Source organism: Cupressus sempervirens, chromosome 8, assembly GCF_028749045.1.
Source record: "Cupressus sempervirens isolate cs-2001-9-10 chromosome 8, ASM2874904v1, whole genome shotgun sequence".
Taxonomy (NCBI): domain Eukaryota; kingdom Viridiplantae; phylum Streptophyta; class Pinopsida; order Cupressales; family Cupressaceae; genus Cupressus; species Cupressus sempervirens.
The window spans coordinates 1093412-1237590 of NC_143125.1; the positions used below are offsets into that span (position 1 = coordinate 1093412).

The following is a 144179-nucleotide window of genomic DNA, read 5'->3' on the forward strand; positions in this document are numbered from 1 at the left end:
ACCTAATTGCAGTGCAATAATACAATGTAAGGTTAGGATATAAGAGAGAGATTCTTGTGGTTAAACCATAAGATAAATCATCTTGTGAAGAAATGACAAAGACTTCCTGTGAAGGCTCTGAGGTACATCAACTCAAGATGCCACCAACACAATATTTAGAGGGAGATCCTTAGAATCCAATTGCATATATTACCACAAGTATTAGGTATCATGTGTTATGCACAACCAAGGTGAATGTTAACTAGGTCTTCCCAGTCTCAACAATCTCAACAATCATTAGATCCCTTAAGATATTGTTTCTAAGTATGTGTACACTAAAGACTCTCTATCACTACTTGAGCTACTAGTTTATGGTGAGTATTCATCATCATTATCTGACATCTATGCTCATATGCATATTATATGTTAAGTACAACCAAGGTGAATGTTAACTAGGTCTTCCCAATCTCAACAATCTCAAGAATCATCATAGCTTGTCAATATACTACCAACACCAGATTTGGAGGGCATGAAAATGTAGCCATCATTATCTTATGTTGTACAAAGGTATTAAGTCAAGATAAAAATAACATTTTTGAATCAAGATTGGTTTGATATGTTTTTTGATAATTGGAATGCTTTATATTTTTTCATCTCTCCTATAAGGTCTATAGATATTATTACTAAACTTCATTTTTTTTTCATGTATGTACTATAAAAGGACAAGGATATATAGTCGGGAGAAAGCTTCATAAACGATGACACCAATTGAGGTGAGATATCTATGATTATTGCATATACAATGTGTATGACTCCTACAATGACAAATATAAGTGCTTCCAGAGACTTGTTAGCTCTAATGATTCCAAAGGGGTCACGAGGAGTCCTAGTGTGTCGAAAGGGACATTAGGACCCCTTAAGATCCCTTTTTTTTTTTTTTTTTTTTTAGTGCATGTGCACTGAAGACCTTCTATTACTACTTGAACTACCAGTAGATTGTGAGTATTCATCATGATCATCTAACATAGGATCGAATGCATAGCTTACTTCTTTCTTTTTCTACTTTCCCCTTTTTAATAGAATTCAAACCCATATTCTCCATAGCCAATTTTTTCCTTGACCACTGTAGTATTTTTTCCTCAACTGAATATTTTGTAGTGAGTTGATATACAATCATAGTTTTCTCTTGGCCAATCCTTTAGGCATGCAATTGAACCTATAGATCCATAAAAGGATTGAAATCTAGATCTGGTAGAAGAATAATATTAGATCCACTTAGGGTACACTTGATGGGTATAATGTGTTAAAAGGGGCCATAAGGGGTCATAGAGATTTAAAATAAGCTTACATGTGTCTAAATTCAAATCCCTACACCTTTATGGTCTATGTGTGTCCCAAAACTTAAATGTGTGTTCAAGAAGAATGTGTTTTTAATGAAGTAAATATTGCATCACAGTCTTTGGTTGTTGCGGCAACATCAAAAGCCATCTTTAGCACAATATGATCACTAGATAGGTCTGTATGCTACTTCTACATTGGGATGTTTTCTTTCTTGTTTTATGAAGTTGGGATATCCTTGGAATCCATATTGCATATATTACCAAAGGTATCAGGTATCATGTATTAAGTGAAATAAAGGTGAATGTACTAGGTGTTCCTAGTCTCAACAATATCAAGAATCATCATAAGATCCCTTAAAATATTGTTTCTAAGTACATATGCGCTGAAGAGTATTTGTCACTACATGAGCTACTAATAGATGCTGAGTATTCATCATCATCATCATTTGAAATCTAGGCTCACATGCATATCATGTCTTAATTGCAACCAAGGTGAATGTTAAGTATGTATTCCTAGTCTCAACAATCTCAGAAATCATCAAAGCCTTTCAATGTATTCGACCCTTGGAGCTCGAAAACTATCACAAGTAGTAGAGAAAAATGAGATGTCTATTTCAACTACCATCTAGTTGCACAAGCTTCTAGTAGGAAAAGGTCTATTAAAAAAAGGTATGTAGATGATTATCCTTGGATATCTTGCCTATCCATCATTCAAATTATTGACAGATAGAAGACATCAAATTGTTAGAGGTCTTTTGGAGTCTATAGCTTGTGAAGCTGATAAAACCTTTTCAATTATGTACACTCTAACAATAATAACTAAAGATGATAAGATAGAGCACATTATAGTGGGTGTACATTCCCATATACCTTGGAAAAAAGACATCAAGAGGACTTTGATTCTAAAATTTGATCCACAAAACCAAAAGGAAAAGATGTGCTTGGCAGATAAATTTCCTAAGATAGTTTCAAGAAGTCAATGATCAAAACATCTAGATCTTTTTGTTGGTGTTTGTGAGATATTAAAGGTTGGGTACATCATAGGATTTGATACTGATGCAATCAATGATATGCTCTAGTATAAAAACCTCCAAATATTTAAAGAAGAAGAGAGTTTCCTTTCAGAATTTTTCTCAATTGAAGAGTCCCTTAGATAATATCAAGAAGGAAAAGGTCTAGGACATCAGCTAGGAAATCTAGGGCATCACATAGTTAGAAGAAATTATTTGGGCCAACTATGTCATTTTAGGACAATATCTAGGCAATCTATGTCAACATGGCACTTTTCACTAGATTTAATAGATTGCAAATTTTTAGGCATGCATTTGAAAACATGAAAGAAGTCTCACCCAGTTCTTTGAAGATTAAGCTGGTAAGAATGTTATTTCCTTTAGAATCATTTGATAAATAATAACCAAAAAGTAGTTTAGGCCTTCATCCTATGAGGATGATGGGATGCCTTCCTTAAAATGCTTATTGTTTCAGAAGTTCTTGTTGCAAATGAAAACTGTCAAATGGTGTCATTCAAACTTGAAAATTTACTAGGTGATGAAGTTTTAAAATTGGGGATCTAATAGTATTCTTCTACTAGATCTAGATTTCAACTCTTTTGTGGATATACATGTTCAATCATATGCCTAAATGATTGTCCAAGAGAAAACTGTGATTATATATCAATTGATTAAAAAATGTTTAGTTGAGGAGAAAACATTGCAACAATAAAAAAGAAAACTAGCTATGAAGAATCTAGTTATGAAATATGTTAAGAATGAAACTATTAACCAATTATTCAAGATTAAGAGACAAAGCCCACCTGGCTAATGGAAAAGAGTGGGAAGAATTTCTTTGACCCATGACAAAAGTTATAGATAATGACCTAAAGAGCTAGAAAGAGAAAATTAACAAAGGAAAGAACTAAGATATGCATGTGAGCCTATTTCAGATGATGATGATGATGAATACACACCATCTACTAGTAGCTCAAGTAGTGATAGAAGGTCTTCAATGCACATGCGCTGAAAAACAAAAAAAATAGATAGAGAAGTGACAAGTTATGTGGAATTATCCATAGAGAAATGTGAACTCTCTCTCTCTCTCTCTCTCTCTCTCTCTCTCTCTCTCTCGCTCTCTCTCTCTCTCTCTCTCTCACTCTCTCTCTCTCTCTCTCTCTCTCTCTCCCCCCCCTCTCTCTCTCTCTCTCTCTCTCTCTCTCTCTCTCTCTCTCTCTCCTCCCTTGTGTCTCCTTCACCCGCTCTCTCTATATATCTCACTCTCATTGCTTATGGTTCTTCATAACCTAATGGGGTTATTGAGAACTAGAATCAATGCTTCTAATTCTTAATAACATGATCACATTTTGTTAAGCATAACGCGATCACATTATTTTTAAGTTCAAAATTTAAATGTTTTTTCTTGGCTTGGTAATGAGCCAAGACCCATTTTGGAATTTGATCAAAAGTACACATAACACCATCATGTTATGTGAACTTTTGACTTATTTTTCATGGTGTCCACCTTTTTGCACACCATATTGGTGCATATGCCCATTCTGTTAGATTCCTTTTTACAATATAAAATAATAAAGGGTTAAGGAAAATTTTCACCATCTTTTACCATAAATTTCATATTCCTTTCCCCTTTCTGAAAATCAAAAGTTCTTGGAGATGCATATTTTAATAACTTCCCTTTAGTTAGTACTACAATAGGGTGTTTAATTCCCTAGTGGATGGTAGGTTTACTATTTCTTAGGTTAGGACATGCTCAACTTGGGGCTCTCTCAAATATTTATCCATATTGAGATTCTCTTGCCCCAATGCAATTGATTTACTCTCCCCACTATACACACTCCCTGTTCATTAGGTACATATTTAATTCTATTGTGGATGGTAGATTTACTGGTGCTCAAATTTGGACACACTCAATTTGGGGCTCCCTTAGATCTTTATCCATATTTGGATTATCTTTCCCCAACACGATTGATTTATTCCTCCCCCTATGCACACTCTCCACCTTCTAGGTACATGTTTAATTATGTTGTAGATGCTAGATTTATTGAAACTCAAGTTTCGACATACTCAACTTGGGCTCCCTCATATCTTTATCCATATTTATATTCTCTTGCCCCAACACAACTGATTTATCCCTCCCCTTGTGCACACTTCGTATCCATTCGGTGTGTGCTTAATTTTGTAATGGCTGGTAGATTTACTGTTGCTCGAGTTTGGACATGATCTACTTGGGGGTCCCTCAAATCTTTATCAATATTGGGATTCTATTTCACCAATGTGATCAATTTACTCCACTCCCTGTGCACACTCCCTATCCACCAAATAACTAATATAATAATATTTATAGACTTATTCACAATTTATTAGTAGTATTAATAATGATAATATTAGACTCAAATTAGCTTAAGATAAGGTGTAATATTTTATCCTAGGTGTCTCCTTGTGAGGAATCTATCTTTATTTATTTCTTCCTTATGAATAAAAGATATCTTATAGACTTTTTAATTTTGTCCTTCAAATACAAACAACAATTAAAATTAATGTTCTTGCAAAAAAAATTTGGCGAATCTTCAATAACACTGGTGAATGGAGAGACATTTTGGAGAATAAATACCTTAGAAGACCATCTCTTCATTTTGCTTTATTCAATGAGGACATCCCTAATGGGTTGACTATTTGTAATGGTATCCTGAAGGCCAGGGACTTGGCTAAGGCGAGGGTCTCTTGGAAACTAGGCAATGAAGAGGATATTTAGTTTTGGTCTGACAGGTGGTTATGTCAAGGCCCTCTTTCTAACAACCCAGTATTTGAGAGATGGGTGCAAGAATGCACAGAGCTATATGGGTTTAAAGTAAGCAATTACAGGGTTGGTCAAGAATGGAGAGACCTTTCCCTCATTTTTGAGGATTTGAAACCAATAATGACTGTGCTTAACTCTTTGATCCCTATTAATAATAAGGATGAGCTGGTCTGGAGGGATAATCCCAATGGAAGTTATTCTGTTGCTTCTAGCTACAACTCTCTTTGGGGTTTAAAGGAGAAACCCCCTTGGGCAGATGCCTGGCTCACAGGCCTCACTCCAAAGATCAACATATTTTATTGGCTGGCCCTTCAAAAAAAAATCCTAACGCAAGATAATCTCATGAAGAGAGGCCATGTTATGCCTAGCAGATGCTCGCTTTGTAAAAACCAGTCTGAGTCGAGAAATCATATCTTCATTCAATGTGACTTTGCTAGGGAGGTGTGGAGTTCTCTTAATCAGGATATGGAGATTCTCTGGTGCTGGCTAGATAACCTTATCAACTTTTTCAATCATTGGAAAAGCCTTTGTAAAATTGCTGGCCGGCAGGATAATTATGCCTGGTTTTTGCCTCACTTCTGCTGGAGCATCTGGAAGGAAAGGAAAAATAGAATTTTTAGGGACAAAGAGGAGCCATCAATAATTCTGGTAAGGAAGATTTTGAAAAACATAAAAGAAAACCTTCAAGTGATGAAGGAGGGGGAAGTTGATATAGGGGACAGGAAGACGGTTAAAGAAAAAGACAAGAATCCCAAAAGACAGGATGCCAGATGGATTCTACCCCTAGAAGGGTGGTCAAAAGCCAACTTTGATGGCACTTCTAAGGGCAACCCAGGACCATCTGGATGTAGTGGAATTATAAGAAACAATTTTGGGGAGGGGATTGTGGCCTTTGCTCTCCCGCTTGGTACCCAGACCAACCATTTGGCAGAAGCCAGAACCGCGTGCAGTGTGGTAAAGCTGGCTTTTGAAGCTGGCGTTTCCAAAATTTGGCTTAAAGGGGACTCCAAAAACATAATTAACAACATTTGTTAGAAGTTGCAATCTTTCCTTGGTGTGCTTATAAACCAAGGTTAGAACTCCTTTCTTTATTGTTGTAATATATTAGGATATAAGCCAAGGTATCCTAATATATTTCTTTTTTGTCCTTTTTCCACTACATCTTATTTTGTCATCTAGTGGAATATGTGAGGACAAATATATATTGTAATTTCTAATTTTAGATTATTCCTCCTTAAGAGGAATCTCACACTTGGCCTCACACACTTATGAATGGTGGCATTCATAGACATGGGAGTTACATTCTAACTCCTCTCTCTCATCTCTATTTAAGAGATGACCCTCCTCTCTCATTCAACAACAATGAGGTTTCTTCCTCTTCTCAATTATTGTATGAGCAATTGCTCTCTTGCTCTTTCTCTTTTCCTTCTTAGGCTTTTCATGCCTCATTCATAATGTCACAAGGGGTTTTCTTTTCTTTCCCCTTTCCAAATATCTTGTCTCATGGTGTTGGAGCTTGAAGCTTTCTCTCTCCTATTTTATGGTAATATCTTTTCATGCATTTACTCACTTAGATTCTTTCTTGGTATTGCTTATTTATAGATTTATTTTTCCATTTCTAACATGGTATCAGAGCAGTTTAATCTTTGTTTTGAGTTTTTGCATGAAGGTACGATTCGAAGGAGACTCTTGAGAGAGATTTCAATCGTCTTAAGATGGAAGAAATTGATTTTTTTTTTGGGTTTCGCTGGTTTACCGCCAAACCTGATTAACTTTTGTTTGCTCTAATTTGTGCAGGTTACTTCTTATTTTCTAATAGTTTTTCATCTAACCCCCTTTGGAAGGCTTGCCGCCAAAGGGTTTTCCTTATTAGCAACTCTATGCTCTTTTAATATCTATCTTAATTGTCCTTCCGGGCAGCCCTTCTTTGCCGTGGGTAAGATTTTGAGAATTCGTATTGTTTGAAAGAAATTACATGAGGGTTCTTAGGCAAATGTTGGTGTAATATGATCCTGGTGCTCAGTAATTTTGGACTAAAATATTGAGACACTTGGTGGATACATTATTGAAGTGGCTGAATTTCATTGTGATTTAGTACTATATTTGGAGGGTTAGCAAATGCTAGAGTCTGTAAGGTATTCGTTCAGAACGTAGCAAGTTAGCTCACAAAGGGTCCATATGTTGTTGGCGGCAGCTTACCTCTCTAGAACACTAGGAAAATCTGTTATCTCGAGCTTTTCTATTTGAGGATGTTGTTTGGCTATAGGCTTTGATGTGGGTTTTGCAGGAACAACCTTCCCCAGAGAGGATGGGGTGTTGTTCCCCGCTGCGGGCCAAAGGACCGGCCTCCCTTTTGAATCTGCTATGTTTAGGGAAGCCCTTACTTTAGCTGCTCCAGACATGGATAGATTCTCACTTTTGCTATTACAAAAAAGTCTTCCAAGTTCTTCTCACCTTCACGGATACTATCCTCCGCTAAACTCCTCACTCACAATGTATATCCCTCTTTTAGTCTGTAGCATTTTGTGCCTGATCTAGGTGTCTACAAATGACCCTTTTTAGCATTTTTCTAGTAGCTTCTTGTGCATGTGCTGATCTAGGCACCTTTCAAAAACACCCCATTCAAGGCCTTGAGCTTCAAAAATAGAGGATCGTCCACACTCTCAAACCGTCGATCAAACATCATCTTATACATAATGTTATACATCATAAGCTGCAGACGATGGCGAATCACAATTCCAGTAGTGCTAGACTCCGACCACTTCTCAATCAAATTCAAAGCTTTTTTCACAGTAAATCGGGTTCTTGCGGAGAAAAGTTTTTTTTTGAATGAAAAGCTTCAGATGATTCTGAGCCTTCCATAGCCTGAGAAATAAAATTATTCACTAATTCTTTAGGTTACACAGAAGTGGAGCTCTAGAATCTTACTATATTCATCCTGTTTAACCCTGGATTAGCATTTCTGCCATTTTTTCTGCTACTGCAGCTTGCTTCAGACGAATCCGGGCTTTCCATTACCTTCCAGACCGATGTGGCAGTACTACTTGATAATGACGCCATTTATGTCATATGCAAGCGATGTCTAAACATAGAAAGACCATTGTATCAAAACTTGAATAGACTTGTATCACAAGTTATATCTTCGATAACCACCGACAATTCTATTGTAGGCTGTTTGGCTCTGTGAGCATGGCGCCTTATCCCATGCGTTCTCTATTCTATTTTGAGTATTTAATAATGTCTTCACAGTCCTCATTATAACTCACACTTGCAACATGCTAAATATAGTGGAGTGAAGCTGCCTACCACTTCAATCTTTATTCTTTGTTCTTATTTTGCATTTGCGTATTTCATGTGGTTACCATGTGCAATCATGCAATGTAAGACCGCGCTGTTCTGTGGAATAAATATGGAAGAATCAATGGTGTTGGACTCGTGTTCAACGATAAATCTATCCATATTATTGATTATGAATCAGCCCTCTAAGGAAGTTAGTTTTCTGGTTTTGGTCCAGTATCTTGTTCTTGTTGTTCTATCCGTGTCTCGAGTTTCAGTACAAGTGTGCAAACATTATTGAGTTTGAATTGGACACTGTGAAAGTTGGTGTTTGGTTTTAGTTTAGGTTAAACATCTATTTTCTTGTTTAGGCAACTTGATGGCTTGATTGAAAGGTTTTTGGTCTTATTGCCATGATGAAAAGAACCTAAAATTACGTGGTTTTAAGTTTTAAGGACATTTATGTTTTTATCTCCATTGTGAACCAAGGTATTCAACATATAGCTAATTATTTTATATATAAAAAAACAAAGGGGGTAATCATTTTTTTTTTGCATCAGGCTATCATTTAATAATTGTAATTGTATGATTTCATACTATGATATTTTAAGTATATTTATCTTGGTATATATGTGTGCAAGATAAATATACCAGCTATTATAATTTTTATACCCATGTTTACCCTTAATGGAGTTTTATACCTGATATCTATATTTAGTTGATCTTCCTTAAATCAGTTTACTTAATTGGATTATGAGTAATCTTACACATTTGCCTTCATTTTGATATTTTGATGTGCCCATAATTGCACTTTTATGCTTTTATAGCATTGTTCTATGCCCATGTTGGCACTTTATGGTTTTATACCATTGATCTATATGATTTAAATGATATTTTGAGTTGCATAGGGAGCCAATTTTTTTTTCAAGGATAACTATGTAGGTCCCCTCAATATAATTGATACATAGTTTCCTTATCTGGCCCATGGAGTATCCCTCCATCCTATATTGGTATGCACTTATTTCTATGGAGTTTCCCTCCATTTGATCCTATCTATTCCATTTTGATAGGATAATATTTTTATGGAGTTTCCCTCCTTGTTGTCCATTTTTGATCCTCAATGAAGAGGATGCTATTATTGGAGTTTTCCCTCCAAATTCAGATGATTTGATCCAATTTGAAGGAAATATGTTGTTATATCCTCATAATCCATTCTTTTGATTATCCTAACACAAATCATGATAATTCTACTTTGATCAGCATGTCTCTCTTTTATGTTATTTTCATATATTAATGTGATAATGATCTGCATACATTATTGCTTAGATCATGAGTCATGCATGTTATGGAGGGACACCCCCATTAGCTTGCAGTGGAATGATTCATTAAGTGGACTGTCTATATGCACATGATTGATGCAATATTGATGCACGTATCATTAGTTGGCCTTGTCTGTGGTCATTTGTACATTAGTATAATATTCTTTTCATGAGAGCATTGATCCAGCTTTTTACTCAATTTGTCCTTGTTGACAATTTTTTGAGCATATAATTTATCTTGATATCAGGTTATCTCCATTATTTTGTGGTAACATGTTTTACTCATTGTTTCTCTATGAGAATTTTATTATCCTTATTCAAAAGGATTTCGAATTTGCATATATGATGGCATTCTACTTGTGGATATTTGTCTTGTTGTTCTCCTTTTTTTTCAGGTGATCGATCAAGGAACCTTCTTGGTTTTCCACATATGAAGAGGTGTCTATGCTTCCACATGATCACATTCAAAGGACTCATGTACTTCTCTTGGATCTGCAAATGTACCATATGGCTCGACGACAATCAAATTACTTCATATTGAAGATTAAGTTGCAGATTTTTGTAAATTATGGGTTTAATACCCTTTGATGTAATCACCCAAAGTAAAGATTAAAGGGGGGTGTTAGAAGTTGTAATCTTTCCTTGGTGTGCTTATAAACCAAGGTTAGAACTCCTTTCTTTATTGTTGTAATATATTAGGATATAAGCCAAGGTATCCTAATATATTTCTTTTTTGTCCTTTTTCCACTACATCTTATTTTGTCATCTAGTGGAATATGTGAGGACAAATATATATTGTAATTTCTAATTTTAGATTATTCCTCCTTAAGAGGAATCTCACACTTGGCCTCACACACTTATGAATGGTGGCATTCATAGACATGGGAGTTACATTCTAACTCCTCTCTCTCATCTCTATTTAAGAGATGACCCTCCTCTCTCATTCAACAACAATGAGGTTTCTTCCTCTTCTCAATTATTGTATGAGCAATTGCTCTCTTGCTCTTTCTCTTTTCCTTCTTAGGATTTTCATGCCTCATTCATAATGTCACAAGGAGTTTTCTTTGCTTTCCCCTTTCCAAATATCTTGTCTCATGGTGTTGGAGCTTGAAGCTTTCTCTCTCCTATTTTATGGTAATATCTTTTCATGCATTTACTCACTTAGATTCTTTCCTGGTATTGCTTATTTACAGATTTCTTTTCCCATTTCTAACAACATTAATGGAATCTCCCCCCCCCCCCCTTGTGGTTGATTGCAAATATAATTGATGAGACATGTGCCGCCCTCACAAAATTTGAGAAGGTCCATGTCACTCATGCGTTTAGAGAGGCAAACCCAGTTGCTGACTAGTTTGCTAACAAAGGGGTGGGAGAAGAAAAAGAGATGACTTGGCATACCGGAAAAGATTTTTCGATGGAGGCTAAGTCACTAATCGAGCTAGAGAAAATCCACGGAAGTATGGGTCAATCTAACTGTTATCATGTTTAATAAAGAAAGATTGGATGTTGGTACGAGCCATAATAAGTTTCTTGGTGTTCATAATCTCAAGAGATTTCTTTCATCATTTCGACACGATTGGAGGATCGTTATCATTTTCACTTGCTATTGTATCAGAGAGGCGAATGATCACAAACCCAATAATAGAAATAGAGCCAAAATCTTGGCTGGAAAAAATTTGCAGAGATTGGGGCTCATGAGAATAGTTGAAGAAAAAATGGATGTCATGACTAGATAATGGAGCAAAAAGGAGCCGGTGGGTGAATTGGAGAAGTGGAAGAATATGGGCAAAGTTTGGAAAAAATTGGAAAAGGGCAGGGTTGCAATTTTTTTTGAGAAACTCCATGGTTTTGACCCTGAGGTCACCAATAGCATGGTGAACTCATGGAACAATGGAAAGGTCAAGGTGAATGGGGTTTCTTTCCAAACCACAGAGGAGGTGGTTGCAGAGGTCATTGGTATCCCTATGGAGGGTTTCAAATTCTATAGGGACAAGGGACTTTCATCCAATGCAATCAAGGAGTTCATGAAAAATTCTGCAGAGATGAACAAGCTGGAAAAGAAAGAGTCTTTCTATGTGATGGAGACTATAAAGAAGTTCTGGAGGTATGTTTTATATACCCTTATTGATTATGTTACCTTGGATCCTAGGTTTGATCGGGTCAGAACTCACCATTTTGTGATTTTAAATCATTTTTTCCATAAGAGTAGAATTTCTATTCCATTTTACCTTCTCACTTCTATGAACAAGGCTATCTCTAGTTTCAAGAAGAAAGCCACTGTTAACCCTGCTTTGCATGAGGGTTTATTGGTCCTCATCCATGAGCATTTCAAAGCTTAGTCTATATGCAATAACCCTCCTCAATTTGAGGATGTTGACAAAGGCAGCTCTAGCTCTTCTTTAGACTCTGATGACATTGAGAGCATTAGCTCGGAGGAGGAGAATGTTACCTCAAGAAAGAAGAATAAAGGTCAAGGCAGGAAATAGTCTACAACGAAAACTCCCAGTATGAAAAGCCCTAGGGATCATGGCCAAGCTCAAGCGAAAGAGAGTTATGCTAAGGAGGAGGAGGAAATGGATACAAAATATTTTGACAATGAGTCAGAGAAGGAGTTGGAAGAGGAGAAACCTGGGAAAAAATGGAAGAGGGAGGTAGTGAGAGTTGAGGAGACTAGAAATTAGAGGATGGATGCTATTCCTCTTCCCCTCTCCCCTGTCCAATCTCAGCCTCCTTCGGAGGAAAAAGTGAATGTCATCACTGGTGAGAACAAGGGGGAAGTGCAGGTCAATAGTAGAAGAAAGGCCTAGAAAAATTTCAATGTGAGGACTGCTACTATGGGGAGTTTTAGGGAAGTTATGAACCCTCAGATCCTGGTGGACAACCTGGAGGAGCCTAGGCTCAATGAGCTCATAGACCCAACTATCCTGGCCATTTCAGACAATGCAAGGGAGACTGGAATGAACCTTTTGAATAATGCCCGTAGTAGTATGATTGACAACTTCAAATCAATCAAATGGCTCTTCCATGAGCTAGAGGAAGTTAGAGAAAAGGTATTGCAGATGGAAAGTACTAAGAAAAAGACTGGTATTGATAGCCAGGAGGACCAGGATAACAGAGAAAGCTTAAATGAAAGGAGAATTAGAAATCTTGAAAACTACAACCACAACTTGGCAAGTCAGATGATTTCCCTCTTGAGTTCAATGAATGACAACATCCAATCCCTAGCTGGTAAACTTAAGGACAGGGGCTTCCTGGTGGAGGAGGGAGGATAGAACAGGGAGAAGGCCAGGCCAGATGATGACAAGGCCACAATTAGTACGTTCACCAGTATGGATTAGGGCATGGAGAAGGTCCAGGATCAAATGGCAAAGGAGCAACAAAAGATAGTCGAGGCAACTCAAACTATGCAGGAAATGGAGAAGATTACTGAAGACTAGTTTTCTTTTCTTTTGTATTTTCGTCTTTCTAGCTTTTGGCTTTTGGACAGGCTTTCTGTAGTCTGTTTTAGTTTTTTTGTTTTCTGGCCTTTCTGTGGGCCTTTTTTTTGGGCTGGGCCTTCAAGCTTTTTTCAGCTGTTGGACCTCTGTTTTGGCTAGGCTTCTTTTGCTTATTATCAGCCTTGTTTTTTGTAAAACTTATGGGTTTTAGGATCCCTTAAAACCTATTTATCTTATCAAAAACAATTAAAATTAATGTTTAGGGAAATCAAATGATATCTCCATGTATTTATTTTATTTCTTTGTCATGGGTATTTCCTTTTCCATATGGTGGATCATATCTATTATGTGCTATTTCCATATAAAGCTTCCTCCTTATATCTCCCATGCTATCCATGTGTTGCATGGAAAATATTATTGTTGACCTCTTTGATAACCACCTCTGAATAACTTTCTTTATATAAACTATTATATATTAATGGGGTTGACCAGTTAGATGCCACCCTTTTTAAAATGTCATCTTTACTTCTCACTTCTTCCTTATGATTATTTACATCTTTACAGGTCTATAATGTTATGAATACTAATAATCAATAGTCCAAGTGTTTTTTGATGAATAGTCCTTTTCTATTAATAAATCAATATACTTGTTACAAATTCACAAAAAAGGGGTCAGGCGATACAAGATCAGCAAGCAAGAGTTCACATGGTCATAGCTGGAATAAAAAGATATTCATAAAAAAAACATTAAGCAACCCCTCAGGCCACCAAAGTAGTATCAACCAATAGGGGAGGTTCATCTTGATCATTAAAACCCCAGTCATCTTTGGGGTTAGCAACTAGACTAGGAATAGTCCAACCACCAACAACATCATCGAGAACCTTGTCTTTATCTTTATCCTTTTCCTGCAATGGAGAGATAGCCAAGTTTAGGCAGAAAGGGCATTTTCCAGAAGAAATAGGAGGAATACTAGGAGGGGGAGCCACCAAACCCAAGGACTAGCTAGAACTACATTGAGATGGAGATGTCAAGCAATGACGTTGCCAACCACCATCGTCACCACTAGGAGAGTGGTGATGGGGAACCTGAGAGTGTGGCATGTGGGAGAAACAACTAGAGGAGTTGCACCCCCGACAGTGACCCTTGGGTAGCGTATGGTCAGCCAAGGTGTCAAGATGAACTTTGGTGATTGTACAAGGCACTTTACCCCAATGATTAAGTAGCTCATGGAGGTGGGCCACCTCTAGAGCCACTTTGTTAGGTTGGACCTAAATATACATCATGACATTATTACAAATGCATGCTTTAGTGTACATAGCAACATTGATATCAAGAAAGTTGTGAGTGAAAATAATAGAATTCATATCCTTTTATAAAGTAAAAAAAAATCCGTCCTAAAGGTATGATAGATCTGGGTAAATTTCCTAGGAATCCTAGGAGAATCAAAGAAAAGGGTTATGGCCTAAAAGGCTTAAATAAATCATGTATCCAATGCCAGTAATTTTGAGCATGTCTACAAAACCAAAAAAAATGCAAAAATGATTCTAGTTGCCCACAAAAAGGACATCGAGGATCAAGAGCCCCAATATGCTTAAGCCACAGCATAAGGGGTAGCCCTTGAAAATGTAGGCACCAAGAAAAATGGGCAATCTTGGGCTTAAAGATAGCACTCCAAATAGTATCAAAATACATCATCCATAAAGAGAGGACAAAAAATGCCATCACTGGTTAAGAGTATCCACCATGGGAAGATCAGGAGAGAGCCATTAATATTCTAAGCATGGCTTATAACTAATGAAGGGTGTTACAAAATACCACTTTTGGTTCTTCCACCAAGCTCAAATAGACTAAATTCCAACCTTATGAATTAAATGAACTATAGTTGTAGAGATAAGAAGATCAAAAGTTTGTCGATCTTGACAAGTAAGACAAAATTGGACTTGAATATCCTCCCAAGATCTAAGACTCATAAAGACATTGGAAAAGAGGTCTTTAGGAGTGTTAGTACCCGATATGGTCACAATTTCAAAGCTTCAGGTTTAGAGTTGTTGAACCACTTCGAACTGAAGTTCAAAGTAGTTCGAAGCATTTCAATGGTTCAGTTGATCTGTCCTGCAGGTTCAATAGAAACAAAATTCAGAATCTTGGTTCAAAATTGTGGATTTGTTAATTCAGAAAGGTTCAGAACTCTATCTCAATTAACATTTTAGGCTCAGACTTCAAAGCAGTTCAATGGTTTAAAAATGCAATGTTCAGCCTTTTTCAATATTTTGTTGATTTCTTCAATCATGATGGAAGATCCTTTCGAGGCAAAAAATAGAATTATAATGGATTATAGGAATTGGACATTGAGAAAATAAAGTATTTATAAGGCCAAACCAATCTCAAGTGACATACAATGAGATTACATTAGAATTCATCCATCTTAAAATGGAACAAACATATACAAGCAGAAGAAATCTTGGATTCTCCAATGACAGAAAAATAGTCATATTTCGGGGGTCATATCTCAGAATTCAAAAATTGGATTGAGCTCAAATTTGGATATGTGTTTATGATCATAGTTCTCTAAATTTTAATCTAAGCATTTTTTCATATTTCATATGGATCAAAAGTGACGGGTTCTTGAGTGCACCACTGTCAGATCAGCAATAACAGTCATAAAATGCAGATGAAAGAAAATAGTCATATTGTGGGGGTCATATCTCACAATATAACTGTTGGATTGACCTGAATCTTGGTTATGTGTTGTGAATGCTAGTTTTATAAATCCTCTCCAAATAGTTTTGTACTATTCACTATGGATCAAAAGTTATGGGTTCCTGTTTGCACCTCTATTGGCTCAGCAACAGGAGTTACAGAATCCAGACAATCAAATTGGGTCTCAGTGCGTAGGGCATAACTTCCAATAAAACCTTGGATTTGGCTCAATTTTAGATATGTTGCTAAGAAGAAAGTTTTGCATGATCTGACCAAAGAGTTTTTCAAACTCATTCCTAGTTAATGAGTTACGACTGATTTAGTGGGACGCTATCAAAACTGTCAATGACAGTTACAAAATCATAATAGAACCTCATCACTAGCAAATGCCACTTGTCAGCATGAGTATACCATAGGGGCCACAAATTTGAAAAGATAAAAGACTATTTTTATAATGATATAAACACCAAAAGGAAGAGGGAAATCAAAAGTTTTTCAAGATTCAGTTACAGAATTGAAAAGTCACTGGAAGAAACCAATGGTTGCTGGAGAATGTATTTATTGTAAAACCTTTTCCATTGAGAGGGGCTTCTTTTCTGCAAGAGTAGGTATTGCTAGAGTAGAGGGAAGACAATAGTTTATTTTATGCATTTCATTTCATGCATTGATTTCTGTAATAGATTTGGCCAGAGTTGCAGGCAAATAAAAATCAGAGCATTGTATTTGTTGTGTTAAAAAAAAAGAAGAGTTTTGCTTCAAATAAGAGAATTTGAGTATTATTTTCTGAATATATTCAATCAGAGTATTGTTGTGTTCAGTTTTGGACATTATCTTGCATCTTGCATCAAATAATTAATGTGTTGTAGATCAGAGTATTTGCACATATTCCTATTGCATAAATCTGAATATTAAATCTTCATTTCTTCATTGCATTCACATAATTTTCATCCATATTGCATTACCAATATCAAGAAGTCATAGGAGTTGTGGATTCTTGGCATTGGCTAGATTTAGGAGTTAAAATATGCCTGAGTTAGTTCTGTCTAGGGCTGGCTTGGTTTTCCTCTTCCGTTCTCAGGTTAAGAACGTACCCAATTAGTTTAGGAACAAACAAATTTATTGAATATCATTGATAAGGGAGCTATACCTTTCAATTCAGAAGAAATCTATCAATTTCATGATAGTTTATCCAATTGTTGGCATCAAATTATTTCTCACAGGTTTGGGCATGTAAGAGTTACATTGAAAAGAACAATCTATTTACCAACAAGGAGTCTTAATGTTGTGCTTAAAAAAACACAGAGCAATAGCACCTTAAGTCTTGGCCAGAGGAACACCTTAAATGGAAAATAGTGGGGACCACCAAAGGTTCTGTTGATTCAGAGAAAGCCCATCATGAAACCCATCACTAGCCTAGTGAAGCCAATGCTTGATAGCTTCCCAATCCTTCTATATGATCTTGATAATAAAGGATCCTTGGATGTGAACAGGTTCCCACATGACAAGAAGGATTTGAAATCCAATCCCCTTCCATGCATTCTTATTGACAAGAAATCCAGAAGTGATGTAGTATAGCAAGACTTTCCAAGCTTCATCACCAATTATAGCATGAATAATCCACTTAGCATAGAGAGAGCCCTTGTTTCTAGGTGAAAAGAAGGCCAAGACCTTTAGACTCTTTGGGGAGATAACGAAAATCCTAGGCAACTCAATAAAAGCCATGGTAAGTAGAACCAACTGCACAAAGAAACTCACAAAGTAAGAGTTCCAACTTAAGGTAAGAGGCTTTGGAAGGAGCCCAACATGAGGAGTAATAAATATGAGTAGCCATTAGCACCTTTTAACAAATCTAAAATTTCCCCACAAGAGAAATTGGTTTAGTAAGCTAGTAGTCAAGCTTTTTTTTAAATTTTCCTAAGCACAACATTCCATAAGTCCACCAGTGAAGCTTGGAAAACAAAGGGAATGCCCAAAAAACATAAAATATCCCCATGAATTACCCATTTCCACTCAAATTAAGCAAGCCAGGGTGGGTTTAGAAGAAAATATTACCTATAATAGAGCATCTTGTGCCATTGAATAGCCAAACTAGAAGCTTGACAAAAGGTGTCCAAGCATTGCAAGGAATTAGCAATGTTCTCCTCATCTTCCAAAAGAGTGAGAAAAGAATCATCAGAAAAATGTTCATTGACAAGCTAGGAGGAATATTCAGGAAAGGAAATACCATGAATCAAACCCAAGGAAATAGAGTGGGCTAATAAGTAACCAAACCCTTAAGCAACAAGAACATAAAAAGTCAGAGCTAGAGGGCAACCCTACATGAAGGCTTCAGGTTGAGATTTGTTAATGGTAATACAAGTAGAAGTATCTCAAAAAACAAAAGAGAGTTATGGCTGAACCTCGAAACTTGAAGCATAGCCAAAATAAAAGGTCATTCAATGTTATCATAAGCTTTGAAAAGTCAATTTTTAAAAACAAAGTCTATTGATTAGATTTGCAAGATCATTCCATGCCTTACCAAATAGCAATGATGTTCTCAAGAATATATCTAGACTTAATAAAACCATTTTTCTCTGACCGTGCAATTAAAAGAAGGAGATGATGAATCTTAAGAGATATTGCCTTAGCAATGATCTTTTATAAGACATTCAACAAGGTGATAGGTTTCTAGTTTAAAATATCCTTAGGATCACTAGCTTTAGGTATGAATTTAATGATTCCTTTGTTAATAATGGCTTCTAAGCTCTTATTATGGTAAGCTTCTAGATAGACTTTGTGCAAGTCTGGATCTATAGACTTCTAGAGGTGTTTGTAAAATTCACAAGGGAACCCATCACACCCAGGGGATTTGTCATCTACAATAGAATAGATAGCCTCTTTAAGGTCCTTGATGGTGAGAAGTTGTTCACAGAAGGCCCATTGCTTGACCACTAGGTGGTTTGGAGTAATAGAAATACACTTTCTGAGAGCTTCCTCCCATGAAACCAAATTTCCCTGCAAAGAAAAAACATTTTCATAATGATGCACAAAAGCTTGCAAGATGTCAAGGAGATTAGAGAGAATAGTATTTCCCTATTTAATATTTTTAATCCCAACTTTGGTATGATGGGCTCTGAGAGCCTAAAAGAACTCTTTAGAAGCTTTATTTCCAACCTCCAACCAATGGAGGCAAGCTTTGATTTGGGCTTCCTGAGCAGCATAGTTATTTGTAATTTCTTTATCATGGTGAAGCCTGACAAGCTGGATTTGTAACTTAGTATCAAATGGGTTAAGAACTTCAAAAGCCTTCCTAAGGGCTTTGATATTGATTTCATAAGAGATTTTTTTGAAAACCGCCAACTACCTCCCATAGATGAGAAGAAATCTAGTGGTTCTAGTAATAGCATCATTCCACCATTGAATCTAGCCAAATTGAGAATGAGTATGTGGCTCTAAATTCAAGACATGTAGGATGTGAGCAATAGTGGAAGAATGTGTTAGCACTGACGTGTTGAGGAAAAACTACATTTTGACAGCTAACTAGACAACTGTTTTCCAAAAATAGAAAAATAAATGGGATAGTGTTCTGACAATGTCACATCCGACAAAGGAATGATAGGAAACTCTCAATCCTCAAAAAAGGCAAAAAATAATTGTGTATTAATCATTGTACAATCAAGATGTTTTAATATACGGTCAAAGCCAACTCAAAAATTAGACCAAGTGTGCTAGACCCCACTTTGTTGGCAGCGGTTAGTATTGGGATCAAATAGGCCCAATTTATTGTGCATGTAGTACCATGCTTCCCTTTCCCCAACTGTCTAGTGAAAAGGAAAAATGCCTTATTTGTTAGAAGTTAGCTCAACCATATTAACATCACCAAACATCACTCAAGTTGTAGGAGGCAAGTTTTCAGCCATCCAACACCATAGTTGGGATCTTTCCACAACATCATTAGAAGCATATATACATTAACTATACCAAAAGAATGATTATTTAGAGAAAGAAAAAGCCAAATAATTTTGTGTGTGGGTTCAGAACTATGCGAAATAATAATAGAATGAAGGCAAGGTGCTAGGAGAGTAACTACACCACCTCTAACAGTTTCACGCTGAGATGAAAACATAATATCATCTAACCAAATGACACAACATGTAGAAGAGAGCATGAAACTAGAGATTTTAACCTCTTACATTCAAAGAAAATTAAAATTGCCAAGTCTATGATAGGTATCCCTGACATAGTACTTCCTAGAGAGGTCTCTGAAACCTCATACATTCCACAATAAAAAAAACATGGAAAATCTTCCTTATCTTCTTCATCCTCGAGAGAGAAGTAGCTATTTTGTAAAAAAGTAGAAACTGGGGTAAAACCAGAAGGAAACTCTCCTAGAATGATAGCTTGCTGCTTCTCTATTGGTTTCTTAGCATGTCTAGGAGGACTATGAGAACACCACACATTCTATGTCATAATGAAAGATGTAGAAAGAGGAGTACAAAAAAAAATAGGAGTGGTAGCCCTTGTAGCTACCTTGATCCCCTATGAAACAACAAGATTTAAAACCTATGAGTGAACAAGATTTGACTTTAGCAAAATTATCGTCGAGCCTACAATGGTTGAGGTTTACACTCCTATTTGCATAGGAGGAATAGAAATTACAATAGCATATGTCTTATTGGTATCCAAAGAATCCTTGCCTTTTAGCCCACCAATGGTGCCTTCCACTAGTTTAGTAGGAGTATCCTTGGGCAAGGGTTTAACCCTAGGTACTGCCAAGGGGAAATCCCTGATCTTGTGTTTGACTAAGAAACACCTATAACAAGTGTTGGGAAGGTTCAAATAGAGCACCTTATAAGAGAAGGTGTGGGAACCAAATTGAATCCCTATAGAATCCTTGAGATCCTTGGAGAGATCAACCTCAATGCAAATGCATTGCTAAGGGTGAGCATTAAAAAACTTATCGTGTTCCTTAGCTACAACTTTGCCAAGAGAATTGGCAATGGACTCAATAAATGACAATCAAGGAAAGGGTAGACTAGGGTACACAACCCAAATAGGCACCCTAAGATTTTTGTTATCAGAGACTATAAAGTCTCATAACCATCATTGGAACACAAGCAAGGAGGAATGAATTGACCAAGGGCCATTGCTAAAAACTGCATCAGCCTGGAATGGGTTAGTGAAGTAGAATTAAAAAAACCTTTGGTAAGGTTTTGCACAATGTCAAGAGAAGTCCAACTCTTCTTAGCCTATTTTCAAAGCATGGCTTCAGGAGGAGTCCTACCCACAAAATACCCTATCAAAGTATGTTGTTCTAACCATTCACATGCAGAGTGAAATTCTTGCAGAGGAAGGATAATATTAGGAGTACCTTGTGAAAAACCTTTGGGACAAACTTTTGAGGATGTTTGTTGTTGGTAAACAGATTGTTCTTTTGAATAAACTCCCAAAATGCCCAAATCTAAAAGAAAAATTAGATGCGAGCAGTTGGATAATCTATCATGGGGTTGATAGATTTCCTCTAAATTTAAAGGTACAACTCCCTTATAGAATAATATGCAATGAATTTGTTTATTTCCTAAACTAACTAGGTGCGTTCTTAACCTAAGAACAGAAGAGGAGAAACTAAGTTAATCCTAGGAAGGACTAATTTAGGCAGATTTTAGATGTTAAACCTAGCCAACTTCGAGAACTCACACATCCTATGACTCCCCAAGATTGGTAATGCAACAATGTTGTTAATTATGAAAATGCAATGACATGAAATTAAACAGAAGATTAAACATCTGAATCCTTGTAATAGGAACAAATGACAATACTCTGATCTACCACCCCACCACTTGACTAAGAATGCAAGAAAGTGCTCAAAACTGGCCATAACAATACTTCGATTGAAAATAATCAAGCAAAATGATGTCCAAATACTATGATTTGTCACAAAACCTTCCTTTTTTTAATCACAAAAAACATAACTCTGATTACATTTGCTTACAATCTACAACCAAATCTATTACAAAGAACAAGATATCAATCTAAGATGCATGAATGAAAATGCAGAAACTAAATGCTCTCCCCTCTACTCTAGCTCTCCGACTATATGCAAAAAAGTAGAACCCCCACTCCATGTCAAAATTTTCCATAAATACTGTTGTCATAGCAACTGTTCAGTTTCTTTTTTGGTGACTTATTAGTAACCAAAACTATCCTTTTAGCTTCTAACTTGTGACTTTTCACATTTATGTCTTCACATCTTTCGAATTTCTCTTTCATATTTAAATCTATTTCAAATATTTCCAAAACTTTACTTTTTATTCAGTACCAATTGGAACCTTTCAAATTCTAAAAGAAATATCATTTAAATGAGATTTCTTTTTAAAACATAATGACAGTTTCCTTCTCTTTTTAAAATAGCCATATAGTTTATATCATGACCATGGGCTTGTGGATGGGCAATTTCATGTTAGGATATTTCTAGTTTATCATCCTTATGCCTTTCTCAAGGAGTTAAAATTCAAATTTTCTGATTATGACTGATTGACAATATAAATTGACTAGATCTAGCCCATCCTAGATCTATTACTGCTGCAAAATACCCTAATGAACTAGCTAAGGCTGCCAATCTTCAATTGAAATACCAATATTTTTCTAAAGATGAAAAGATCCACCATATTCGTGAGCCAAAATGACATCTCTTTTTGGATTCCATAGATCCCCATAGATCTAACTGTAACATCATTGATCTAGATTCCTATCTTCCTTTGCGTTCACCATATCATCATTATCCTATCCATTGGTGCTGATAAAATACTCTGAGGTTGTATCTAGCAAGCATTATTGTTATAAATACAACTCTTCAAAGGAGGTTGCTAACTTACAGAATATACCCAATCTTCATGTCCAACAAAAATAGATTCTAAAGAAATTTTCCATACAGATATGCCTATTTCCTTATCTTAATATTTTTATTCTAGAATGAGCCTGTAATAATAAAAATCTCCATCTAGTGCTAGAATTTGCAAATGGATCATAAGGTTTAACAATATCTCTCAGCCCACTAGCAGGATGAACAACAAGAATGGCACCATATTGCATCGCATACAATTGGTTTAGTCCATGCAAGCTTCAAATCTTGATGATGTCAGTAGAATGTTTGCTGCTGCTATAAAATGATGAGATGTGTAATCAGAGAATCTAACTTATGCACAAAATTTATTATGACACCGAGCTTCAAAGGAGTGCAACATTATTTCCAAATCTTTAAACCTAACATTACTAACTGTATGACTTGCTCCATTATTATGCATAATTATTTCAATTGATTTCTTCATATAATTCTCACTTTTAGCATCTAAAGCACTGGTTGCTTTGTCGAGTCCTAAAATTGATAGTTTTCTTAGAATAGCTCTACCAATAGATATACATTGTTTTGGTCTCCCACTAAGACGAGCATTGTTAATGAGAGTTTTGTAACCTTCTGGTAAGGAAAGTATAAACTCTTGTGCATAAGCTTTTTTGGCTACCCATCTAATCTCACTATGATTAAAAGCAATGTCCATACTAAAAAAATGTGGCTCCATGTGCATAATCCATAAGTGAAATTCTGGCGCAAATTTATATCAACCAACTTTTTTTTAAAACCACTTTGAATATCTTTCTCATTCCTACTTTTATGTGCCAAATGTTCGTACAATTCTTGCCAATGATAGTGTTCCTTGTGCTACCTCATTAGCTGATGCCATAGTAACTTCAACTAATATATTTATTTTTAATTTCTCAGCCTTCTCTTTGGTGAAAAATGACCAAATAGCTTCTTGTTGCAAAAAATGTACAAACAGCTTCTTGTTGCAGAAAATGAACATATGAGGGCATTTTTCGCCAAAGCGAACTCTTCATGCTCGAGTCGGCTGTAATACTAAAAGAAAATATTAACTTTTGTCCATATGTAAAAAGGCTTTGAAACAACTATACTTTAGGCTTTAATACTGCCTATTAATCAGGCCTATTCAGAATTCAGGTTTGTGTATTGAACTTCTATACCCGCGAGCTCATGTTTACCTTTCTCCATAGCAAAATGATTAGAACTCTCTAAGATACTATTTATCAAAACTTGCACCGAAAATTTGGATGCTTTCGGAGAAAACTTAAAGGGTAGTTAGTTTTCAAGAACATTAGCATTAACCAATCAAGAACAGTTGATGTTCATTTGACTCCTTAAGAGCAGTGTTAACATAATGTTCCTTGAATCCCATATGTGTCAAATTGGATCTGATTTGTTCTTTTATGTAAGTATCTAATTTTTCCTTAGCTTTATCATTGTAGCTTCCAAATGATTTCTTTAAACTAGGAAACTCACCAACTTTATTTGGTATCCATTCAATTGCATACGAAGAATTGTTATAACTTACATCAACTGGACCAGCTTCGATGACTTTCACATTGTCTTCAAGATCCTTACAGTGCTTCCTAACATTCATGGCACTTTTTTCGAGCATCATTGCTGCTACCTTCTCCCATCTATCTGGAGCGTCCTTATCATATTTAGCCAGAGCATTTTCAAAGCTTTATTCTGTTGTAAATCCTAATCTGACCCTGAAGTAATCAAAGTTGGAAATTTTCATTTTGGATCTCCAAACCAATTCAACCTCATAAGAACATGTTAGAAAAATTTAGGAACACATTAAGGGAATTTTTTTTGATGAGAGGCGACTTTTGAAGATTAAAAATTGGGGGACTGGAAGTATGCCTATAGCTGGCTCTGAATGGGGATTATGTGCTGGAAAGTACGTAAAGAATCCAGAATCTCAAGTTTCATAGAGCAAGCCTTATCCATTGGGCTACAGAGTCAGACCAAAAAGAGGGAAAACATAGAGTTAGCTACCAGAAGGGCAGAAGGGAGCAAAGGAAACTGAAACTACCAAAACAAGAGGTCAACAAACTACAAAAGCAAAGGAAGACCACTACACCAAGCAGGAAAGGCTACACTAAATACACGCAAAACTAGAAAGAAAAATCTAACTACTACAGGTGAGGAGACCTCACAAAAAGAATAGAGAACAAGGAAGGAATCATAAATGGCCATTGACTGGAATAGAGAAATATGATCCTTTTCAAAATAGAGGAATATGCTTCACTAGTTTGAAACAACACTAATAACCTTTGGCAACACCTTCGTTGTTGAAAATAAGTCCAAAAGAAATTTTCAATATAGTAACCCACAAGACCTTTCCAAATAACCATGCCTCATTATAAATCTCTGGTTCTTCTATACCTTTTTGCACACTTCCTTTCATATGTTCAACCATTTTCTGTGAAGGAGAAAAATATTCACCAGATTTGGAACGCACAAATGGAACATAATCACATCTACTCATATCAACCATATCATTCTTAGTAAAGATATCAATAATTAAACCAGGATTGAGAACATTGGAGCATTTAAGAAATTCTAGAAAATAAATGGCATCATACTAATCACAGGTATTCTCTTCAGCAACTTTAGGTTCTAAAGACAAATTAAAACAAGGTGATTCTTCATGATACACATGTTCCATTCAAATTGAAACATATTCTTCATTTGTCACAATTGTCAATTTTGCAAGATATTCATCTGAATTTAAAATTTCAATACCTGGATTAACTGTTGAAGAAAATTCCCATGTAGGCATCGCGGTTTGATCAACCTCCATTTCAGAACAAAAAGAACCAGGATCAAGCTCTTTATCTTCTTCACGATTTGATAATACTTCATTAACATTTGAATACTTTTCCTCACAATTTATTGCTATAATCATCTCTTCAACAACATTTTCAAGTTTAGCAGGATGATCATCAAATTATATTGCAACCTTTAAATGTGTATCCATATGATTATGAAAACCCAGTATTGCATTAGCCTGCAAAAAGAGTGGTTCTTGCATTGGATCTCTATCATCTCTAATGGATGAAGAGTCAACCTTAGTATGTTCTTCAATAACATTAGGGATTCCATCTTTTGATAGGACATCGGTCTCAAGATAATTTCCAAGAGGACAACTATTTGAAGCATGATCCCCATTTATTTCTCCTAATCTGCAACAGAAAGGTCCTCTCTTTCAACTCTTCTTACCATCTCTTCAACCATATTTTTAGATTTGTCAACATGATCTCACTTTCACTTCAATACAAAATTCATAAAGAGGATTAATCATTGCATTTTCTTCAAGACAAATAGATTCTAACATAGAATCATTACCAACCTTTGCAAATTGAAAATCATTTTTGCCAAAATCTTCAATAAAGTTAAACTTTCTATGTTTTGGAAGCGCATTAACTATCAAATGATTTTGAAAAGAAACTCCATGGGAAATTTTATCTTTATTTTCTTCAAATCTAAAACCTTTTAAATCAAGAGTAAATGAAGGCATGGAAATAACTTCTTTGTCTACTTTTCTTACCAATTCTTTATCGCTGTAACAAATGTCTTCATTTGCTGGTGCTTCCAGAAACCAAGGTATCTCTTGCTCTCCAAAAATTGAACCATTGGTTGATATGGGCTCTTCATTTACTAGTTTTTCATTAGGTACAAGGGCTGAACAACATATTTCTTTTCTTCTTTGATCTTGAATATAAAAATTCCTTTGATGTACACACTTTAATAGCTGAGGAGATTGATAATCTTCGGAAGAGTCTAATCCTTTTACTTCAGCTTCAGCTATACTTTGTTTAAACGTAGTCCAAAGGAAATGCAAATTGAAGTCACTTTCAACATCTATTTATTTGAATGTGGGTTTTCTTTTGGTTTTCTTTCTTGATTGAACTTCTTATTCACTCAGGACTGAAAAATTGTAAGAGATGTGATTTTGTGAGATCTTTGAAATTTTATCATTATCCACCTTTAGTTCCTTACTTGGCTACAATGTCTTTTCTTTATAATGCTGCAACATTTTTGCCTTCACTTCCACCTCTTTCAATAGGTCATATCTTGCACAAATACTTTTCCATAATAGAATAGTTGCATGATCTTTGTTAACACTCAGGTTCATCTTTACTCCATGACTGATGCTTTTTCTCCAAGTTTCAAACATATCATGCTACACCAGGTTAGTAGTGTGATGGAGTTCTATAAGGGAAGGGTTTGATTTCCTTCCTTTCATCATTTTAATAGGCATGGTCCTTTTTAATCAACAAAGTCACCAATCTCTACAAGTTAGAGATAATAAAATTTGAAAATGTAGACATTGGACTTCTCACCCAAAGTTATGAGAACTAGAATGGAGTCACCAATCTCTAGATAACAGAGATATCTATAATCACTGAGGAAGCAAACATCAACACCAATTTTCTCCTCTATCTTTCTTCTAGTCATCAAATTTGAATTAATTCTTTCTTCAGCTGGTTGAGACTACAGGGCTAAAAGCCTGATCCTTGTGGCATGTACCTTATTTCCACAAGATCAGTTATAAAAAGGGAAAACTAGAAAATGTAACTTTGAAAATTCTCCCCAGCGAAGTTGCCAAAAATCTATTGGTAAACAGATTGTTCTTTTGAATAAACTCCCAAAATGCCCAAATTTGAAAGAACAATTAGATGCCAACAGTTGGATAATCTATCATGGGGTTGATAGATTTCCTCTAAATTGAAAGGTATAGCTCCCTTATAGAATGATATGCAATGAATTTTTTTATTTCCTAAACTAACTGGGTCCATTCTTAACCCAAGAATGGAAGAGGAGAAACCAAGTTAATCCTAGGCAGGACTAACTCAGGTAGATTTTAGATGTTAAACCTAGCCAACTTTGAGAACTCACACATCCTATGACTCAAGATTGGTAATGCAAGAATGTTGTTAAATATGAAAATGCAACGACATGAAATTAAACTAAAGCTTAAACATCTAAATCCTTGCAACAAGAACAAATGAGAGTACTCCGATCTACCACCCATTCACCACTTGACTAAGAATGGAAGAAAGTGCTCAAAATTAGCCATAATAATACTTTGATTGAAAATAATCAGGAAAAATGATGTCCAAATACTATGATTCATAACAAAACCTTCCTTGTTTTAATCACAACAAACATAATACTCTGATTACATTTTCTTAAAATCTACAACCAAATCTATTACAAAGAAAAAGATATCAATCTAAGATGCATGAATGAAAATGCAGAAACTAAATACTCTCCCCTTTACTCCAGCTCTCCACCTGTATGCAAAAAAAGTAGAACCACCAATCCATCTCAAAATTTTCCATAAATACTGTCCTCGTAGAAACTATTCAGTTTCTTTGTTGGTGACTTATCAGTAACCAAAACTATCCTTTCAGCTTCTAACTTGTGACTTTTCACATTTATGTCTTCAAATCTCTCTTTCATATTTAAATCTATTTCAAATATTTCCAAAAATTTACTTTTTATTCAACACCAATTGGAACCTTTCAAATTCTAAAAGAAATATCATTTAAATGAGATTTCTTTTTAAAACATAATGATGGTTTCCTTCTCTTTTTAAAATAGCCATATAGTTCATATCATTACCATGGGCTTGTGGATGGGCAATTTCATGTCAGGATATTTCTAGTTTATCATCCTTATGCCTTTCTCAAGGAGTTAAAATTCAAATTGTCTGATCATGACTAACTGATAATATAAATTGACTAGATCTAGCCCATCCTAGATCTATTATTGCTACAGAATACCATGATGAACTAGCTAAGGCTACCAATCTTCAATTGAAAGACCAATATTTTTCTAAAGATGAAAAGATCCACCATATCCGTGAGCCAAAACGACATCTCTTTTTGGATTCCATAGACCCCCATAGATCTAACTGTAACATCATTGATCCAGATTCCTATCTTCCTCTACATTCACCATATCATCATTGTCCTATCCATTGGTGCTGATAAAATACTCTGAGGTTGTATCTAGCAAGCATTATTGTTATAAATACAACTCTTCAAAGGAGGTTGCCAACTTATAGAATATACCCAATCTTCGTGTCCAACAAAAATATATTCTAAAGAAATTTTCCATACAGATATGCCTATTTCCTTATCTTAATAGTTTTATTTTGGAATGAGCTTGTAATAATAAAAATCTCCATCGAATGCTAGACTTCACAAATAGATCATAAGGTCTAACAATATCTCTCAGCCCACTAGCAACATGAACAACAGGAATGTCACCATATTGCATCGCATACAATTGGTTTAGTCCACAAGCTTCAAATCTTGATGACGTCAATAGAATGTTTGTTGCTGCTATAAAATGATGAGATGTGTAATCAGAGAATCTGACTTATGTATGAAATTTATTATGACACCGAGCTTCAAAGGAGTGCAACATTATTTCCAAACCTTTACACCTAACATTACTAACTGTATGACTTGCTGCATTATCATGCATAATTCTTTTAATTGATTTCTTCATATAATTCTCACTTTCAGCATCTAAAGCATCAGTTGCTTTGTCGAGTACTAAAACTGCTAGTTTTCTTAGAATAGCTCTAGCAATAGATATACATTGTTTTAGTCTCCCACTAAGACGAGCATTGTTAATGAGAGTTTTGTAACCTTCTGGTAAGGAAAGTATAAACTCTTGTGCTTGATCTTTTTTGGCTACCCATCTAATCTCACTATGATTAAAAGCAATGTCCATACTAACAAAATGTGGCTCCATGTGCATAATCCATAAGCGAAACTCTAGTGCAAATTTATATCAACCAACTTTTTTTAAAAACCACTTTGAATATCTTTCTCATTCCTGCTTTTATGTGCCAAATTTTCATACAATTATTGCCAATGATAGTGTTCCTTGTGCTACCTCATTAGCTGATGCCATAGCAACTTCAAGATATACATTGTTTTGGTCTCCCACTAAGATGAGCATTGTTAATGAGAGTTTTGTAACCTTCTGGTAAGGAAAGTATAAACTCTTGTGCTTGAGCTTTTTTGGCTACCCATCTAATCTCATTGTGATTAAAAGAAATTTCCATACTAAAAAGATGTGGCTCCATGTGCATAATCCATAAGCGAAACTTTGGTGAAAATTTATATCAACCAACTTTTTTTTAAAACCACTTTGAATATCTTTCTCATTCCTGCTTTTATGTGCCAAATGTTCATACAATTCTTGCCGATGATAGTGTTCCTTGTGCTACCTCATTAGCTAATGCCATAGTAACTTCAACTAATATACGTATATTTTTATTTCTTGGCCTTCTCTTTGGCGAAAAATGACCAAACAACTTCTCATTGCGAAAAATGTACAAATAACTTCTTCTTGCAGAAAACAAACATGTGAGGGCATTTTCTACCAAAGCAAACTCTTCTTGCTCAGGTTCACTGTAATACTAAAAGCAGATATTAACTTTTGTCGATATGTAAAAAGGCTTCAAAATAACTATGCTTCGGGTTTTAATACTATATATTAATCAGGCCTTTGTTGAATTTGGGTTTGGGTATTGAACTTCTATACCTATGAGCTCATGTTTACCTTTCTCTACATGAAAATGATTAGAACTCTCAAAGATACCATTTATCAAAACTTGCACCAAAACTTTGGATGCTTTGGGAGAAAAATTAAAGGGTAGTTAGTTTTCAGGAACATTTAGCATTAACCAATCAAGAGTAGTTAATGTTCATTTGACTCCTTAAGAGCAACGTTAGTATAATGTTCCTTGAATCCCATATGTGTCAAATTGGATCTAATTCATTCTTTTATGTAAGTATCTAAATTTTTCCTTAGCTTTATCATTGCATCTTCCAAATGATTGCTTTAAACTAGGAAACTCACCATCTTTATTTGGTATACATTCAATTGCATATGAAGAATTGTTATAACTTACATCAACTAGACTAGCTTCGAGGACTTTCACATTGTCTTCAAGGTCCTTACAATGCTTCTTGACATTCATGGCACTTTTTTCGAGCATCATGGCTACTACCTTCTCCCATGTATCTGGAGTGTCCTTATCATATTTAGCCAGAGCATTTTCAAATCTTTATTCTATTGTAAATCCCAATCTAACCCTGAAGTAATCAAAGTTGGAAATTTTCATTTTAGATCTCCAAACCAATTCAACCTCATAAGAACATGTTAGAAAAATCCGGGAAGACATTAAGGGAATTTCTTTTCATGAGAGGCAACTTTTGAAGATTAAAAATTGGGGGACTAGAAGTATGCCTACATTTGTTGAATGGAGGTGCCATGGCTTTCTAAAGTAGTAGTGTGAATGCCAGTATCAACTGATGGGTCACAATTGGTTGGAGCCATTATAAACTAGCCCTAAAAACTTCTTGCACTAAACACAGTATGATAGATGGAGAACACAGAAGGAAAGCTCAGATAAAGAGCCATATGTAAGGAAACTCAAGTGATACATGAAACCCTAGAGAGTGAAAAAAAATTCTTCCTTGAGTTATTTCAAGTGTATGCTTGCATATATTCTAGGTGTTGCAATGCAAGTATTTAGTATTGGTCATTATTTGTTCTTATGGATTAGTGACCTATATGTGTTGAGCAAACTTTCTTTGGTAACTAACTATTGAGTGAAAAATGAATTCTATTTATGTGTGAATAGATTATTTTAGTCCTTTCTTACAATATGTCTTGATGATGATTGTGTAATCTCATTGATTTGTAGACAATCTTTTCACTCTGAACAAACATAGAGGATAAGAATCTCAGTCTCTTTATTACTTATCTTTCCTACTGATCTGTAATCTCATCTATGATTTCATTATTTAGTAAGTGAAGGCTGAGAGTGATGTGAGTAGTTGAGTTGTGAATTTTTTCTAACCTTCAAATTTCTCTTTTATTTTTGTAACCTATTGATTTGACTGGTTTATCATTCTTGAATGTTGATACTTAATGATGTATTTGTTGTGGTTTCACAATGCATGCCCCATTTCTCCTAGAAATGGGGACCCCCTAGTAATATTTTTTTATCTCCTAGACCCTTAGTATAGGGCTTGGGAGAATTTCGGGAATCTTCCTAGATTCAGGGTCCAACCCTAGTCCTCTAAATGAAAGGAATCAAATGCCAGAACTAGCATTTTTTTAAGAAGTAGGTCTTTTGTGCTAAAGGGTGCACTAATGCACTTAGCGCACATGCACACCCATTTGGGGTGTGAAGGTGCGCTAAATGTGCAAGTGCACACTTTACTCCTTTGGAGATGTAGACCTGCACACAAGTGCAGGTGCACACCTCCAAAGGGTGTGCACTATCTCAAGACTATAAAAGCCCAGGACCGCCTCTCCTCTCCCAATTGTTCTCTACGTGCTCCTTGATCTTGCACCTTCAAAGGTGTATCTCCAAACCTACAAGAATAAAACCACAAAGTGTTAGAATACCAAAGGTGTGGACATGCACACCTCCTCAAGGTGTGCACATACACACCTTTGTAGCCACAAAAACCTAAAAAAAAGAAAAGCTAACAAATAAACCTAAGTTGAAAGGTGCGCACTTCCCCAAGATGTGCACATGTGCACCTTTCAAGAACTAAACCTAAGGAATAGATAATAAGGGTGTGAACATGCACACCCCATCATGGTGTGCATGTGTGCACCCTTATACACATTTTAAGCTTAAGTGAAGACCCCCCCTTTGCACATGTTGCGTATGTGCGTAGTTGCGCACCTTACCAAGGTGTGCACATGTGTAGGTGCACAACTATGCAAAAAGATTCTTAGAATGCCTTCTAAGAACACCTAACACACCTATCAAGGTGTGCTAATTTGTATTTCAGGGCTTTAAGGGGGGAATTTTAACTAGTTTTTCACTACTTTGGTGTTATGGGTTGGGTTTTTGGCAATTAGCGTTTGTTTTAGGTTATATTTTAAGCTCTCTTGACTAATATCTTTCTATTTTGTATAGATAAAATGGTTTCTTCATCATCCTCACTTGCAGAAAAGATATCTCCAAAACCCATTGTCTTCAAGTTTCAAGGTGCACCAAAGAAATCACATTTTTAGGATAGACATTCAAAGATTAGAGATACTGAATTGAGACACATATATTGGAATGCATTCATCATAATATGAAATAAGCCTAAAGAGAGGTTTGTGATTGTGTTCACGGTTGTTAGATTAGGATTGGTGAATATCATATCACATCCCATATCTGTGTAGTGTTCTAAGCTCATCATGGCTTTGGCCGAAAAACTATGTGTCTAAAGAAAGAGTTGTTAAAAGGGCCATAGGGGAGATAGTCTTGGACCTTAGACCTAGGAATATTGAGAAAGTATTCCATCTCCCTAGAGCTGATTAGTATGTAAAGATAACTTATGATCGAGTAGAAATATGGTATAGGGAGAATGAAAAGGTCACAGAGATCATACAATCATGATTTTTTATTGATAGAACACTAGTGGGACACAGAGTCATAAAGGTAGACATGACTAGGGGGTATATAAAGGGTGACACTTGTACATTTGAGAAGAGTTATGGGTCTATTGAAAGCTGGGCATCTTCATATTTGGATGGTCCATTTCATAGAGACCATTATAATGGTCAAAATTCCAATTGATTAGACCACAATGCTGAGTGAAAAACTAGATGAATAGCTGGTAGGAGTTAAGGCCAACCCCAAGTTTTATATGACATCATATTTGGTATACTTATTGGTTGCAACAAAAATTGACTACCTTGGACTTTACAAGAAGGGGAGCATGCTAATGTCTGGCCCTATGTAGTCTTAGATCAGAGAAAGGAGTAATGTATAGTGAATGATGCTTTTATATTTGCAATCATATAATTTATACAGGGTGATTATGCTAAAAGGATGTCATTAGAGGTAGCAGAAAGGATCGAAGAGATCTATGCCTACTACATCTAGTTCAAAACATTCACTTACCTAAGGGTGGATGGTACTATGGTGAATCCAAAGAAACTCTCGAGATATCCATCGAAAGGCTCATCTTATTGGAGATTGTTAGGCAACTCACATCTACATATGATGGAGTGAGGAAGCAACATAAGAAGACATGTGTATGATCTATTACTATAGGTGCATTTGAGGTCAAGCAAAAACAAGATATTATGACCTTTGATTCAGAGTGGGATCAATATCCCTTGGCAGATTACAACCTCCCTCACCCTTATTTTGATATTATTGGTAGAGTTCAACATTTGGCAAGGGAATAGTTTGTGCATAAAGATGCTATAGAAGACCATTGGATGAATGCAATAGATGACTATGATATCTAAATAAGGGATTATTGTAGGATGACTCTATATCGAGTAGAAAAGGCCTTAAAAATGAAGATTCCACTCAAGGCTATTTAGAAAGACACTCAAGATTTCTTGGATGCATTGTACAACCACAACAAAATCTATGATAAGCCAATCATGAATGCAAAGATAGATAGAAATGAGAATGCAAATATAAATTATAGGGCAAGGCACATCATTCAGTTGACAAGGGAATGGATCAAGAAGCCTTTTAACCTTGACCCAATTCTATAAATTGTTGCCTTTCAAGCCACAACACCCCCAATTAAGGGTAAAGGTGTAAAAGTTAAAGTACCAACTTTTCCTGCTTAGTTCCCTGTTAGGCAAAAAATGGTATATCAACATGAGAGGAATGTTGAGTACTTTAGGGTAGATAAAGAGAAGAATAAGATGAAAAGAGATTCCTTAAAGCAAGCTGAGCTTGAGACTGAAGAGCCTTAAGATGAAGAGGTTGCTCAAGCCCAAGATATTGAACAAGTTCCCCCACTTGGACAAGAACAAGAATAGGAGTTGGAAGAAGAAGCATAGGAAACACCACCAACTAGTCCAGAGGAAGAAGCCTCCCCTTCAATTGTTAAGAAGTCTAGGGTTGAGCCTACAATGAAAAAGACAAGAAGAGGGAAGTTATAGAAGAAAGTTATTCCCATCCCTTAGGTGACTAAAACCATCCCCAAGGTAGACGATGAAGAAGAAGAACAAGATAATATCCCCTTGAGTTAGAGGACTTTCCTAGCTAGGACTATGGAAGAAGAGCAAAGAAGGAGCTCCACTGTGATGCCGCCATCTATTCCCAGGCAACCTATTCAGGTTACAACTTTAGAAGATGAGTAGCAACAGTGGATTAAAGAACAAGAGGGGTAAGAAACATATGTATTTGAAATTTTTAATTTTGATTTTATGCCTATGGACACTGAAATGGTGGGTGATAAGATAAAAGATACACCTATGAACCAACCTTTGGGAGAGGATTGGAACCAAATGCCACCTCTACCACAAGGTCATCTAGCTATACCACCACCACCATTTTAGGACTTATCTTTCTTGGACAAAGGCTCAGTCAGCCCACTTCCTTCTACTATACAGATGGAGGAACAAGCAATGGATGAAGAAGATCTAGAATAGTTGTAGGCTGATGAAGTATCAGAGGAGGGATAAATATTGGACCAACCTCGATCAACTTCTCAAGATACAGAGGCAAGAACTTTGGCTAGAATGGATACATGGAATCCCAATATATATCTATCTCAGAAGGAGAAGACTCTAGAAAGGAGTGATAAAGGAAAGGAGCTAGCGATGCAAATCTTCCCTTTAGCTAGATATATGTCTTCCATGGGCACTACACCTACTTGGATGAAGAGGGAGGTTATGGTCCCACAAAATAGGTAGCCAAATGTAACTGCAGACAAGGGAATGGAGGAGTTAGTCAAAGCTATCAAGAAGCCCGAGCCACCTATGGGTGATGTGTGACCATTGGCCTTCATAATGAAGAATCAAGACCAAGACTTTCTTGCACATATTTTTATCCCTCCTCCACATGTTGACACTGAGGAGTTGACCCCTAAAGACTATCAAATCAAGGAGGTTATTCTAGGGAGACCCACAATAGATACTACCAAAGTATTAATCACTACAGGTATAAAGGAAGTATTCAGGCACATAGATGAAGATGAGTTTGAGTTGATAATATTAAGGAGACAAAATGAGCTTATGAGAGGATATTTACATGGACTACTGAGCCCCATTGACTGGGATAATCTAGAGATCACTCTTGCTTTGACATTAGAGGAGAGAGATAAGGGGAGTGTACAGATAGATTCATTTTTGGGTGCATGTTCGAAATGAAGTGACAATTTTGAAGACAAAGGTATACATATTATATAGGCTAATTTGAAATTGTTACACCATATTCAGTCTAGTTGAAAAAATTGGTATCTATATTGAACTAGGATTTTGGGCTTATAGATGAGGTCCATACCTAGGGAAAATACCTTCAAGCGCTTCAATCAATAAAAAGGTCAAATATATCATACACTCATGGAGGTGTACTCAAAAAAAGAGCTTGATAAATTGGAGGATTGGATAGACAAAATATCAGCCAGTAATAAAGTAATTGAAACATTACATGAGGGGATATAGAAGCTGAAGGATCAAATGCAAGAGCAGATTTAGGAAGATGAGAAGTATTACAGTGATGTCTGCCTTGAAATTTTTGAAGATGAGTCAAAGGCCAAACTCATTTTAGTGCAATTATTTGTCCAATAGTTTCAAAAAACCTTTGAAGATGCTTTTTCAGAAGAACATATCAAACAAGCATCCATAACTGAATGGGTACTGTTGGAGCTAGACACTAAACTTGAGGATTTTGCAGCAATTTGTACAAAAGTTAGAGGTTGTAGTAAAAGATAAGTATGAAGCTTTGCATTTTCTGCATGCTAAAGTGATGGATATTATAGAGAAATTCAAGAGAAAACATCCAAACATCACTCTGGTATAAAGGGGAAGAAAACCTAGAAGCTAGAAATGTAGTTTTGACACTTGAGAACATTTTGGATTTTTTTGAACTTATGCGCAAGGTGCACTTTTCACAGAGGTGCAAAAACAATTTTGAAGTAACAATGTGCTAATAGTTAATTGTTAGTTTCTTTTTTAAAGAGAATTCCATGCACTAGAAACACATTTTGATGGCAGTTCAACTCCCAGAAACATTCAAAGAAGGCTAAGCTTCCATTTTTAGAGCTTCCAATGACTTAGATCCTCTTACAACTTCCTTCTTCTTATCTACTTCTTACATTATTTTAAGTCATATAAAGGGTCATGCACACATTAATTGATATAAACAATGGTGGAGACCTACTTAGCACCTTTTGGAGAGTTAGTTTATATATAATTATATTTATTTGATTAGTTTTAATGATATATTTGCATGAAGAGATCTCTGACTCTCAACACAAATTGAGGAAATGATTTCTTATAAATTCAAGAATGTAATATGTATTCCAGGTTGTTATTTTTTATGCAATAATATATGCTACTGGTGCTCTCATTCTGAGTGTAGTTATTCTTGCCGAAGTGTGTTATTATTATGAATGCATGTTTATGAATAATAATGGAGCAAATGGTTTTATTGTGTTGATTTGATTGTGCGATCTTTTAGTTCTCAAATTTTTTGTGTGTTGACAAATTTTGCTAACGTACCAAGTTGGAGAAGAGATTACCTATTGTTCCTATATAGCTTCTTGTCTCACATGAGTGCACTTCCTATGGCCTTGTAATTTTATGATATGTGACACATCTTTTGGTTATTACTAAGTTCCCATTGACGATTGCATTAGTGGATTTGAGAAAACACTACTCCTTTTTTCATTAGTTTCCTACATAATCTTTTCAATGATTTAACTCACATACATGTTGTTACCATGGTTTATGTCCATCAAGAATTTTCCTTTTGTGTTTTTTTAAAAATCTCTCATTACCTTATCTTTGTTATTTGCTTTTCTAATGCTTGGTTAAGTTAAGAATTCATACAGTTGCATTGTTAAATTGCATTTCATCATAAAACATAAAATACCAAAAATATATCTCTTTTGTGGTTACTTTTTAGTACATAAAATCAAATGTCTCATCTAAATTGGTTTGAACCAACAAAGGCCTCCTTGTGAACAAATACATTTATCTTCAACTAAGTGGATTTCAATAGGTTGCAAGATTGCCCAAAACCTTGGAGTTGATCCTAGATTCGCTTTTCAAGAGAGGAGTTTGAAAGGATTCCTTCTGTTAAGCATCATGCAAAATGACAACTCAACAATATTTCATCCTTACATTGAATTGGATATTATGATGAAAATTCAATGATATTATTAATGGTAAATGTATAATTGTAATTATTGACCAAAATTTTGCTCAAATCATATTTCCTTTCCACGAACTCATGTGTGATTCAAAACAATGCATGAGTTGTTGAATCTGAATTAAACCACTCAGAACTCCATACCTTGATCTTATTGCTTCTTTGTATGCCTATTCACACTTTTCCTACAGAATCGACGACTGCAACAAGTCATAATTCCAATCACCAAAATGATTTGATGAATTAGCAAGTTGGATTTTTTATGTTACAAAGTGCATGTTGATTGGATTCTTCTTCTCCAAATCAATATTCTATTTCATTCCTTTGTCTATTAATATAAACTTTGTGCTAGTTGTTTAGTATAGTCGGATCATTGATAATAATACAACAAAGCTAAATATAATATAAATTGTACTCAAATCAATCATTGGTTGTGAATGGATTATACAATAGATGCTAGGAGTTTTGGTTCACAACTATTTTTCTATGTAAGGTATAGCTCTTGACTTCCATGTTAATTTTTTATTGTCACTTTTTCTATCTTATTCATGGAATAGTGTCTTGAGTCTCTAGAATGCTGATTAGAATTATTGGAATTGTTGATTAGTTTTGAAAATTTGTGCTCAGAAAACTAGCCATTCATTGATTTGGCTCCAAATATTTTCTTTGTTTAATATTACAGTTATGCATAAATTGATTTGGCTTGTTAATTATTAATTTAATGGCTTAGTTTTCTTCAATCCTAGTGTTTCCTTTATTTTCTTTTCTTTTTGTTTGAATCTAATTATTGTGCATGTGTTTCTTAATTATCCTTCTTATATGTTCTTTCTACAATAATCTTTTTTCGATGTCCTCAGTGTCATTTGGTCATAAAGAGAGACACAACTGCCCATAATTTGTCATTGTTGAGAACCTTAATTATTTGTGGGTAAGTGCAAACACTTCTAAGGCTTTAATAAGATATTTTGTATATAATAAACCCTTGAAATTAATGGTCTTCCTTATCGCTAAAACTCCATATTAATAAATAGATATTGCATCTCATCATTCTCCTTAATATAAAGATATGACTTGGAGATAATAATGCTTAGTCCAATAGAACGTGTTGGTGTTAATTACTAATGGGGAATTAATTATTTAATGGCCCTATTTTGAATGATGGTTCTCTATTCAAGTCTGATTCCATTTAATTTCTTCGAATTCAAGATTATATGTGCCTTGATTGATGCGTAGAGAAAGTGAATCAAATATATCCTTTACTTTTTCAATTATGATTGGTGTTGTTGTAGTATATCGATGACCTTAATTTGGACATGTTCTCCCTTCCCCCTTTTTGGTTACTCCATAATTGAATTGGTATACAATAAATAAGTTACTGACAATGATTACTACCAAAAAAATTATACGCAACTTCATGTTGACTTGGTTGTCTTTATTGTAGGACGGTAAACTACCACTTGCATCAGAAAGAGGTGCAAGAGGTACGCCGATAGGTTTTATTAGAAAATAAAATTGATGTCGAATTGTGACATTTTTATCATGATTCAACTATGTAAGTTTTGAGTCAAGCTCATTGACCCATGTTTCATGAGTAGTGGCTCACAAGAAGCCATATATCATTAGAATGAATGGAACACTTAAGCAATTATTGCATGTCTAGGTGATGCTAACAAAGCCAAAACTTCCCATGATGTCACACATTCAATATTACATAAAGTCAAGTATTTAACATGTAACCATAGCATGAGAATGTCGTAGATAAAAGTCAAATAAGATTCACATGCACATTGAAACATGTTAGTTGTATGATATTGAGATTAAGGAATCATAGTATGTAACGTTGTTCAAGATCTACTCTCTTTTACATTCATTAGATGGATATAACCATCCATTTGTTCTAGAATTAAAAAAAAAAAAATCTAGTCATTCAAATAAAACTTTGAAACAAAGGTTTTTAGCAACCAATAAATTCTCCAAATATCCTAATTACATCTTCATTCGAGTAATCCAAAACCAAAATCTTAGACACAAAAGTTTTTAGAAACTAGGATATTCTCCAAGAATGAAGAAACAACAGTGAATGTGAGCAAGATCATAGAATATCTCATCTTCTCTATAATCTGGAGGACATTGGCTGGGACTAAATTTTTTGATGATTTGGTGGGCAAGGAGCTCAACCAAATGGTGCAAGAAGTCACAAAGATGATTGGGGCTTTCAACATTGGAGACTTCATTCCTTCCATTGTTTGGATTAATGACTTAAGAGTGGTGTGAAGGGAAAAATGGAGAAAGCCCACAACTTCTTTGATGCAGTTTTTGAGAAGATTATTGATCAACATCTACAAGGGAGTCAGGAAAATGTAAACCATACTAAGAACCTAGTAGATGAGATGGAACAGAATGAAAATCACCTGCGAACACATTAAAGCAACAATACATGTATGCTCACATCCCTCTCTATTTGCCTACTGATATTGACATTTTCTTGAATTATTGGTACTGGTTACTACAATCTATGAATATTATTAAGTAGTCTTGTAGATTAAATTTTTCAATCTATTTTTCAAATCACTTTGTCATCCATCATCAGAAAGAAGGAATAATTTTCTTGAATTTTCTTGAATTATTTATTTTCTTTAATTTAGTGCCAGGGTTTGAAGAAAATTTTGAATATTTGTTTTTTCACTTTTGATAGTACATGTTTCTTGGTGGTTTGGAGACAACAATCAATGCCCTATAATGGGCAATAAGTGAGATGGTGAGAAACCCACATGTTGCCAAGAAGTTACGAGGAGAAATTGAATGTATAGCTGAAAAATAGTGCATGGTGAGAGAATTTGAGCTTGTGGCCATGAAATACCTGCAATGTGTGGTGAAAGATATTATTAGATTTTACCCTCAAGGACCATTAATGATTCCACATGAAGCCAGAGAAGAGTGTATAGTTGTTGGTTACTTTATACCTCACAAGACAAGGCTAATTGTGAATGTGTGGGCAATTGGAAGAGATCCATTAGTGTGAGAAGATTCTTTAATATTCAAGCCTAGTAGATTTATAGCTAAGAATATTGATATCAAAGGGTGAGATTTTGAGGTGCTACTTTTGGTGCAGGAAGGTGAGGATGCCCTGGTGCTGGATTTGCAATGGCAAACATTGAGCTTGTTTTGGCTCATTTGGTGCATTGCTTTGACTAGAATTTGGAAGGCAATGGTGATCCCTTTGAATTGGATATGACTGAGATCTTTAGGACTAGTATTCCTCAAAAGGAAAATCTTCTTGTTGTTCCCACCTTGAAACTAAGTTTGAACATGTAGAAGTCAGGAAATTTAATAGCTACTATTTCAGTCCAATCTAATCAACAACCATACAAAATAGAGTTTAAATTTTAGGAGGGATAACATTTCAAGTGAGCTATCCCCATTTAAAAGTTCAATAATAATTGGATCTTGATGACAAGAACATATAACCATCATAATGTGCTAATGTAGACAACATAATTCAAATTGGTGTAACTCTTCTTTAATACTACTTTTAAATTTCCATATAATAGACGCCATAAAGTGGCATCTCATTTAGAATCTTGTTTTAGATATTTTCAATGTTAACTGTTGTAAGACTAGTAAGACAATTGTAATCATTTGGTACATAACATTTAATAAGTTTAAACTTACAAGACATTAAAAATAATTGAACTCTAAGATTTATTGTTGTTGTTTCTAGTTTAGAATATGTTTTTTTTTTTTCATTTTATTTCTTTTACTTTGTAACATATTAAGTGTGAGCCCAATTGTTGATACCAAAAGCAAACACAAAATTGAACCTTGTGATTTAGCCTCTCAAACTTGGGTCAAGGAGTTATGTATAATGGTTGTTACTAGTTTCCACTTGAACTACAATCTAGTAGTGGTATGAATACATGATAGCTTCAAAGATTTTTTTGACGAAGTTGTCTTAATTCTTAATGGTTTTCATAAGTTCTGCTATTACATCCACTGGCAGAGGCCCGATTCATGAAGAAGGCATGTGTAGCCCCCTTGGGAGAACTACTTTCTTATTTTAGATTGGAACTCAAGGTGTCCCATTAAGAGTATTGAGTATTTGAAACTTTAGCTTTAGCCTTTCAAACTTGGGTCAAGGAGGCGCTTGTAATGGTTGTGAATGGTATGAACACATGATGCCTTCAAAGTTGTTCTAAATGAAGTGGTCTCAATTCTTGTTAACTCTTTGGCAGCTTTAATAGTTGAATAAAATATTTAGGTAATGGTGTCCATAATGATTGATGATATTAGGAGTAAGCCAAAGTGTTGAAGCTTTGGATAATAATCAAGATGACGATTCAAAAAATAATTTAGAAAAATGTTAGTTAATGCTCAACTTACAGTATAGATTCATAGTATGCAACATTGCTCAAGATTTTCTCACTTTCACATCATCTAACATCTCTGAGAAAGCGTCAATTTTTAAGTAGGGTTTTACTAATGATTTGTTATAATTTGTGTGTTTATGGAGAAAAACAAGAAAATTCTTTTGGAGAATAATTTTTCTTCCACCTGATTTTGGGAATACAAAAATGTCTCAAATGAGGGAACAATGCCTAAAAAATCCCTAGACCATATGAAAAATCTTCCAGAATTCAACTTTCCCTAGTTTGGTTTAGCCAGTTTGGATGAGGAAGTAGAGTTTAGAAGTGAGACCAAATCCAATGGCTTGGACATCATTCTCTCTTCTAGTCATTGCTCCTCTCTATATTTCTTCATAGCTCTTAAAATCTATATATTGATTTATTCTAGTCGGTTCAACTCTTTTTGAAACCTTTCATAGCCTCATGCAAATCAAATTTCCTTGAATTTTAACCCCCTACAGAGTTGTTTGCAACACTGGATTCCCCTCCTCCTACCATGTATTTGTGCCACAACTTTGGAGTGCCCACCTGCAGATGCATTTCATCTCTTCCCAGTGTTGAAGAAAAACTTTCTTCATCTTCTTCACAAACTATCTCATACTTTCTCCACTCCACCTACACTCACCCACTCGATTGATTGAAATTGGTTGTCAATGATTGAATATGGAATTCAGGGAAAGATATAATGCATGAGTTGAGTTAAATGGTGTGTTGGACAAGTTTTCAATGGTGATGATCTTATCATACTCCCATATCTACAGATAAGATTTCTCAAATATTTTCTCTGCCTTTCATGATTGTGGGATCACAAAATCATGCATTCTATGATTGTTGAAAGATATGCTTCCAAAATCAAATATCTGTGGGCGTGATTCAAAATCTGAAAAATTCTAAGTAGTGTGTGATAAATTCCAAATGGCATGAGACCATATTGGCATGAGACCATATCTAACTGGAGTGAACTCCAATGAGAAATCCTATTAGCTAATAATAAGGATCTTATTGCTATCTTTATGTGAAAATCCTTTTTTACTCCTTTTTCTATATTCAAAAACATGGTCTCATCTTTGATTTGTGGTGATAACTTGCAATAAAAAATATCATTGTTTCTATATTAGTTATTTTTGTTCCCTCATATTTTCTAATCATTCATTGATTAAAATATATAGGAAGGGTGTGTGTGATGTCTGCAACTTTATGGAATATGTTAATGTGTCTGCTAGAAGCAATTGATTATCACTCTATAAACTATTGTTTATTGATGTTCTTCCCATCAGGATGGGAGGAACATGCTCTGATACCATCTATAATAATCTCAAATCATATCTTTAACATTTTGTAGAGAAATTGAAAAATATTTTCCAATTGTGTTTTCTCTCCATGTTTCTCCCTCCTTTTAAACAACTAATATTCCAAATCGTCGTGTCTTAAAGAAATTATTTTGATAATTATGTGATAGGTATTCTATTATATTTTATTAATATATTATTATTACTTGTATTTGATTCATTAGTAATATAATATATAATTATTATACAATATATTTTGATTAATAGATCAAGATATAAGCATAGTTATAATTATTATCTACACATATTATAATTATATTATCTTTTCTTTTGTATTCTTTTAATTATTACTTATTATTGAATGTTATTAAAGTGGGGATATCATATTAACCTATCATCATACTAATGACTTGGACCATTGGAGGGATGTTTTTTTACGATATTAGAGCAATTACATAGAGACCTTGCATGGGATTAGGTCAATGGCCAAAGAAGCAAAAACAACTGCCATATACTATTACTTTAGGCTTTGTTTTTCGGCCATAGGACTATATTGTTGAGCAATATCACTTGGATAGGGTGATACAACAATTTGAATTAGCCATAAGATGTTTCAACATATACAATTTGGTATTAGAGAGTGGCACGGGAGTTGACTACATTATTTAATCTAATGTTGCATAGGGATGGATGTTAAGATCATGTGTGTTGCACACATTACATAATATTTTATATATTGTATTATTTTATTTTATTATGTAATGTTGCACCTAGGAGCATCTAGATCAACGTGCAATATGTAGAGATTCCCATGGGATTTTCTTGACAAATTGCATAACATTTTGATAATATCTGAGGTAATTATTTAATATTAGGAAAAAGTAAATTAAATGTACAATATTAAATTTGGGTCAATGGGGGTTTGGTAGCACATGGTTTATGTAGTACCACTTGATGGTTTTGTGGGAGCTTTCTTCTATATAAGAAACAAGGGTAGTTCTTGTATGAGAAGGGAAAAAGGCAAAAAATTAAAGACAAGCAAGACAAGGTGAGATTGGTTAGCTAAGGGAGCATTTGTGAAGGTTGAAATCATGGCATGGGATGCATGGATTCATCCTTATTCACATGGATTGCTTGGTTGTGTCTATGGCTTTGAAGGGTTCCATGATTGTATTGCAATGGTATATTGTTGATTAATACATGAAGATGGATGTTTTTGGAGGTTTGGTTTTTTCTTCAATGAGGTTTTCCCAAGATATATCTTGTGTCACATTTTTTGTGGAGATATTGTCTATTCTCTTGCATGTAGATTTTAATTACTTATTTGTTTCAAATCTATTATGGGTTATGTGGAAATGGTAATATTTTTAGTTGCAAGTTTCCTTACAAGTGGTATCAGAGTTATGCTTTTGTTGTTCTAACCATAGTTTGAATCTACTAGAATGCATGAAATAATGAAAGAATTGGCAAGATATATGGGTTTTGTAGGCATTTTATTGTAGATCTAAAGGTTTTGGGTTTACAATTATGATGGGATGTTGGTTTATTTTGGACATGTGAAATTATTGGGCAAAGTGATTATTTGGATGCTTCATTTAAATGAGGGTTTTAGGAGGGGGGCCTTGCATAAATGACCTTTTGGGAAAAAACAAACCTCACCATTTGATCCAGATTGGCCTTTCCATAAATTTTGATATATAATATGCTTTAGTTTGGCCATGTCAAGAGAAAATGCAAAAGGTTTTTAGTTTCATCCCATGATGGTTATCAAATTTAATCCTGTCATAATTTTTTCATCACAAAAATAATAAAACAAATTGCAATGAGAGTGGTAAAAATGATGTCTTGGTAAAACAACCTTAACTTTCACTCAGGATATCATATTTTAGACTTCTTATAGTCATTGAAAAGCTAATTCAGAGAACTACAACTTGGTGTAGGTTTGATTCTATGATTTTGACATTTTGTACATTTTAAGAGCCCAAGATTTATATGTTATTTCTTTTGAACATAGATAATTTGGACATAACTAGGGCATACATAGTCAAACTCAACAAAAAGTTCTTAGAGAGCTCTACACATTGGTTCTGATTTGGTGTAGGTTTGACATGGTTTATTTGGTGATATATTGATTTGAATGATTTATGATATATATTGACTAGGGTAACATTGTGAGTTTATGATATTATATATTTTGAAGATTTGACTTTGATGTCATTGTATACTTAGCCTATATTTTAGATTGGTCTTGTGATAATATGATTATCAATATTTAGGTTGGATATGTATGATGAATTTTTAGGTCTACATGTAGTGTTGAAAAAAATCTATAAGTATAGGTTTCATTTATGACTTGGATATGAGTTGTCTTTGCCCATTGATCTTTCATTATTGATGCATATTCAAATTGGTGGCTTAGTTTTGGGTTGTCTATACCCTTAGTCACATGATTTACATATTTTTCTTCATATAGAAGGGATGAGATGTTGTTACCAGGTACAGTCATGGTGGATGATTGTGTTTGACTAGTTTATGTTGAAAGGTTGGAAAATTTGAGAGTTAAATGCTCGGTTCATGGATGTGATCGTGGTGTCATAGATTTTGGCATAACATGATTGGATATATAGATAATTAATTAGCTCACATTGGTTAGGATTCTTTATTTGATTATGGTGGTATATCTTCTTGATTGAGGATCATGGCTATTTGGTCTCTTTTGAGGAGCTCATGATTTACACTTTGAATTATTTGATGGTTTTATGCCTGGGTTGATTCTCATGGTTATTGTATGGTTTTCTCATCATGATATAATGGATGTCTTGGATACATGATTTAGTGGGAGCTTGTGATAGTGATGAGGTGGTAGTAGATGATCAATTCCTAGTTTGGTTTGTATCTTCTTAGTTTGGAGATCTTGGTTTCACTTGGTACTAACACTTTGGTTGTGTGTGTGTAGACCTAGAGGATATTCATGTAGGAGATGGATGTTATGATGCCATAGGTGACTCGGTACCACAATTAAGTGGGAGTTATTGGTATTGATATATTTATTGGGTGTTTATAGATGTTGGAGGATGTCTTAGATCTTGTTGTTATAGAAGTTTCTTTGAAATTTTCATGGTGCATTTTTATCTTCATGGTGTGTGGAGATGGTTCTTCATGGTGTAGTGCATGCCCCTAGTTTACATTTTGTTATCATTGCTAAACTCTTTTAGGCCAATTTTATGCTTGATGATTAGTAGCATTATTTTTTATATTATCATATATTGTTTCATATTCAGTTGATTTTATGATGAGACTACTTGGTACTCTATACTTCATGTATGCATGATGATTATTATAGTGATTTCAATTATTAATGATGATTAGTTAGATGGATTATCATATGTATTTTCTTATGGATACTTACCCCATATTGCATGTGTATGGTGTGCATGTATATATTTTTTATATATGACATTTCTTATGTGGTTAAGGAAGGGAGTCGTAGTCACTTACTAGTTGGGATCTACATGATACACCACTTCCTATCATTGCCTATTTAGCTTAGTATATATGTGTTTGTACATGTGTGAATTTTATGCAGATTACAATTATCGGGTATCAACTTTCCTAAATTGCCAGGATGAGCGTACCCTATCGCATTATCTCAATGGTAAGAGAGGGGGGATAAATTCTTAAGTCCAAATCCTAACCTTTAAACTCATTTTTCCTTGAAAATTAGGATAAGTATCTGAGTTGATTACCTTCTGAATGCGTTGTATGATGTAAGTTCACAATTATAACCCTTTACTTTGATCTTGTATGTGTTTTTCTATGATGGGTTTTCGTATTTGGTCCTATAAGTCTTTGGTGATTTTTCTATTAATTAAGTCAAATTAAATGATTCAATTAATAATTTAATTTATTGGAAAATTGTTATAGTATTTAATTATATTTAATTAATTTGGAAATTAATTAAATAAAAAGAAATTAAATTTAAAGATAAAATTATAAGTTTAATTTTAGAACATGATAATATTTATTTAATTTAATAATATATTTAAGAGTCCATTTTTAAATAAATGCTAAATATTATTATTTCTTAAGTTAATAAATATTTTATCAATTAATGTTTCAAAAATAAATTAAAGCATGGAAAAGATATTAATTTATTAAAGAATTTTAAGATTGCATAAAGTATGCATGAGAATAAAATTTAATAAATTAATTAAAAAGAGAAGTCAAGTGAATTTAATTAAAATATTTTATATTGCAATAAAGGTGCATGGAAACATTAAAAGAGAGATAATAAAGAGTTAAAGAGTGGTGAACAAGGAATCCTCTTGGTTAATGCACAATTCGTGCCCCGAATTTAGGAGAGAACTCATTATCACCAATTGAGGGTTCATTTTCGAGGGACCACAAATTTGGGAGAAGAAATTTTTGAAGAGAAAGGATTTGTACAACAGTGGTACAAAGTACCACTATGGCCACAAGCCCTGCAATAGTAGGGTGGCCATATTTTAAAAGGTCGGCATGCCTTGTATTAATAAGTTTTATTAACAAGTTATATATATATACATATATATATATATATATATGTATATATATATATGTATATATATATATGTATATATATGTATATATGTATATATATACATATATATATATATATGTATATGTATACATATGTATATGTATACATATATACATATGTATATGTATATATATATATATATATATATATGTATATGTATATATATATATATATATATGTATACATATGTATATATATATATGTATACATATACATATGTATATATGTATACATATACATATATATACATATGTATATGTATACATATGTATATATATACATATGTACATATGTATATATGTACATATGTACATATATATATATACATATATATATATATATGTACATATGTACATATATACATATGTACATATGTATATATATACATATGTACATATGTATATATATACATATGTACATATGTATATATATACATATGTACATATGTATATATATACATATGTACATATATATATATATATATATATATATATATATATATATATATATATATATATAGTGCATTTTAATTAATGGTTTTATTAATGATATTGACCTTATTAGAATTGAAATTATTTTATTTGAAGATCAATTGTTATTATTTTAATAATTTAAATAAATAATTAACCTTAGAGTATTTTAGAAGATTGACTTAAAATGAAATAGTGGTAATTCTGTATTTTATTCAAATATAAGAATGGGTTAGTTTGTAAGGGTAAATTGATAATCTCATCTACTTGAAATATACATTGAAATGAAAACTGAAACCTTACTGTTAACTCAACAATATGTTTTCAAAGTCAAACCAAACTATGAAACCTACACTATGTTATATGTATGTTGTCTATGTTTTGGGTTTGGGTTGACTAGAGTGTTGACTAGTTTTAGGACATTTTACCAGAGGCTTGGGAGTTCTGTGATTGTGGTATTATGTTGATTTGATTTTTGATATTTTAAACTCAACCATGGTAATGTGTTGATATGCTCTATGATGAGTTTGATTATATTTTTGGTTATTGCTTTCTTTGTCATTGTGGGATAGCGAAATGAATGCTATGATATATTTGACTTAACCATTTTGAGTCTTTAATCAGTATTTTTGGGATACTTTTCAGTTAGTTGTAGACAATTGATGGGTTATCATGATTTATCTTTTGATGCTTTCCAGTCACTTGTATAGGACTGACGTGACATTTTTTATATATTATCGATAAGAGGCTAAAGCCAAGAATAATTATTATGTATTATTATTAATTATTATTTTATTAAGCATGGGTAGATTTGAACCCAAGAACTCTTCGATAAGAGGCTCACAATTTACCATTGTGTTGTAGGCTCTTGCCTAGGACTGAGGTGAAATATTATGATTATTTGATTTGTGCTTTTATGAGCCTAGGGTAGGTTATCTATATGTAATGTTGGGAAGTGGCTTGTAATGGAGGCTGGGGCCCTAAGTGGCTGCCAGGGTAACCCATTGTAAGTTGCTTAATAATTGAAAACACTACACTAAATGAGAGTAAAATTAACCTAATAAGAGTCTTTGTATGTTCTTACCCATGCTTCAAGTGCTAGTACATAATAGGATGGGAGTAGAGAGAACACTTGGTTGTGACCATGTATCATTAGTATGCCTTGTTAGTATGAGATTATACTAGTGTTGCATGGAGTCACTGGGGGGTCAAGGTCAAGTTAGACTACCAGGGTAACTCTAGTGTTGATTTTTGTGATGACACTTGCCCGCTTACATAGTAGGTTTCCTACATGTTTGTGTTTGTCTCTAGGTCTGATGTCAATTTATCTTAGAACCTTTGAGTTAGATTACTTTTAGGGTTTCCTAGACTTAGATATTACTTTTGATTTTTGGATGGATATCTTGTTTGGGACTTGATAGTATCTCCTCAGTGCGGTGGGAGTGGGCCTTTTTGAGTTACCACGCATTCGATGGTAGTTCTTTTTTACTCTTACCATTGAGATCCGTTCGTTGATGTCATGGCTAGAGTTTCTTGTCTGCATTTCCTTTCATTCTATCTTTGTGTATTATGATGGATGGTTATATCTTTATGATAGATTATTTCACTTATTGTATTGTATTTTATTTCATGGATCAGAAAGGGATAATGTAATCTATTTTTATAAATGTATATTATTTTATCCTTTCATACCCTATGACATGTACAGTGGATGACTAAGCATTCCAAATTTTATTGCCAAGTGACATTCAGAACAAATGTATACTATTTAAATGGATTTGGACTTATGATTATTCTTTCATGTGGATGTGGTATTTATTAGACTTAGTATTAATTAAATTTAAATGTGACTCAACATCTTGGGATCCTTAAGGAATGTAATATGTGATGTTTGCTTAATTTGATTGTATGTTATTGCTTCCGCTACTTTATGTTTGATGTGTATGTTGTTCTTTAAAAAAAAATGTTTGGAAAACTTGGTAAAACTTTAGGTTAATTCTTTTGCATCCCTTGGTAGGGCATTGCACATGGTGTGTAGAGATGGTTGCATATTGAGGACTCATGGGGTTATTGATAATGGTGTGGTTTATGTTTTCATTTGACATGTTATCCTTGGTATTAGTATGGTTTCATTATTATGTCATGGTATACTCTTGATACACATTTAGAGTTTTGACATGTTATAGTATGTTCATATGGAGCATGGTATCTCTTTGGTTGAGATGATTTAGATGGCATTGTCATGTTTATGTTCCTGAGAACATGGTTTGAAGTTTGTCATTGATATTGGTTTAGTTTCTTGTTATTGAGTATATTAATCATTTTTTGGATACTTCGTGATATTTCTATGTTTCATTTGGAGTTGGCATGGATTTATTGGTTATAGGTGCCAATGGATGCTTATAGATAGTGGTGATGATGATTTCTCATTTCATTTGTTACCCATGAATGGTCCACATTTATTTATTGCACATAATCATGGTAATATTTAAGTGTTTGCAAAAGGATGTTCTATTATTGAAGTCCCATCATAAATCTTGACTTTTTTGGCATTCTTTGTTTTTAAGTCTCTCGATTGAATAAATCTATCAACTTGAACAATGAACACTTTGTTCAATGTTCAAGGTTTATAGGTTCATTGGTTCTCTTGGTCAAGTCGGGAAAGTCAATCATCCCATGGATATTTTTGCTCATCGTCGATGTTGAACTTGAACATTGAACACTTTGTTCCAGGTTCAAGTTTATGGTTTCACCTTTATGTCTAGTCTATCATTATGAGTGTGGTTTCCAATATATCATGACTATTGAACTTGAACATTGAATTGTTTTGTAGTTCAATTGTTCATTTTCACCCCTTTCATAAAGATTGATGCCTTTGGTACCATGTGTCCAAGCAAATAGCTTAGCGGGAATGCAACGTTTACCAAATCTTCAGGAAATATTTGTATTAGTTATGAGTTAAACGTAATGATGTTAAGGCATGTTGCAACATGTGTAGATCTTGGGTGAGATTTTAATGATTTAAATACTTGTCCTGTCATCTGTCTTGTCACCCATCCACATGCTTCATGTCCAATTTTATGTTTTAAATGGAAGCCACCTTGTTTTCATTCCCTTGCCATTTCTACTTTTGGTAAAGATTACCTTGTCTTGTCTAGATGTACATGATGATAGCTTATTCTTTCTGTCTTTGCAAGTCTGCATGCACTCAACACAGTGAGTTTCTAGCCTTTCATGTTTTGTTTCTTTCTGCATTACTTTAAGGTTGTGTATTATTTCCATTTCTATTTTGTTCTGGAATTCTAAGCTATGTGTTGCATGGCATACATATCAAATGTTAGTAATTAAATCTATAACATTCTTTTATGGCTATGAGAGGATGTTTTCATTTCCCTTAAGGTCTTTTAGGTTAAGAGAACAAGTATTATAATTCACTTACAATAAGAACTGCATTAATAAATTATGATAGAAGGGAGTTGCACCTTTAAATATAGAGAGTTTGTGGAATTCCTTTAGACTCATTTGTGGTGAAAATTATTTTTCTTGTTGATATAAATTCAAAGTAATTGGGAGGAAAAACTATTCACTAACAATTTTTGGCGACTCTACCGAGGAAAGTACATTCTTTTGATTAATAATGGTCTTGCCTCATCAAGATAATTTCCCAATTCTTCAACCTAGTCTAGGGTTTGATAATACTCAAGAAGACATCATCTTTGATTTAAATACCTTAGCTTAGAATAGCAGGAATAATGATGAGCAATACTTGCAAGTTAGTTAGGTTCTTGAAGACAAAGAATAAAGGGTTGAACTAATTAGAGTACCTATCACTCAAGAGGAAGAATTTGTAGAAAGACTAGCTCAACAAGCTCTGAATCCTAATCCTACCCAATAAATCTAGTAGTAAATCTTTCCTTTGTTAGGTTGGCTGGAGAAAAATATACCTAGGGTGATGAAAAAAAGGCTCCATAGATGAATCATTTGAATTTGTAAAGTCCCTAAATTTTACCCCTGACCATACTCTTAGGAGGAAGGGAATAACTAAGTTTAAAAGTAGCCCTACTTCTCCTACAAAGCCTAAATTAGTTGTCACTTCCTTGCAAGCTTTAGTTTTGTCTGGTACCCTCATCCTTATACACTTTAACAGTCAACTAATCAATTTTTGGATAGAAGCCATGGTTGCAAATCCCTGGGGTGCTCAAGTGGGACCTTTAGCCCTAGGACCTAATCTTGATCTATTACCTAAAGGATCTCAAGAGATTCTTCCTAAGTTCAATGGGGATGAGAAGAAATCCACTAATGAACATATAAATGTATTTAATATGACTTGTGTGGTTATTTCTTTCAACTCTAAAAATGTTGCAGTCATATTGTTTGTGCAAACCTTGACAAAAGTTGTTACTGATTTGTTCCACCATCTTCCTAATTGGGTCTATCACCGAATGGGCTTCCATGAGGAATGCTTTTGAATCTAGGTTCAAAGTTTTCAATGATGAGCATACTCTTTTGTTACAACTCTCATAGCTCAAAAAATAAGTTCAAGAGCCCATGTGTGACTCCATAGCCAAATTTAACAAGACCCTATATAAGATCCCTACCACTACAATACCCAATGATGAAAATAGAATAGGTTTCTTTGTGAATGGCATGCCTCCTACCATAAGCTTTCACATGAGAAGGAACAAAGTGGTAGATTTTTATGTAACAAAAAGGTTAGCCATGGAATTAGAAGATGATTTCCTAGCTGTAGGGAAATGGAGACGAGAGATGCAACATCCTCAAAATCAGGTATCCACTTCTAGTTCAACTGACCCTATTGTAAAGATATGTTTGAATGATGTTTTAGAGATGAAAAGGAAGATTCCTAGGATGACTTATCATGATATCCCCATAAACTTTAATCAAATAGGAATGCAAGGAAGACAATCATATATGTTGTCAGGAAATTAGAAAAAGCAATTGAAGGACCTTCCCTTAAGAAGGCAAGCATGTGTATCTTTCATTTGACTGATGAGCATGATGGATTTTCTTGCCAAAAAATGATTCTTTATAGAGAAATGGGAGTAAAAAAAGAAGTTATGGAAGAAATACCTATTAGTGAGGAATCCCTTAGAGGACCTGGTGACTCTGAAAGTTACTACTTTGAATATGAATCTGACTAAGAATGAGGTGGTGATGTATATACTAATCTAGAGGACCCTTCCCTTATAGTGCTCACTAGGAGTAATCATTATGATAAGGCTCATGTTTCTTCATCCTCTTCTATACCTACTACTATATGGCATGATCAAGCTGGAAAACACAAGGGCAAATTCAAAATCCAAAGGAATCCGGTTCAAGAAGAAAGGACACCTGAAGAAGCTGGTCCCAAGTCTAGTGTTGATATAGTGAATTTTTTTAGGTCGTCCTCAATTCAAGTTTCTCCTTTTGATTACCTAAGGTCCAATCCTAATGAATTGAATTGATTAGTTGAAAGTGTTAAAAGTCCAGTTCAATTAGACAATTCAAGAAACAATTTCAAAGAAAATATTAATCCTTTGTTAGAACTCAATAATTAACATCTAATCATATTAAGACATCTCAAGTGTATGCTAATGCTGAAAACCCAACTCATTTTATGTATCCCTATTTGTTTATGGACATAAACTGAGAAATTGCATTATTGATTATGGGGCCTCTAATAATATTATGCTTGCTATAGTAGCTAAAGACCTAGACCTTCCTTTGACTAAAACCTTTAGTAAATTCTATGCCATGTATTTCAAACAAGTTCTTCTTATAGGACAGATGAAATATGTACAAGTAGCCCCAGATGAATTCCCTAACAAATGGTTCAAATTAACCATCCTAGTTGCAGATATCCCTACCAGCTATGGGATGCTTTTAAGTAGAACTTTTTGCAAAGACTTAGGTGGGGAAGTAAGATTAGACTAGTCTTAGACTACCATTCTAATTGGGGATAAGAAGGTTGTGATTAAATCTAAAAGTAAAGCCAAATACATAGTCCTAGCCTCTGAAAATCCTAGGTCCTAGATCTAGCACATAATCTGATTTTGCTAAGTATTTTGTTTCATCTAAAGAGTCAACATGTTCTAGAGAGGTGTCCAAAGATTTTTTTTGTACTTTGGACTGTGATGGTCGTTGTGCTTCAATTTTCTCAGGTATCAGAGTGGTTCTAATCTCACTCTTAGGCGAGATTGTTCATAAAGCTCTCAAGCTTGAGTTTGAGAACACCAACAATACCATGGAATATAAAGTGGTGCAAGGGAACCTCGAAACATAAGGCCCTCACAATTTTCAATTTTTTTGTGATATGATCTAAGAGAGATTTTGTAGTTTGAATAAAGGTCTAAAGACCTAGGTGTGTGTTTTTGCAACATTGGCTAGGGGATAGGAAGTCATTAAATGGCCTTGGAATCAAAGAATTCCTTGTCCTGAAGTCATAAGCGACCTTAAATTTTAAGGGATTCCTTGTCAGTAAATTCCTAGCATAGGTCTCTAGCCTAGGGAAGGGTATCTAGCATTGAAAAGCTAAGGGATGGCCAATTTGGCAAGAAAAGATGTCAACACAAAAAATGAAAAAAAATTGCTATGTAAGAAAAAATTACAATTTTGCAAAACTATTGATTAACTTGCAAAAACCCTTACAAGCATGGTAGAGGCTCATGGAAGCCCTAAATGTGAGGGGATAAGATCTAAGAAGTCATATATAAGCTTCTAAAACCCTAAAGTTGCCAGAAGTTGTGAGTTAGTGTACAAACTGTATACTATGGCATGGTGTTTGAATATAAAGAGACAAAATATAGAGCTAAGAAATTTTTTGAGTGTTGATTTCAATGTTGTATCCATTTGGTAATGTAGGTAGGCTTGTTTAGAAAATTTTTGCCTCAGTATGGTAGGTGTGTTTGTGTTTCCTTTCATTGTTTGCAAATTATTTTCATTCCAGCCAGTTTGTTGTCCTAAATCAAGTAGTTGGCATTTGAAGAGATGTAACTCACTATCCCATTGTACAAATAGTATGACCTCTTAGGGATAGTGAGTGTACTCTATGTACTTCCTATTGGCAAAAGGAAGGGCCCTCAAAAGCCATGGAGGAATTTTTAAGCTCTTTCCCTAGGTGAGCCAGAGCATGCTATGCTAGGGAGCATTGAAGTATTAGAGCTTGGAATTTGCAGGGTTATGAAGAACATTAGCAGTGCAGATATAGAATGTGAAGGGGAGTAAGTGAAGTGTTGGAAATTTGATTGAAAAAGCTCATTGTTGTTGAAGATCAAAGAGGGATATTGTTGTAAAAGAATTTTTTCAATCATTGCTTTGTCATTGATGTCAAACCTACTATTTGTAGGGATGATATTTGCTTATAAGATCCAAGTACTATCACTTGGTTAATTGATGAAGAGGATTTGATCAACAAGATGTAACAAGAGAACCTAAGGGAAAGGTTGAGTTATGATGTTGTAATGAAGTGTAAGGATTAGTTAAGACAATGGTTAAGTAATGTATTGATGACATACTCAAAGATACAAAGGTTGGTCACACTTAGAAACATTGGAGGAAAAAAGTTGTAACTGTTAGTGTAGTTTTTTTATTTTTCCTACTTTGCTAGGTTTTTCCTACACTTTTAATAATCTCACTTAGGTTAATAAAGCATGTTTTATTAGGTGAATGGTTGTGAGGTATCACCTTCCTACATGTGAGCATCCATTAGCTATCTTGGGAAGATACTTTTCTATCTTTAGTTCGATAGATGGTTGCTCCTCATTGGTTAGTGTTGCCACCTTCTCCCTCTTCCTAGCCTATATAAGCATGCTACCTGGCTTGTAGTTGCATCCTCTTAATGCTATTTTGCTTCCAGAATTTGCATTACTCTCTTGGAGACTAACTCTATGTTGCTATTTTGATTTTGTATCATTTGCATTCATAGTTAAGATATTTATTCTTTGCACTAGTTTTCTGAGTTATTAATCTTTTTAGATTCTAACATGGTATCAAAGCTTTTCTATGTGCAAGAGTAGATTTCAATTTCCTTATTTGAGAGATTCGGGAGGGGGGGCTAATAAATTTAATTGTATTTTTTTGAAAAATGAAGTATGCTCTTCTCTTGCATCTTTGGATGATCTTGAGAATCAGAAAAGTTTTGACAAAAATGATTTTTCTCTGGGGTTTCAATCTCAAATCTGACAACCAACATGCATATTTGGAGTTTTCAATCAGTATTGCAGGTTCTAGCATGCCATTGATGGACTTAGGAAGCTAATCTAGGATTTGCATGTCATATTTTGGTTGCTGGGATCGTTTCTTAATTTTTGGAGCCATTTTTTACTGTTAAAAGTGTCTGATTTACACTACAACAACATCTTATATACATCAAAAATAAAAATGCTTCCTGGGTTTTGTTTGCAGCACCGAAAAAATATCTAGGTATCTTTTATTTTTTGCACACAAGCTATATATTTTTCATAATCGAGCACAAAAAGCTACAACCATACCCCTCTCCATTGGCAGTCGTAAATTTGAATGCAATTTTCAAATGTCTCATTCATGCTCATACGGACTCCGATTTTGATGATTCTTGTTATGACCTTGGCTATTTTTTTGTGCTCTATCCACTAGTGGAGTTTTTTTTTAAATTTTCATACATGAATTCTTCAAAAATTGTAGATTCTCGGTTGTGACTATACAAAGTTCTCATTTTGGAAACTTCAGAGGATCATAATTTTCTCACACGACCTCGTATTAGGGCGATTCTTTTTTTGAAAGTGCATGATTTTTTCAGTAAATCATATTGGTGCTATTTTTTTCCTTGATTATTGTGCCCAAGTTTTACTTTCAGCATATGCTCTTCATGAAGGTTTGTAATGCGTTGAAATAAAGACCACTAAGTATTTCTTTCTAGTGGTAGTTGTAAATGCACTAAAATAAAGTGCCAAATCATATTTCTTTGGGGGGGTTCTTTGATTGAGTAAAAAGGGGGGGGGGGGGGGGGGGGGGGGGGGTGGCGCATTGTCATAGGTGGGTTCTCTTCTTTTTAGCATGTCTTCATCATGGATCAAAAAAATATGCCCATCCTAACTCCATACAATTACTTTGAGTGGAAATAACGCATGACAATTCACTTAAGGAAAGCTGGATTAAATAGGATAACTATGGGACTTGAAGCTGAACCTAATAAAGATGAAGATAAGCCTAAGTGGTTTAACAAATGTGATGAGGCATATGGAACATTGTGTTTTTTTGTTTCTCCTTACTTGCTATTTCACATTGATTCTTTGGATATACCAAATGAAGTATGGACAAAGCTAGAAATACTATTTGGCACACAAGATTCAATGAGGGGTCATATGTTGGAAAATCAATTAATTAGTTTGAGTCCAAGCAATTTTAGCACAATCCAAGATTTCTTCATCAAATTGAAATCACTAAGGCTACAGTTAAAACAATGTGAAATTGAAAAGAAAGATGAACAACTTATTCTTTGTGTTCTCTCTAAGCTAAGTTTAGAATATCCTGTGTTTGTCTCTACCTTCTATGCTACTAAGGGTGCACTTGGTACTCAATTCACCATGCCATCTCTAGATGATTTTGCTATCAATCTCACTCAAGAATAGGACAAACTATTCCAGATGGGCACTCTTAAGTCCTCTAAGTCACATGCCTTAGCTGCCAACCAAGGCACAAAAGAACAAAAAGGACACAGTAGTAACAAAAATAGTAAGGATGAGAAACAAAATAATAGTGAGGAAAAGAAGGATTAGATACCAATTGCTTCAAAAGCAACTATTGATACCTCATCCTCTAACGACGATAAGCATAAGAAAGAAAAGGTTAAATGTGCCTATTGTAAAAGACCCGGTCATGATGAACATAAATGTTTGAAGAAACAAATTGATCACTTGACATACATTCTTGAGAAGAATAATATTAGTGTTCCTAAGTCTATCAAAAAAAGTTATAATGAAGAGTCTAACAAAGCAAAAGAAAACAAGGTTAAAGGAAAGGGCAAGGCTCTTGTTGCAGTTTCTTCCTCACGATCCACTTGGGTTCTTGATTCGGGTGCTTTCGACCACATGGCTTCATCTAAGGAAGAACTTGCATCCTTGGAGCCATGTACTATGCCTTCTATTTTGATGGGTGATGACACTCCTATTGAGCTGTGTGGGAGAGTGTTTGTTGATGTGGGGGATGGCACATTTTATGATGTTCTTTGTGTACCCTCATTATCAACTAATCTCCTATCAATATACCAAATCACTCACACAAGTTCAGGCAAGCAGGTTGAGTTCACTCTTGATTCAGTGGAGATACATGAGTTGCATAGTGATTTTGTAGTTGCAGTTGGATGAGCAGATCATCAGTCACAACTCTATCTATTTTCTCACTTTGCTCCTGATCCTCCTTCATCTATTTTGCTCACTCACTCTAATGATGTGAGTAAATTATGGCATGAGCAGTTTGGCCATCTTAACTTTAGCTATTTGCATCAACTCAACCAGCAGAGCATGGTCACAAGGTTGCCTTCGGTTCAATTCTCAAGAGGTGTTTGCCAAGGTTGCATTCTTGGTAAGCATCCTAAGGAAAACTTTGACAAAAGTAAGGCATGGAGAGCTTCACAAATATTAAAGTTAGTTCACAGTGATTTGGCTGGTCCATTTCAACATCCTTCTTTCAGTAGGGCCTGATATGTCCTCACATTCATTGATGACCTTTCTCGATATACATGGGTGTACTTTCTCAAACAGAAGTCAGAGGTATTTGATCATTTTCAAGACTTCAAAATTTTTGTAGAAAAGCAATCTGGGAAAGCCATCAAGGTTTTGCGCATAGACAATTATGGTGAGTATGTCAACCATCGGTTTGAAAGATTTTGCACTTCAGAGGGGATTGATTTACAACATTTAGTTCCATACAATCCTCAACAAACTGGTGTTTCAGAATGGAAGAATAGATTCTTGAAGATAATGGAAAACTATATGATTCACTCTAGATCTCTTACACCACAGTATTGGGCAAAAGCCATTAATTGTGCTTGTTATATTTAGAACTGTGTTCCTCACTGAGCCTTGAAGGGAGTTACTCCTTTTGAAGCTTGGAGTGGTCAAAAACCATCAATTAAGCACTTTTGATTTTTTCACTCCCTTGCATGGGCCCACATTCCTATAGAGAAATGTTAGGCCTTGGATCTGCAAAGCAAACCTTGCATATTAGTAGGTTATCCTGATGGTGTGAAGGGTTATTGATTGCTCCACCCTAATACACATGAGTTATTCATTAAGAGGAGTGTTCAGTTTGAGGAGGGATCTTTGAGCTCGCTTTCTATCACTTCTCCAACTCCTTCTACCTTGACATTAGAGTCACTTGGAATACATGACAGATCTTCTGATGAGTCAGATTCACCTAAATAGTCTTCTACCTCTACTTCTGATGCAGAAAGTGATTCAAAGAACTCACCTCCTTCCTCTCCTGGTCATCATTCAGAGGTTAATGATTCCCCTCCAGATTCTCCATCTTCCTATCCACTTTGGGCTAGACAAACCTTGCAGTCTGCAGGTGATTGGGTTGGGGATCCATCAGACACTAGGTGAACTCGTTCACAATTTTAGGATGCTCCACATGTCTTCATTGCTACTGCCTCAGACCCATAGTCCTTTCATGAGGCTTTTGGTATTCCTGGGTGGGATACAACTATGTAGGAAGAGTATAGTTCCTTGATGAGGAACCACACTTGGGATCTTGTCCCTCTTCCTAAAGGAAGAAAACTTGTTCGATGTAAGTGGATCTATTGGACAAAATTTGTAGCAGATGGGTTAGTTGATAAACACAAGGCTCGCTTGGTCATTAAAAGATTCTTCCAGGTTCCTGGGATTGACTACTCTGAGACTTTTGTGCCAGTTGCTTGAATGAATTCCATTTGAATTGTTCTTGCCATTGCTACAGCTAATCGTTGGGAAGTACATCAGATGGATGTGAAGAGTGTTTTTCTTCATGGTGACCTTCATGAGGAGATCTACATGGAGCAACCATAGGGCTTCCTTTAGGATTCTTCACTTGTTTGTTGTCTTCAAAAGTCTCTCTATGGCCTAAACAAGCTCCTCCGGCCTAGTATGCCAAGATGGACTCCTTCCTTCTATCAGTTGGATTCACTCAGTGCCACTCTGATCCTAATGTCTACATTTTACAATAGGGTGATTCACTTCTATTTTTAGTTTTGTATGTTGATGACTTTCTGATCACAAGAAGTTCTTCACCCACCATTAAGACTGTCAAAGTGGCCCTTCAAGACAATTTTTTGATGATTGACTTGGGCTTGTTGCATTACTTTCTTGGGATTGAGATCCTTCAGTCTCCTTTTGGGATCACCATCACATAGTTGAAGTATGCTCTAGATTTACTCTCAAGGTTTCATATGGCTAACTATAAGCCTGCTTTGACTCCCTTCCTTTCTAGAGTCAAACTTGAGGCTCAATGTTCTTCTCCACTTTTTGATGGTACTTTGTACAACCAACTTGTTCGGAGTCTCATTTATCTAACACATACGAGACCTAATATCTACTATGTTGTAGGCATGGTCTCTCGATTCATGTAGGAGCCCCATTAGCTGCACTGGAAAGCAACCAAGCATATCCTTCACTACATTCAGGGTTCTCATAGTTGTGGGATTCACTACACAGCAGGTATTGAGCTTGATTTGGTGGGCTACACAGATTCAGATTGGGCAGGTGATTCTAAGGATCGCAAGTCTACTTCAAGGTATAGCTTCTCACTTGGGTCAGGTCCTATTTATTTGTTGAGTAAAAAGTAGTCTGCCATTGCTCTATCTTCTACTAAGGTTGAGTATCGGGGGGTTGTAAATGCCACCACTGAGGCCATTTGGCTTCAACATCTTCTCACTAAGTTTGGTATCCAGATTAGACTGCCATCAGTCATATTTTGTGACAACCAGAGTGCCATTCAGATCTCACAAAATTTAGTTCATCATTAGCAAACCAAACACATAGAGGTCCACACGCACTACATTCAGGAGCTCATCCATGGTCATGTCATTGACCTTCGCTATTGTTCGACTTTTGAGCAAGTTGCTGATATCTTCACCAAACCCTTCACTGAGAGCAAGTTCCTTCATTTTCAAGCTTTGTTGGGGGTGCAGGATGCTTCATCTTTTTGGGGGGCCTCTTCCTCTCACTCGGAGTCCTGACTTTTTTTGGGGGGTCTCTTTTCTCTCTCTTTTCGGAAATCTTATGTACATGGGTACCTCAATAGGCTTGACTTGTCAGGACCCATTTCTACATCAACCTAAGCTTCACTTATGGGAGGGTGTTAGTGTAGTTTTTTTATTTTTCCTATTTTGCTAGGTTTTTCCTACACTTTTAATAATCTCACTTAGGTTAATAAAGCATGTTTTATTAGGTGAATGGTTGTAAGGTGTCACCTTCCTACATGTGAGCATCCATTAGCTATCTTGGGAAGATACTTTTCTATCTTTAGTTTGATAGATGGTTTCTCCTCATTGGTTAGTGTTGCCACCTCCTCCCTCTTCCTAGCCTATATAAGCATGCTACCTGGCTTGTATTTACATATCTTGTTTTTGCATCCTCTTAATGCTATTTTACTTCCAACATTTGCATTACTCTCTTGGAGACTAACTCTATGTTGCTATTTTGATTTTGTATCATTTGCATTCATAGTTTAGATATTTATTCTTTGCACTAGTTTTCTGGGTTATTAATCTTTTCAAATTCTAACAGTAACAAGGTTGATTGCAAAGCTTAAACTAAGATCTTTAATGGGTGACGAGCAAGTTAGTTGAAGCCAAGAAAATTCTTAGTAGAAGTTGAGTAATAGAAATTCCTAGTGTGTGCCAAGTGATCTTAATGTGCCAAGTGAAGATCAGGTGTCAAGCATTAGAAAATTTTTAGTTGGTGCTGAGCATCAGGAAAAACATAGTTGAAGTCAAGTATCACAGTATGTGTTGAGCACCAGTATTTCAATAATGTCGAGCTGCTACATTATTTTAAAATATGAAGATTCACCAAATCTAAGCTAACAAAGTGGTTACATTGAATTTTGTGAACAAGTTGGAAGATAAGGATGATGAGTTGGAGGCACAAAATCCTATGTAAGCCATTTTTGAGCAAATTTTAAAGGATTATTCATGAAGTTTCTAGAGGAAACAAAATATGGATTAGATGCAATGCATCCTACCTAATCCATGTGAATTGAAATTGAAAGAATCGAGCAGGAAAAGGCACTCCAAGGCTTCTATATAAGAAGTCATAGCCCAAGAAGCAAAGAGTTGCTGATACTATTGTTGTTGAAGAGCCAAATCTACAAAGTGGTTAGAAGGGTGTCAAGGAGGAGACATCTAGGAGAAGGAAGAGCACAAAGGCTCTGCTTCTACAAGTGGTCATGAAGAGATGATTGCACTGGTACATTGAGTGTGGAGACTCAAGGAGACAAAGCTTGAAAGGAGGACAAGCTATCAAGAGTTGTAGGGATTGAAGGCTAGGCAAGGGTGTGATCTGAGATTTGCAAGATAAGTTGTATGTTGAAATCAGGTCAAGATTTTCTAATACTCTCTAGCAATTGTATTAGATCTAAAAATCCTATGGACTTAGGTTGGCCTAACAACCATTTGTAAATCCTTTAATAGGGTGGCATTCCAAGTGAATGTTCTAAATTCCTTTAACTAGGTCCACTTCTAACAAGGTCGCATTTAACAGTGTGTTGTAAGCCTTTAATAGGACAAGCCTTTTACTATGGCAAAGAGCTGTGATCAAGCCATTAACATAGTGAGAAGAGCAAAGGGTGAACTTGGCAAAATTAGAACTCGACCAACAAAAACATCATTCTCTAAAGAATTTTTCAAGAAAGCATAATTGAATGTGAGGGAAATAGAGATATATATGACCCTATGCAAATTTTTTGGAGAGGGTGAAGAAGATTTTATACCCATCAGTTTCATGTGTATAGTTACTCTTACTTTTTGTTGATGTACGTCTTTCTTTTTAAGGGAGTGACATATTTTGGTAGAGGAATGGTTTTGAATGTAGATATGACTGGGGAAGTAGAAAATGCCCATTTTGTTATATTTGATAGCCACATTACCTCTGAGCTCAGATGCTTCACATTAAGCAATAATCCCATAACCCTAGGATGCTAATATAACCAAGGAAGAGTGAAAGGTGAAAGTGACTCTTACAGTACAGTATAATGATGGTGAAACCCACGGTTGAGGTTAGTTTGCAATCATTAGAATAGATTTCATCATTGGTGGACTTAGCAGTTGCATACATGGAGGAATCAAAGTAGCAGCCAAATTAGCATAAAGAGATGTAACAAAAAGGGACCCAAAAAATGAATTTTTGATCTACATATCTTTCTATTATTTACATTTTTGTCATTTTGTGATAGTTATATTGTTAGGAATAAGGTGTCTCAACCTTGGATAATTCCTATTCTTATTATTTGTTTTGTAAAATTTATTTCTTGCAAATAATGTTGATGTGTCGGCATCTTGAATTGTGTATAAGGAGATCATAGCTAAAATGGCTATGACAGATTCCTATGACACGTAAGAGCTATGTTAGTAAGATTCAATGATAGGTGAAGACATGTGGAAACTGATAAATTCAAGTACTATACACTCTATACTAATAAAAAAAATTAGGGTTCCTATTTTCTCGAAGAATGGTAAAACCCTAATACAGTTACCTTTGGGAGTAACCCTAAAGTGAAGCGCATGTTCTAAGCATTTTTAGGGTTATGAAGAGGAGGTATGCAAAAAAGTGTATTGTTGGTACTGTGAGTAGCTACTGGAGTCTTCTATTGTCACTGTTGAACTTGCATTGCAAGTGTATTGTAACCTTGTGTTGAAGATAATACATTGTGCAAGTTCTGGAGGGGTGGGGTTGTTTTACCAAAAGGTTTTTCCCCACCAAAAAATCTTTGTGTTATGTGTTTCTTTATTTGTCTATTTTCTTTATTCTTGCTTGGCCAAAATATTGTTGTTTACATGATATTGAATCTGTAAGTGAAAAGATTTTAATAGGATTTGCACCATACTTCTCTTAAGAGATTAGTGTAGGAAGTTGTTTTTGCACCTGAGTTTCCTTACATGTATGAGAATATCTCTTGTCAAGACACCTATCAATTTTCTTAGCCTGAAGCTTGTTGCATCTCACATTATATCAGTGAGATTCTAGGGCTAGAGAATGGTCTGATTTCTAATGCTTTTTAGTCATATACTTGGTTTGTTTTCGGTCCAATAATTTTGAGGAAGTCTTATGATTTATTTTCTCTGCAATTTTTTTTAGAATACATGAATATAGAATGATCTTCATTCTGAGTTAACTACATATGTATACAATTTTCAAGGAAAATGAATACAAAGTATGAGTTGTCCCCATAGCAGTTCTTTTTGAATCCTATCTCCTTTTGATTACTTAGTTATCTTGATATTGTGTGAGTAAAAGCTTGTGCAATTGAATGCAATCCATTTAGGTTGTATATCTTTTCATCATTGCTATTAGTTCAATGAATTAAGTAAAAGCTTTGATGAATTTGATAAGGTTGCTATAGTAATGGGAAGGATGTTTTCAATGATGAATTCCAGTAAGAATTGCCGATAATATTTGTTGTAAGGCAAAAAATTAGATCCATGGAATTGCAGTAAACTCTAAACCCTAATGAATTAGGCACTAGTCAAATTAATTCAGCTAGAAGAGAAATAGATCATAGATGAATATCAAATGTGAAGTTATAATCAATTTCACTTTTATTTCCTAAAGATCTTCAAAGTTGGTCAATACTTGTTTGCATGAAATATTCTAGCCTTAGTTAGCCACTATTGCAGAGAATACTTGTAGATCTATAGAAGAATTTATGACCAAATTTGTTATATGGGATGTATTATGTTTAAAATGTCACAATTAGCTATGTGTTTAATAATTGAGGATGAGATTCAGAATGAAACTAAGATAGTTCTCATACAACAACAGTTAAATTGAGTCATCCCCTAGGTATACCCACCTTGGTTTTGCAGAGCCGAAAGAGAAGGAAACCATTCTTGGTTTTGTTAATGTTGGATCCAAATGGTTTGCTTATGTAATTGTTAATGGGAAGTGGCTAGTCCTTAAATTGCATAAGTGTAAGCAATTTGGTATTGAAGCACTTTATTGCTTAGTAGTTTTAAAACACCAACAATGACATTAATGACTATGACACTACATTTAAGATGTCGAAAACCTTATTAGAAATCTATGGAGGAGATCGAAATGTCTAGAGAGAAAAGAGAGAAATTCTAAGAGGAAAGTTTGATGACATGAAGATGGAAGAAGGTGAAAATGTTGCTCAGTACACTGCAATAATGAAAGAAGTGGTGAGTGTAATAAGAAGTCTAGGTGGACAATTGGAAAAAGAAACAACTATTATCAAATACTTAAGAACTTAAATTCCTATCTATGCTATTAGAGTTTCAGTCATCCAAGAGTTGAGGTGTGTACAAGAGAACACACTAACCTTTGAAGTAATAGTGGGAAGACTTACTACATTTGAGCTATCCAATTTTGACAAATATAGACCTAAGAACCTTGAATCTGATTTTAAAGCCAAAATGAAAATAAAAGAGACTAAGGAGGAAACATCAAGCAAGAAAAGAAGAAAAGGAAAACATGCATCTAGTGATAGCAGCACAGATGAGGAAGATGTGGATCAATTAGAAGCACTACTGGCTAGGAGATTCCATAGAGGTAAAGGAAAATTCAAAGGTAAGCTCCCTATCATATGTTTCAATTGCAATGAAGTAGATCATATAGCTACACGATGTCCATAGAAGAATAACTACAAAGAAGGAAACAAGTTCAGGAAAAAAAGAGAAGATGACAACAAAGATTACAAGGAGAAAGGCAAGAGATGCTACATTGTTGAAGAAGACTCTGAAGAAAATGATGATGAAGTAGTCTATGTAGCCATGAAGGATGAATTAGACAAAGATGAAGATGAAGCAACATCATTGGTTACCTGTGTGAACAAGAATGACAAGTGGATCATAGACAATGGATGCTCACATCATATGATAGGAGATAAAAGTAAGTTCATTACCTTTACTCAATATTATGGAAATCTGATAGGAAAAGGTGAACAAACTAGGAGTAATCTATTTTACCTAGATATGGAAGATGCAACATGTCTTGTTGTTAGACTTGATGATGTGTGGTTTCGGCATAAAAGGTTGTGTCATGTTAACTTTGATAATTTGATTAGCATCGGCAATAAAAAGAAAGTCAGAGGATTGCCCAAGTTGAAGAAACCTAAAAACACAATGTGTAAACAATGTCAACTGGGGAAGATGACTAAGTCTAGTTTCAAAAGTAAAACATACACTTCCAAAGAAGTACTAGAGTTAGTCCATACAAACTTATATGGCCCAATAGAAGTGCAAAGCTACCAAGGAGACAGATACATAATTTTATTTGTAGATGACTACTCCAGGATGATGACTACTATGTTCTTAAAGAAAAAATTTGATGCATTCCAAATGTTTAAGTGGTATTTGGCTAGATTTGAGAAGGAAATGGGAAAGAACCTAAAATGCCTAAGGTCAGATAGAGGAGTTGAGTTCACATCAAGAGATTTTGAAACATTCTGCAATGACAAAGGTATCAAAAGGAAAACATCAGCACCAAGAACTCCACCACAAAATGGTATTGCTGAAAGGAGGAATAGGTCAGTGATTGACTATGCCAAAACCTTGATGATGGAGAAAAATGTTTCACTAAAGTACTGGAGAGAAGCTGTAAGTACTATAGTCTACACACTGAATAGAGTTCAAGTCAAGAAAGGTACAAATGCAACACCTTTTGAATTATGGTATGGCCATTGACCTAATGTTAAACATTTCAAAGTATTTGGTTGTAAATGCTATATTCTGAAAGATACTAGAAATGGAAAGTTTGATGCAAAAAGTGATGAAGGCATATTTCTTGGATACTTCATTAGAAGTAAGGCATATAAGTGTTTCAATGTTAACACTAAAAAAGTTGTGGAGAGTGCAAACATAAATTTTGATGAGCATGCAGAAGTTCAGGTTGATGAGTCAAAGGAAATAGAGGATTATAGATCCTTTATATACTTCCATGAAGGAATGATAGTTGAAGACAATGCTACAAATCAAGTTGGGAATCAACAACAAAATTCAATATCTGTTGAGTCTCAACCTGTGAATGCCGAGCTACATTCAAAAGCCGAGCTGCAGAATGTAGAAAATGTACATTTTGATTCTAAAAATAGTATGCAAGAAAAGAATGATGAAATTCTAGATGAAGAAGAATGAAATGACTCTAAAACTAAAGGATCAAACATGGAAAGGACTGAACCCAGATTAGCCAAGTGTGTGTCATGCCCGGAACCCGAAAAGGCAACCAAAACAAGCACAACATTTTTTAAAAAAATTTCTTTTATATTAATATGATTATTAGGGTTAACCTTTACTTACTAAACTTTACACCTAAAACATGACATCAGTCAAACTATCAAGAACACCCTCAATTGAACAACACATCTTTACATTTTAACTCACTACAATGTCAACACTAAGACATCCTTCAGATAGACATTGAGCTTTTACATTATTCACGCAATAAATTCGATCTCCATGATATCGGGTTCTCATCACACTACAACTTGGACATATAAGTGTTATAATGTTTACCATTCTACCTGGTTCTCTAACATTGGCTGACTTAATTGGAACCTAGATTTGGTGGATGTTGTTCGTTAGTAACAAAACTACACGTATACTCTAATTATTATTATTATTATAATTATTATTTTAAAATTGATTTATAATATTGAATAATACATTTACTTGAATATTAATTGGAACCAAGTCTCATGAAGATTAGTTGATACTAACATCCTATGCAAATTTTATTTTAAAATTCATTTCAACTCAACCCCAACAATCTAAAGTAACAATCTTTTTTTCTCTATCTAATAAATCTATAAGGTTCATTAAAAATTTAATTAAAAAATATTCAATATCCTCCAAATAAATCTTGCATTATCTCATCCTATAAATCTCCTTACCTTCTTTTAATATATAAAAAAACCAAAATAATAGTCATTAAACTAGAACCCCAATTATACTAATTCTTATTACATAACTAAAGCCAAAGTTAATTTCTTATTATATATGTATTTTTATTCTTTACCAAAATATAATAATAAAATATCTACTCATTTAGTTTAACTAAATTTCCTATACTAAAACTATGACACAGAACTATAATAATGTCCTAAACCACATACTTATTACAACCTAAATACTTTGTGCTAGCCTTAAACCTAGTCTCTAGGTGCAAGAGGGAAGAATCTATAGCATATGCTTTCATGCTAGGTGCCTAGGATGAAGGAGGGTCTTGTCAAGTCAAAGTTTTATTAAAGTTTGTTTTTCCTTGTTTCTTGCACTCCTCACAATTCAAACAATGTTGCGCACTATTTCCCAAACTTGCCTCTTTCCTAGGCGTGGGTAGTTGAAAATCAAGCAACTTTTATTCCACTCTCATTATACATGTGTAAGAACCTCATCCAAAATATGAGTAGTAATGAAGAGGATTGTACTTTTCCCAAGGTGGAGGTTGAATGGTGAATAGGTTATGGTTACTCAAGTGTTTTTTCTTAAAACAAGTCTCCTTCCATCCTTATTTAAGATGTAGCACCCAAAATGGGATAAGGTCTGATATGGGTCAGAGTATATCACTTTTTGTGATTAGAGGTGGACTAGGAGAGTGGGCGTCTTGTGGGACCGTGTCCCCTTTTAGATTTATATGAATTATTGCTGTTGACTTGATTCAATTCCTTATTGAAGTGAGCAACATGTTTTATTTATTTATTTTAGTTTTTATTTGTTTTAGATGTGAAGATTTATTTTAATATATATTTTATTTCTTCTACATGTGTACTATACCCTGATTTGACTAAGACTGTATGTCTTTTCCTAAAACTTGAGTAGTGGAACTAGGGTAATTTTGGAGAGTTGAGTGTTAACTCATTCTTATCCTAACTCCCAAGTCACCTAGGGTCCTAGATAGGATGCCAAGCATATCCTCCCATGAATATTTTATTGATTTGTAATCAAGAGAAAAAAGTTATTCTCTTTCCCATATATTTTCCAGAATGTTGGATGAGCTCCTATAGCAAGGTTAATATTATGCACTTATGCATTGATGCCAACTATTTTTTTTTCTATTCTAAATTCAAAGGTAACTTTATATGTTATTTCTAAGATCTTTTGAGTAATTGAACATATTATATATGGTCTAAAATAATTCTTTTAACCTTTGATCATTTACTCATTACAATATGTATGCATTTAATAAGAGAACATGCATATATCACTAATGTGCAGTAAAACTGAAATTATAATAACATTTCATAATCCAATCTCCCAGTATTACTATTCTACCATAATGATAACATTCTGTCTTTCCTATCTACATAGAAATGCAAGAATGACAATAATTGAAGAACAAGATAATTCATCCTCATACACTAATAGAGACTTCCTCTGATAATTTCTAAGATACACAAAAAGATGGTGAAATCACTATAATAGGATTACGCAAATGGAAATACCTTGCTACCATACTAAGATTTTTTCTCAATTCCTCTATTGCCAATTGGCTATTAACAACACCATACACTTGATCACAAAAAGAAACACATATCCAGTTGGAGATTGCACCTCCATTATCAAACCAATTACAACATCATTCCCTCCTCTAATGCAATGAAATCCTTTTAACCTCCAAGCATCCAAAACATCAAATAACCTGCAAATACCAAAAAATATAGAACCATGGAGGCTCACCTCCCAACCTGGGCCTCAAGGAGACCACCCCCGTGCTAGGGGAAACAAGGTTCAACCAGGTTACACTCTAACATCATCCCAATAACAAAAACCAACAAGAATATCTCAGTTTATCATCACATTTACAATTCCCAACCAAGGCTTGCACAATGATTCACACATGGAATCATAAACATTGGGTGAAGGTGGGATCACAATTAGGAGATTTTCCATATCCTATAAAATTTGTAACAACAATTCTCATGCCCTTTTGAGGCTTCATTGATCAATGATTTCCATGCCTTTCGAGCTTTCACAAAACAATAATTTCATGCCCTTTCGAGGCTATTCACAAGCATTCTTCCTTCATACTACCATCAACTAAAGCCACCTTGAAAACCATACTTCAGCAACCTTCTTACCACACCATCACTCTCTTTACTATCCATAACAAATTATGAAGGCATATGGCATACAATGGAGGCCATTCTCCAAGGTTCTCAACTATATCTCAAGCCCAACTAACCGCTTCACCCAAGGCTTGCTCTTCCTTCCCAATGGTGAGTGAAGCCTTCACACCCATGTACAATTTCAACACTCAACAATGCAAGGAAATCCAAGAAGAACCCCAAGAAATTACATGAAACAACATACACCTGCACAACACAACACAATACAAGACTCCAATGACAAGACATGATTCCCTACTACACTCATAGACCCTATGAGAAGCATTCTTACAACTTCATGAAATGAAGAAACATGGCATGAAGCACTTACTTGCTTACAAGCTATGGTAATGAAAATGAGAACCTCTTCCTACTTGGTTTGCACAGTTCTCCTTTCCAATCCTTGTTTGTCTCTAAAGTTAGAGAGTGGGTGGATAATTACCAAGGTTGGCACAAGCTCCCTATAAAGACCTTCACTTTCCTCCTCACCTACCCCTCTTACTTTCTTGTATCTTCCACCAATAAGAACTTATCCAAGTGGTGTAGTGAGGTAAGAAGTCATGTTACAATATGATTTTCGAATTGGCTTGGAAATGACTATTTTTGAGGGTCTCCTAGGTCCCCTAGACCAACTTATGTTTATATTTAAACCCCCAACCCATACTATTACCATGTTATTAACTTATTTTCCCAAAATTAACACTTGGGACTCATTTTAGGCTCTCTAAAGTTCCTATATCAACTTATAACTTGAATTTCCATCATGAAGGTGACTGTTCCTAACACTCTCCAATGTGGGTTAATTGATTCCATAATGAGGATTAGGCTCAGGTTAAGTGACTTCATGCCAAATAATCCCATTGGACATGTCATTTTCACATAAACATTACAAGTGTCAAATGACACACATACACACATACACATTAAAACACTTTACACATCATGATTACATGTCTTTAATTAATCATACTTTCCAACTATAACACCCATACACGATTACATTATGAAATAAACACAATATAATGAGGTTTTGAATCTTCCAAAGATTCACCTTGGCTTCACTGTGTTCTTATAAGATTTAACCTTGTTTCCCCCATTTATCTCCATGGTTCAACTTTCCTGCACACTCAACTTAAACATTAGTAGCCCGATAAAAGAATATACAAATACATACAGATAAATGCAGAATAAATCCAATGCCACATAATACACATTAACATATACATTTAACTTCACCTAATCATTTCAATTCAACTACTCTAAAAAGAAGCATTGCACTGTCATATCCATTTAACTTTTGTCTAAATACATATATAATTAACTTTCATTTGATTCATATTCAAAACATTGAAATATCAACATATGGGTATTAGCATAATGAATTATTGTTCTAAGTACTATCACCATGCTTATAATCATTAAATAGTGAAAACATATGAAATGGATTGCAGTACACATGTCTTAAGTGAAAATCACTAATATGCAGACTTATTAACTAATATTTCAATCAAATTAGTCATATTGACATTACTAGCAATATCTCTTTATCACACTACGAGGGGTTTGTGAGTAAATTTCTAGGGTTAATTTCCTCAATCTATTAGCATGTTTCACAAGTGTGTCATCGTTCTTTAAACACAAGTTTCACATGTAATCATATGTCTTATTGCCGCTTTAACCTACATTCATTGTTATCCCCTAGAAGAGGAAATGTTAATTCATCCTCCCTAATTTGGCCAGGGAGCTGTTCTGTAAATCTTTGATCAAGTCCTTAGATTGAACCTAGAAAGTTTCATTTTCAGGTGATTTTAGTTATTCCTTCTGAAGTTATTTAATAGTGATTGCACTTATCATTGCTTGAGTCCGCTTAGGCTCTAATAGGATCTTATAATTAATTGTTAGTAACAAAAATGTTCATCATAATCTAATTAAATTTTTTATGAAATCTAAAATAGGGTACACCACTGGTCTTACAGTATGTAAGAAGACATCTCCTTGGAGATAAAATCATGTCTGCTAAGCAAGGTTGTACCCAAAATAGTGAAAGATGCACTACAAAATGATGACTAGTATAAAGCCATGGAAGAAGAGATAGATCAGATTGAGAAAAACAAAACATCGTCTCTAGTTCCTAGACCAGTTGACAAGAATGTGATCGGTACAAAATGGGTATTTAGAAACAAACTTGATGAGAACGATGAGATAACAAGAAACAAAGCCAGACTAGTTTGCAAAGGCTGTGCACAAGAAGAAGGATTGGATTATGGAGAGACATTTGCTCCTATTGTAAGAATGGAAGGAGTAAGAACATTACTTGCATATGCTGCATATAAAAGTTTCAAAATCTACCAGATGGATGTGAAGTCTGCTTTTCTAAATGGTATACTGGAAGAGGAAGTTTACATAGAACAACTAGAGGGATTTGTTGATGAGAAGAACAAGGACATGGTCTGCAAGCTACATAAAGCACTTTATGGATTGAAGCAAGCACCTAGAGCATGGTATGAAAGGTTGCACAAATATCTTGTGAAGATAGGATTTGAAAGAATAGATGACAACATCAACTTGTACATCAAAGCTAAAGAAGGTAAAGTTATTTTGATATCAGAAAAGTTTGTTGATGATATAATATTTGGAGGAAAGATGTTTTATGCAAAGATTTTGCTGATCAAATGAAGCATGAATTTGAAATGTCAATGTTTGGAGAAATCAAATTCTTTGTTGGATTACAAGTACATTAGTTAAAGCATGGCATATTTGTAACCCAATCCAAATACATCAAGGAAGTAGTCAAAACATTTGGCCTAGAAGACTCAAAACCAGTCAGCACACCAATGGCAACAGGCCATAAACTATCCAAGAATGATGAGTCTACTAAAGTAAATCGGACATTGTATAGGTCTATGATTGGAAAGCTACAATATGGTGTACATAGTAGACCATACATTGCATTAGCTGTTGGAATAGTAGCAAGATTTTCTACAAATCCAAGAGAAAATCACTTAATGGCAATGAAGAGAATATTGAGATACCTGAAAGGAACTGATGACTTTGGTTCATACTACAAGAGGAGTGAAAATTTTGAATTGAAAGCTTACACTGATGCAGATTGGGGAGGTAACATTGATGATAGAAAAAGCACCAGTGCAGGAGCACTTTTCTTAGGAAAGAGGTTGATTACATGGACTAGCAAAAAGAAAAGTTGCACCTCATAGTCTACCACTGAAGCTAAATATGTAGCAGCTACTATAAACTGTACCAATATTGTATGGATCAAACATTTGCTACAAGGTATGAAGGAAGAGGTAATTGAGCCTATGATATTTTATTGTAATAATACAAGTGTTATTAACATATCAAAGAATCTAGTAATGCATGCTAAAACCAAGCATATTGCAATCAAGTATCACTATGTAAGAGAGTTGGTAGAAAAAAAGCAAGTAAAGATGGAATACATTAGCTCAAAGGAATAGATTGCTAATATCTTCACAAAAGCACTACCAAAAGATGTTTTTGAGTATCTTAGAGGTAAGTTAGGGGTGATACCCCCAGCTAAGGCTACTTAAAACAAAAAGCAAGTATGCCCTGCATCAAATAAGGTGAATGTTGAAGATTTTATAGATTGATGCAGAGGATGTTTACTTTGGGATCCATGCCTAAAGTAGTAGAAGTGTTGAAATTTCAAATCAATCACAAGCAAGGTGATAGAGGGAAACATTGAATAAACCTATAAAAGCTACACTTGCATATTAAAGATGCTAATATGTCTTTGGGATTGTTGTCAAAGAGGGAGAAGTAGACAACTTATCAAAAACTATTGAAGGTGTTTAAAACTGATCAAATAAAGTTAGAGGGAGATTTTAGAGGTTGATCAAAATAGAAGAAGATGAGCAATACAGAGGGAGAAAGACAAAGAACAAGGATACATCAGAAAAGAGGGAGAAGCTAAAATCAGAATAGTAGAAGGAGATGTGATGTTATAATTTACTTTTTGGCATTTGACTTACTATTCTAACCTAGTAAGCTTGTGGTTGAATAGTTTAGTCTAATGGTTGATCAGTTTGGTTTTCCATCAATGCCAAAGAGGGAGATTGTTGGAAACCTGATTGAAAAAGCTCATTGTTGTTGAAGATCAAAGAGGAAGATTATTGTAAAAGAATGTTTTCAATAAATTTTTTGTCATTGATGTCAAACCTACTATTCATAGGGATGATATTTTCTTATAAGATACAAGTACTATCACTTAGTTGATTGATGAAGAGGATTTGATCAACAAGATGTAACAAGAGCACCTAAAGGAAAGGTTGAGTTATGATGTTGTAATGAAGTGCAAGGATTAGTTAAGACAATGGTTAAGTAATGTATTGATGACATACTCAAGGATACTGAGGGTGGTCACACTTAGAAACATTGGAGGAAAAAAGTTGTAACAAGTTTGATTGCAAAGCTTAAACTAAGATCTTTAGTGGGTGCCGAGCAAGTTAGTTGAAGCCGAGAAAATTCTTAGTTGAAGTTGAGTAACAGAAATTCCTAGTGTGTGCCAAGTGATCTTCATGTGCCAAGTGAAGATTAGGTGTCGAGTATTAGAAAATTTTTAGTTGGTGCCAAGTGATCTTCAAGTGCCAAGCATCAGGAAAAATACAGTTGAAGCTGAGTAACACAGTATGTGCTGAGCACCAGTATTTCAATAGTGCCAAACTGCTGCATTATTTTAAAAGATGAAGATTCACCAAATCTGAGCCGACATAGTGGTTACATTAAATTTTGTGAACAAGTTGGAAGATAAGGATGATGAGTTGGAGGAGCAGAATCCTATGTAAGCTATTTTTGAGCAAATTCTAAATGATTATTCATAAAGTTTCTAGAGGAAACAGAATATGGGTCAAATGCAATGAATCCTACCTAATCCATGTGAATTGAAATTAAAAGAATCAAGTGAGAAAAGGAAATCCAAGGCTTCTATATAAGAAGTCATAGCCCAAGAAGCAAAGAGCTATTGATACTGTTGTTGTTGAAGAGCCAAATCTGCAAAGTGGTTAAAAGGGTGTCAAGGAGGAGACATCTAGGAGAAGGAAGAGCACAGAGGCTCTGCTTCTACAAGTGGTCATGAAGAGATGATTGCACTGGTACATTGAGTGTGGAGACTCAAGGAAAAAAATATTTAAAGGAGGACAAGCTATCAAGAGTTGCAGATATTGAAGGCCAGGCAAGGGTATGAGCTAAGAAGTGATCTGAGATATGCAAGATAAGTTTTATGTTGAAATCAAGTCAAGATTTTCTAATACTCTCTAGCAATTGTATTAGATCTAAAATCCTATGGACTTAGGTTGGCCTAACAGCCATTTGTAAATCCTTTAACAGGGTGGCATTCCAAGTGAATGTTCTAAAGTCCTTTAACCAGGCCCACTTCTAATAGGGTGGTTAAATCCTCTAACAAGGTCACATTTAATAGTGTATTTTAAGCCTTTAGTAGGGTAGGCCTTTCACAGGGAATCACTTTAGAAGAGTGAGAATTGAGTAGCATGTTACTGGTGGTTTTTCCCAAATTGGGTTTCCATGTAAATCACTGTGTCATGTGTTGATTTCTTATGTGTTATGCTTGCATGTTGATTTATAGTAACTTGTTGATTAGATAAGTTAAAGCTTGAATGGTTGAATGGGTTCACTACACTTAGTGAAAAGTTTGAATAGGACATTTGGACCCTAAATAATTGATTCACCACCCCCCCCCCCCCCCCCGCCCCCCCACTTTAGTTATTCTAAAGCATTTCTAACATGAAGTTCCTTTGGGAAGAAAGATAGGGTGCTTGCTACTAAGGCACCTAACTAATCCAAACAACATACTAGTCTTGTAAATGCCTAAAAACCCTTAGATTTTATAGAGGTCTTGTACAACAATTTTGAAGCCCAAATTGTTAGTGGAAGAAACTTGAAGAAATCCCTAATTTCTAGGAACAAGAAGTCTAATTGGGGCTCTTTCTTGTAGCCCTATTTTTAAGGGAAAGTGTGAAATTAGTAAGAAAGTTAAATGCATAGAGTTGCTTTATGCCATGAAAGAGATGTGTTGAGAGGTATTTCACCATCTCCATGACTTTGCAACTGGTGTGTAGGAATTGACCTAGGAAGACCTAGTTCAGTTAGAAACCTAGAGTGTTCTCCACCTAGCATGAGAACCTAGAAAATGGCAAGAAGTGGAATTTGATCAAGATAGAAGAGTGGGGCTTAGGCGTTGGGAATCTCTACATAAGAGGGATCCTATAGATCCATGTGGTGAACTTGAAAGTCACCTTAGGTCTTAGAGGTAGAAAAAAAGCATGAACTAGTGATTAGTTCATCCCTCTCCTATCAAGTGGTATCAGAGCCTTATAAAAGGTGTGGGAAAAGTAAGTGAAAAACAAGGTGAATGTTGTCGCCTACTGAATCTAATGGTTCTAGCTAGATGGTGAGCAATTTTGAATTGGCCAAGAAGGTAGAAGAAAAAGAGAAGAATGTAGAAGAACAAGAGGAAGATAATAAGTCTTTGAGAGAAAGATTGGCACAACTTGAGCAATTGTTAAGTGAAGTCTAAGACATAGCAGATAAATTCAAGGACAAGATGGAGTAGAAAGAAGAGTAGGAAGCCAAAGAGAAATCGGTTGAGTTGGAGGAAGAAGTCCCAACACCAGACCCTTTTATACTAGAAGAGCCTTTCTTAAAGGGACTAAAAGCAATAAATAGCAAAGCCTTGGAAGGCATCCCTTTATTTAATGGCAAGATGGATCTAGACCTCATCATGGAATGGATTGAAGGAATGGAGAACCATTTTGAGTGTGATGGTGTCTCTGATGCTCTAAAATATAAGGTTAAGAGGTACTACTCTAACCTGGTGGAAATTTGTTCAAACAAAGAGGGAAAAAGAAGGGAAAAGCCCCATTGTCACTTGGAAAGGAATGGTGGCTAAAATCATATAGGCTTATATTTTGAAAGACTATGAAATACAACTGCATAACAGAAGGTAGAATCTTAGGCAAAAATAGATGGATGTACACTCTTACACTAAAGAGTTCCAAAAATTATGCTTAAGGTCCAAGGTGGTGGAAGATGAAAGCATCAAATTGGAAAGGTATTTGAATGTGCTCAAGTGCTCCATCTAAGAAGACATGAGTCTTGTAACCCTTAAAATAGTCCATTAATGCTACCAAATGGCTCTAAAGTTGGAAGAGAAGGGAAAGAGGAAACAAGATCGTACCTCAAAGAATAGAGGAAGAGGTAGAGATAGCAGAGGACATAGGGGAAGCTATTGAGGTAGAAGCAATGATAGTAGGTCCCAAGGTGAGTCCAACATGATTGAAAAAAGTAGAGAAACCAATCAAATAGGTTGTTCAAGCAGAGGTAGAGGCAAAGTAGATCACTAGGAGGAAGGGGACCATCTTACTTTGCTACAATAAAGTGTTACCACTGTTAGCAATTAGGGCATGCTACCTATAGGTGTCCTAAAAAGGGATCAATATCACAAGGTGAAAAGAAATTAACATACATACATGAAGATGCTTCAAGTGTTAGGTCACCTAATATCTAGTTGGATTTAGAGAGTGGTGAGAATTTAATGATAAAGAGGATTCTAATTAAAGAATCAGTTAAAGGAGAGCCCAAGCAAAGAAGGTCACTCTTTAGGGTGAGGTGTAAGATTATGGGGAAGGTCTAAAAAATTATCATAGACTCAAGGTCTACTGATAACTTAATTTTAGAGGAGGCCATAGCTAAACTCAAGATTCCTATAATACCTCATAGCACTCCTTACAAGGTCACTTGGTTAAACAAGGAGCAATATGTTTTGGTGAATGAGCAAGCATAGATTGAGTTCACCATAGGAGGATATAAAGACAAGATTATATGTGATGTTTTACCCATGGATGCCTATCACCTATTATTAGGTAGGCCATGGTAGTTTGATAGAAAAGTCATACACAATTATAAGCTCAACTCATACACCTTTAAAAAGGATGGACTATGTTATAAAAATTTTTCACTACTTGAATTAGATAATCAAGGGAGTGGATCTAATGTGTTTATGTTGAAGGGGAAATAATTCATAAAAACTCTTGACAAAGAAGAAGGAGTGGGTTATACTATTGTGGTGAAACCTAAGGAGGAAAGAGAGAATAAGAAGAAGGACATACCTCATGAAGTGTAACATATTTTGGAGGAATTCAAGAGCATTATATAAAATGGAACACCTATAGTCCTACCATCTCAAAGAGATATCATCCATCAAATAGATTTCGCTCTAGGGGCATCTCTCCCAAACAAGGCACCTTACAAGCTAACTCTTGAACATAATAGGGAAGTTGCAAAGCAAGTACAAGAACTGATGGATCAAAGGTTTATAAGAAAGAGCATAAGCCCATGTAATGTGTCTACTATTTTGGCACCTAAAAAATGAGGAACATGGAATTATGCACAAACTCCATAGCTATTAACAAGATCACAATCCGATATAGATTTCCCAGTCCAAGGATTGAGGACTTAATGGATTGCCTAGGAGGGGCTAAGTACTACACCAAGATAGACCTTAAAAGTGGCTATCATTAGATAAGAATAAAAGAGGGAGAGGAGTGAAAAATATATTTTAAACTACTAAAGGACTCTATGACTGGATAGTCATGCCATTTGGCCTCTCCAATGCTCCAAGTACATTCATGAGGCTCATGAATGAGTTGTTGAAAGACTTCATGGGTGAGTTTGTAGTAGTCTACTTATATGATATATTAATTTTCAGCATGAGTAAAGAGGAACACTTAGAGCATATTAGAATTATATTGTCTAAGTTAAAAGAGGAACACCTAACCATCAATCTAGACAAGTGTGATTTCATAAAGTAGGAACTAGTATATTTACACTTTGTGATTTTAAAATGGATGAGGATAAAGTTGTAGCAATATTGAGTTAGACAACTCCCAAGGATGCTAGTGAAGTGAGGAGTTTCCATGGCCTAGCTCAATACTATAGAAAGTTCATCAGGAACTTTAGTGGGATATGTGCTCCCCTGATAGATACTATCAAGGGTGTAATAAAGACCAAGTTTGTGCAGACACCAGAAGTAGAAAAGGGATTTGAAACATTGAAGAAAGAGGTAGCTAATAAGCCTATCTTGAGGTTACCTACTTTATATGAACCTTTTGTTGTAGAATGTGATGCTAGTAATATAGTAGTGGGAGGATTCTTAAGTCAAAGCAATAGACCAGTGGCTTTCTTTAGTGAAAAGCTAAGTGCAAAAAAATTAAAGTACTCTTCCTATGATTTAGAAATTTATGCACTTGTTCACTCCCTTAGAAAATGGAGGCATTATCTTTTGCCTAATGATTTTGTAGTGTTCATTGATAATCAAGCTTTGAGTTTCCTCAACTCCCAAGACAAACTAATCCATAGACATGTCGAGTGTGTGGAGTATTTATAGTCTTATACCTTCACCATAAAGCATAAGAAGGGGAAGCTCAATAAAGTAGAAAGTTCCTTAAGTAGAAGGCTACTCATGGTTCAAGAAGTCCAAATAAGGAGAATAGGGTTGGATAACTTCAAGTAACTCTACCAAATTGATGGAGACTTTGTAGCAGCATACAAGGAGTGTCAAGAGCACCTAAATCACTTTCATGGTGAGTTTGTAGACTACACATTACAGAATGGGCTACTCTTCAAATGAGGGTAGTTGTGTGTACCAAAAGGATCCATGAGGGAGAACCTCATTGAATAAAAACATAATGGGAGTTTGAGTGGCCATTTTAGCTTAATATGACCTTGGAATTGGTTCAAAGATACTACTATTGGCCTAAAATACAAAGAGATGTCAAAACTTATATTGAGAAATGCATCATATGTCAAAGAGAAAAGGGGACTTCTACAAATGTTGAACTTTATTAGCCTCTCCCAATACCAAATAGACCATGGGAATGTGTAAGTATGGATTTTGTGGTTGGTATACCTAGAAAAAATAGTGGTTTTGATAGCATCTATGTGGTAGTGGATAGATTTAGCAAAATGAGTCATTTTATTCCATGTACGGTCACCCATGATGCAAGTAATATTGCTCATTTGTTTTTCAAGGAAGTTGTGAGAATTCATGGCTTGTCAAACAACATTATATCTAGCAAGGATAGCAAATTTATGACACACTTTTGGAGGTCCTTATGGCAAAGACTAGGTACCAATCTATCATTTAGTTCAGCCTACCATCCTCAAGCTGATGGTCAAACTGAGATGGTCAACAAGAAACTTGGAAACTTGTTGAGATTCTTAACCAAGGAATATGGTTTGACATGGGATTTAGTCCTTCACCAAGAAGATTTTCCTTATAATGATAGCATAAATAGAACTAAAGCCAAGAGTCCCTTTGAAATTATATATGGGATACATCCTAGGGGTTTATGTGAATTGAGAAAACTAGATGGTCAAGTACCTAATAGTGGTTATGCTGAAGATTTTAGCCAATCTATGAAGGAAGTGCATGATCAAGTAAAACAAGCCCTCATTGACAACACCACAAAAATAAAGGACAAAGCTAATCTCAAGAAAAGAGAGGTACAGTTTGGTGTAGGGGACTTGGTTGTGGTTCACTTAAATAAAGCAAGGATGAAAAAAGGAACTTCAACAAAGTTGCAGATGAGAAGACTTGGGCCATGTCCTATATTGACCAAGTATGGGTCGAATGCTTACAAGGTTGGGCTACCAAATGATCTAGCCATTCCCCCATCTTCAATGTAGGATATTTAGTCAGGTGTAAAGGACCTCTTACTAAGGTAGATCAACATGTGGAGGAATCCACTAGTAAATTTGAACTCAATTTTTGACGAATTTTGGTCAAAATTTTGACCCAAGTTGGTCAAAATTTTGACCAAGTAGTTTGTGGCAATTTTTCTCGTCAAAATTTTGACCAACTTGCAAGTTGGTCAAAATTTTAGCTTGTCTCTGCTAACTCTGATTTGTCATTTTTGGTCAAAATTTTGACCAAATAGTGGTCAAATTTTTGACCAAATAATGGTCAAAAAATATCTAGAATTGGTCAAAATTTCCACCAATTCTTGGTCAAGAACTTTCAAGAACTGGTGGAAATTTCAACCAACTCTTGGTAGAAAACTATCAAGAATTTTTCAAAATTTCCACCAATTCTTGGTTGAAAACTTTCAAGAATTGGTGGAAATTTTATCCAATTCTCGATAGAAAACGATCAAGAATTGTTCAAAATTTCCACCAATGCTTGGTCAAAAAATTTCAAGAGATGGTCAAAATTTTGACCAAACTAAGTTGTTTAAAAAAAAATAGAGCGGGTGAATCCCCCAATGAATGCCTACCCATGGACTCTCTCTTAGATCATCTTCTTAATGATAGTTTTATAGACCAATACATAGACATGAATATCTTCCAACCTAGACTAAATTTGTAAAATTGTTCTAGTGTGTTTGTGGAGAATTAGGATCACAAAAACATATTCAAATTTGAAAAGAATCCAACAATGCAATTTAAAGTTATGACCGTAGTAATGAACCTCAATTTTATTGTCATCAAAAAATAAAGAAACTTGCATGTCCAGTCCACTTAGGGAAAACATCTTTCTCCTAGAATATAAAACCTTTTAGTCTCAAACCAAATTCACATGAAATTAAATCCACAATACCAACCAAATTTAGAAGACAATTAATTTTCAATGTTTAGAAACAAAGATATGCACAAAACTTTCATACCAACTCTATCCATGAGGGTTTTATGACAATGTTGAAAGAATCCATTCTAATACTGCATCTATTTTATCCTTGTGGCTTGTCTTAAACAATCTATTTCTTTTCACAAATTTCAGTTTTGGTTAAACAATCTGCATGTTTGGATTTTAATTTCAATTTTTGCATATATGTCTTAGAGAATAATTATTCATGTGCTATTATAAGCTTTCACACAAGTCCATTCTTCATTTCAACACTCCTGTTGTGTCATTTGCCACTAGGATTTTTACGGCGGTGATTTGATTGAATCAAATATTATCTATTAAGTTTAAATTTATGAATAGGTTCTAGAATGTGTTTAACATTACAAATCACAATAATCCAGTAAAGCTTTAAACTTTAGTAGGTACAACAAGAATAGTAGACTAAGTAGCAAACCCAATTTTGCAACCATGCAATGAGTAAATCTCACAATATTATTTAAACTTTATCTAGCCAATTGTAATATGTGTGTGTGTGTGTGTGTGTGTGTGTGTGTGTGTGTGTGTGTGTGTGTGTGTGTGTGTGTGTGTGTGTGCGTGTGCGTGTGCGTGTGCGTGTGCGTGTGCGTGTGCGTGTGCGTGTGCGTGTGCGTGTGCGTGTGCGTGTGTGTGTGTGTGTGTGTGTGTGTGTGTGTGTGTGTGTGTGTGTGTGTGTGTGTGTGTGTGTGTGTGTGTGTGTGTAGAAATATGCTTGAATCTACTTACCCTATATTGCAAATTATGTAAGACATTGTGTCGAATACTTCATGTGCTTGCTCTACCTCTCCTAAATATGCATGTATTTTTTCAAGTATCCATTTTTTTCTAAGCACATTAAATGTGACTATAGGCCTTTGAAACATTTTAACTAACATGTAACATTTTTCCCATGCTTTCACATTCTGCATATGTTTTGAAGACACTATCAATGTTAACATAAGATCAAAATCCTCTATTATGCATTGTTGTATGTTTAAATTCTACTCAAGAATTTATATTGAATCACAGGAAAATGTTGTACTAGGGGTTTAATTGAAATTTTCTAGAGTTTATCTACACATCAATACTTTAGTGCATGCAGAAGAATCCGTGCATTCCATTCTTGTGTTTCAATTCTTTATGAGGCATTTTGTCAACATTTTTTGGGTTTACTCTGTATCTGAAGTATTAGAAATATTTTACTCCATATATGTTGTTGTTTCCTCATCTTCTATCTTACAAACAAGATTCTAGCAAGCTATGGTTAAGATTGAAAGGAAAATTTCCAGCAACTTGAGGTTAAACCAGCAATGAGCACCTCATCCTGATGGCCAAAAAACTATCAGCAATAAGACAGATGATATGTACTAACTATTGCAAGCAGCAAGAAGAAGAAAACATGAAATAATATATATTTGAAAAATAAAAAATAAAGGAAACTAAAAGTTATATTAGATGAATAAGTCATTCTCTAAGAAGTATTGATGTTAATACTGATGGTTAATTTTACTATCAAGAAACAAGAAAAATGCTTCAAGACCTACAAGCATATTTACCAATATGTTACTCAAGGTGGTCAAAGTAACTTGGAGGGATTTAAATAAAGCCTATAAGTCAAATCCATTAGATCATACCAATTCATGTTTTTTGACTTTGCACTGTTCTTCAAGATCCACTTTGCCACTGTCTTGCAATCCACTGGACAATGAGCTTCTTCTAAACAGTGGAGGATATTTGAGTTAAAAAGGAATAAAAACTTTTGACATGGGAAGAAACAAATTTGAATGAGAAATTCAGCATTTTTACCTTTTATGTCACTAAAGGGAAAAGCCTAGTTGTTGGTGTAATCAAATATCAACAAACTAAGACACAAAACATAACTTACATTCTAGAAAAATATATATGAGCATTTATAAGTAATGTCATAACAACCACTTACAACAACAAATTCTACATCATATTTGCAGCTAGGTGCCAGACACCACTTAGTCTAAAAAAAAAATAGATTATCAATTTGATGGTATGATACTGCATTATAATCATAAAAATAAATGTTAGTTGATAGTTGAAAAATCCAATATTACGTTATGTATCATATATGTCTAGGACAATTCAAATGAAATTATTTTAATTATAAATTTTGAAATAAATACAGTTAGAAACTTGTATAATAGCCTTCAATCTTCAAAAGGATCTAGATTATGGTCATTATTTGGTTTGACATCATTTTAACCAACAGTAAATGGAGCACCACTCCCATTGTATGAGGGTTATGGTAAATTGGTGTTGTATTAAACAAAGAAGATGAAAGCTTTGTATATAGATTTACAAATACTATGTGCTCAGAAGAAACAATGTGAATTAGAAACAAAAATAGAAACTACCTAATAAACTATAGACTAACTATAATGACTATTAGAGAAACATTACAATATCCTAATACCCTTGATGGAGCCTTAAAATTCAAAAAATTAGGCATCCATTTGATCATATTTTATGACTGCCAGCCTCCATGATCAAAATCCTTTTTTGTAATATATTTGAAGATGATGACAACTGTGTTCACAAAATGATGGAGTTATGTAAAGATGGAGAGCTCTTTGATTAGATATTGAAGTCAAAGAGATAAGTTCTAATGTTAACTTGATGCAACCAGCCTATTCATTAGTCAAAGGAAATTTTAGCATATGTTGTGCAAAGTCAGGATTGAAGGACTTACCTAGATCATTAATCCACTCTATGATGTCAATATGGGGTACGATTTAAATGGAAACCAAAGACAGAAGTTTTCTAAGAGAAATATTTGAAGCACATCTAACTTTGGATAGTTGTATATCTTGAGCATCTACAGTAATACTTTCCAAATTTTGCTACCAGTTGATATGAAGGTAATAATGATGTAAATAACAATCACAGATAGTGAAAATGAGTGGAGTAAGAAATGGCCTTTGATTAGATTTCTTCTTGCAAGTAATTGTTGAAGTTTCTAAAGTCTGTCATTTAGATATGTGATTAGATATGGATACTTCTCAATGAAGAGTGTCCTACAAAATATAACACTTCCACTGATTAGGAACTATAGTACATACATAATTAATTTTTTTCTTCATGTTCTTGTAGATTCTAAGAGGAAATATAATCTAAATATAACTATACATACTGTCCATTCCTTGGTTGAATTTATTGATAGTCCCCAGTGTAGAACAAGTGGTCCTTCCATATTTTTGGCCATCCTTAGATGGACTTTGCCTCATGGATTTGGTATAAGGCCTTCATGAAAAATTGGACATTTGCTAAATCTTCAGTTTTTGGATAATGTTCAAGATTTTGGAATTTTGAATGTCTTAAGTGACACCAAAGAACAAGAACCTTTTCTAATTAAGAATTTGTACCATGACTTTACCTCTATATCAACATGTACTATAGATAAATTTTAATTATTCCTCTATTCGAACATTGGCTAGTGACAAATGACAAATGTTGGATAATGGAAAAATCTCAGGAAAAAACTCAAGAGGGTTTCTAGATAGACATAATCTCACAATTCTAACATGGCCCTTAAATTATGTACAAGGAAAGGATTTTGATCAAAACTGACTTTTCAGGTACTAATTATCAAAGTGCTAATGCATGTTTCATAGAAGACATAACATATTTTATTCTTGTAAGAATTACTTCTATCCCTTCCCAAATTCAATACCCAACTTCTGCAAGAAATAAAGATGATTATAGAATCTGAAATCAAGAAGAGGGTGCACCAGCTTGTTATGCTCAAGAAATGATTCAATCAAACCAACGAATTGTTTTAGTTTAGCTACTTGGATATGAGAAAAAAATAGATTGCTAAGCTACTGGACACAAACTTGCATACAACAAATATTTTTATTTAACTATAATAAGAGGTGGAAAAATAATTCCACTAATTCAGTTCTTATCCTAACGCCAATTGAAACCCTCCATACCAAATTGAGGCCATTAGTATGATTAAATTGTGCATCTATGTTCTGACCAAATGTGTATCCAACACCTCTTGGGGAAATACCCCAGCGATAGTGATCATTAGGATCTGAGCAAAGAGGATCACACATTGGTCCCTCATGTGGTACTTCCTATATATGATCCGAAGCTCATATGTTATCAAGTGTATCCAATGATGGGGTGAGACCTCCATGCAAGTAGAAAATTTGACTTTCAATAAGGGTAGTTAACAATAAGTAATCAAAGATATTTGTAAAATACTTCCACACATTTGCATTTCCATATGTTCTCATACATTCATCATAACATCCATACACTAGGGTGATATGATGACACTCGTAATTCCCTTTTACTATTTTAATTCTATCTCTATAATGCACTCTTAAGGAAAATAACAATGAATTGATCTTGATAGAATAGTATCCACAATCTACACAGTCTCCAATGAATAGATAATTAGTATCAGGTGCCTTGTCACCAATATGAAAAATCTCCACTAAATCATGGAATTTCCCATGAATATCCTAGCACACTATGATCAAAAAATTCATAAGCTACACATTCCATTCTTCAACTAAAATAGCTCTAGCCTGGTTGTATAGGTTTTTCATCTCTACCTCTAACAACAGCTTCTAGTCTAAGACTTGTTGAATTTGCCTATCCAGATCAGCATGGGAAGGCATCTCTAGCACTTTGATTGGTTCTTTTTTGCAAAAATCTTAATACCAATAGCGTCAAATCTCTAAGTAGATCAATCCATATGGAATATCCTTGTTTTCTTTTGGGGCATTCTCTAATTGAAAAGCTCTGATGTCATTGGATTATTAAATAGATTTGAATGGCCTTATATTTGATTTGGAATGATTAAGGGATGATTCAATATTTTTTTGGATCTATTTTTGTGATTATTCATAGATAGTAATGAAATATTGAATGAATCTATTAAGACTCGTCAAAAACCTTCTTTCATAGAGTTAAGATCAAGGGTTTAATTATATCTTTGATTCTAATCAATGAAACAATGAGTGTATTATCTGTTAGAGAGTATACTCATCATAATTCATCATGCATTTATTTTGGTGTCCAAGGGTTAAGGTAAATGTGACAAAAAAAAATCCATATTGGATGTAATCAATCAAATTTTCTAGATAATGACAATCAGAAATATCTCTTTATATAGGATCCATAACTCACAATTGAACCCTATTTTCTTATCTATGGTAAATTTCTTGAACACCTCACCGGTAAGGAAAGAAGGAATTTGAAATTAAAATTCACTAAATATGCCATTGTTGATGACATGTTATATAAGAAGGGTCTTAATGGTGCATTCCTGAGATGTGTAGACAAAGATCAACAAGAGAAATTACTTCATTCTCTTCACAATGAAGCTTGCGGAGGACATTTTTCATCCACAGTGAAAACTTTAAAGATATTAAGAAATGGATTTTATTGGCTTGGAATGTTTATTAATGCATACAAGTGGGTTGAGAAATGTGAGAAGTAAAAATTGTTTGCTGGAAAGCCCAGACTAGTTGCACTCCCTTTGAAGCCAGTAGTTATCAAAGAACCTTTTAAACAATGGGGTTTATATTTTATAGGACCTCTCAACCCAGCCTCAAGTGTAGGTAACACTCATATTCTAATAGCCACTGACTACTTCACTAAGTGGCTCAAGGAAATACCAATTAGAAAAACTACCTTTGAAGTGGTGATTAAGTTTTTAATGGAAAACATTCTAGTCAAGTTTGGAGTACCTGAGAAAGTAGTAATAGATAATGCCTAGAACTTCTCCTTGAGAGAGCTTTAGTTGTTCTGTTATGATAATGGAGTTCATCTTTCTCATTCTTCTAATTACTTTTCACAAGGGAATGGTCAGGCAGAGTCTTCCAACAAAAATCTGATTTCAATGATGAGAAAATTGGTGAATGATAATGTGAGGGATTGGCATAAAAATATTTTTGAAGTGCTATGGGCTGATCGAACTACTCTTAAGTGAGTCATCAAGATGTCTCCTTTTGAACTAGTACCACTAGAACTAGCTACAATCAAGTTGAAAAAGGTGATTGAAGATGAAGTGTTTCAAAATTCATTACAGAAAAGAATATGTTACCTCGCAAAGATTGAAGAGGAGAGATAGAAAGTGGTCGATCATATAACTATTCATCAGGCATGGGTTAAGAAGATTTTTGACAGGAAGTCCAAGCCCAAAAATTTCATGGAGAATGATAAGGTTTTGCTATGAGATAAAAGAAGAGAACCATGAGGTGCACATGGAAAATTTGAACCACTTAAGGGGCCCTTTGAAATCAGTAAAGTTCTCAGACCAAATTCTTTTAGGCTCAGGTACTTAGATGAAATTGATTTACCCCTATCTTATAATGAATAAGACTTGGAGCTTTTCTAGCTTTAGTGTTTCTTGTTACGCTTTGTAGTTTTGTTGTGTCTTAGTTTAGGTTCCTTTCTATTTTTTTGGGTCTTAGTTTAGATTCCTTTCTATTTTGGTTGTGTCTTAGCTTAGTTTATGTTTCATTTTGTTGGTCTTAGTGCAAAACTAGAGATGTCTAATTTCCTTTTTAGTCCCTCATAATCTAAATCCCTAGTCAGAGCTAGTTGTTACCCATGAATGGTCCACATTTATTTCTTTCACACAATCATGGTAATATTTAAGCTTTTGTAAAAGGATAGTCTATTATTGAAGTCCCATCATGAATCCTAACTTTTTTGGCATTTTTTCACTAGTAAATTTGGACCTATTTTTCCATGTGTGTCCATCAAAATTGCACATTAGAAAACTAGTTTGGAATGTCAAAATATTGATGACTGCAAGAGATGGTTCAACAGGATTGAACATCATTGATGGCGGGATTCATCAAAGTATCGATGACTATAAGAGATGATTTGATGGGTCTTTCATACTCTTCATGGCAAGATGCATCAAAATAGTGATGACTTGTAAAGATGTTTTGATGTGTTGCTTATACCGTTGACGACAATAAGCATCAAAATATTGATGGTAGTCAAAGTTTTTAAAAAAAATCTTACCCTTTGACACTAATCGAATTGATTCTCATTGAAAAGCCATATCTTTGAATGAGAAACCAGAGTCATAGTTTTGTGCTCAAGGGCCAATTTTATGACTACATTTTCCAAGTCCAATAGTGGCCAGTTTTGAACACATTTTCAATGTAGCATGTCAATCATCAATATATGTAAATAATGCACATGTTGGCAATAAACAAGATTGAATTAGAGAACTATGCCAACATAAGTCCATTTATGTCAAAGCATATCAAGGAGGCCTTTGAATATGAGAGCACTTTTAAAAAATGACATTGGCAAGTTACTTTGTAGGGTCATTCCATGTTTTCATGACATACAACACCATTGTGGTAAACAAAAAATAAAAATCATTATATATCATTGCCACTAGTTATGAAAATAACTACAATAAAATAACAATGCACACTTTTTGCATACTAACAAAGACATGTTACTGTCTTCACAACTATAGAATTCTTGACCTTTTTCTCTCAATATAGACATAACTTTTTCTATGATAGATTTTAAAAAGCTTGGAGAGAATAGGGATCTCAGGGTTGCTTTTTTATTTTTGGAAAAATAAGGATGATAATAAATTAAAACCTGGAAGAAACTCTTGGTAAAACTAAATAAACTCTATGGTATGTGGTGCCTAATGCTCTCATACCCCTCCAATCTTGGATTCATCTTTCATCCTATGATCTACATTCATTCACCTCCATTTGACTTGTACAGATTCATAGCTCGTACTTGTAGAGAGTCTCATAAGATATTGATAGTTATAGAGATAGTATAAGAAACCCAAAGCCAGTAAACTTAGAAGATTAGTCTACCTTAATATTGACAATCAAATACTTTCTCCTCCTTGGTGAACAAGTGTGATACACAATCTCTTGTGAGAGTAGCTCCATTTTTACATACAATTTATAGAGAAAGTAACATGTTGTCCATTTCTACTAGAGAAGCAATTGGTAATCAGCAATAAATCATAATTTGCATACAACTTATAGATAAACAAACATGTTGTAATTTATAGTACTTATGTTAAGGCCATTTTAAGGCATTCACCTGAAACTTACCATGTTCACCCATTAAAAGTAAGTACCATATTGGAGACTTCAAAGTCCAAGCATCCCCATGATCTACAATAATGACAATAATGCACGTGAGAGACAATAATGACATGATACAAAAAAAAGTTGTAACTAAAATGCTTTTAACAGGTTTACCTTGAGCTTCAGTTGGTTTCAAGAATCCTTTTATATTCTCTACTTAACAAGGAAAACCACATGTAGGTGGAAGCTTATTTGCCCTCCTCCCCCATAATCACTCTAAATTCTCCATTAACAACTAAGTAAATATTTCATTCATTCATTTTAGAAGTATATCATTGAATCATTATAATTACATAACATACATTAACATGACATACAATTAATTAATACACATAAACATTCATCAATAATTTGTGAACACATCAATCATTATATTCACATAACATTCATTAATACGACATATAATTCATTAATACCTATAAAAATTCATCAATAATTTGTGAACACATCAATCATTATAATCACATAAAAATATTCAATAACATGACATAAAATTCATCAGCATTCATCATCAATAAGCAACATTCAGAAAATCCATTAATAATCAACATTCATAAGAATCCATCAACACATTCATCATCAAAAAAGATTTTTAACATTCATTTCTTCTTTTGTTTTTTTTTTTTTTGTTTTTTGAAGATACGTCAGCATCCTATGGCTCTTATGGTTGTGATCTTATGACATGAGGCTTCCTCTTCTTTCATCAAGGACAAAACTAATGCACCCCTACAATAAGAAATAAATGGCTTTAATTCTAAACTCTCTTTTTTAATTTTATAAGTATTTCATTAATCTAAAGAACATAACAAGGATTTTTCTTTACCTGATAGCGCCACATCATCTATTATCACATTTTGTTCACCCCCAACCTCAACATGCTCAACACTAACATCATACTCTACATACTCAAATATTATCACATAAAGGTTACACCAATTGCAATTTAAGATGTTAAATTTTATTAATAATCACATGATTAATTTTCAATAGAATTTGAATGTGTACTTATATCATTCTTATGCACATAGAGGTCTTTGTCATGTGCAGGATACATGCCTTCGTCATCATGAGTAAGATCTGTGTGAGGAGTAGTAGGCTGCAACGAAATGTATAGATTGAGTAAGACACGAAGATTGAAGTATAGATTGATCAATTATGCTTTGTTTGATTGAATGTGTGGTTTTTTACATGTTGATAAGTATTTTATCATTCATGCTATGTTTGGGTAGGTTCCTTCCCGCAACCATAGGATTTGCAAGAGTGATAATCTGAACATTATACCTTTTCCAACATTGATGATGAAATAAATGCATGTATGTAGAAATTGTTGCATTTAATGCTTTGCAGGTGTTTGTCATGCATATTGAAGATGACATTTTAGAAAGTTGACCAGATGATTGATGAATCACTGCATAAGCAGATCATTGTGTGAATTATGTTATGGCGATGCATGAAGATAGCTTCCTCAACCTACTATATTCTCGGGGGAGTTAAAATGTAGTTAATAGTGTTTATGTTGTAAACTTTATGAGCTGTAATTGATCCTCGTTGATGGAGTGATCATAGGAGTAGGAAGTTGTTAAAGCTTTCCTTTAAATAATTTTTGTTGTAACCTTGAAAGGAGATTTTGATCTTTACATGATTTTGACCAGAAGGAAAATAGAGTAGATTTTTCTATTCAATAGATTAATGTAATCTCTTATTATGAATGAATAGAATAAAAAGTTCAAGTTTGCACCTTTAGACTTGATTGTTTTCTATTCAGTCATCCAAGGGGGCACACTTGGTGAGTGAACTGATTTGTTAGAATAGATTTCTTTTCTTATTTTGTTTCCTTGCAAAGTAGACTTCTACTATTCCTATGACATAGGTGTTTAAATAAATTTACTATTTGTAGTGTTACTCTAAGTTTTAAGGCAAATGTCATTTTAGTTCCTAGCTTAATTTCCTTAAACATTTCTTTCCTACTATAGTTGTAATGACTTAAAGAGGAATCAAAGCATATACTTTGTAGCCACCCTCTCAAGCTTGTGCTCCTAGGTTGAAAAATAAATGAATTCAATATGTTATTCTTAGGAAATGACGTAGGCAAGGGATGAATAACTAGGGCTAATGGCTCACCTAGCTATCCAAACCACCCTGCAAGAGTTAACACAATGGAAGCAAACACAAGGAAAAAAAACCAAAGGAGGAAGAAGAGAGAAATACTTTTATTGATTCATCAAAGCATCTTCATACATGCCTAGCTGTAAGGCCTTCTGGGTTACGGCCAATTACAAATACATTCACATGCAAAGATCCAACTACAAATTCACACTTTTAGTTTTTCCCTCCAATCTACTTCTCCAAAAACTTTCCTAAAACTTCCTTCTATCACTTCCCTAATTCTAAGCCTAAACACTCTATATATGCTTCCCAAAATGGCTTACAGAAGGTTCTAGAACATAGAAAGGCCACAAGTCAGCCCTTTACAAATATTAGCTACCTAATAGAAATTAAATGAAAGCAAAGTCGACCCAAACTAGAACTAGACATAGACAACTCAAAAAACAAAAATTGGCACTCAGCATCCACACAAGCTCAGCATCAAACTGGCACTTGGCACCCAAAGGATCACTCAGCATCAACAAGAGCTTGGCACCTAAATAAAATCACTCAGAAACCATAGGCATCCAAAGAATTCACTTGACAACCAAAAGAACTCAACAGTAACTAAGAATGATTCAGCATCCAAAGAGTTCACTTGGCACCCAAAGGAACTCAGCAACAACTAAGAACTCGACAGATACTGGCAAAAAGAGAAAAGGTGCAGGATTGTAAGGAAACCCAAGATGCTCTTGCATCAGAAAAATACATGATTATATCTAGTCATGCACTCAATGTAGAAGGATGTCCAATCCTTATTACTAAGGTATTTAGCTAATCAACCAGTTATTATTCATTTGGCCTATTTTCCTATGTGTCAACTGATGCACCAAAATCTTCTACACTTATTTGGCCACTAGAATCTGTGTGGTGGTGCACAACCACTGCTTTATAGCCTTGCTTGAAGCCAATTTGTTTTTCCTCTTCTATGGGCACTGGATTAAATTCAATGCCCTACATATTTTTGCATAATATCATCAATAATTAATATATTGCTCATTTGTAATTTTATATTAAAAAATTGATATGAAATTTCATTTACTGCTACTTACAAAGTGTGAGTGAATTTTCATATATCCACCAGAGTTAATATGGTGTTGACCAACCTTCTCTTTCCTAGCTTGTGTCGCCTTTGATGTGTCTTGTAGCCTATATATGTAAACTTTGAAATATGTTAGAAATATCTTAGATCATATAAATCCACAATCACACTTCTAGAAATATGTTAGATTATATAAATCCAAAAATGAATTAAAAATGTAAATTGTACCAAAAAAATTGTTGTCAACATTTTTTTGCAAAAATGATAAGTTAGAAGATGGAAAGTCATCCATCTTGGACGAGCTCTTAGAGGAGGTGAAAGGTTATGTGTTGTATACACAATGTAATCTCGTATAGAAGAGAGGGGAGGAGATGTGAAGTTAGAAAGATGAAGAGAAGGGTGTAAGAGTTTGTATAATAAATTAGTCATTTTTTGTGAAATATTGTTGATATAATGGTATTTTGATTGCAGTCTTATTATCTCCTCCTTTGTCTCAAGGTTATGGTGATTATTAAGTTTCTTATATATGGAAATGAATATCTAGAGCTACTATTGATATTATAAGTGTGCATAACATCTTTGGGTTATGGCAAAAGGCCTCACTGCTCACTATTAGATAGTAAATACTATGAAAATTCAAAATAAAGAATAAATTGATTGTATAATTCTCATTATATGGGGATTAGGGAAGGTGTTAATTTTTTCTTGGTTGTCTTTATAGTTATTTTATGGGTTTGAATCATAACCATTTCTCCTTGTGAAGTGATGGGGACACAACCCAAGCATAGAATGGACACAACAGGAAAGGGAAAATTTTATTAACTTTTTAAATAAGTTAATACGTTTAGTACAGAGAAAATAGACTTCAAAACATGCCCTAAGGGCTTACAATAGTATAATTCTGGAGATAATTTCTCCTTTTAGTACCTCCTCTCAAACTCCACTCCGAACAGCCTTTTACAATGCCAGAAATGTTCTTAAATAGACCTCAAAGGTTTAAGGATTAGGAGTACATTCTAGAAAGTGCTAGTTGGCATCCACTGACCAAATAGAAGGCTCCAGAAGCTGTGTTAGAAGTCAACGCAAATCTAGAAGAATCTAGAAATGGTAACCGAACTTTTGGGAGGCATAACTTTTGAACCATAGCTCCGATTGATGAACTGTTTACATTTTTAGAAAGCTCTCGAAGCGCTATATAGCCCTATGGACCAGCTTTGCTCATCCCCCATTTTTCAGCCCTATTAGAGGTCATTTAATGTCCCTAACCTAACTTTGAAGCATTCTTAGGAGGTCTCTAAAAATTGAAAAATTGTAATAACTTTCAAACCTTGGGGCCTTTCGACCTGATTATTTTTCTGGAATGCTCTAAATTACAATTACAATCTTCCAACCAATTTATACCTTCTAGTTCATCAAAATGATGGCTCAATTATGTACTCCTATTTTTTTGGCATTTACACGTATCCCAAGGTGTTCAAATACTCTATCCTAGAACACTGATAGTGGAACTGTGAGAGTGGGAACCTTTATTTGACCCAAATGGGTACCCAAAAATGAAAACACATGAAACAGAAACTAAGTCTAAGTACAGTTTTTTTTGGTTGACACAGGATTGCCCTTATACCTCTGGATGCTCCTGCATCAGACACCCAAGGTAGATTGAAAAGTGACCCTATCACTTTATGAATGGTAGAGGAAATCCCAAATGGGAAACCTCAGCTGCTGAAATCCAAGTTGAGTCCTCTATCGATCGTCATTTCCACTTGACCAAATACTCTTCATGCTGCCTATTTCTAGTACTCCAACCCACACAACTATCCAGAATCTCCTCTATCTCCTCCTTAGAAGTAGGAATTGAACATGGCTCTAACACCAGCTCCTCATTTGCACCATCATCATGATACTCTATTAAGTCTGCAATGTTGGAAATAGGAGAAATGTGAATTCCATCTAGCAACTCCACCTCATATGCATTTCTTGAGTCATGTTTCTTCAGAATTTTGCAGCGACCAAATTTCTTCATTTTCAGCTTATTGTAAGTATCAGATGGAAATGTTTCTTTCTGTAAGTGTACCATGACTAGATCCCTTACTTGGAATTCCTTATGTCTTCTCCTTTGATCAGCCCTAGCTTTATACTCTTAATTCATCTTGGTAATGTGTGCCTAAACCTCCTCATGTAGACGCTTGATATGTTTAGCAAATTCTTCAGCTTCAACACTTGTCCTCTCCCCTTGCTCTATCTTCCTCAACTTTGGTGCAGTCCTTGGGCTACTTCCATATACAATTTGGAATGGTGATCTACCAGTACTCCTATTTATAGAGTTATTGTAAGAAAACTCTGCTTGTGGTAGAATCAAATCCCACCCCTTGGATTTATCCCCAACTAAACATCTCAGTGAATTGCCCAGACATCTGTTTACTACTTCTGTTTGGTTGTTAGTCTGCAGGTGATGTGTGGAACTGAATTTCAAGTCTGTTCTCAACTTCTTCCACAATGTTCTCCAGAAATACCCTACAAATTTAGTATCTTTGTCAGAAACGATACTCCTTGGAAGACCATGTAGTCTTACCACCTCTTTGAAAAACAAGTCTGCAATATAGACAACATCATGAGTTTTGTGGCATGGAATGAAATGTGCCATTTTGGAGAACCTATCAACCACCACAAATACTGAGTCATTACCCCTTTGTGTCCTTGGAAATCCAAGAAAAAAATCCATACTTATGTCCTCCCATGGCTTTGATGGAACAGGCAATGGCTAATATAGTCTAGTATTGTGACTAAATCCCTTAGCAACTTGACAAATCTGACAACTCTGTACAAACTTCTTCACATCCTGTGAAATCAGAGGCCAAAAATAATGTTCTCTAAGAAAGGCAATGGTCTTATCTCGACCAAAATGTCCTGCCATCCCTCCACTATGTTTCTTCTTAATCAGATTTTCCCTCATGGAACTCCTTGGAATGTATAATTGACTGCCCTTAAATAACATAGCATCCTAAATCAGATAGTCTAACCACTTAGTTCTATCTACAGCAATAGGTTCTTTACAAGCTTTCCACACTTCAGCAAAATTAGGATCCTCAGGGTAAAAATTCTTGAGTTCATCAAACCCAACTACTTCAACTTGCATTACTGTAAGTAACAATTGTCTCCTACTTAGTGCATCTACAACCCTGTTAGATTTTCCACTTTATGCTTCAACACAAATGTATAGCTTTGCAAGAACTCTACCCACTTCATATGCCTCTGATTCAATTTACCTTGGCTATTTAGGTACTGTAATGCCTAGTGATCAGTATATAAAATAAATTCCTTTGGTAATAAATAATGCCTCCATTTATTTAAGGCCTGAACTATTACATAGAACTCTTGATCATAAACAGAATACTTCTTTTTTGCATCATTCAATTTCTCACTAAAATATGCAATAGGCTTACCTTCTTGGCTTAATACAGCCCCAATAGCACTGTCACTAGCATCACAATCCACCTGGAACACCTTTCTAAAATTTGGAAGTTCCAACACAAGTTTTTCTGTCACCTTCTTCTTCAGCAATTCAAAACTTCTCGCAACTGTCACAATCCATTTGAACTCTTTTCTATCCCCTCTTATTGTGTCAATTAGGGGTGCACATATGCCACGGAAATTCTTAATGAACTTCTTGTAAAAACTAACCAGACCATGAAATGATCTTACCTCAGTAGCAGACCTTGGAGTAGGCCATTCCAAGATGGCTTTTACCTTCTCTGGATCCATTTTAAGACCTTTAGGTGATATAACAAACCCCAAGTAGACTAATTCCCTTTTTGCAAAGATACACTTCTTCAGATTAATTAATAGTTTCTCTTCCCTTAACCTTTCAAGGACACTACGAATATGCAATAAATGTTTTTCCAAAGTCTTGCTGAAAATTAAAATATCATCCAAATAGACAATAACAAATTTTCCCAACAACTTCTTAAGTACCTCATTCATAAGCCGCATGAAGGTGCTTGGGGCGTTCGTCAATCCAAAGGGCATGACTAACCACTCATAAAGACCCTCCTTGGTCTTGAAGGCTATTTTCCACTCATCTCCTTCTTGTATCCATATCTGATGATAGCCACTCTTGAGATCTATCTTTGTGAAGTACTGAGCTCCACTCAAGTAGTCCATAAGATCATCCATTCTTGGCAAAGGAAATCGATACTTGATGGTTATCCTATTTATAGCTCAAGAGTCTGTATACATCCTCCACTCTCCATCCTTCTTTGGTGCCAGTACTGTAGGTACTGCACATGGACTTAGGCTCTCTCGAATCAAGCCCTTCCTCAATAGCTCCTGAACCTGTCTATTTAGCTCCTCAATTTCAGTAGGAGTCATCCTATGAGTAGCCTTGTTAGGAAAACTAGCTCTTGGAATTAAATCTATCTGATGACTGATTTGCCTTACCGGTGGCAATCCTTTTGGAACATTATCAAAGATGATATCTCCAAACTCACCTAGTAAATCTGAAACTTCAAGTGGTATTTCACTACTACCTTCTTTATCTTTCCTAGGAATCAAAGCATAGCACATACATTGATGTCTCATGCCATCTAAAAACTTCCTTCCATCAACGAGACAAATCCTAGCACTGCTACATACCTTTTCACCTTCCTTTTTCATGGGCTTCAGTTTGTGGCAAACTCCATCCTTTGTTATAGAGTCTGTGTTTGCATGACCATCATGTACTGCATGCCTATCAAACTGCCACAGTCTTCCCAACAATAGATGGTAAACATCCATTGCAATAACATCACAGAGAACTTCATCATGGTAACTCCCAATTTGAATTTCACTAAACATTGTTCACTTACCAGGACCTTATGATCATCTTTCACCCAAGCAATCCGATAGGGCTGGGGGTGTTTCTCCCTCTTGAGCTTCAGCTTAGAGACTATCTCCTTTGATACCAAGTTATCAGTGCTACCACCATCAATGATCACATCACAACATTTATCCTCATACTTGCATCTGGTACGGAACAAACTCCTCCTTTGTCTTGGTTCAATCTCACCACTTCGTAGGACCCTTTCATTTACTAAATTCTCTCCTCTTTTTGCATCCTCTGAATGTGATGATTGTGCATCCTCATCCACATGAGCAACCCTAGCTTGACCCTTAGCTCTCCTATCTGTCCTTCCTTGTCATTGAGGTCATTCAAAGGCATGATGACCTTCTTCATTGCAATGGAACTAGGTACCACGAAAGCCTCCTCTTCCTTGTCCACATCCTCTACCTCTTCCTCTCTGATTTCCAAAGTCTTGATCACTGGAGCGGTTGAAACCCTCGTTCCTCTAGTTCCTACTAGTACCCACATCTTCATTTTTTTTTTGGATTTCATTTCGGCCTCCAGATGACCTACCACTACCCCTTCCTCCTTGACCACACCCTCTTTGTCTCTCTTCAAACCTCTTATTTAGCTTCTCTTCAACTCGTAGGGCAAACTAGTATGCCTCTTCAACGCTAGTCATTCTTACCAGACTTAATTCCTCCTGGATGCTAGGTCACAACCCATTGATATAACAAGAAACCTTCTCCTTATTTGCTTCTGCATGCCCTACTCTAATCATAAGTCGATAAAACTCCTCTATACGTTCTTGGACTAATTTTCCTACTTGCTTTAACCCATGCATCTTCTTAAACAAATCAAGCTCATAATCAACAAGAATGAATTGCTCCTTCAATTTGTCCACCATAAGATCCCACCTTGTGATCTTCTCCTTTCCTCTTTTGTTTCTTTCCAATTGAAACTCTTGCCACTAGATTTTGGCATGGCCTTTCAGTTTTGCCTTTGCAAACTTAACCCTATCTGGATCCCTAATATCCTCATACTCAAAGTACTCTTCCAATTCATTGATCCAATCGATCAACTCATCTGGTTTCAAATTTCCTAAAAATACACGCACATCAATTGTAGGTCTTTTCCCAAACTTAGTAATGGCCCTAAAAAGCCTTTCCTCTGCCTAATTCAAAACTTCCCTATCAAATTCCCCTTCTGGTCTAATTTCTTCTTCTTCATTGTCTTCCTCACTTTAGTCACCTGTGGCAACATTTGTTCCTCTATGGAGCTCCTCCTACAATGCTTGTACCTGCCTTTGGAAGGCTCGAACCTCCTCAGGATTAATAGCTCTGGCCCTTCCACCATGCTCTTTTCGTGGAGGCATCTTCTTAACTCAAACCCTCAACCACATAGTCTTAGTGCAAACTGCCTCACAGTCGATGCTCTGTCTACACACTCAAGAAAACCTGGCTCTGATACCACTTGATGGGGACACAACCCAAGCACAGAATGGACACAACAGGAAAGGGAAAATTTTATTAACTTTTTAAATAAGCTAATACATTTAGTACAGAGAAAATAGACTTCAAAACATGCCCTAAGGGCTTACAATAGTATAATTCTGGAGATAATTTTTCCTTTTAGTACCTCCTCTCAAACTCCACTCTGAACTGCCTTTTACAATGCCAAAAATGTTCTTAAATAGACCTCAGAGATTTAAGGATTAGGAGTACATTCTAGAAAGTGCTAGTTGGAATCCACCAACCAAATAGAAGGCTCCAAAAGTTGCGTTAGAAGTCAACGCAAATCTAGAAGAATCCAAAAACGGTAATCAAACTTCTGGGAGGCATAACTTTTGAACCATAGCTCCGATTGACGAACTGTTTACATTTCGAGAAAGCTCTCGAAGCACTCTATAGCCCTATGGACCATATTTACTCATCCCCCATTTTTCATCCCTGTTTGAGGTCATTTAATGCCCCTAACCTGACTTTGAAGCATTCTTAGGAGGTCTCTAAAAACTAAAAAATTGCAATAACTTTGAAACCGTGAGGCCTTTCAACCTGATTCTTTTTCTAGAATGCTCTAAATTAAAATTACAATCTTTTAACCAATTTACACCTTCTAGTTCACCAAAATGATGGCTCAATTACATACTCCTATTTTTTTAGCATTTACACGTATTCCAAGGTATTCAAATACTCTATCCTAGAACACTGATAGTGGAACTGTGAGAGTTGGAACCTTTATTTGACCCAAATGGGTATCCAGAAATGAAAACACATGAAACAGAAACTAAGTCTAAGTATATTTATTTTTTGGTTGACACAGCATTGCCCTTATACCTCTGGATGCTCCTGCATCATGAAGAGTTGACCATGAATCAACATGTTAACTGTTATTGCAAGAAAAAATAGTGAATCAACATTCTTGAAAAAAATGCAACAGAGGCCTGGTTATGGTGTGCATGTGTGTTTGAAGGTTGGTATGCATTCATGAGATGTTGAAGATTCTCTTGGAAGGATGGAATAGATGAGAGACTGAAGTTTAGGAGACACATTCCTATTTTTGTCAGGTGGTGGGTTAATTCCTTTATCCATTGGTCTCTTCTCCTTTGCATCTTTAATGATTTCATTCCACTCCAGTTGTGGCACCATAGGAGGATGCTCGTACTTTTGGTTAAGCTTTGGAGCCCTTCTATACTGGCCTCTCATAGTCTTTAGATGTTTTCAAGATTTTTTAGAAGTTGGGCTCTATTCAAAATATTTTGACCAAAGAACTCCTCCATAGTTTTTATGAGATGGTCTTTTAATTTAGGGGCTTGCTCAATCCAGCTTTTAACAAAAAACAAAATTATTAGATAAAAAAATTAGTTCAAGATATTTACATTGAATATATTACAACAAATGGATGAACAAAAAAATATAGCAACCAATTATATCAAGCTACTTACCTTTTACATAATGTGGGCCCAAATATCTTCAAGTTTGAATCATAAAAAGTTTCATAAAAAAGATTGTTTCCTACAAAATCATCACCACATCATTAGTTAAAAATGAGTTATGATAAGTAAACTAAAATTACACTCTAAATAAATAAAATTTTAAAATACCTAGAAGCTTAGACAATTTTAAGGGAATCATATCTTCCTCAGCCATCAACACTGATGCCTCTAATGATCTAGTACAAGTAACACGGGCTGCTCCAAGAAAGGCTAGTATATTATCAATAGTACTAGTATCAGTTCTATCATCACCATGAGAAGGTGTACCTATCCCTGCAAAAAGTTAATCAATGTCATAATATATTCAAATGAACAAGAAAGTATAAATATTATCATATTTAACACATAACAAAATGTAGCAAAAAAAATATTTACCAGCTCTAGTTGCAATAGGTGTGGATGTTTGCATGCTCCTTGTTGTTGATCTTGTAGTTAGCAATCTTAGAGTGGCAGCTAGCCTCATGGAAGTAGCTATATGGAAATAATTAGCACCTAAAAAATAATCATATATATACATACAATGTATTTTTTATGTCCCCTATTTTTCTCTAATAAAATTTAAGAATAAATAATAAATAACAATGGCATCGCTATCGAGAGAAACTCTCCACCCATAAGTCGTTCCAAACAAATATTATCAAGTCAATGCTTAAGAATTATACCACTATAACAGGAACTAGACCTATAGAAATATATCAAGAGTAGCAGATCATCATATCACAACAAGCAATATTTGAAAGATAATTGCATATGTTTAAGGATCAAAATCAGACACATCGATAGCATCATTGAGAACACTTGCAAGTTTTCATCAACAAATGAAGAATAGCACATGTATCACTATGAGTAATAGTAATTATAGTGAGAGTAGGAATAGATTGTAGCTTAATTACACTATCATATTGGAGACAACTACCAATCTCATTAGTTGCACAGTTCAAATTAAAGATCATCCTTGCATAATTGTTATCAGTCATATCAAAAACAACAAAGATAATCTTGACATTGTTGCAGTGGACTAAGTACAGAAATATAGAGCAAAATCATCTTACATATACCTAATTGTTGTATTAGAGATAGTAGTGGCATTGTTCTCATTTATCATATCAATTGTATAACATAAGAACAATAATTTAAAAGTGGTATCGCAGACAATTTTTTTTACATCAATCATTATCAATTTTAAGTATTATTTGAGACTTTAAGGAAAGAAATCTCTTGCAATTGATTTTTGTAAGTTATTTGTACCTATTTCCCATGTTTTAATTTTAGGAAACATTACATCAAGGGCATTACCAATAAGGATCTTTTAATGAAAAAGACACTCGTAAATGAATTTACATGGATTTGTAAGTTTTTTTGACAATGGCAATGAAATCATATCAAAGGAAATGATAGAATGTTTTAGACCGACTGTTATATACGACACAAATATCAGAATCATAACATCACAAGCTCATGGACATGGAATTGGTCAAGAGGATATACATTTAAGATTGTATCATCACAAAGGTTTAGAAATTATAATTAGAAAAGATATATGAGTTTTCCACATACAACTAAGATAACATATTAGGAATGAGTATCAATTATAAAGTATGGATAATGGATTGTATCAATCTTAAGTATCGAAGAATGAATACAAGTGTTTTAGTAAAGGAGAAGAGTGAACATGAAAATAGTAATATAAAACTTTCAATAATAATCATGAAGAAAAATAATGTCCCTTTTGATGATTGAGAATTAAAATCACATAGCTTTAGGGCGTACACTAGTACCCTCATCAGGTGGAAGAACTCGGTGTGGTCTCAAAAAATCCTGTAACAAAATATACATATAGTGGTTCATGATCCATAAATTAGTATAAAACATAAATCTTTATTGAACTATTATCCTAGCAAAAGACTCATTATTTCTTATTTCTAGACAACATGCTCTATGACACAATTTATTTCTTGTGGCCTCTTTCTCTTATGTTGGATGTGGATCCATCACGAGCCCAAGAATTTGTAGATTGACGTTCTTTAGGGTCTTTTTACACATGCTAATAGGGTCACTGCTATATGTGATGTCATCATCACATAATACAGTGGCTGCCATATTAGTAAGTAATTAATGTTGTGCAATATGTTCCTTTCCCTTTCCCTATGAATCAAATTGTGATAAAAAAAATCAGTATAACAATCAAAAAAAGTCTAAAACCTTCACCAAAGTAACATAATAATCAAACATTTTCTAAAATTGTAATTGCATTAATTTTTATACAGAAGGTTTACCTGTGCTAGAGAAGGGGTGAGAGTAACGTCCCTACCTCTGTCATTCGATGGGTCGACCATGTTGCCCTGTGACAAAGAATTTATATAAAAACATCAGCATAATCAAAGGAATAGTCCATGTAGAAATAAAACTTATTATTAAAATGGTATATTGTTTATTAGAGTTCTAATTGGAAGTTATTATTTTAAATTTTACATATAGTACTTACAAGTCCCATGATAGTAACTTTCTTTGTAACTATGTGATTCAAATTGTAATCTATTAGCAACTCTTCCCCTAAACTTATTTATTTTATCACACATACAAAAACATGATTTCCCTCATGTGCCTCAAATATGCAATTGGGTCACTTATTAGTTGACACAGGACACGTACTATTTATGAAACTTGCATGGTCTCTATTTCTTTTTTCCTTTGATCAATGTACACAACAATTATTTTACTTTGATTATTTTCTTTCCATTGTAGATAATTTTCTGACAATGCATACCTATGCATACTTTTTTTTTACATTGAACCATCTGCATCTAGTTTTTGTAATTGTAACAAAGTCCTACATACTCTGTCAATTCAATAACCTTGTTATAACTGAAATTTATGTCATCCATGGAAAATAGGCCAAAATCATGTAATGATGATGGAGCTATGTGATATATCCTCTCGTTAACACAAAACTAAGTGTTAATTGGAGGTATTTCCTTATGTACCCATTCTTTCTCAAGATGTGTGTACCTCAAGGGAACCTTGATGTCACCATTTGTCTCATCATCATAAGAACATGACCCCTCTTAAGCAAGGAAAAATTGCTTGCATTTATTTAAATTTTTTCTAATCTTTTGCCCTCTAGTTTTTCTCTCTTTCATAGACCCACTACATGCCTCGCTGTCCTCTTCCATTCCCACACTTCCCTCACTTGAGGAAGACAAATCTAATAGTACCTATTTGGTGGTACTTGGAGCCCATCAAATGAGAGATATAATTGAAGGAGCAAAATATTTTGCTATAAAATGAGGCTAATATGGATGATGTTTGCCTAAAGTTAACATCAAAAGTAAAGAGAAAGAAAGCATGTAATAAAATTATACCTCCCAATCCATGTCACTTTGTACAATCCTCATTAAAGGGTTATAGTTTCCTACATATGTAAATCATTTGTCTTAAGTTAGTAAAAAATTAGATGATGCTTATGCTACAAATTATTCATAGAACATAACATGAGCAATATGCATACATCACAAAAAAAATAACATTGTATATTTTTCAATTGGTTACCTCTACAAAATATATAATATATGTAATCAACACCTAATACATTTCCATTGATCATGTTATTGATCATCTTCTTCATCCATCTCATCATCATGAACATCATCATTATCGCCATCATCATCCAAATTGTTAGAATGACCATTATTAACATCATGATCATCACTATGAACACTATCATCATCATCACCATCACCATCACCATCACCACCATCATCATCTTTGCCACCATCATCATCTTTGTCATCGTCATCATCATCATCAATCCCATCACCATCATCATGAACATCTTCACCACCATCATCATCATCTCCTTCTTCATCTTCTCCATCATCAACATCATCATCTCCTCCTTCATCTTCCTCATCATCATCATCTACTTAATCTTCCACTTCTTCAGTATCTTCTTCTTCAATCACATTATACTTTATCGATCTTCCTCTTGGATCATGTCTAACAACAAATGACCAACCTAATTTATGTGGAATGCCAAAGTAAAATATTTGCTCACATTGGCTTGGAAGAACATAGGGTTTATTTCCAACTGGCTCAAATGACCTTTTGTTATTCAATAATAGTTCTATCAGGATCATTTTGATTCAGTTGTAGCCTATACCATTTGACACCGAATAGAACTTTTTTTAAGGAATTAAAGTCACACTCAATTATATCATCCAAAATTCCATAGTATCTATTTTCAAATTGTTGAGGATGCATTTCATTTCTAGATAAAATATTGGTGACCTTGAACATTGCAGTTATCCCAGAATTACAAGTTCTCTTAGTCTCGTACACCTTTTTTATGTGAAATTTATGGCCATTGTAGTACATAGCCTTGTGGTGTTTGACCTATTATTTTTCAAGCATGTCAAAATTATGCATCCATCTTTGAGTTGATATTAATCAACTGTGTCAAGATAGATTAACTTATATGTACCTTTCCATCCCTTAAACCATTTGCTAGATCAATTACCATTGGTGTAACATTGGGATCTCCATTATGATGAGCTTATTTAACCAATGAAGCAACATCTTCCCATGTTAATGAGAGACCATTTTGTTGAGATCATTCAATCCATACCATCATCCAATCAATATTTTTTGCAATATACAAATTAAGTGCATCCTACTCATGAGAAACTATATAAAATAAATAGACCGGATAGGAACAACTTATATTGATGATAGATAAGAATTAATTACCTATAGTAACATCTTATAATTACCTCTCACTTTCCTCAATCTACATTTTCCCATCAAGTACTCCCCTTTGAATCTATTCATGGACTTGGGATCCCTAATGCAATCTACATGGATCTTTGATGCAAACTTGGGAAGATATTCACTAATGTAAACCATGGTCTAGTAGATCATATATGCCTCAACCATGGAACCCTTAGGACATGCTCTTTATCAAACCAAGCCCTTCAAAAAATTTAAGTGCCTCTTAACCATCCACATTGACCTAGTTGGTAAAAGTCCACACAATTCAATCTCCTCAACTAGATGTATGAGGTAGTGTTCTTGTGCATTGAAAAAATTTGAAGGTGCACACTTTTGCATCTCAAACAAACACTAAGGATTTTTTCTCTTCCATTTCTTTATGTTTGTTTTATCAATTTCTTTAGATAAAAACCACCTAGAAGATATTCATCATGCAAAAATATATTAACGAGACTAACAACACTTCTATACAACAAATCTAACAAATAACACTTCTAACCTCATGTATTTGCCAAGATCATATATAACGTGTTTAACACTCATGTTGTAAAAGTTGTGTAGGAGAGATGGAGGTAGAATGTACTGCAATAGTAATAAAATGATCTTTTTCAATATATTATAAAATAAAATAATCAAAAGTACATGATGTTTTACAAATTTATTGTAAATAGAGAAGAACGTGACTTACCTTGACGAAGGTATGTCAATCATGCATTATCAACCTTGACCCAAAATCCCCTTTCTTTGATATGAGATTGCTTATGTTTGTAGAAAATCTTGTGGGAAATTTAGTTTTTTTTATGGCATTAGTTTGTTGCTACGTTAATAACCAAGGAATGGCACTTGTATTAATCAAGTTTCCATTTCTATTTGATTAAACAAAAAACTTCAATGCATGATTGGATTCATCAATTTCATTGAAAATTTTGACCAATTTTTCTGTGTCACACCTTCTATCTAATATTTTTCATAGTGTCTCTATTGCATTCTTTCCAATATGCATAGCATCAAACAAATGCACGATTGGGAGGTGCTCGTAATACGACAACCTACCAAATTGTCTAGGATAGATTTTAAGTCCTTTTGGAAGTTTCTCATTGATGCCTTGGTGACCTTCATGAACATTAATTATATCATTAGTAAACAAAAGACAGTATCCAAATTTAAATTCCATACAAAAACCTACATAAGATGGAATGACATTACCTTGATTATTCATTCTATTGTACTCCAACTTCCACATGTGAGTTGTCATTCTTTATGGATTTGATGTTGTCTCTTCTTTCCCATTGAATATATGTATTTCAAAAATTCAATACTTATGATTTTTGTGGAAAAAGTGTCTATTCTCATCAAACACCTACTTTTCTAAACTTTTTGAATGGTGAGATTTCATCTTTGGACCACAAATTGGATGTGCAAATTTTCCCTTTTTCTAAAAACCTACAACATTGTGTATAATTGGATGACATCTACACTATAAGATTTATATTTACAATTATCACATGCAACTTAAACATACAACAAAAAATATGCATTAATATTTTTACATACCACAACAATGGGTTAGTCAAGGGGCATCATGTATAGTCCATACAAGCATTGCACGAAATCGAAATTGCCTTTTACCAATTGGTCTAGAGATGTCATACATAGTGACCCCATTCCATAACTCCAACAACTCATCAATAAAGGGCTCAATATATACATTCATATCTTTCACTTGGTACTTACCTAGTTGAATGAACATAAACAAAACATAATTATTACGACCATTTCGATGCTATATTTATAAATTAATTTAGATGACTATTAAATGGAAAAATAATTGGTACAATCATTGCCAACATTATGTGCTCCCTCTTTATGGAAATCCAAGGAGGAATCTTATTGTTAATAACAAAAATAGGCCTAACCAAGGAAATAGATCTCATTTCTCCAAATGGATTGACACCATCTGTTGTTGATGAAAACTTCAGATGATGAGGTTCTTCTTTTAATACTAGCCACCTATCTTATATGTCCTTAAATGTAGAACCATTTTTAGACATTCACATAATGTCATCTTGACTTCTATTGTGTGCATGGGAATCCATAAATTGTACCAAGCTTGTACACCTGAATAATCATTGCAGACATGGAATAATGGGAATGTATTGAAGAACCTTGTGAGGCAGCCTTTTTGTTATTTGATCTAATTGATATCTACTAATGTGACAATCAAGGAATTCTATTGCAAATTCATGTTGTTTATGATATATAATATGATCATTGGGACATGCATGCATTGTTTGATACTCCATTCCAATATCTTTGATCATGGTCGATAATTCTTGGTAATAGTGAGGTAGAATGTTTGATGGTGGTAAAAAATACTCACCTATCTGTTGAAATCTAATTGAAAAGATCATTGGAAAAGAGATTGTTGAAGAATATTATGTGTTTCAATCATTATTTTCTCACTGATATCAAACTTACTATCTTTTGGTAAGACAATTGCTTATAAGGTTCAAGTACTATCACTTAGTTGATTGATGAAGAGGATTTGATCAATGAGATGTAACAAAAGCACCTAGAGGAAAGGTTGAGTTATGATTATGTAATTAAGTACAAGGATTAGTTAAGATAGCGATGACATGATGTATTGATGATCTACTTAAGGTTACAAAATGGTTGGCTACACTTAGAAATATTAGAAGAATAAATTAAACAAAGTTTGTCTTCCAAGCTTGACTGAGTGGATAGTAGGTGTCGAGCAAAGTTAGTGCAAGCCAAGCAGAAAGTCTGTTGGAGCTAAGTTAAAGAAAATTCTAGTGGATGCCAAGAAAGACAATTGATGCCAAGTGAATTTTAGCTGATGTCAAGCACCAGTGAAATCTAGTTGATGTCGAGTGATTTTACAATTGATGTCGAGTAATGTAGTATGTGTTGAGCATCAGAAGGTTGATAATGTCAAGCTATTGCATTATGATAAAGATCAAAGATTCGCCAAATCTAAGCTGACAAGTTTGTTTTCTTGGAACTTGTGAACTAGGAGGAAGATAATTTTGATTAGCTAGTGGCACAAAATTTGATGTAAACCATTTTTAGGAAAATTCAAAATGGATTCTAGGAGAAGTTTCTAGAAAAGTCAAGTTATGGGGTAGATACATTGTATCCTACCTAATCCATCCAAAATAATAATTTGAACAATGGATAATGAGTGGAAAAATATTCTAATTTCTTTTATATAGGAATGTCTAGTCATGAAGCAAAGAGGTTAGAGAGGTTGGTGTCATGTGCAAGAACCTAAGAAGGAGAAGGAATTAAGGATTTTGCTTCATCAAGTGACCCAAGAGAAGAGTCTACAATGGTATACCAAGCAAGAAGGCTTAAGGAAATGAATGCTTGAAGGGTGAACAAGCTATCAAAGCTACAAAGTATGAAAGCCAAGCAAAATTGAGGTCTAAACAAAGATCTATAATTTGCAAGTGAAGTTTTAAGTTGTATCAGATCAAAGCTCTATTGTTACTCTCTAACAATTGTATCAGTCTAGGGTAAATCCTTTGGATTAAGGTTGACCTAACAGTCATTGGAAAATCCTTTAATAGGATGGCATTCCAAGTGAATGGCCTAAAGTCCTAATGAGGCTCACTTTTAACAAGGTGACTGAAATCTCTTAACTAGTTCACATTTAACAATGTGTATTGTAACCTTTAACAGGGTTGACCTTTCACAGGGCATCACTTCAGAAGAGTGAAAAGGAGTAGCATGTTATTGGTGGCTTTTCCCAAATTGGGTTTCCACATAAATCATTGTGTCAAATGTGATGAAGAATGTGTTTTTTTTCATGCTTTACATTTCTACGAGTTGATTTGACAGTTACACACAAGTTTTAGTAAATACACAATAAATGCATGCATGGGTATGAATGTTTTATGGGTTCACTGAATTGTGAAAAAGTTTTATTGTATACATTTGGACCTTGAATAACTGATTCACCCCCTGATGAGAGCCATTTATGACCCATTCTATGCCAATTTTTAATCCATTTCATTGAGTTTCATACTTCCGTATTCCATTTCCATCCCATTTTATTCCATTTTCCTATTTTACATTGCATATGATTTAATATATATAAGTAGTGTTTATTATAGTTTTGGGATTAAAATATAGAAAATATATTATTGATTATTTTTACTAATAAAAATTATAGTCCTAAGCCTTTAAAAAACCAAGCTTGTAGCATACAAATTACAAGAACTTTCTGCTATAGGACCTTTCCGATCTTCCTGTTGCCTTCTTCACCAGAATCTGCTATCTAAACGATTGTTCCTATCATTTTCCATGTGCACTTATTTGATTATCCACTTCAGCATTTCGTATATTGTCATGCATGTTGTTTGATTACCCAATTCTTTCAATAGCTTTGTTGAGGATTATGGAAAAGAATGCATTTATTAGCTTTAAGGAGGATCTCCAAATATTATAGTATCCTATTATTATTTACTTTAATAGGTGGCTAGTATCCAAGATTTTGTACAGATTATTATGACATCTTTTCTTATTTCTAGCCACAATTATAACAAATTTGTTTTATTATGTGGCCAAAAAATAATATTATGTAAACCAATTATTTTCAACTTATTGGCCACATTCAAAAAAAAAAATTACCTATTTTAATATTATTTGTTACAAGTTGCAAGCAGCATATGTAAACATTGAATGTAGTTCATTGGTGTCAAATTGTTAAGAAATAAAATCATTATTCTAATTGTTTCCATCATAGTTTTGTAGCTTTATCTCTGTCATCTGATGGGAGGAAGGGCATCCACTCTCCAGCAACGGATAGATTGTAAATAATTTATTCTAGTGTGTTTTAACATTTTTTTATTATGTTTTAATTGTTATGTTTGATAGTTTAATAATTTTTGTTAGTTAATATTATATTTCTATATTCAATGAGTGTTAATAATCTATTTTTATCTCAATGTTGTAGATATAGTTGATATGGCTTTCAAATTTGATTTCTATTATAATCTATCTTAATTTCTATATTGTAGTTCCTATCACATTTCTATATTGTAGTTCCTGTAGAATTTTAATCCCAAAATTAGAAGAGAAAGAATTGTGCATTAAGGATTTATTTTATTAGATTAACCATCCATATCTTATGCAGATTTATGGTCTGTAGATTAGTTTGATTTGTATTTGAGAGTTTTTTTTCATTATTATTAGATCTATTGAAATTGTTGTTGCCAAAAAATTATAGTTCATGTTGCCAGGCAGTGGCAGTTCCTGTTGCCAGAAGTATTTTAGTTTGTTGCAGATTTATTCTTGTGTGTTAGAGATGCATTCACAATCCCTCATCTCATAACCAACATCCCTTGATGGCATATTGCTCAGACACCTTTCGCAAGCTTACGCTCTCAGATTGACACGAATAGACAAAGCTGAATTTCATCATAAATTGTTAATTATTTCTTAATTATTTGGCCAAGTTTTGGACTATTATTTTGGTGTCATTGCTGGGGAAAGGTGTCAAAGGCATGTTAGCTTGATGAGTTGAGTTAGGAACAATGCATTAGAATAAAAGCTTTTGCAATTGCTAGCCTTGCTTAAGTCATTAATCTTAATTTGTGTTGCTTAGATCATATAGATGCATTGGTTTAGATTTTTGTTTTAGAGTTTGCAAGTAGGCCTTAGAAATTAGATTCCTTAATTGCTTTAGAAATTAAATTCAATTTTACATTATCACTAGTTGTGAGTTATTGGTAAAGAAAAGAAGCTATTTTGAAGAAAAAATGTTAAAAATGATGCATTTCCAAGGTTGTTCAAGTACATTAATTTTGGGTGAAAATTGTTTCAAAAATGCAAAATTTGAAGGGAACACAAGAGGAAAAATGTGCTTGGGCACTGCCCCAAGATCCCACAAGGGGCGTTGCCCCTTGACCCCATTGGTGGTTGTTGCACCTGGACCCACGCCTTCAAATTTAAAAACAAAAGAAAAAATTGGTGGGGAAATCATGCCAACCAAAGGTGATATTTTTACATCCTCTTTACCTAATGAATGCAACTTAAATGATCTTGATCTTCCATTATCACAGGTATGCAAGAATTCTACCTCTAAGTTTTAACATGAGCAAATCATTGATGAATTCTTAGAGCAATGTGATTTTGAGGATGAAAATTTAACCATTTTTTGTTCTAATTTCTATGGGAAAGATGACCAATGCATATGCCTAGACAACCAAGAGCACATGGTGAATGAGGTACAATATATCTATGATCCTTACCATGAGAGTGGAAGTGAACAAGTGTTCCTTGTAACTTATGAACCATTTTAAATGCCAACTCACAAAGATCAAGGTATGAATTATGTTGGTAATATGTATTGTCACTCTACTTCATTACAAAGCCAACATGTTTCTTCAAAACACACTTCTTTACATAATATGCATGATAAATGGAATCAAGAATACTCACAACAACCATTATACCCATCTTTACCATCTTCATTCCACCCATCCTACTTATTCCCATCTATTGTATCTCCTTCAAACTTCATACCATATTCATTATCTCATTCACATCATATTATACCCACTCTACCATATCCACCAAAAGAAACTATATTTCCTCATACAACACTTCATAATAAGGTGGTTAATAGAACATATAAACTTTCACATATCTCTTTACAATTTAATAATGTGCTTGAAATTGATAGATCAACATTGGAATGTATTGATACATACAAGGGATGTGATTTTCATTTAATTAAATTAGAAGAAAAATATCAGTTATTCAATTATAATCAACTTTTTTCTTCCTTTCCACTTAGTGAAATCCAAATACCCACAAATGAGCCCATACTTCAAATTGCACAAATTTTGATTATTGGACTAATAAATATGTGTGTAAAAATTACTCATACACTAAGTAATATTGAACCATATGCATTCGTCATTCCACAAATGTGTTGCCAAATCCTCCAAGATCTATATTTTCTTTTTGTACTTATACATATTGCCTATGGTTAAAATGTGCATCCCTCACATACTTGTTGATTTAGGACCAATAATTGATTAAGCACAATTATAAGGGATTCTATGCATTAATGGCCAAAATGTTAAAACTAGATGATTGTTATTCCTCATTGTTGGTTCTTTCCATTGTCATAAGATGGTTAAATAAACTATGGATGATTCATTTATTTAAAAAGGATCAAAGTATTAATATCCATATATTCTTCATTCTTGGTTCTTGTATATCTAGATGATCATTCATTGATATCAAATACTAAATCCATTTCTTGATTCCCTGGATAATTCTACCTCCCTATGCTTTTATATCCTATAGCTAATTTGGGAGTACATCCATTGAATTATTGAATATTTGGTTTATCTATCATTCAAAAAGGCTCGCAAAATTCTAAAGATGTATTACTCTCTGTGGGTTACCTAATTTTTTTGGTTATCCCAATGATTTTGTGATCTTGTGGCATGAAGTTAAGTTGGGGGGAAATCCTTCTAACTTTGTGGTACTAGGATGATTTCCAATCAAGATTCGTTGATTGTTTTGTTGGTCCTTTTTAGCAAACTTCAATATGTGACATCTCAAAAATTCTAGGTATGTATTCTTATGTTGATTGACATTGGTATAATCATTGTAATCACATTCTTTTGTTTTTATCAAGTGTTTATTTATATTAATGACTCTACCTACCATTTTTATAAATGCATTACTCACTTTGATAGGGTAATTAATTAGATAAAAATTGCTTTTCTATACTTGATATACTTGAATTTGAGAATATGGTTACAAGTCACTTGTTGTGGTTTGAAAATCTTAGTACCAATGCTAGTTGATGATGCTTCTCTACACCAAAATCATATAAAACACTATGTTAGCTTTTTTAAGATTGTGTTGGCTTGCTAGCTATCTCGCACATATAAGTTTTGGTTGTGCTTTACAATTGGTGCTCACATGCATATTTTGGTATAAGGTGTTCACCACCTTGAGATGAGATTTCTTTGGTGCTTGGTAAAGTATAGGACAATGTGCAACTTAGTCTATGAGATCCATGCACAATGTAGTACTATTTTATTGTGCTACACATCTCAAAACTCTTTGAAGACAAGTACAATAATTTTTAACATATTGCCCACTGCCACACTTCATCCTCGAGATGTGTCTCCTCTTCTCTGAAGTTTTACAGACACATTGGTGACTACTATTGGTTTTCACTCCATACTCATGTCTTTCATAATGAAGGATATGTCATATTATTTTGTCATCATATGGAGAAATGTGAATAGCACCATCACTATGAGTGATTCTCTTACCTCGATGTGCTAGTGTTTTCCAATTTCTCCAAACAAATTTCAGATTTGGTGTTGTGAGATACATAGATCAAGGTTTATTTGTGAAGTGTTTCAATATTCCCAAGTTTGTGGAAATTATTCATAGTCATCATTCCAAGTTCATTATGCAATCAAGTTTCAACAGTGCCTTCTATGAGGTCATAGGAAAAACTCAAGTTTTGGATGGTATCATTTTTCATCATCCATGTAAGCATTTCTTGTTCATTGGTCATTCTATGTAGTTATTAAAAATGAAAAAAATGAAAAACAACGAAAAAATAGAAAAAAAAAAGGGGGGGGGGGGGGGGGGGGGGGGGGGGGGGGAGGGGGGGGGGGAAGAGAAAAAAGAAATAAAAGATCCAACAAAGAAAACCTTTGGGTGTTGTTGGCCAATTAATATATGAAAACTAGTTTCTAGTGAATATTAATTTCAAAATAAATTCTTACTAGTGAAAACTATTTTTACAGCACCATTAAGTAGTGAGTGATTGAAAATTGGCTTGCCAATGATCTCTTGTCATTATCAAAATTTGAAACAAAAGAAAAAATGAAAAAAGAAAAAAATGAAAAAATATTGAAAATAATGAAAATAAGAAAATGCAATAATTGGTGTTCTTGGTTTTTCTGCTAGTCATTATTTTCGGGAACACTCAATGGATTTTGTGGTTATTTAGCTCTTGGGATCTATTGTCATTCCCTCTTGAATTTCTTCCTTAGCGTGGTCATCAACACTTTGATCACCTATAGTATGTGCTACCTGCTCAATTAAGGTGTTTTAGTGGAATGGGCTACCCATTGTTTGTTCTACACTACTTTAGTTTGATGGTGGTGACTCCTATAGTTGCATTCTCTATCCAAATGTTTGGTTCCTTCCAATGGTATACTCTCTATTGATTTCAGTTCAATGGTGGTCTTTTGTGGTGTTGCAGTTTTGGATGCCTCTCTTTGTTCCTTGTCATTGATTCATCCATTTTGGAGGCACCACTTGCTGAGTTTCTCTATGTTCCACCCTTGGTTTCTCTGCCCGTGCATGTTGGTAAAACAATAAAAAAAAAATTCATTATTTTATCTCTTAACTTTATTTATATTACTTATTATGTTAATCACTATGCAACACCCCTCCCTATCCTCTCCTTGTTTCCCGTGGATGGTCAACCTTTAAGTTAGGGAGAGTAATGTCATCCTATTATCTTCCATCCATCTCCTTCAATAATTCCATCATGCTATCCATTATATCCAGCATACAAGAACCTTTATTTTGTCACTCATCTCTTCTATTTCACCCATTTAAACTCCTCTTGTGCAAATTAAGATAAATTTCCCCTATATGTAACCTTTTGAACCATGATCCTATTAAAAATAAAAATAAAAGAAAAATAAAAGAGAAAAGAGAAACAACTTATATAAAGTTAAAAGAGATATCCCTATTTGAAGAAGAAAGAAATTAAAAAAACTTGTCATGTGAAGCAAAGAAAGGGATGTGTGTTTATATATGGGTTGTCATGGTTCGGCATGGAGACAAAGCCAAATTGATAAATCCAAAGTACTTCTAGTTCAAACCAAAGACCCCTTGATAATATTAATTGCACGAGGGTGTGCAATATGCCAAGTTGGGGGGAATGATGAGATCCATTTACGACCCATTCTATGCCATATTTTAATCCATTTCATTGAGTTTCATACTTACTTCCCTATTCCATTTTCCTATTTTACATTGCATATGATTTAATATATATTAGTAGTATTTATTATAGTTTTGGGATTAAAATATAGAAAATATATTATTGATTATTTTTATTAATAAAAATTATAATCCTAAGCCTTTAGAAAACCAAGCTTGCAGCATACAAATTATAGGAACTTTCTGCTACAGGAGCTTTCTAGTCTTCCTATCACCTTCCTCACCAAAATTTGTTATCTAAATGATTGTTCCTATCATTTTCCACATCAATTTATTTGATCATCCACTTCAGCATTTTCTATATTTTCATGCATGTTGTTTGATTACCCAAGTGTTTCAACAGCTTTGTTGAGGATTATGGAAAAGAATGCATTTATTGGCTTTAAGGAGGGTCTCCAAATATTATAGTATCCTATGATTATTTTCTTTAATAGGTGGCTAGTATCCAAGATTTTATATAGATTATTATGACATCTTTTCTTATTTCTAGCCACAGTTATAAAAAATTTGTTTTGTTATGTTGCCAACAAATAATATTATGTAAACCAATTATTTTCAACTTGTTAGCCACATTCAAAAACAAATTACCTATTTTAATATTATTTGTTACAAGTTGCAATAATATAAGCAGCATATGTAAACATTGAATGTAATTCATTGGTATCAAATTATTAAGAAATATAATCATTGTGTTGATTGTTTCCACCATAGTTTTGTAAGCTTTATCTCTATCATCTGATGGGAGGAAGGGCGCCCACTCTCCAGCAGCTGATAAACAGTAAATAATTTATTCTAGTGTATTTTGACATTTGTTTATTATGTTTTATATTGTTATGTTTGATAGTTTAATAAAAAAAATTAGTTACTATTATATTTCTATATTCAATGAGTGTTAATAATCTATTTTTATTTCTATGTTGCAGATCTAGTTGATATGGCTTTCAGATTTGATTTCTATTATAATCTGTCTTAATTTTTGTACTGTAGTTCCTATCACATTTATGTAATGTAGTTCCTATAGAATTTTAATCCCAGACTTAGAAGAGAAAGAATTGTGCATTAAGGAATTATTTTATCAGATTAACCATCCATATCTTATGCACATTTATGGTCTGTAGATCAGTTTGATTTGTATTTGAGAGTTTTGTTTTTGGATTATTAGATCTATTGAAACTGTTATTGCCATAATATTATAGTTCTTGTCGCTAGGAAGTGATAGTTCCTATCACCAGAATTATTTTAGTTTGCTGCATATTTATTCTTGTGTATTCTAGATGCATTCATAATCCCTCATCTCATAACTAACATCCCTTGATGGCATATTGCTCGGACACCTTTTGCAAGCTTATGCTCTCGGATTGACATGAATAGACCAAGCTGAATTTCATCATAAATTGTTAATTATTTATTAATTATTTGCCCCAATGTTGGCCTATTACCCCCCCCCCCCCCTCTTAGTTATTCTTAAGTAATTCCAAAAATTGGTATTAGAGTCATCTACTTAAGAGGACTAGTTTTAAGGTACTAGAAGCACAAAGATCAAGATGTCCAAAAGAGAAGTACCCAAGCTCAACAAAGATAACTTTCTTGCATGGAAAAGTTTGATGAAGCTACACCTTGGAGGACTTGGATATCATGCACAATATACCATTACAATAGAACATGTTGATCCAGCAGGAGCCCTAACTATTGAAGATATGAAGAAGAAAAAGGAACACAATCAAGCGATGTTGGAGATTTCTTTTTCTCTAAGCTATTTCAAATTTGATGATATCAAAGGTTGTGACACTGCAAAGAAGATGTGGGATGCCCTAACCACCATCTATGGAGGAGATAAAAATGTTCAAAGAGCCAAATATGAGAGCCTCAAAGGTAAGTTTGATGATATAAGAATGGAAGAAGGTGAAAATATTGCTCAATATGTTACTAGGATAAAAGAATTTGTTAGTACAATAAGAGGCACTACTCATCATATAGATGATGATACTATACTAAGTAAAGTCTTGGAAACATTACTGCCTATCTATGCTATTAGAGTTTCTACAATCCAAGAGTTGAGATGTATTCTAGGAAATAATTTAACTCTTGAAGGTCTGGTAGGTAGACTCACTACTTTTGAGCTATCTAACTTTGATAATTACAAACCAAAGAGTCTTGAATCTACTTTCAAAGCTGAGTTGTTATTGAAGGATTCTGGGGAGATAAAGTAGTAGTAGTAGTAGTAGTAGTAGTAGTAGTAGAAGAAGAAGAAGAAGAAGAAGGAGAGAAAGATAAATTATGCATCCAATGATAGTAATATAGATGAGGAAGAAATTGAACAATTGGAAGCACTACTGGCAAGGAGATTTCATAGAGGTAAAGGCAAGTTCAAAGGTAAGTTACCCATCATTTGTTTCAATTGCAATGAAGTTGGTCATATTGCTGCAAGATGTAAATAGAAGAAGGACTATAGAGAAGGCAAAAAATACAAAAATAGAAGAGAAAATGATAGTAGAGATTACAAAGACAAAGGCAAGAAATCATGCTATATTATTGATGAACATGATTCTAATGAACATGATGAAGTGTTATATGTTGCAATGAAGGATGAACCTAATGAATATGAGACAACTACACTTGTGACTTGTGTGAACAAGAATGATAGATGGATCATTGATAGTGGATGCACACATCACATGACTGGAGGAAAAAGTAAGTTCATTACCTTAACTTGTTATGATGGAAATAGTGTAAGATTTGGTAATGATGCACCATGTTTTATAAAAGGAAAAGGGTCTATTAAATTTGCAGACAAGATTTCATGTGACAATGCTTACTATATTGAAGGATTAAATTATAACTTGTTAAATGTGTCACAATTGAATAATCTGGGATGCAAAGTTGAATTTGAAAACAAAACTGCCAAGATATATGACACAAATGGGAAACTAATTGGAAAAGGTGATCAAACTAGAAGTAATCTATTCTATTTGGATATAGAGGATGCTACTTATCTTAATGCAAAACTTGATGATGTATGGCTTTGGCACAAGAGATTATGTCATGTTAATTTTGATAATTTGGTTAGTATCAGTAACATTAAAATAGTTAGAGGATTGCCTAAGTTGAAGAAACCTTATAATATAGTGTGCAAACAATGTCAACTAGGAAAAATTTCAAAGTCAAGCTTTAAGAGTAAAGCATATACCTCTAAAGAAATACTAGAGATTGTTCATACTGACATGTGTGGACCAATTGAAGTTATAAAGGAGATAATTACATAATGTCATTTTTTGATGATTACTCTAGGATGATGACAATCATGTTTCTAAAATAGAAATTTGATTCTTTTCAAATGTTTAAGTGGTACTTGGCAAGAGTTGAGAAAGAAACAGGTAAGAATCTGAAATGCTTGAGATCAAACAGAGGAGGAGAATTCACTTTAAATGAGTTTGAGATGTTCTGTAATGACATAGGAATCAAAAGACAAACATTTGTCCTCGAGACCCCTCTACAAAATGGAATTGCTAAAAGAAGAAACAAGTCCATAATGGACTATGTTAGAACACTTATGATGGAGAAGTATGTTGCTCTAAAATACTGGAGAGAAGCTATAAATAATTTTGTGTATACCTTGAACCATGTGCAAGTCAGGAAAGGTACTCATTCAATGCCTTTTGAACTATGGTATGGATATCCACCTAATATAAAATACTTTAAGGTATTTGGAAGTAGGTGTTACATTTTTAAAGATGTTAGGAATGGAAAGTTTGATGTAAAAAGTGAAGAAGGTATATTCCTTGGATACTCCACAAGAAGAAAAGCCTATAAGTGTTTAAATACTAACGATAACAAAATTGTGGAAAGTGTAAATGTGAATTTTGATGAATTGATAGAAGTACATGAGGCTGAACCTATGAAAGAACCAGAAGAATACAAATCATTTTTATACTTCTATGAAGGAATGCATGCTGAAGAAGATGTTACAAATCAAGTTACAAATCAACAAGAAGTTTTAGTAATTGCCAAGTCACATCCTATGAATGTCAAGTCGCATTCAAGAACCAAGCTACATTCAGATGCTGAGTTATAGAATGAAGAAAATGCACATTCTAATTCTGAGATTAGTACACATGAAAGAGATGTTGAGATACCTAACAAAGATCTACATAGTGACTTTGAAGTTGAAAGACAAAGTGTAGAAATAAGAGCTGAGCCAAGATTGTCCAAATATGTCAAAAGGCATCATCATGTTGATCAAATCATTGGAAACAAAGATGCTAGGCCAATGACAAGAAATAGATTGAGAAGTGAATCATGTTTGTTAAGCATGAAGGAGCCCAAAATAGTAAAAGATGCATTAGAAGATGATGATTGGTACAAGGCCATGGAAGAAGAGATTCAACAAATAGAGAAGAACAAAACATGGAGTTGAGTTTCTAGACCAGAAGAAAAGAATATGATTGGCACCAAGTGGTTATTCAAAAACAAGCTAGATGAGAATGATGAAGTGATAAGAAACAAAGCAAGATTAGTTTGCAAAGGATATGCATAGGAATAAGGAATTGACTATGGTGAGACTTTTGTGCCTATTGCAAGAATGAAAGGAGTAAGAACTCTACTTGATTATGTTGCATACAAAGGTTTTAAAGTTTATTAGATGGATGTCAAATCTGCATTTTTGAATAGCATACTAGAAGAGGAAGTCTACATAGAATAGCTAGAAGGATTTTTTGATGATAACAATAAGAACATGGTATGTGGAATACACAAAGCTCTATATGGATTGAAGCAAGCACCAAGACCATGGCATGAGAGACTCCATGCTTATCTTGTAAAGATTGGATTTGAAAGGACTGATGATAATAACAATCTATACATAAATTTAGAAAAAGACAGGTATTTTTCTATCTAAAATATTTGTTGATGATATCATATTTGGAGGACAAGATGCTTTATGTAAAGATTTTGCAAATCAGATGAAGCAAGAATTTGAAATGTTTATGTTTGGAGAAATCCATTTTTTTGTGGAATTGCAAGTAGATCAAATGAAGTATGGTATATACATCACTCAGTCAAAGTATGTCAAAGACATATTGAAGACATTTGGACTAGAGGATTCCAAACTAGTAAGTATAGCTATGGTGAGAGGACACAAGTTGTCCAAGAATAATGATTCAACTAAGGTGAACCAAACATTGTATAGGTCTATGATTGGAAAATTGCAATATGTAGTACATAGTAGACCTGATATTACATTAGCTATAGGGATAGTTGCAAGATTCTATGCTAATCCCAGGGAGAATCACTTAATGGTTGTGAAAAGGATAATGAGATATTTGAAAGGAACATAAGAGTTTGGCCTATACTACAAGAAGAATGAAATGTTTGACTTGCGAGCCTACAATGATGCTGACTGGGCTAAAAACATTGATAATAGAAAGAGCACCAGTGGAGGAGCATTTTTCTTAAGCAAGAGACTAGTTACATGGACAAGCAAGAAACAAAGTTGTACTTCCCAATCTACTACTAAAGTAGAATATGTTCTTGCTATTGTAAAACTGCACAAACATTGTATGGATCAAACAGCTACTCAAAGGAATGAAAAAAGAAATCATAGAACTAGTGATACTTTATTGTGATAATGCAAGTGCTATCAATATATCAAAGAATCTAGTGATGCACACAAAGACAAAGCACGTTGTAATCAAGTATCATTATGTAAGAGAGTTAGTTCAAGACAAAGAGGTGAAGATGGAATATGTTAACTCAAAGAAGCAAATTGCAGATATCTTCACAAAACCATTACCTAAGGATGCTCATGAGTATCTACGTGATAAAATAGGGGTGATACCCCTATCAATGGCTATGTAAGAAATAGAAGCAGTGCCCTACATCAAACAAGCTGATGTTCATATAATACAAATTGATGCAGTAGATCTTACTTTAGGAATTGCCTAAAGTAATCATAGAGTTGAAAGTTCAAATTAGTCACAAGAAAGCTAATAGAGGGAGAAAATGAAGAATTTGCGAAGCTTATATTTGCATATTTTAAGGATGCAAAAAAAATTGGTATACATTTTTGGCAGTGTTGTCAAAGAGGGAGAAAGTACATTAAACTAATCATCATCAAAAGAAGAGTTTTACTAATCAAGTCCAAGAGATAAATGGGAGAAAATCCTAAATTGATCTACTAATCAGAGAGGGAGAAAAATATCAAGAATCAAGTTAGAACAAAAGAGGGAGTCATTGATTAGAGAGCTAGAAAAAAAGAGGGATAAATCCTAATCTACCTAGTAAGAGGGAGATACAAGAAGGAACTTAGAGGGAGTTTTAAGAAAAAGTTTTGTAACCTAATCAGAAGTTGTTGATAGAGGGAGAAACAAGTTCTTTCTTTGGTATTTCCTTACTATCTTAACTTAGTCAGATTGGTTGAACAAGATATTCATCATTTGATTGACTTGGTTGATTAGTTTGGTTTGCCATCAATGCTAAAGAGGGAGATTGTTGAAATCTAATTGAAAAGATCATTGGAAAAAATATTGTTAAGAAGGAGATTGTTGAAGAAGATTATGTGTTTCAATCATTTTTTTGTCATTGAGGTCAAAATTGTTATTTTTTGGTAAGATAATTGCTTATAAGATTCAAGTACTATCACTTAGTTGATTGATAAAGAGGATTTGATCAATGAGATGTAACAAAAGAACCTAGAGGAAAGGCTGAGTTATGATTATTTAATGAAGTACAAGGATCAATTAAGATAGTGATGACATGATTTATTGATGATCTACTTAAGGTTAAAAAATGGCTAGCTACACTTAGAAAGTTTAGAAGAATAAGTTAAATAAAGTTTGTCTGCCAAGCTTGACCGAGTGGATAGTAGGTGTCGAGCAAAGTTAGTACAAGTGAAGCATAAAAAGTTAGTTGGAGCTGAGTTAAAGCAAATTCTAGTGAATTTCGAGCAAGACAGTTGATGTCATGTAGAGTCTTTTATTTGAATTTTGTGTAAAAGTTGTAAAAATTGCAAAAATTGCAATAAAAGTTGTGATGCAACTTTTTGCAATTTTTCTTGTAATATGGAAGTCTAACAATCAAATCATTATTTTGATCGAATTTGGAACGATAAAGTTGTAAGGTCAAGAGTTACGACCTATAAATTGATTATGTTCAACCTTAAATTAAGTCTGGGCTTGGAATAGTATTGTACAGATTTGGAATGAAATAGCAATCCTTTTGGTGGGAAAATCATGCACAGTCAAATTAAATATTTATAAAATCTATTTGTAGAGTGACAATCAATTGTTCTTATGTTTTTAGAAAGTTGAGTTTTTGAGGATTGATGAATGAAATAACTTGTTTTTGTTGAATAGGAGAAAGGGGTTTTAGTTTTTATTAAGCCTATTGTTTACCCCACCTTGCAGTTAGGGTTTGAATGAAAATAATGAATATCTCATCATTCTCATAGTGAAAACTCTTAATGTTTGGAGAGTAGAAGGGCATGAGGATGGGGAAGACATTCTTGGTTTGTGTTTTAAAAACTTCCACCTAGTTGTACTATTCCTTCAACATCTGAGTCTCAAGTTTCAACAGTCAATCTGTTGGGTGTACTCATAGACTGTGATTACATTGGAGAGATCAAATACAGATTGCATGCAAATTTAATAAGAAAGCCTCTATTTTTACAAGATTTATGAGTTTTTTCATTATTTTTTGTTATCTTTGAAGGCAAGTTCATCTTGAACAAAACAAGGGCATTAACCTATGATCTAATCTTCCACTTTCATGCTTTTGATTGAAGGTTTCTAGAAGTGTTTCCATTCATATTTTGTTGATTGTCATAATACTCTCTAGTTTGTAGGTAGTTTTGATGACTCAATTATGAAATAGTCATTCCATTAATTTAAGTTCCTAATTCTCATGGAATTTCTTGTTTGCAATATGTATTATAGCAACTAACCATTCTATATGCATTTTTGAAGGAGGGAATGAAGTATTTTGGTGATCACCATAACTAATTTAAGGAATTTTACATTGAAATTGTTGGGTATGCTACAGTAGTAGCACATTCACCTTAAGGGGTGGCTAATTTTATTTTGGATTGTATCTAAATATTGTAAGGATAAGGTGTTCCATCCATCAATTGTTGACGAGAGTGTTGGGAAAGTATAGATTGATGAAGCCCTAGTTTTTAAGGGTTTTGAAACACAAATTGGGGCTTTTGCACTTCCAGGATCTATAAACTCAAATTGATTTCAAATTCCTTTAATTCAACTCATTTTATGAGACTATGGAGAATCTTGAAGTTTTGGAGTAAGTTTCACTTATAGTTGCTTTGCAAATCCATAATCTAAGAGGCCTAAATTGTTGATCAAGCGTTAAAACAGAGATTGTTTTCCAAAGTAACCCTGTCTATCCTTTTTGGCATGTTGAAGTATTCAATAAAGAGTATCTAAAAAGGTTATATATTTGCTTCTTCTTTTTTTAATTCTTAAAATTTATGCATTTTATAAGCTTGTTGGAGACCTAATTGGTAGGGCTACTAGGCCTATCTTGTGCATTTTCTAGTTTATGACCATAGTGAGTTTGTGGAAGGGAAGAAGGGAAGAACTAGTTGAATCACCTTATAGTTGATATTTTAAGACCATTCAAACCACCTTGGATCATAGTATAGGTCTTTGACAATCATTTAGGTGTTGGAGGCATTAAAGGTCATTTCATTACATTGAAACTTGTGGATTTTTGCTTTTTCCTTACTCTTGTTGATTCAGTCTTCATCCCACCATAAGATATACATACATATATTTATACATACATACATACATGTATACATACATACATATATACATACATACATATACATACATACATACATCTGCATATGCAATTTTATCACCTCATTTAACTAACTTAACTTTCAAATGAAAATTTAGGAACTAAAATAATTAGGTACATTTTTAAAAAGAAATTGAATTTTTTAGTGGATAAAAATATGATATTTTTGTTCATATGGATAATAATATTTAATCATTGATCATTTTCTCACCCTTTTCAGAGGATTGCATATAAGATGTTTTATTGGTTTAGGATTCTTTATTTCAAGCTTTGGCATTTCAAACATTTTTGAGGTCTTGTATCCTAGGTTTATCATATTTTCTCATTTAGTATTTTTCTTTATTTGGTTATTATGTTCTTGATTTACATTTTTAATTCTTTCTATTTTCTAACATTCTAGTCTTCAGCAAAGTAACAGAGTCGTGGGAACCAATGGCAACAATAACATTACATGGCAACTGGTGAGAGTCTTGTGCAAAGAATATGGCTTTGTTTTATACCATGAAGGCATAGACCCATTTTACTATCATAGTCAAGGGCACTTTTTTGGTTCAATAAACACTTAAAAATCTTAAATGGCTAGGTCTTTATAGAGTACAATTGAGAAATTGGGCAATATGAACAATGTCTGAATTGCCATAATCGATGGCAAAAGTAAAAATTACCTTGAATCATTACCATGAAATTAAACAAGTTGCAAACAAAAATTACCTTGAACCCTTACAATGAAAATGAAAAATACCTTGAACCCTTACATTGAAGTTAAGAAAGTTGCAAACAAAAGAGGATGAGAACTTACCTTGAAAGAAAGTTCCAAATAGAAGAGGACGTAGAGAATGCAAATTAATCCATCAACCTTAACTTGATGGTGCTAAAAAGCTCTTGATTGGTCTCACTTGAAGCCTCATGCCTACACTTTTCCGCACGATGAAATGAAGTTTCACTTTTCTTTTTTTTGTTTATATCCCCAAAAATGTCGAAAGTTCCATGCAAAACTTAATTGTCATCAAAATTTTGACGTTATCGGGATCAATTTTTTTTTAAATGAATTAGAAAAGCCAAATTGGCCTACCATCAAAAATTACCCCCAAATGTACTAGTATTTGTTTTTAAGTCTCTCGACTGAACAAATCCATGAACTTGAACATTGAACACTTTGTTCAATGTTCAAGGTTCATCAGTTCTCTTGGTCAAGTCAGGAAAGTCAATCATCCCATGGATACTATCGCTCATCATTGACATTGAACTTGAAAATTGAACACTTTGTTCAAGGTTCAAGTTCATGGTTTCACCTTTGTGTCTAGTATGTCATTATGAGTGCAGTTTCTAATATATCATGACTATTGAGCTTGAACATTGAATTATTTTGTAGTTCAATAGTTTATGTTCACCTAGTCATAAAGATTGGTGCCTTTAGTGCCACATGTCTAGGTGGATAGCTCAACGGGAGTGCAATGTTTACCAAATCTATGGGAAAGATTAATTGTGAGTTAAAGGTAATTATGTTAAGGCATATTGTGGCACATATGGATCTCAAGTGAGATTTTAATGATTTAAATACTTGTCCCATCATTTTTCTTGTCACCCATCCACACACTTCAAGTCCAGGTTTATGTTTTAAATGGAAGCCACCTTGTTTTCATTCCCCTACCATTTTTTCTTTTCATAAAGATTACCTTGTCATGTATGGATGTACATGGTGATAGCTTAATCTTTCTATCTCTGTAAGTTTGCATGCACTTAGCACAGTGAGTTTCTAGCCTTTCATCTTTCAGGTGTCATTTCTTTATGTGTTACTTTAAGGTTGTGTATTCTTTCCATTTCTAATTTGTTCTAGAATTCTAACCTATATGTCGTATGGCATACATATCAAATTTTAGTAATTAAATGTACAGCATTATTTTATGGCTATGAGAGGATGTTTTCATTTCCCTTAAGTTCTTTCAGGTTAAAAGAACAACTATTATAATTCATTTACAATAAGAACTACATTGATAAATTATTATAGAAGTGAATTGTACCTTTAAACATAGAGAGTATGTGCAAGTATTTCAGACTCATTTGTGGTGAAAATTGCTTTTCTTGTTGATATAACTTCAAAGTAACTATAAGGAAAAACTATTCACTAACAAGATTAAAGATGTGTTTGTTTAGATAGTTTATGGTTTCAACAGAAAGTTTGAGGGACATTCACTTGATATAGACTTGAGAGGAGATTATTCTTAGACAAGTCTTGGTTGGAGAATTAAATATCTTGATGAGAATTATTATTCCCCATGCTTGGTCTACTCGGCAGTCTTACTACTTGAGAGGTATAGCCCATTATTTCTCTTAGGTGCATTATGTCTATACTTGTCTTTCATTGATATGGATATTGAGATATGGTACATGAGTTAGTCCCATAGGGGTCATTTGAGAGATGGTTTATCATTTGTATTGAGTATATTGATCATTTTTTGCATACTTCATGATATTTCTATGTTTCATTTAGAGTTGGCATGGATTGATTGGTTACAGGTGCTCGTGGATACTTAGAGATAGTGGTGATGTTGATTTCTCATTGGATTAGAGATGTGTTTGTTTGGATGGTTTATGGTTTCAAAAAAAAGTCTGAGGGGCATTCACTTGATATAGACTTGAGAAGATATTATTCTTAGATGAGTCTTGGTTGGAGACTTTGATATCTTGATGAGAATTATCATTCACCATGCTTGGTCTACTTAGCAGTCTTACTACTTGAGAGGTATAGCCCATTATTTCTCTCAGGTGCATTATGTTTATGATTGTATTTCATTCATATGAATCTTGAGATATGGTACATGAGTTAGTTCTAGAGGGTTCATTTGAGAGATGGTTTATCATAGGTTATCTCCTTGTGCATATGTTGTTGTTACGTTGGTCGAGTTTTGGAGATGGTTTTATATTAGGTATACTCCTTGGATTAGGAATGAGTATTTCTTAGTTTAGGAATGGTTTATGTGTTTGAGCTTCTTGTGGAGGCTTACATCCATGACTAGTTATATGATAGGGTTTGGGTGTTGTCGTGGCATATTGGTTGGGGTTTTATAGAGATCTTACTTGGCACAATTTACATCTAGAGGTGTGTGTAGAAGGATATGATACAGATTGTGATTTGTATTATTGTTTCTTTGGTCTAGGTTATCTTCTTGGATGTTCAGTTTCACTTACATTGGATTTGAGATTGGTTAGAGAATGTGATCACTAGTTTGTGCTCATGTATGTCATGTGAGAGATGACATGGTTATTCCTTTATCTCTTTCCTTTTTTGGTTGTGGAGAACTTAGGAGAGTGTTGGAGATATGTTATGAGAGTTGCTCTTGCAAATTATTGGCTTATGTGTTGTGAATGTCCCTGATACTACATGGATTCACCTATATGAAATTTTCTGAGTAGATTGATTGAAGATTTGATATTATCTTTTGCAATGGGAGCTTCTTGGTGTATATGTGGAAGGTATTTCTCTTAAGCCTTGTGATTTCAAGTCATGGATTGGATATGTTAATGATGTGATATTCACTTGGTATAGCTTTGGAGGTATGGATAGTTGGATGGGTTGGCACTTTCTATGGGTATTATTTCAGCTATGGAGTTTTGACAACTATAGATTCATGTAATTACCTTTGGATCAAGTGTTTGTGCTTGGCATTTTGTAGTTGGTACAAGATTTTATAATTCTTTTGTGATAGTTTGGGTGGCTTTCTCTTTGGATGGCTTCTATGTATGTCTGGTGGTAGTGATATAATAGGAGGTGGGATCATTCATGTTTGAGATTTTTTATACTTTTATTTTTTTGTGGGTACTAGGACGGAGCACATCGCATACTTTGATCCATGATGGTGGATGTGCTAAGAAGGATTATTTCCTTGTTCATTTATGTGGCTACGGATTGGCCCTATGCAATGTATACAACAAGTAGGATATTTTTGTGATTATGTGTGTTGAATACATTGCATAATATTGTATTATTTTATTTTATTATGTAATGTTGCACCTAGATGGGCATGCAATATGTAGAGATTCCCATGGGATATTCTTGATGAGTTGTATTGTAACATTGTGATAATATTTGATGTAATTATTTAATATTGGGAAAAAATAATTAAATTTCCAATATGAAACGTGGGTCTATAAGGGTTTGGTATCACATGGTTTATGTAATACCACTCGGTCGTTTTGTGGGAGATTTCTACTATATAAGCAACCACAAGGGTAGTTGTTGTATGAGAAGGAAAAAAGACAAAAAAGGAAAGTTGAGCAAGACAAGGTGAGACAAGTTAGCCAAGGGAGCATTTGTGAAGGTTGAAATCATGGCATGGGATGTGAGGATTCATGCTTATTCACATGGATTTCTTGGTTTTGACTATGGATTTGAAGGCTTCCATGGTTGTATTGTAATGATATATTGTTGAATAATACACAGAGATGGATGCTTTTGGAAGATGGATTTTTCCCCAAGGATATATCTTGTGTCACTTTTTTGTGAGTATGTTGTCTATTCTCTTGCATGTGGATTTTAATTACTTATTTGTTTAAAATCTGTTATGGGTTATGTGGAAATAATAATATTTTTGGTTGCAAGTTTCCTTACAATGGAATGTTGGTGGGATGGTAGGACATGCAACTAGTGGCATGTGGTTGGTTTGGAGGTTTGACAAATGTGGGGGCTATAGACACATTTGAATCAATTCTAGATGCCACAGGTAGTAGGGAGGGCATAGGTACCTTGAGTACTGGCAAGGGGTAGGGAGGAAGTGACAGTGGCAAGATAGGGACAACATGTTTCCTGAGTTTGTGATAGAGGGAGGCTCTATTCTAAGAGATACCTAGGAGGAGGGTGTAATGTACAAGGGGAGGAGGATAGGGGAGAGAAGTGGAGAAAAGAGGAGATAGGGCCTCAAGAGATGAATATGGATAGAGTACATGGTCTATAGGCACCAGCTAATATATAGGTATCTATGGGGGGATCTGGTGAAGGAGTGTCTTTAATTGGAGGGAAGGATAGTAGGATATCAACACAACTAGCTTCGCTACAAAAGACACATGATGCCACTAGTTAGTTGTTGCAGGACACCCAGATGGATCAATATTAGCTATGCATTGGGAGAGATCAATTTCAACTGAGCAAAATAATTTTCAAGGAGAGTTTGATTGTTTATAACTAGAGAGGGATGGACTACAAATAGAGAGTGATAGATTGCATGGGAGGTTAGAGGCATTGTAGGCCAAGAGAGATGAGTTGTAGGTGGAGAGGGAATGATTATTGGTGAAGGTGGCTACACTAATGGCTTAGGCAATGATGGGTGGAGGGAGAGGTGAGGAATATATTGATGAGATCTAACACTAACATAGGAGGTATTTGATTTGCAGGAGAGGATTAGTTTCTACTAGGGCTTTTGTTATGTATTCGTGCTTGTATATTAGATAGAGAATTATGGGCACTCTACTTGATCATATACATTCGGTTCAATCATAAGGATGGAGACTGTGAGCAACAATAGTTTTTGGGTGACGGGTGCATAGAGGGTAGGCAAGAGTCGGAGGAGATGAGAGGGATTAGTGTGCATGGAGGAGGCACATAACTTAGGGATTGGAGAGGGAGGGGGGAAAGATTCATATGGAGGAGGAGATGTGGCTGGAGGGGTTAGCAAATTTATGGCACAGATGTTGCTTCCATGAATTCTAGGTCCACTACAGGTTACCCCAATAGTGAATCCTTTCACAGATCCAATAGATAATCCTGCAAGAGAGGAGACAAATGGGTAGTGATATAATTCATTTTGCAAAATTTCTACTATAGGTATGATTTACTTTAAATGATGTATTTTTTATTTTTTTTAGAGCTTGAATCCCAATGTACTATATAACATACATGATGGATAGTTTATGGATGTTATATTCTTTCATGGGTGGGATGTATTCTTTGATTCATTTTGGGATGAGATATATATGATAAGCATTTATTGGGTGGGATATATGTGTTATGGATCATGTGCTCTTTCATTTTTATGAGATGCTTATGATTCTTTATGTGATGCTTATATAATTTTGTATTGATGTGCGTGCCTACAGAATATGATGATTTCTATATTCTTTATGAGATATAAGATGTTACTAGTGTGTTCCTACTAGATGTGATATATGATGACCTATGTGATTGATGCAGTTGTATGCGGTGTATATGTGGATCTATGTGATGTGTATTTTTAATCCTATTATGATGCACTTTGACATAATGAAAATGTGATGTCTATGATGAGTTATGTTTATGTATATATGTTTTGTTTCTATATGAATGAGATGCATATTTTTTATGTGTATATGGTTGTATGAAATGTATTTAATGATGGAAATGAGATGAAATGATCTATATGCAACTAAGAATAATAAATAATGGATCTAATGTAAGATGCAATGAGATGAATTTTAATGCAATCAATTGATAATGTCTATTGTAAGTTAAATGATAATGAATGACTACAATTGTGAAATATTAAAAACTAATGCACTAAAATGATAATGAGACTAAATGAAGTGATAATGATAACTAATGCACTTAAATGATAACACAACTAATGATAATGAGACTAATATAATGAAATGATAATGAAAACTAATGCACTTAAATGAGAATGCTACTAATGATAGTGAGACTAATTCAATGAAATGATAATGATAACTAATGTACTTGAATGATAACTTAACTAATGATAATGAGAATAATGCATTGAAATGATAATGAAAACTAATGTACCTAGATGACAATGCAACTAATGATAACGAGATTATTTCAATGTAATGATAATGGATACTAAGAAAGACAACGAAAATAACAAATAATTGGAACTAAACACATATTTCAATGGTTATACAATGAATTGAAATGAAAAATAAATGATAGTAAAAATGCACCATAAAAATAATGATGAATGCAATTAAATATATCTAAAAATGAATGATGAATGCATCTAATTGCTACTTGAAATTAAGGAAAATACAATGTAATCAATGAGGATGATTATGCAAATAATGTGGAATGTGATATCATGAAGAATGGAGAAATGCAACATATCACTGACCTATTATTCCTTGATGGTGGGGGAGAAATCACTTGCACAATTTTAAACATGAGTTTAGAAATCATGGATTTGTGGGAGTAAATGGGGGGAAGGGCAGCTTACTAAATCAAACCTATAGGGTAGTGAATGTGGGATGTATGTGAGTTGGAAATTTTTCTTGGATTGGTTGTAGGATCATGATTGTAGGACTTATATTGATAGGGTACTTTGATAGGATGATTGGGATCAATAGATTCTTTGGGATATTTTTGGGATTATCACAAAATAATTTCTCATTTTTGTGTTTCCTTTTGATTGGGGATTGGATGAGATCCTTTGAAGCTTGAGCATGGGATACCCAATGAAGGATTACCACCATGTAGTTGAGAACTTAATTTGATATAGAAATGTTGGGGACCTACCAAGGTTACCAAGAAGATCAAGGCATTATCGTTGTCATTGCATAGGACTGACTGAGCATCACACATGAATATCAAAAGGAATCAGGTAGAAATGATGCTAGAAAAACCACAAACAAGCAATATTTTTGAAGTGTTCCATACAACCACAAGTGATCACATATTTGCATATGCAAGGATTACATCTGACTGACTCATAAGTAGAACAAGAAATAACAAAAAATTGATCCATACCTTGTGCTCGTATTTCCTCATTCGCAACACATTATGGTATGAAAGATCATGGAAACCTTGAGGAGAGAGAGATAAAATTTCTTAGAAAAGATAATCAAGAACCAAAATTTAAGTCCAATAGAAAAAAAAGAGTAAAAATCCATGAAAATAACATTTTTCCAAAGAGATTGGTAGGATTGGATATAAACCAAGATCGGACATGAGGAAGGATACATCCTCCAAGGACCTTTAGGCAACACCTAGAACCCTGATTGGATAGCAAACTAAAACTTTTTAGGATAATGAAGTTAAGGAAAAAGAAGGTAATATGTACAATGGATTGACTAAGATAATTATAGGGACAACTATACAGGAACTTGAGATGAAAAGATTAAAAACTTATTGTTATAGTACAACTAAAAAGCTCAGGATAAGGTGATAGAGAGACAAGTGATAGAGTACACTAAATATGGTACATCTAAGATTGTTTATAGTACAATGTGGAAACTAGTCGTGGCATAATACACTATTTAGATTGGCATTTCAAGCATAGTTATTAGCATAGGTGCCTCTATTGTGCGATGCTAGAACACCATGGGAATATAAATAAGGGGATGAGTGAAATTTGTGGGGATTAGGCACCTATGTTGTCACAACATCCTCTAGCTTACAAGCATATTGATTATCCAATTTAGAAGGTGATATTTTGAATGATCCCACCAATATCATTCACCTCAATAAGTTCTATGCCTAGCCAGGTGGGCTCAAATTATCCCTTCTTTTCTCAATTTGGTTGAGCCTTCATGTTCTCTTTCATTACCATATCTTCCACCTAAAAGTGGAGAGGATGAATATTTTTGTCAAATTTTCACTTGATTTGGTTCTGATATACCACAAGTTGGTTGCAGGAATCTTGCTTTCTTTCATCAAGTAGACCAAGTTGGGTGAGTCTAGCAACTCAATAGTCATCATTCAATATTTTACCTTGTAAAGAAATATGCAAGGGAGTTAAACGTCTATTTGTAGGACGAATTTGGCACCATAAACAAAGGAGTATGGGGTTGTGCCTATGGATGTACAGGATAAGGTGCAATATGATCAAAGGGTGGGTTGATTTTCAAATTCCAATCATGTCTGGAATTACTGACAACCTTTTTGAGGATTTTGAAAAGGGTTTTGTTAATTGCCTCATCCTGACCATTACCTTTTTGAAAATATGGGGTGAAAAAGTGATGGTGGATGTGAAGGTAGGAGTACTTGTCCATATGAAGAATTTTAAAATTACCTATGTGATCTTTGAATATGGTGGTAGGGATACCAAAGTGGAAAATAATGTGGTAGAGGATAAATTTAGAAACTTGAACTCTTATGGAATTAACAAGCAAAATTTCTTCAACCCACTTAGTGAAAATATATTTTACTATGATTATCCACTTATGTCCATCAGAAGATGAAGGCATGATTACATTGACTACATCAAATCCCCAACATGAAAAATGGCCCCGGTGGTCATGCAATGGGTTGTTCCATAATATTAACATTATTATCATTCTCTCACCATAAGGTATTGTAAGCAACGTCAACATCAAGAGAAGAAGAAGGATGTTGAATAATAGTATTAGTAGTGTATTGAGGTAGAGGATAGGTACATGTTTGAATATTTTAATTAGGAAGCACAACAATTTTATTTCAATTATCATGAGTATCAATAGATAAGGCATTAAAATCAATCAAATCCTAAATCTTATGCGTCGAAGAATAACACACCTTAGTATCATGGCTAGGTTAGCGATGATATTGAAAAAAACCTTTAGGATTAAAGTGTAGACTTGATCTAGTAGAAGGAAGAAGTAGTTTAATAAAAGGAAGTGTAATCAAATTAGCACTAACCTACCTACCCATACTAGAATGCAAAGACTTAGATAGAGAAGTAGACTTATGATTCATCTGAAAAATTGAGGAACAAGCAATGACACCTCAAGATGCAACAACTACTTGTTCATCTAATGTATTTGTAGATTTGTTAATCTTGACATGAAATTGTTAGTTTTTTGGAATTTTTTATGATTAGGTGTGACATCACTCTTATCAACATGTATAGGAGCCATTGGACTGGTGCTCTCAAACTCACTCACTTGTAATTGATAATGATGAAGTATTGCACAAAGTTGTGAAAAGGATGTAAACTCAGTAAGAACAATCTTATCTCTAATGTATTTTTGTAAATTCATAATAAACATATGGTGAATATCAATATTAGGCACATGATAAGAAATTTTTTCATGCAAATGGTTAAATCTACCAATAAAATCAGTCCTTAGGATCTTGTTTACAATGCATCAAATCAGTCAGAGATATAGTAAGACCAATGTTATTCTAAATTTTTTGGATAAGGGCATTAGCAAGTTTATGAAAGGAATCAATAGAATAAGGTGGAAAAGAGAAATACCATTACAAAGCTTTGTCCTGGAAGGTGCGAGCAAACAACTTAGATAGAATCCTATGGTCATGAGCATAATCACTACATGAAACTTGGAAGGTCTTAAGATGAGTCATAGGATCACCTTTACCATTATAAGTGTCAAAGTAAGGCATATCATCTTATTGAGGAGAAACAATACAAATAATTTCAAAAGAAAAAGGACTACCCATATCACATGTAGGGACATTAAAATTAGATTGAGTAAAGGAAGCATGTTGTTATTGCAAAGAAGAATTAGTTTGAGAGAGGTTAAGGATAGTGGAATCATTAGGATAAATAGGTAGCAGAAGAGCATTTGATACACTAGGAAGAGTGTATGAATTAGTTGGAATAGGAAGGAACTATGGGTGGAACACTAGGAACCATAATAGGAGGATTAGGATAAGTGAAAGGGACACTATTTTATGAAGGTTGTGAAGTGAGAAATGAAACAAGAAGAACACTCATAGGAAAAGAAGGAATAGGAAAACTACTAAGATGATTAGACATCTAAACAAAATAGTCACAATAGAAGCAACATAAGTAGAAATTATAGAGATAGGTGCATAAATAGGTAAGGAAAGTTCAAGAGTAGAAACTAGGGAATCCATTCCTATTTTAGAGGCATCTTGAACCAAATTCTTATCATCGGTATGGACAAGGTGAGCAAGACCACACATGTTCATCATTATAGATCCCTTTCTTAAGAGCATAAAAGTCAAAAATAGTATCAATATTGTGATTCTCTTGAGGAATCAAAACATGCATTTTATCAATATGAATAAAAATTTTATCACTTGTCAAAGCCTGATCCTCATCATGAGATGAGTGAGAATAGTCATGCTCCATAAAATGATTAGAAACATGTGAAACTATAGGATTGCTAAGGTTCCTAAGGCAAGGAGAAGAGAAATCTAGATTAAAAAGATCCATGATTCTATGACTTCTCCTAACGAGAATACTATAAGTAGGACTAGATGTAGTAAGCTCATACACCAAATAAGGCACTAAGACACAAAAGAAATCTAACCTTATGATATGAACAAAATTGAAAAGCACAGAATATAATCTAAGGAAGATATAAAGCATGCAAAGATAGATCACAAGATAATATAATAAAATGCAAAGATCTGACTAGATCAGAAGTGGAAATGTCATATGTTGGATTCACCCATTAATGTAAGGGTGGAAATGTGAATCAAGGACATAAAATCCTAATTTTATCACATAACCAACCACTTACATAATAGAGAGGAGAAATCAAGGAGATAAGTCCTTTCACTCCTGATTCTAAAGAACTAGATCTAGAAAGATTAGTGCTAACCAAACAAGAAATGAGCATTAATGCAAACTATGTCGAGGAAGAATAGGGGAAAATATCAACCAAATCCTTGAAATCCCTAGAGATGAGATAATATGCTACATCTAGATGTAATTATATATGCTAAAAGGATAAATAAAGTAGAAGGCACACCTTTAAAACCTAATATTATTTGTGTTGTGTTGTTTAGAATATATGGAAATAGTCAGATTTGGGTTTGAAAATACACTGCGAACAAAATCTAGAAATTTTTCTTTGATCTTTTAGGGTTAAACTAGAGCATCAAGGATGGCCTCTTCAGCATTGAAGCATTAGGTTTGATCTGATCGGCCCTAATGGAATGAGTGAGATATTGATTCTAATTTTGTAGTTTTGAAGACAACCAAAAAGGTTACTCAAATATGCAACCTATTTTTCAACCTAATATCTACAACCTACAATGAGAAAGGGTTTTTGTTGTTAATGGTGGGTTTTCCTTTATCAAACCCTAGTTTAGGAATTAACCTTGAATTAAAATAATTGAAATAACATTTTTGTAAAGTAAATGTAGGAATTCACTTTACAATAATAAGATCTCTTGAATCAAATGCAAAATACTTACCTGACCAATTGATTAAGATGAAGAAGATAAAGACGAATGGATGTAGAAGATGCAAGAAAGGATCGTGAATGGATTTAAGGAGATCTTGACGATGACTCCCACAATTTTTTGAATGCTCTTGATCTTAAATGGAGAAATTTCTTGGAGGATGCTTGAATATTTGAAGACTTGAATGCTTGAATTCTAGAGTACTTGTAAATTTTCTTGATCATAAAATGCTTGAGATAAGAAATGGACCAAATGGAAGGGTTCAGAATTGACTAACTCTTCCAAGATGATCTGCTTAGAAATTAACACCCCAAAGTTATTCAGACACATGACTCAAACAAAGGACTCAAAATAGGTCCCAATAAAGGGTGCAATGCATCCTTGATCATCACATTAGGTATGCACTATGTCCCTAATTGATCATAGGCATAAGGCATTCCTGAAAATCAGGGCCCAAAAGCTCTAGGACCTTAAAAGAGGTCCTAGTTCTAAAAAATTAGGCACTTAGTTGTTTTGGTGCGAAGAGTAGATTCCAAGTGGTTAAATGAAGGCAAGGGAAGACCTAATTGGATATATTCTACCTCAAGCTTAACACCATGAAAATAGGATCTTTAAAGATGATCTATTAGGTTTTACCCCGATTCTTCCTAGGAGAAAGGACATAAAATGGAAGAAAGAAGGAAAGGTGCAAGGAGATTGATGATCTTGAATTAAATAGGTGTTAAACCTTCATTAAATTGGAGTACTTCCAATTTAAGATGGTACACTAAGTAAATAGATCCTACCTCAAGTTTTGCATTGTAGGATAGGAATGCCAATGAGGACTTATTAGGTCCCATCTAGATCTCATTTAAGAGGAATATAGGAGAGGGGTGTAAATGCATCTTAAATGCAAATTTACCAAAATAGGTGCTAACAGTCATAAATTAAATGCTTCCAATTTAAGATGGTGCAATGTTATTGCTAGGAATTAGTTTTTCTTATTTTTGAATTAGTCAACAAATACCAAATCAAAATAACTCCTACCACTCTAAGTAGTCATATATCCAATTTTTCCCTCCTATGCATCACACAAATACATGTTGCTGTTAGTTTTTTTAATATCAATTGTATTTTTTTTTTCATATTAAACCCATCCATGTATTTTTTTGAAGACATATATTTGTCATATCCATTTCAGGAAGAAGATGACCTTGTTTTCAAAGATATAGTTTGCTATAATTTTTATTTGTTATCCTATATTTTAAAACTAAATTCCTTATGTTTTAAATGTTGAAAGATTGTTTCCTAGTTGATGGTCTACATGATCCATATATATTATTCATAAAAATAGGATAACAACAAAGTATATTTCTTTATTATTCCTTTAGGCTGAATCTATATAAACTTTTCATGTACGTAGAAAGGGTCATAGCAATGTTGGAACAATAATTGAAACAATTGTTATGTTGTCATTAATGTCAACTTTATTGGTAAGATAATTGCTATTTGAGTAGAGTGTTATATCAAGATGGTTGATGAAGAGGATTTGAGAAGATGAGTTAAAAAAAGCACCTAGAGGAAAGGTTGAGTTATGTGAAACTACAATGGGCACGTGATTAGTTAAACCTTGACAAGATGATGTAATTCTTTAATCTTAACCCAAGTGGAGAAGTTAGTTGTATTGAAGCCTAGAAGGAATGATCAAAGGAAGACCAAATACATAGGCTTGACCTAGAAAAAGAGCAGAAGATTATGGAACTAGAAGTTTATAATGAGTGATGATAGTGTTGACTGAGTGACAATATAAGTCGAGTTGAATATAGTGTCAAATGAGCATTAGTATTGACAGAGTATCAGAAAGTATGTTGAGCATAAAAGTTAATATTGAATAAGTAATTTAGTAATGATCAAGTGTTAGAAGACAATGTTGGTCAAGTGTTAGCATTTGACTATTTATGAAGAAATCTTGATTTTTGACCAACACAATTAAATTCTTGGAATATGTAAAACATTTCAAAGATAAGGATGGATGACGTAGAGCATTTAATATTGTTATCTCTAACCATTATTGTCTATTAGTGTCAACCACTTAGTCATTTACAAGGTAGATTCAGATAGTCATCATTGCAACTAAGCTACTCTACATAGGTAGATTCATGTACATATGCAAGTATGTATCGAGCTCTATAGGAGCCAAGTAAGTTTATGGTCATCGAGTATTTCAATACAAGTTGAGCTCATCAGAAAATGAGCAAGTTCCAAGTATATAAGTGTCAAGTTATATAGTGTGTGCCAAGCACAATACATGCCAAGCATCAGAAGGGTTATACAGGCCAAGTAACATCAATGTCAAGCATCAAAAAATAGTAAAGATTGAGCAATGTAGAGTTTACATAAAAGTAAAAAATGGAACAAAATTTGAGGTAAATCATTTTACAAGCTAACATGGAAGGAACATTTAAAGATTGTAGTGGTTGTTATAGACATTTAAATGATGTGGATCATAGATCCCTATGTTGTGCAATCAATGATTCAGATGGAGAGACTATTATGGAAGGACCTAGACAACTCTTTACGAAACCTTTTAAATAGAGGTGATCTTAACAATTAATGTGATGAAGAGAACTGTGCAGAGTAAGAGAAAGAGTAGAGAAGTGTATGCATGTGAAAAAGAAGTGAGTGAAAGGTTTTTTTATCATCTAACAAAGAAAGTGACTTATTCATGGAAGTGATGTGAAAGAGAAAGACAAGTAATATAAGATCAGAGGAGAGGATAAGTTAGCAAGGAGAAGACTCAAAATCATCTTGCAGAGAAAACTAAGAGTTAGGTACTAAATCAATTTTAACTGACTTGAACTAGGGTAAATCTCTTATTAGAGTGATCTTAACAAATCTTTGTAAATATCTTAATAGAGTCCTTACTTTTTTGTTAAGTGTTAAATCCTCTAACAAAGTGAGACCTAGTTGTGTCTTAAGCCTTTAACAAAGAGACTCCTCACAGGGTAGATCATATCTTATGATCAAACATTGTAACCTTAATTGGTTAACTTTATTACTGCACTAGTGAAGATTTGTGGGTGTTATCCCCACCCCAGTTTTACCTTCACCTTTGGGGTTTCTAGGTAACAAATATTGTGTTATGTGTTTTATTTTCATGCATGTGGGTGATCAAATTTATATGTTACAATAGATTTACATTACAATTTTTACGTGCACAAGTTTATTGATAGGTGTGAGTAAATTGATGAAAAGCTCAAGTGTTTAAGATTTTGATTCATCGCCCTCCCCCATCCCCCCCCCCCCCCCCCCCCACCCCTTAGTATCTTTTTTTTTAATTTATACCTTCATTAGTCAATAATTGGTATCAGAGCATTGGTTCTTTGAACAAATATTAATAGCTTGGGGATTAGATCAATGGAAGCTTTCAAATTGGACAAGGTTATTGACAATTAGGTCATTGACATCCAACTCGTACTATAGAAACTTGAGAAGGCAAGACAAGATCTGGAGGATTCCCTAAAAAGGGAAAGGAAAATGTCATTCAGATAAAAGATTTTTCATATGATGAAGTGGAGACTGAAGGACTATTTGAACTAATCAATAAAAATGACAAAGCATTTGTTGATCTACTTGACAAGAAAAAACTCTTGAATGAAGAAATAAGAGGATTGAAAAGAGAACATGAAATCCAATTAGTAAGACTATGTGAAGTGACTAAACAAAAGAAGATAGGAAAATGGTTGAAGAAGAAAAAATGATGATGGCTACTAGACTTGAAGAAAGGATATGAGATGTACAGAAGCTCACAAATACACAACTGGACATGATGAATCAACAAATGCTTGCAAATCAAGAATTGAATTACAAGGATGTGGAAATTTTAAATCTCAAATCACAGAAGGACATACTATAGAATGAACTAAAAGATGAGAAAGAATCTATGGATAAATTCAACAAACCTAAAGAGGCAATGAATTTCTTTAATAACTTATGAAGTCATCGAGTTGTTATGATGGGTCAGGACATTCATGCATTAAGAAAGGAGAATCATCCAGAAATGGAGAAATGAGGAATGCAAAGTCAAAGGACAAACCAACATGCTATCATTGTGGAAAAATTGGTCATACTACAAATATCGATTGAAGCAAACATGGTATGCAAAATTCTTGACCTAGTTTACTAGTTATTATTTTACTGAAAGAAACAAGGACATCAAATACATGAGTGCAAGTCAAGATTGAGGACTACAACTACTACACCTAAATTTGAAGGATATTGTTATAACTATCCGAAATATGGGAATATGAATATAGATCGCAAACAAAACCTTACCAGAAAAATCAAAAGAATAATAATGCACCTAACAATGCATATTCCAAATGTCACAAGTTTAGACATAAAACCAAGAACTGCAAGACTCAAGAACATTCAGCAAATTAGACAAAAGGAAAAGGCAAAGGCAAAGTGGACATTGAGAAAATTAGGAATGAAATAAACTAGAAACTGAAAAGGAAAATAGAAGATGGAACTAGTGGAGCTAATAGAGATGAGGTCACCCAATCCAATGGAGAAGGTGATCATATCATCTCAAACTAAGATAGAGAGGTATGTATGGAAATGTATACTTAATTGATATATCATACATCAGTTCCTTACATGAAAATGTGACAAACATTCATATCTACATATGTGAAGATGCATAAGAACAAATTTTTGAAAGGTTGACAAGTTTCAATAAAAATTGTCTATGTTGACCAAGCATTGCAACATAGACCAAGCACTTCAAAAGAGAAATGATGGAGATCGAGTAATATGGAAGAGATTGATCTATATTACAAAGACCTAGTTGAAAGGCATCAACATCGACTGTGACAACTAGCTTCCACCTACCTAAGTACACAACATTAATGGAGAATCCTAATTGATCAAAAGAAAGTATAAAAACAAATTTTGAAGACATCATTACATATCTTGCATTCAAATTTTTGAGAGCACAAAGCGATTTGGCAATTTTAGCGACTAGCAAAGTTTTCAAGAGTGATTTGGATGAAGAGGCTTGAACGAGTGAAGATATAAACTGTACTGAGTATCTAAAGAAGAATGAACTTTAAACCTTAACTACAAACATGATAGCTTCGTCAACCACTAGAATGAGCCAAGAGGTTAGTAGAATTCAACTACTGAAGAGTAATGCTTGTCCTCCATTGAAGTTTCATGTTATTCCAAAGATTGCTATGAAAGGACACTCAATGAGTGTGCTATCCTCGATACCACCTAAAGTCATTATGATCCATGATGTTAGAATTTTTTATATGTGTAAAATTGGAGAATTAGGAGATTATGAAATCAGAGAAGTATATGAGAAGTTGTGTAATGAAGGAATTCTAAAGGATGAATTCAAAGTTGTTGAAAGGAAAGGGTTAACTTATGCCCTAGAATTCCCAAAGAATTTCAAGGTTGAATGGATTAAATTTGTTTTGAGCATAATCCATAAGTATTGGTTATAGAATGGACTAGCGGAGATCACAAAGAAAATGATTCATAGGGTTACAGGCTATCCAACCCTAGATAGTAAGTAAACCATGTGAAGCTTGGGTCATGAGGAAGTTGAGGCAAACATAGGAACCAAGTGGAATGGATGTGGTTTGTCCATCACAAACATCTATGATCCACTAATTAAATTCATAATGAGGGTTATCGCTCACAAATTCTATAAATCAAGTAGATTGAACACTGTGTCTTGTATGGCTATGGATCAAGTGTGGAAGATTGTAATGAAAGATCATGAGTATGATCTTGCCAAGCTACAGAGGTTACAACTTGCAAAAAATTTATCATTCATAAGAAAAGCAGAGAATTCAATGTGTAAGTTTGGATCCCTCATTTTATGTATTTTCTTTTACATCTATAAGTTTTTTCCTAGTATTGGTAATGTTGTATGGGAGAAAGACAAACCACTGAAAAAACACATTATTGAGTATATCACTTTGTTGGGAGAAACTTTTGAGAAAGTAATGGATACTTATTTTGATGAATTTAACAAAATAATGAAAAGTAGAATGAGGATACTTGAAGAGTCGGTCATGAAATATTATAGTGACATATGTTTTCTTGTGGATATAGAAAACACTTTTGTATAGGCAATAAACCTTAGGAAGGCTTGGTTACAAAGTTTTGACTATGAGATAGATAATGATATAGTGAGTACAAACATTGATGCACTACTAAAAGAAAAGATAGATGTTGAGGCTAAACCTTTTGGGAGGTATGAAGAAGCTAAAGCCAAAATAATTGTCAATATAAAGATAGCTTTTACAGAAAAGAAAAGGGAAAAAATGATTGAAGATTTAGAAGTAATACTGGGCACCCCAGGCAAGGGAAACAAACCATTACAATTGACAGAAGGTCTTGGTGAAGATGAAGAACAAGACAGTGGTGATGAGGAAGATGGAGACGAAGAAAGTGCAATGGAAAAGCCCTAGTTGTTTTCATGCCACTAAGTAAAAAGGATAAAGGAATAAAGAAGATGTAGGAAGTGACACCCATATCTTCTCCACCACCAAATCAAGGACCAAGCCAACTGCTAGTGTCGAGTAGTCTACAAAGAAGAAGGTAGTGGAAGCTACAAATCCTAGTACCCCCAGAATCAAAAGAAGGAGATTGGTTAGTGGACCACCTCGGGGGAAACCTAAGTCTATTAATGAGGTATGTGCAAACTTAAGGAGTTCCCTAGGTTTATCTTATTTTAGATTTGTCAAA

At 34.2% G+C, this 144179-nt stretch overlaps 1 pseudogene; it reads right to left on the reverse strand.

The window, feature by feature from the left end:
* Window positions 1–32041: 32041 nt before the first annotated feature.
* On the reverse strand, window positions 32042–87280 carry LOC149541268 (serine/threonine-protein phosphatase PP2A catalytic subunit pseudogene; annotated as a pseudogene).
* Between the last annotated feature and the right edge of the window lie 56899 nt (window positions 87281–144179).